This window comes from Monodelphis domestica, chromosome 1 (genome assembly GCF_027887165.1).
Source record: "Monodelphis domestica isolate mMonDom1 chromosome 1, mMonDom1.pri, whole genome shotgun sequence".
In the NCBI taxonomy this organism is placed as follows: domain Eukaryota; kingdom Metazoa; phylum Chordata; class Mammalia; order Didelphimorphia; family Didelphidae; genus Monodelphis; species Monodelphis domestica.
Window position 1 is genome coordinate 321,838,449 of NC_077227.1, and position 144,179 is coordinate 321,982,627.

At 38.1% G+C, this 144,179-nt stretch overlaps 1 protein-coding gene across 2 annotated transcripts; it reads right to left on the reverse strand.

Annotated features, from left to right (window-relative positions):
* Positions 1-9,381: 9,381 nt before the first annotated feature.
* Positions 9,382-107,424, reverse strand: DYNC1H1 (dynein cytoplasmic 1 heavy chain 1). Of its 2 annotated transcripts, none has more exons than XM_056811256.1 (78): positions 106,922-107,424; positions 98,640-98,727; positions 91,864-92,037; positions 91,441-91,696; positions 89,252-89,438; positions 88,392-88,663; positions 88,071-88,298; positions 84,968-86,044; positions 83,888-84,067; positions 82,485-82,634; positions 81,381-81,527; positions 80,109-80,249; positions 77,317-77,493; positions 76,857-76,967; positions 76,656-76,775; positions 75,939-76,178; positions 72,012-72,167; positions 71,811-71,924; positions 71,220-71,330; positions 70,922-71,131; positions 70,296-70,442; positions 67,790-67,956; positions 67,503-67,676; positions 63,312-63,477; positions 63,040-63,228; positions 62,741-62,941; positions 60,966-61,248; positions 60,559-60,659; positions 59,740-59,899; positions 58,543-58,786; positions 58,195-58,378; positions 56,004-56,216; positions 55,308-55,546; positions 54,863-55,019; positions 53,419-53,646; positions 52,751-52,981; positions 52,481-52,621; positions 51,779-52,012; positions 51,467-51,673; positions 50,142-50,263; positions 49,474-49,639; positions 48,962-49,125; positions 46,586-46,715; positions 45,180-45,313; positions 44,792-44,906; positions 44,505-44,666; positions 44,213-44,427; positions 43,898-44,102; positions 42,374-42,547; positions 42,130-42,249; positions 41,884-42,004; positions 39,751-39,946; positions 38,953-39,070; positions 38,621-38,836; positions 38,083-38,295; positions 37,816-37,943; positions 35,775-35,928; positions 35,101-35,247; positions 34,854-35,004; positions 32,704-32,957; positions 30,299-30,433; positions 30,073-30,167; positions 29,359-29,533; positions 29,079-29,154; positions 25,997-26,157; positions 24,644-24,755; positions 24,491-24,551; positions 24,275-24,398; positions 24,033-24,146; positions 20,656-20,826; positions 19,865-20,082; positions 19,561-19,664; positions 14,738-14,949; positions 13,778-13,931; positions 11,070-11,212; positions 10,556-10,724; positions 10,244-10,371; positions 9,382-9,746 (listed from the first exon to the last, which is right to left on the reverse strand). In XM_056811256.1, the coding sequence occupies exons 1-78, from the start codon at positions 107,175-107,177 to the stop codon at positions 9,618-9,620; spliced, it is 13,947 nt and encodes a 4,648-aa protein (XP_056667234.1). In that variant the 5' UTR covers positions 107,178-107,424; the 3' UTR covers positions 9,382-9,617. The 2 variants fall into 2 exon arrangements, with proteins under 2 accessions (XP_056667234.1, XP_056667235.1); XM_056811257.1 differs by lacking the exon at positions 39,751-39,946 and adding an exon at positions 39,216-39,411 and having other exon boundaries at positions 106,922-107,419.
* Between the last annotated feature and the right edge of the window lie 36,755 nt (positions 107,425-144,179).

Here is a 144,179-nt window from a genome sequence, read left to right on the forward strand (position 1 = left end):
TTATAAATGTTGGAAATTTCACCATTGGGAAATTTCATACTTGAAAAATTTCCTATTGAGAGTCGGAACTCTATTGGAATGTGAACCCCATTGGCATGGGAGGTTCCTCCTCCTCCCTTCTTAAGATTACTTTAGGACAGAAACCTTTTGCTGAACAATGGAAAGGGCTTTGACCTATGCTTAAGCATAGAACAGGAATTTCTTTGAGTCATGATTGATTTTAGAATTGATACAATGGAGATACTTGGAATGACAGAACCAGGTCTTGGAAATTGCAATCTCCACCCTACTCAGTCCTAACAGGATTTAGGAAGGGCTGCAGCATAGATCAAAATTTAATTATTCCAATCTCTACCCTACTCAGGGTAACAGGATTTAGGAAGGGCTGTAGCAAAAGATCAAGATTTAATTATTTGAGAATATGGCCTTCAACAGACATGTGCAAAGCTACAGACCTCTGGGCGGTCCTGGGTTAAGCTAGAGCCACCATTGGCACAGGGAGACACGGACAGTGATTGGTAGATGTGAGAACTGAGGGGAGGGAACTTGGATGGTTTCCTTAAAGAGAGAGGGGTCTGAGGACTGAGGTGGTTGGTTGGAGAGTTTTGGCTCTGAGTGGTTGGAGAGGTGCTCTGAGAAGCTTGCTCTGAAGGAAGCTGGAGGTGGAGGCCCCTGAGACTGTTTCTCCATTTTGGTCACGTGAGTAATAGGGACTGATCTCCTTTCTTTGCCCCAGCTATCTAAGGGCTTGGGCCTTTTGGCCCAGCCTAAACAGAGGGGGTATTTAAGCCCTATTCCCTTCTCTCCCCTTTCTCTCTCCCTCTCTCTCTCTATCTCTAATTCCTTTCTTCCTCCTGTTTGTAATTAAACTCTATAAAAGGTTGACGGCTGACTTGAGTTTTCATTTAGGAATTACATAGCTGAATTCCTTGGCGACCTTAAATTAATATATATCAGTCTTTTAAAGTGATTTCCTTGTCACATCACTTTGAGAATGGCTTTTATTTTTATAAATTTGGCTGTTTCCTATTTAAGAAATAAGACTTTCATCAGAGAAAATAGCTATTAAAATTTCCCCCATCTTCTTGCTTTCTTCTAATTCTAGCTTCATTGGCTTTATTTGTGTAAAACTTTTAAATTTCATGCAATCAGGAGTAGTCATTTTGTCTCCCATGAAATTCTCTATCTCTTGTGTGAACTCTTCCTTTATCCATAGATCTGACAGATAATTTTTCCCATGTTTCCCTAAATTTAATATAATTAAAATTATTCATTCTATATCTTGTAATGTTCTCTATCTCGTTTGGTCATACATTCTTCTCTTCTCCACAGATCTGGCAGGTAAACTACTCTATGTTCCCATAATTTACTTTTATCACTCTTTATGATTAAATCATATGCCCATTTTGATTTTATCGAGTGTGAGAAATTGATTTAAATTTAATCTAAAGTGTTTTCCAGTTTTCCCAGCAGTTTTTGTTAAATAGTGAGTTCTTATCCCAAAAGTTGGTATCTTTGGGTTATAGAACACTAAATTGCTGAGGTCACCCCAAGTCTATTTCACTGATCCTCCCTCCTGTCTCTTAACCAGTACCATATGTTTTTTTTTTTTAAACCCTTACCTTCCGTCTTGGAGCCAATAATGTATTGGCTCCAAGGCAGAAGAGTGGTAAGGGCTAGGCAATGGGGGTCAAGTGACTTGCCCAGGGTCACACAGCTGGGCAGTGTCTTAGGTCAGATTTGAACCTAGGACCTCCTGTCTATAGGGCTAGCTCTCAATCCACTGAGCTACCCAGCTGTCCCTACCATATGGTTTTGATGACCAATGCTATAGTATAGTTTGAGATTTGGTACTGCAAGGCCTCCTTCCTTCTGTTAAATTTAAAATTATATCTCTAATAATAAAAATATTATATTTTATGAGATTTATTAAGGATTATTAGAAATCAAGGAAAAGAGAAAATACAAACTAAGAAAACCATGTGCCCATGGCTGATTAGCCAATTTAGAAATCCCTGCGCTTAGCTTACTTACTACATCTTTTCAAAAAGCAGGAAGGAAGAGGGAGAAGTAGGCTTTACTGCCAGTTAAATACTAATTGTGATCTTGCCCAGGTGGAGACTCAGGTGAGATTATAGGGAATTCTGGGAAATATCAAGGACTTCTGGGGATTGAAGTCTAGGGTTCAAAAATATCCATTTTTACATTCCCCCCAAAAGCCGAGGAAGACTAGTCTCTCTGATGGGTCTTATAAACATACCAGCCAGGAAATTACAATAATTTGAGGATAAGAGGAAAAGAGAACAAAACCAATAATTGCTAGGTGCATTGACAAAAAGCCAGTGGGGGGGGGCAGTCCCCTTTGGCATAAGAGTGTACATATAAAACAAATGCATTCAAACCCCACACAGTTCAAATCACCACATCCCAAAGTTCACCCTGGATCTTCTAGTGCAGTTTGTGGTCTGTGGAGGCATCTTCATGGTGTCTTCTCCAGACAGTTGCAGTTTCTGGATTCGGAGAGGTAGCATGTTTCTTAACCTAAAATTACCCTCAAAAGGAATTTAAACTTTGCAATTTAAAATAATAATATTTATACATTCCCCCCCTGAAGAGGGTGATTGAAAAAACACAGGGATCATTTAGGGATGCATGGCTGAGTTATGAGGTATATGAATCAATTGGCAAGAGAAATAAAAAATATTAAAAAAAATCCAAATAAAAAAAGATAATTTCTGGATGAAATATAGACTATCAAAGTCTTATGTGTAAAAATTCTAAGTAAAGGAAAAATAAATCTATAATAGGTCCTTGAATCAGGGCCCAATTAAAATGATATAAGCATTTATGCATTTACCCACTCAGTAGCCAGGACTACAGAAAGTTGCCACACTATGAAAGACAGAAAAGGGACTAGATTAAGGAACCAGGTAGGAGCCAAATTTGAGATACTTGTCTGTAAGTATTTTCACAAAGAGTGTGGATACAAGGAAGGCCTATGTCTTAACATATTTCAAGTGTCACAACCTCGAGTCTCACACTAAGTTCAAGTCCTCTTTGTCTTGGCTCAAAATTTTCATCAACCCCATTGAAATTGATTGGTCTCTTTGACCTTGTGCTTGATTGGCACTATGAAGTTAAGTCTGTGCTCCTTTTTTGTATTCTCTTGTCCTGGAATTAGACAGAATCATTAACCAAAGTTCCATAAATTTTCTTTTTAAACAATTAATGGCATCATTTTTATAGTCTCAAGCTTTTGGAGCATGCATTGACATTATAGCAAATATATTTTAAACTTACATTACTGCTAAAGAAAATCTTAATACTGGTGACATGTGCTTCAAATATAAAAAGGAGAGAAAAAATAAAAACTGAAATAGTTTATTGCACATGCAAGCAAAAACAATAATAAAAGTTTTAAAATTCAAATATATAGCTTATAATCATTGACATGATGTGTCAGCTAAGGAAATATAGAAATACAAAGGTTTCTCACCAAAAATGAGATCCATTTCCTCTTCATATCTGGCCATGACCCACTGTGAGTGCAAGCAAATGAATTTCACAAAGTAACAGTTTTTTTAAAACATAAAGAACAGTAGCATAGCATGTAATGCATCTTCAAAAGGTATCAATATCCCCAAAATTCACAATAGCCCAATTAATTACAATAGCAAACAAACCCACTATCGTATTTCACATAAGTTGCTGTATGGCATTTTTAAAAGCCTATGAACTGATGGATATTTGTCACAGTTTTTACAGATGTAGCAAATCTTTCAACCTTGGCAAAATACATTTTTAAACAAAGTAAAACTTATTTGGGTCTAGGTCATCATCAAGAAATCTAGAGATCATTCTGATGGAAGTAAAGTGAGCTGAAGAGTTATAAATGAGAGATTATCCTCTTTTGGGAGTCATCCAAGGGGTACCATGCCCTGGGATTAACTTCCCTGCTCCTTTGGTATGAGTCTGTGATATCCCATCCATTCACATTTTTATAAATGTGGGAGGTGGGGATTAAAATTGTATTTCACTTCAGCTACTAAAATGGACCTTACCTCCTGTTAGAGGCAGGCAAAATGATCAGAGTTGTTGAAAAAAAATCTAAAAATCATCTAAAAACCCCTTAAAATCAATTTGAGATATTTAGCTTATTAAATTTTTCAAAGGTTGTTATACAATTGTAACCAGTTTTTTAAGGAAGTCCATTCATCCTCTATGTGACAATTTACAAAGTCAATATAGAAAAGGCTGTTTTTATATATGGGCTTATTCAGTAATATTTGTTCAGTATAGTTATAGGGGGAAAGCAATAGAATATAACAGTAGTTAAAACCCAGTAAATTAAAATGATTCAGTGTAACAAAATAGCATTGAATACATTAATATATGAACTTAAAACCAACAAAATTAAATCTCAAACAAAACAATCAGGAAAATGCAATAAAATACAGATTTTTACAAACATTGGAGTCCAAAAAGCCTTAAAAAATATATCCTCCAGTCTCTTTAAAGTTCATTTTTTTCTTTTATCTATTTAGATGCTTTTGTCAGTACTGTAAAAGAAAGTACTGTGGGATCTCTCATAGCAGAGAACATGTGTTTTTGGAAACTCAAACTGGGCAGGCCTAAATGGTAAAGAGTTGCAGGGAGATGACTTTCTCTCCGGAATCTCAGGTGAGATATATAAATGTATCAGTGCACTCAAAAAATATCCTTTGAAATAGGAAATGCACTTTCCTTCTCCTCATCCTCCCACCCCCTGTGGTCCCCTGCCACGTGGAGGCTAATTGTAGCCTAAGGGAAGAACACCCCAGTTTTTACCAGTTGGTTTGTGATTTCTGAAGACACAGGAGCAGCTACCAGCAACCTAGGTCCTGGGGCTGGCCTGGGGAAATCTGGGTAGGAGGCTAGAGATCAGCTGGGGCTGGGACCAGGAGAGTGATCTGGGTCAAGCAGGTCTGGAGCGGATGATTGCGGGCAGGAGCGAATGGCTGGAGTGCAGAAACAGGCAGCAGGAGTGAGCTGAATCAAGAAGCTTTGCGAGGGTAGGCAAAAAGCCTTGGCCAGAGAAACGTGGCTTAAAAAAAATTATCTAGGCTATCTTTTAAAAAAATGGAGTTCTCTCGTCCCTTTTTGGTTGCCAACTGTTAAATTTAAAATTATATCTCTAATAATAAAAATATTATATTTTATGAGGTTTATTAAGGATTATTAGAAATCAGGGAATAAAGAAAATATAAAATAAGAAAACCAGGTGCCCATGGCTGAGTAGTCAATTTAGAAATCCCCACGCTTAGCTTACTACATCTTTTCAAAAAGCAGGAAGGAAGAGGGAGAAGTAGGCTTTACTGCCAGTTAAATACTAATTGTGATCTTGCCCAGGTAGAGACTCGGGTGATATTATAGGGAATTCTGGGAAATATCAAGGACTTCTGGGGATTGAAGTCTAGGGTTCAAAATCTCCATTTTTAAACTTCACATTTTTTTTTCCATTGGTTGCCTTGATATTCTTGACCTTTTGTTTATAGTTTTTTAAATGGAATTTCTCTGTTTTCCTGATATGTTTTGCTGATAATATATAAAATGCTGATTTTTTTGTGGATTTATATCCTGCAACTTTCTTCCATTAATTGCTTTTTCAGTTGATCCTCTAGGGTTCTCTAAGTATGCCATCATATCATCTAGAAAACATGATAGTTGTTTCCTCATTGCTTGTGCTTATTCCTTTAATTTTTTTTCCGTGTCATCACTATAGTATTTCTAGTACAATCCTGAATAATAATGGTGATATTGGACATCCTTTCTTCACCTTTGATATAATCAGATACATACTACTTATCATTTAAAGAAAAATATCATTTATTCTTATACTTTCTGATTTTTTTTAAACCATTACCTTTTACCTTAGAATCAATACTATGTATTGATTCCAAGGCAAAAGAATGGTAAGGGCTAGGCAATGGGGGTTAAATGACTTGCTTAGGGTCACACAACTAGGAAGTGACTGAGGCTGGATTTGAACCCAGGCCCTCCAGTCCTGGCTCTCAATCCACTGAGCTACTCAGCTGCCCCCTTTCTGGTGTTTTTAACAGAAGATGATAAATTTTGTCAAAAGTGTTATCTGCATCTAATGATGTAATAGCAAAATTTCTGTTTTCAAATGGCCAATTACACCTGTAGTTTTCCTAATACTGAACCAGTCCTGAATTCTTGGTATGGTGTATAATCTTTGTGATATAGTGTTGCAATTTCTTTGCTGGTATTTTATTTTAAATTATTTCATTACATTTATTAAAATTTTTGCATCAAAATTTATTAGCAAAATCGGCCTTCTTTTTCTGTTTTTATTCTCCTGTTTCAGGTATCAGAATCTTTTGTGTCAGAGAATTACCTATTTTTAAAAAGTTTATATAGTATTAGAATAGCTATATCTATATTTACCTTCTTTTCTTTCTCCTCTGCCTTCTGCCCAATTGAGAGAAAAACAAAACTCTTGTTAAAAACATGTCAAGCAAAACAAATGTCCACATCAGCCATATTTAAAAAAAAAAAAGGTTCCTTTTGTATTGAGTTTATCTCGCTTTCAGGAGGTGTTTTTCAGCATGTTTCATCTGTCCTCTAGAATGTTGGTTTGTTGGTCATTACACTGATCAGAATTACCAAGTTTTTTAGTTATTTGACTTTATACTATTGCCTTTGAACACATTTTCCTCTTGGTTTTGCTATCTTCATTCTGAATCAGTTTATAAAAGTCCTTCTGGGTTTTTCTGAATTCATTCCCTTCATCATTTCTCATAGTACAATACTATTCCATCACATTTTAACACCATAATTTAGTCAGTCTCCAGTTGGTGGATATCCACTCAGTTTTCAAATTTTTGCCACCACAAAAAGAGGTATATATAGTTTTGGGGGTGGGTGGGTTTGTCCATACTTAAGAGGTCTGCTTAGGATTAATTCTTTCCTTGATCTACTCTTTTTCCGAGTTCTGCTTCTTGTCTTTCCTTCTTACTCCCCTGTTAAGTGAAATGTGTACTATTTCTTTTTTTTTTTCCAGATCAGGTAAAGTGAGGTTCAAATGTTAGCCACCCCTCGACCCCTTCCTCCGTTTGTGTAGACTTCTACTTGCATACCCTAATTATTCCCTAGTTTTCCCTTTTCTTTCCCTCTCCACCCAAAGTATTTTTTCTTCCTTTACCATTCTTTTTATTTATTTGTAAGATTCTTCTCTTCTCTCTGAGAATAAATACTGTGTTTTGGTTCTAAGGCAGGAGATTGGTAAGATTTGGCAATAGGGGCTAAGTGACTTGCCCAGGGTCACACAAGTAGAAAGTGTCCGAGGTCATATTTGAACCCAGGGCCTCCCCTCTATAGGTCTGGCTCAATCCACTAAGTCACCTAGTTGCCCCCCTTTCCATTCTTTAAAAAATTTTAAGATATGACAGAATCCCTCCTCTTATGTAGCTGGAGAGTTTGGCAAAAACAAATTCTGTATTGTATTGGCTACATCCAAAAGAGATGAGAGGTGATGAGCAATCCTCATTGCTTTGGACTCCTGTTTTAGCATTTTGTTGATCACAGTTCTGAAGTCTTTCAAAGTTGTTTCCCTTTATAATGCTATCATTGTATGTACAGTTCTGTTCTCAAAACTTTCCTCTGCACCAGTTCACAAAGGTCTTCCCTGTTTCCTCTGAAACTGACCATTTCATCCTTTTCCACTGCATCCAGAGGCCACAGTTTGCATAGGCATTCCCCAAAAGGGCATCCTCTTATCTTCCAGTTTTTGATTTCCACAAAAAAAGGAGCTATACATATTTTTGCACACAGAGAGCCTTTTCTTCTTTGATTCCCTTGGGATATGAGCCCAATTTCTATATAGTTAGGTCAGAGGATAAGTAATTAAGTTTATGGGCATAGTTCCACATTGCTGGTTCCTTTAACTCTTAAAAGAGATGGTTATAGGGCAGCTAGCTGGCTCAGTGGTTTGAGAGGTAGGCCTGGAGTCAGGAGGTCCTGGGTTCAAATTTTACCTCAGATACTTCCTAACTCTGTGACCCTGGGCAATTCCTTTAACCCCATTACTTAGCCCTTACTGCTCTTCTGCCTTGGAACTGAAACTTGGGATGGATTCTGAGCCAGAAAGTAAGGGCTTAAAAAAAGGAAATGACTATAATATGGTCTCCATGGGAAAAAATCATTGAGTTATTATACTGTTATTCAGGACACATGGCTTAATGAAGAAAAAAGATTCACATGTAGTTTGCATGAGTTGCTGGCCTTTCCCAAACAGTAGTTCATTTTTATAATTTTCCTTTATTTAAATATTTTTATTATGAACTTAATAATTTCAACACAATTAAACATTTCCATATAGATAAAAAATGAGTTGTATATGAATCACTAGCTTTGCCCATTAATAATTCCATGAACTATCCACCTGGGCCCAGGGAGCCTCACATCCCTGCTGTTAGATATGCCCCTCACGATCTATCCTTCCTTGTTAGCTGGCTTTCCTAAGTAAGTCAGGAAACATGGCATTCTCCTAGCCTCATCTCCCTCAGTCAGTTACTGCACTCAAATTTCCCCAAGTGCAGGCCTGGGGAAGCCCAAGAAACGGCACTTTGCTCTCTATCAATTAACTCTCTCAAGAGCCCCTGAAATGTGGGGAGCATCTTTTAACAGTCACCAATGAGGTTTTTCATATGCAAAACGGGAAAGCTGGGAAGTCCTCTTTGAAGCTGCCATCCTATCACACTGAATCTGGTCAATCTTGCATCATCGTCCTCCAAAATATTTTTCCAAATGAGTTTATATTCAAAGTCATTTTGTGGGCTGCCATTTCTACTTAGTAAGAAGATGAAGTGTTTGCTTGTAGGGATAGTTTCTAGGTTTTTGGCCAGTCGATGTGATTTGAGTTCCTCCTATGAATTCTTCACCACATTCTTTGCATCGGTATAAGGGCATTTCAAGAACTGCAGCTTTAGGATTTTTCAAAGCCTTTTTTAAAAAGAGCTCTGAGCACTGTAATAATCGATTGGACTAGAGATTATTTAATCTTGCCTCCTTACAGTACAGATGACAGTAGCAGGATCTGAGCCCAGTGCCCCCGATTTCTTTCCCAGCATGAGATGCAGGGGTACCTTCCAGCTCCAGTGCACACATAAGGCCACGAAATACCTCATTTCTTACAAGCTTAACTAGCTATATTAAAAAGTGAGATGGTCCCAATTCCACAAGGCAGAATGAAGGTGACTCTGAACCCAAGTTGAAAAGAATCTGACTGTTCCTTCTGCCCACAACTTATAGCATTTTCACCTGCTCCAAGCAGTGCTAAAGCGAACAAAGTGATAGCAAGGAAGAGGCCTGACTCACAGGTCATGCTTAAAAACCTTTATTTCATAATATGGGAACTGCAACACCAAAGCACTGCCTTCTTTTACTTATTCTCAATCATTTCTTTGCCTCAAACACACTCCGCTTCCAATCACCCATTTGTCCACTTGCCCAAATCCCTTCTCGTACAATCCATAACCCTCTGAACACAATCTAAGCATGAAAAAGACATTTTACGTGCCAATCGTGACACGAGTGAGTGAGAGACCAGTGGCAGGTTACTCTGTACACAGGACGGCCACGCCACGCTCGTAGAAGCTCCGAGGATCTTCTTTTGTAGCAATTTCAAAGTCCACAGTAAAGATGAGATCAGCCCGCGTGAAGTTCAGATAGACGGGTAAGGTGACCTGCCGAAGAGAGAGCAAACTCACCAAAAAGAGCTCGGTGCTCAAGTTCAGGACAAAAGGCAAACGTGAAACTACTCTGGTAGTAAAGGCTTTTTCAACAATCCCTCATCAAGGAGCAGGTGAATTGTGAGATGAAAGCCAGCAAATGATGATCAGAAGCCCAGAAACACTCACTGCTCCAATTGTTCTCCCAAGTCCAGGGGCTACTGCATGCCCACTGTTTGTGCAATCTTTTCCCTCCTAAAGCACCGCTCTCTGCCCCAGGGCCCGGGCACATCTCCTGCACTTTCCACCCAAAGGTAACTACGTGGATGTAGGGAGGGGCCCATGGGGAAGGAAGGCCTACGGGAAGAGCCACGTGTCTATAGAGCACAGGGCTGTGAATCTCGGGGAAAAACACCTGCAAACTAAAGGAAGAAGCACAAGCACCAATCACGGAGATGACAAAAGCCTGGGTAGCGCCGCCTACCCCAAACCCCAGGCTGAGGGTAACTCACCACATTTGCTTTTTTCTCTGCATTTGTTTGCTTGACCCAACGAAGTTGAGTTATAGGCAGTATAGTTGAAATTGCATTGGAGAGAGACAACTTATTGTTATGGCACGTGGCTCCCTGAAGCTTCAAACCTACAAGAAGCACATTAAACAAATTAAAAAAAAAAAGCAAATAGAGACTGTGATAGTTAAAATCTAGCCTCTCCAGAGCCTTTCACAGACTGTTTAACACAAAAGGGAAAAATTGCCTAGAAACAGATGATCAAGTCCATTTGCTTTTAGCAAAGAATAGAGGCTTTCCTTCAGCCCAGCTCACCTGTGACTCCAAAACTGCAGGCATCCAGAACAGCATTCTGGGCAGTTGTGACATTGACTTCGAGGCAAAGCTCCTCAAGGGACCAGCTATTTGCTTGGGCCACATATTGTCTGGTGGCCGTAATATAAGCCTCGGGAACAAACAGGCCACCCAGGCACACGTGGATATTCTGTCCCCAAAAGAAAAAGTAGCTTTTAGGTCATGGCTATGATAATGGGAATCTCTCCACTCTCAAACCAAAGGTTTCTATATCATAAATGCTGAGGTGACAGAATTTCTGCAGCATGTTTTAAGTTTGCCTTGCAATTAAAAAAAATAAAACCAGCCTCCTGATCCTAAGAGATAGCATTGAATGTCCATTTGAGTCTTGGCTAATTCCAAATGATGCACTACCCACCTGCCAAGTCGGGCCCCTCTCCCCCATAACACATACACCTTTGGCCCAGAGGAGCTACTGACAACTCCTGGATTTCAAATGGAAACTGTTCTAATTTCAGTCAGATGTAGGGAGTACCTTCAGTTCTTTTGCCCCACCAGAAGCAGCTGCCAGAGAAATATTCTGGAGCTGTTTAATCCGTTCACTGAAATCAGACACCCACTGAATCACTGTCATACCAGCAGGTACAGTGTAATGGGACCAGCTCCGAGGCAAGATACCTGCAAAAGCAAAAATCAGAGATATTGTGTAAAAATCTTTCCCTCCTGCTTTGGTAGGTTCTATTCTAACTACTGTGAGTTATAAAAATCAGTAAAGTTACGACACCACGATTCTTTAAAAATAATTTGAACTGGCTAACAGATTTATCCAGAAGCACCTGACTGATGGACAACTGGACTCAAAGTATGTTCAATTCTGGGAACCAAATCTAGTGTTTCAGGACACATTTTAAAACAGCAAGCAGAGACAAATAAATGTTAATTATTTAAATGTAATGATTTAATTATCTTGTATTATACTCCTCTTTAATGAATACTGTTCCCAAAGCAACTGAAGTTCCACACTGGCATACTCCAAAAAGAAGAGAGGATCAATTGAGATGTTTAAAAAATGATCATCATTAATATTTTCCTCTTATCTTTCTCTTCCTGCCCCCACTCAAAAACCCAAGTGGCCAAAAAACAATCCAACCTTTTTACATTCTCTCTCTCTCACTCACTCACACGTCACTGGCCCCCCCAGACTTGTGCTACCTGACACAAGAGTCACCTCCAGCTACATGGTGACTTTGGTGGAGACACACAGATAAATAGGACATGATGAGAAATCTAGCCTTAGGTCACATTTCCTCTGAAATGAACAGGAATTTTCCTTGAGTTCTTGGCCTACAAAGGCACTGTCAGAACCTATGATCTTTAGTGGGGTTAACTAAAAAAGAAACAACCACCTTGCAGAGGGCTAGGCAGAGAGCAGAGCTGAAAAGGAACCTTTTAATCCTGGATAGCAGGAAGGGGAGCAGATGGACTAATGAGCTTTAGGGCTACAGAAAGAAATAAGGTCATGAAGGTGTCAGTGCAGAATACAGAAATCTTCTATGCATTTATTTACACTGGTGGAAAACCAGACAATAAATATCCCCCCCGCCTTGGAACCCGTTTCAGATCAGGGAGCTACTTCTAACATCTCGGGGCCACAGAGGCCTCTGGTGCGTCCACATGAGCCTCAGCCTAAGAACGCCCTCAATGACATCACAAATAAGTGTTCGTTTAGTCCCGTCTTATGAAGAAACAGCTGTGCTCCGTTTTTGGATGGCTCTCATCGATATCTACGTTTTCCTTTCATGAAGTGTAGCCTGTATTTGTGTAGAATTTACATGAGTCCAAATGAAACGTCACTCTTCCTAGTGTTCTAGGCTGCTGACATCTTTTCGGACCCTGACTGTCATCCAACGTATTCACCGTCCCTCTCAGTTTTGTATTCTCTGCAGCTCTGACAATGCCTTCACAGGGGCTTTAAGGACATGCTGAACAGCATGGGATTTAGGTCAAATCTCTGTGGCTGTCCACAAAAGGTCCCCCTCTCCCCCCCAAGCTGCCACTGCTGCTCCCTTGATCATCTAACTCTTTCTGCTCGGTCATCCACTAGTTCAAATCCACTTAGTTGTGCCATCAACCAGCCCCCATCTGTCCCTCTCAGTGACCACCACAACACAAGAGACTGCTAAGCATCTGGCTGGCCCGAGCGCAGGAGGCCCTCTGCAGAGCCCCAGCACTGGCTCCCACGATATAAGCCACAGAGCAGCTAGATGTGGTTTTGGTTAGGAAACTTAATTGTTAACTTGTTAAGCTTTACCAGAGTCAAAATAGGACTCAGAATCCTTTATTAGACTTGCCTTGGAATGGCAGTGCAGGGCAAGGAGCCATGCAGGTGTCATGGGCATCAAGGAACCTTTTCTGATTCTCCTAGTTGGGAGGACTCTCTTCCTCTGCAATTATCTTATATTTCTATTTCTCCATTACTGTTGTAGCCATCAAAAGACTTGACTGGAAAGTCTGTTCTTGCTTCTTCTTTGTATTATCAGAGTCTAGATCAGCACTTTGCATGTAGTAATAGTAGCTAACATTATTCAGAGCTTTGAAAGTTTTTTACAAAGTGCTTTATTTATCTCATTTAATCTTCACAACAACTCCGTTATTGCTATTATTATCATCCCTATCTTACAGAATAATAAATCGAGGCTTAGAGAAGCTAAATGACTCCCCCAGCGTCACAAAGCCAGTAAGCATCTAAGGTAGGATATGAACTCCAGTCTTTCTAATTCTAAGTCCAGTGCCACCTTGCTGCTTCATAGAAGGTATTTAAGAATATAAATTGGCCAAAATCTTTAACGGGCAGCTTTCATAACAGAAGGGTAGGTTTTCTGTCACCATGAGCAATGAATTGTTATTAAAGACAAAAAGTGGAGACTCCCCTGGACAGCTTATCTAGCCCCAGGTAAGGAAGACACTCTCTTCCGGTGGGAGTGGGTGGTTTGCACCACAAAGGACTGATGATCTCACAGTGCAAATGTGCTATTTAAAGATGAAGCTTACTTCAAAACATGTGATAGCAGCAAGGCTCCTGGACCATGGCTTTTCCTTAATTTATTCCTAGAGCACTTAGTAATAGCCTCAAGGGCAGTCATGCACTCATCCCACATTACTCTGACTGTAACCTTCCCAATTTCATGACAGACCTCCCAGCAAATGAGATACCAATATAACAAGGAACAAAAACCAAAATACCTTTCACCAGCTCGTTTATAAGTGTGCGCAGATAGTTGGTTTGCTTCTTTTTGCCTTCACACACCTGAACCACATCAGCGAGATCCTGGCGGACATCCTGGAGTAATTTGGCCCCCATTTTCACTTCTCTCTCAAAGAATCTGAACAGAGGGTCCTATATTTACAGAGAAACTAAGGATGAATTGAAGGGGAAAAAGCAGCTGTCTTCCCTTCCAAAACCCAAGCAAGGTCGGCACTCAGAGCTCTACAAGATTACATGGCCTTCTGGAATTACTTGCGATTTACCTTGCATATACTCTACATTTATTTCTATGTTTGCATGCCATTTCTTTGGGAGCAGGGATGGTTTTTGTTTTTTTCTCTTGTGCTCTCAGTGCCCCCTGTGATTCCTGCCACATGATCAGTATGTAATATGCACTGATTATTGAAGAAGCATAATTGAGGGACTGCAAGGTCACTATTCTTCTAGTTGCATGACCCTGGTCAAATCACTTAACCCCAAATGTCCAGCCTTTACCGTTCTCTTCTGTCTTGGAACCAATATTTAGGATAAATTTTGAGATAGAATGATAAGAGTTAAAAAAAAAAAGTACTGAAGAGGAAGTTAGGTGGTTCAATGGATACAGACCCAGGCCCGGAGTCAAGAGGACCTGGGTTCAAATCTGGCCTCAGATACTTCCCAGTTATGTTACCCAGGGCAAGTCACTTAACCCCATTTGCCTAGCTCTTGCCCTTCTACCTTAGAGTCATTACTAGAACAAAAGTTAAGAGCTTATTTAAAAAAAAAAAGTAAAGGCTTTTTAAAAGAGTATAGAAATGTGCCACAAATGAGTCAAATCATCTGTTCTATGACTTGTTCTCACCCGTTTCTTCTAGGGCAGTGTCTTAGTTCTTACCTAGAAAAACTATTCTATAATTTCTGTTCTAAGACACTTAGAAAAAGAAATCAAAAGAACATGCCTTAATGTTTTCTACAGTTCGTTTCAGATGATTCAGAGTCAGTGGGATGAGATGCAGCCAGTTAGATGCAGTGGTATGCAGAGTTCTCATCCAAGCTGGACGGCCATCAGAAGTAGAATCTGTCCGAGTCTTCTTCTCTGTTTCTGCATAAGCCAGGTCATCTTCATCCTCCAGCATCTGCATCTTCAGCATTTTACTGATCATGTCAATACCTAAGTCAAACATACAAACACTTAGAGATAGCAAGGAGGTTGGGTAAAGAAAAAAAGGAGTGGGAAAAAAATAAACTGTCTAAAATAGGTTTACTTTTAAAAAAGAAATCTGAAGCTACATTAATTCTAAACTAAAATGGAATGGTTTTGGTAAGGAAGAGGGAAAGTCACTTTTATGTAATAAGAATGATTTTAATTTCTAGCTGATCTCATGCCAACATTATCATTTGAAAAGATGTAGGTATCACTAGCAAATAAATCAGTGGTAAGCGGTGTGGACCTCTTTGCCTTTACCACAATCAAAGTTACATATCTAGCTCTCTCTCATATTAGATCATAAGCTCCTTTAGTGCAAGGTCTGCTATCTTCCAGAGAACCTTTCAGATATGTCAAACATGATGACAAGGAACCACTTCTGGTGAGTCATATGGTTACAAATTATACTGTCATAGGAATCTCTAAAGAATGGCTAAGGAGCATAAAGTCAGAGACAAAAAACTGAAGAACTTTGGCATAGAACTGGCAATTCAGAAGAGGAGCAGATTTAGCAAGTCAAGAGATGATTAAAGAAGAATAAAAATCTCTATTTCTGGGCCATGAATTGAAACTAAAGGAAAGACAGACTCTTTAGCCAGGGTCCTAAAAATGGCTGGTAAGAATGTATTTGCTTTGGGTCCTATGAATCTTCTCAAAACTTAAAAACTTTTCTTAAGACTGAAAATGAAGGGGAAGGGAGATGCCTATATATCTTCACCTAGCTAGTACCACAGAAAGCAGCTACAATTTGAGAAGAATAATAGTAAAACCATCTAGAAATTCACAAGAAATAGAAATCTAGGGAAGAAGCCATGCAAAAATGAATAATATATAGTTAAACAAGAAAAAATGAAGTAGAAATTATAAAACAAAAAGGTAAATGTGATCCCATAAGGTACCACTGACATCTGATAGAACTTATGACAAGAATTCAAAGGAGAGTACAGGTAAAAAGGTATTGAATACTGATAACATTCTGGGAGGAAATATAGATATCGAGTATGGGAAGAATGTGTTGAGCATTTTGGGTAAAGATCTAGGAAATGCAACATACTACAGACCACAGAGACATACAGAAGAAATAAATATGTGGGAAACAGTTGACAAAACTGGCATAGAAGCATGAGAGCAGAGATGGGGATGATGGGGAACTTCAATTCTCTGACCATCTGCCAAATGCAGAGTTGATCATTTCATTCTTCAGAAAGTGAGGGGATCACAGGATCTGAGATTGAGATCTGGCAGGGACTTCAGGAGATCATCTCATGCAAATCTTTCATTTGACAGAACTTAAGTGACTGTCTAAAAGTCTCCTGGAGAGTCAGTGGCAGGGCTGGATTCAAAAACGAGTCTTCTGACTGTAAATACACCTCAGCCCTTTCTCTGGCCTGCTCTTCTGGACCCCAATCTCATCAGCAAGGGCAGGAAAGGTGGGAAGAAGTGAAAAATTTCATTTTGAAATATGAGATAAGGAAAGTAAGGGCATAATTTCTAGAGAGAAGTTTCATTTTGAGGAAAAAAAGAAGGGAAGAAAAGAAGGAAGAAAGAAAGGCCAGAGGAATGGGAAGGTTTCCATAATAAAATTTTTTAGTGATCAAGAGAAATTATTTTGGGGAGAGGGGAGGTATCTAAAGCAGGTGTGTCAAATACCCTGGCTGTTCCCCCCCCCCCCAGTAGAGCTATATTAAAATGTATTTGGGAAATATTTAAGAAAATAAAAATACAATAGAACATAAAATATGTGGCATTGGTTTAGTGGTCCCCAAGTTTGACAGCACTGACCTAAAGAGACCAAAGTAGATATATAAAAAATAAAGACCTGCTTAATAAAGAAAAAAGAAAGGGTAAGATGGAAATCAGGGCAAATAATGCAAGAGAACCACAAAAAGCAGTGCAGCCTGGTAACAATGCTGGGAGCACTTTAACTACCAATAAGCTAAAACTGACAAGGAAAATTAGGAAATCAAAAGGTGTTGCTTTTTAAAAAACTATGTTTAGGGGAGGAAAAAGGAGCAAAGAAGGGAAGGAACTTCTGCTTTGGTGATAAAAGATGATACAAAGAAGACTGAACCACTGAACTTTTTACTTTTGAGTTCAATGCTAAAAATAATCTGCAAATAATTTTCTTGCTTCCTTTCAAATTCAGTTGAAGGCTGCAGAGATTAGTGAAGTTGCACTCATTCTCCAAGAATATCATAAGTAAAGTTCCTCAAGGGCTGAGATTGTTCCTTTTTTGTCCTGGTGTCTGCAGGACCCAGCACATGGCAGGCACTTAAAAAATCCTTGCTGAACCGAAAAGGACAGAACAAAAATGGTTGACAGTCTAAATAAGTAGAGAGATATTAAGAGAGTCTTGAATCACCCCTGTTAGCACCAGGCCCATAGGAGCTCCACTGGCCAGGGTGGCTGCTTAGCTACCTCACATGGTCTTTGAAAGTCTATGGGGGATGGAGAAGGACAAATGTGGCCTTCTCTTGAAAAGGGGAACAGCATTCTGGAGAGTACAGTGGCCTGGTGAGTTTCACTTTGATTCCAGGCCAGATTCTAGAACACTGAAGCATGGATGGTTAGTGAGCTTGCAGAACAGGAAGTGCCAGTGCTGGGTTGGTTTCCTCAAGAACAGTTCATGCAGGCTGAGGAACGCTGTAGTTATTGAAAGTGAACTTGAAATTTATTAGCAAGTTATGTGAAAACTTCTCATATGTGGCTATATGGCAGTTCTGTGATATGGATTCAGAAAAAGAACAACAGTAGAACCAAAGAGCAGTAACAATAGTCACCTTGCTAAGAGATTTCATTGTAAAGTCTAATCAGTATAACAGCGTGACGACCACCCCTGAGAGATACTGAAAGTCAATGAAAAAGATTATCTGAGGGGCAGCAAGCAGCAGTGGATAGAGAGCTAGGCCTGAAGTCTGGAGGTCATTGGTTTAAATTTGACCTCTGACACTTCCTCAGACACTTTTGGGTCCCCAAACTGCGCCCCCCCTGAGGCCATTTATCTGACTTCTGGAAGGGACACCTCTTTCATTGGTGGTCAGTGAGAGGAGCATTGTATGTGGTTGCGCCGCAAAGTGCTGCATGGCTCATGTACAGTACTACTTCTGGTGATATAATCCTTTGCATGACGCCTTAGAACAAGGCGCAGCACAAAGGATTACGTGGCTGCACAATGGAAGACATCAGCATGGTGAGTGGAGATGAAGGGGAGGGAATTCCACACTGTGCATACTGCTGTCTGGTTAGAAATCAGCGAATTTAGGGTTAGGTTTTTATAGTCTGGCCCTCCAACTGTCTGAGGGACAGTGAACTGGCCTCCTGGCCTAGCCCTTGCTGCTCTTCTGTCTGGGAACTGATGCTTAGTATTGATTCTAAGACACAAGGATAAGGAAAAAAAGAAAAAGACTACCTGTGCCCATTAGGAAGTCTGATCTTATGCTAATTAACTTTCGCCTCTTTTCTAAAGAAAGTAATTTCTATAATACCTCACACTCTGAAACATCACTAGATTGCTTGATTTTTTCCTATTTCCTGAATAATTCCTTTAATCTTTATTCTCACAAATGGAACAGGGTGATGAAAAACACAAAACACAATCTATTCTAATGTAGAAATAGTAATGTTATACAATTTAGGCCTACTATCAGAGCTATTTCTGCTTTGATTAAACAGGTTTTGTTTATTCTAAAATTAAGTTTTCAATGTGAAAGTTTCTCTTTATCTAAATCATTTTAGACCAGCACATTGCAATATACAAAAAGCACTGGACTGGGAGTATGTTTATCCAGGTCCCAATTCCAGATTAGCTACTGATCTTGCAAATTAAAACCTCTGTGAGCTTTTTCTTCCTCTTTGGATAGGGCAGGTACATAAACCTACTCATGTGTACATAAAACACTTTCATGTCCACTAAATGCTATACAAATGGGACTCAGTGGTACAGCCAGTAGAATATCAGAGTTAAGAATCCCTAAGTTATCTCTTCTCTGCCATTTACTTTCTGTATGACCGTGGGAAAGTTTTAGGTCTCAGTTTCTCCATTAAAACATAGGATCTGGACTCATGATTTTGAAGATCCTTTTCAGCTTGAGAACATAAGCAAGGGAGTATTACCAACAACTTCAACTTAATTATCCAAATAAACCTGCAGTTATTAGTATAATGCAAAATTTTGTGATGATTTATTTCTAGAGCTTTCTTCTCCAGTTTATTTGTACTTTTCTTTTTTCTTTTTTTTTAATTTAAAAACTCTTACCTTTCACCTTAGAATCAATACTGAGTATTGGTTCCAAGGTAGAAGAGTGGTAAGAGCTAGGCAATGGGAGTTAAGTCACACAGTTAGGAACTGTATGAGATCCTATTTAAACCCAGAACCTCCCATCTCTAGACCTGACTCTCAATCCACTGAGTGCTCCGTTCAGTTTACTTTCTATCAGAGGTGCTTGTGAGCAAACTCAAAAGGCCACCAGAAATAAGAACAAAAGAAGCAACAAAAAGAAAAATCCTTAAATCAGGTTATTAGCCTAAGCAAAGGAACAAGCTTGAACTATTTGAAATACAGAAGCGACAAAGTACCCTGGGTGGTGAGGAGGACTTTCTCAGCGTTATTTGGTAACCCAAGCCATGAAGGTGTCTGGGTATCTGGAAGCAGTTCAACCCACTGTACGAATTCCTCTCGTCTGGAAAAAACAAAACAAAACAAAACAAAACACAAAGATCAAATTCAGAAGGGTCATCACAGTCTGAGTATGTGGTGCCTATAATATGCATGGCTAAAGGTCAAAGACAGATATAAGGTGGGGAAGGGGGGAAGCTACACAGTCTCAGAAAGTAAGCCTTCCTTGATACAAATTAGACTCAAATGAAAGCATTTAAATACCTGATACCATCTGGCATTTGGATGTCTTTATGCCCATCAACCTTGCTAGCCAGTTTAAATTCACTATCAAAGCTTTTAGTTGTAAATAGACGCTCCAGGAAAGTATTCAGTAAACGCTGGTCAAATTCATTATCAACACGACCTCCATAAATGGATTGGGCCATCAGTGTCTTCAGAGCTGACCATGGAATTTTATCAGGAGAAATATTCTGTCTGCCCTAGGGAGAGTGAAAGAGTTGTGTCACCAATTCAAGAACGAAGGATGGATGGGCAAAAGCTGGATTTCAATTCTTTTTAAAAAAATCTTTATTTTATTTTAAAAACAAATTTACCCATAAGTTTTCTGAAGTTATATGATTCATGTTGTCTCCCCCTCCCCTCCTTCCCTCCCTGCTCCTAGAGCTGACAAACAATTCAATCTAAGTTATATACATCTGTATTATCACACAAAGCATATTTCCATATTATTCATTTTTGTAAAAAAATAATCTTATAAAACCAAATTCCCAAATCATATACCCAAACAAGTGAAACATCTTAGTCCAACAGTTCTTTCTCTAGATGCAAAAAGCATTCTTTTTATAAGTCCCTCAGATTTGTCCTGGATCATTTTATTGCTGGATTTCAATTCTAAGGAACCTCAGAGAAGGATGTCTTTGCTGTGCTTTTATTACCACTAAATGGCAGCTCATTTCCAGCACAAATATGTGCCATTATCATCATAATTTCTTACTAATCTAAATGTTTCCTAGGGAAACAGAAGACTAAAAGGAAGCACTGAACCAACTTGCCTTTGCTGTATCATCAAGCCATGTATCCACTGTATCACAGGCAGAACGTAAATCAGATTCCCCAAATTCATACTTCTTTGACCATCCCAAGGGGGCATATCTCAAACGTTCTTGGATGACTGCATGGAACCAGGCCAGCAGGAAGTACAAGCGAGCACGCTCATTGGGAGACTAGAGAAGCCACCAAGAAGAGAAATATCATAAGGCCGCACCAATTTCTAAACAGCGCTTACAACTAAGTCAGAATCAGAGCAATAAATCTTACAATAACAAGCCATCCCACTCCCCTCCATTCCTTCAATCCTCCAAACAGATATTAAGTACCTGGCTTATGTATACAAAGACACAAATTTAAAAAAATGTTTACTAATGAACACTAATTTGCATAGAATTATTGAAGCCTAGTTAGGGGGGTCAGAAGTCATCTATTGTAGCAGTGTCAAAAACAAATTCCCTACAGGCTATATAGTGACTTGGAAAACCACAAACTGACACTTGTTTATGCTGTGTTTTAAAATTTTATTTTTGTTTATTTTGCTAGACATTTTCCCAATTTTAACTAGCTTAGATATCAAGTTTCACACCTCTGATCTATCGCAAACTCTGCCTAAAAGGATGAGTCTCCAATATTCCTAAATCAAATCATCCCAGCTTCTGGCCTGAACTCCCACGAGGAGCCCACTGTACCCTTACTGGGTAGCCCATTCCCTATTGGGGCAGCTTTCTTATATCAGACCTGAATATGCTTTCCTCTAAGTTCTACAAATCATCTCTTATTGTAACCCATCTTAAATCTAATCATTTCATCCTATGAAAATCCTTCAGATACTTGAAAAAAATGAATGTATTCTCTGAGTTTTTTCTCTTCTCTAGGCTAAACATTTCCAGTTCCTTTAACAAGTCCTCATAAAACAGCTTAGGCATCAGTAAATAGAATCTAGACTTGGAATCTGGGAAACATGGGTTCAAATATAGCTGTAGCCACTTAGCTGAGTGTCCCCCTTAGTCTGTCTCAGTTCTCTCATTTGTAAAATGGGGACAATAATACTTATCTCCCAGGGTTATTATAAAAATAAAATAATATTTCTAGAGTGCTATGCAAACTTTAAAGCACTTCATGAATGTCAGTATTATTGTTATTAGGCAATTTCAAGTCCTTTACCTTTAACTGTCATAATTCCCCTCCTTAAGGTCTCCTCAAATAATTTTACAATGTCCCTCCCTAAAATGTGGGGCCCAGAGGATACTAGGGAGAATACAGTGGAATTATTATTATTATTTTTAAACCTGTACCTTTTTGGAATCAATACTGTGTATTGATTCTAAGGCAGAAGAGTGGTAAGGGCTAGGCAATGGGGGTCAAGTGACTTGCCCAGGGTCACACAGCTGGGAAGTGTCTGAGGCCAGATTTGAACCTAGGACCTCTCATCTCTAAGCCTGGCTCTCAATCTACTGAGCTACCCAGCTGTCCCCTACAGCGGGATTATAATATCACCTCCCCCATTCAGGGCACTAGACTTCTAATCATTTTATCTGTGTGTGTGCGCGCCTGTGTATATGTATGGGCACACATGCATAGATACACACATCTCAAAAAATAGGAAAAGGTCCAATGACACAGTTAGGAACCTAGTTATTAATGAATAGAGAAGTATATAGAAGGTATAATGCTGTATATGAAGATACTGGAAAGGAAGATTTATGGACAGAGAATGAGCATCAGGACCAGGAGTACCTGAGTTAAAATTCTAAAATTAACCTGGGCAAATCAATCTTTCAGTGTACTAGGTTACTCTTTAAGACTATAAGCTCCAGAGAAAGAGTGTGTCTACATGCAGTAGTAGAGGATTTGCCTCATCTGAGAGATTCTTATTTCTAATGAAATCTCAGGTTTGGTTCCAATACCCACACTCCAACAGAATAACAATACTAATAAATTAACTAAGAAACTTATCACTGACACCAATATCTCCTTCCCTTTAAAGCTGTACTTAATAATCAGTTACTGATTTAACACAACTGGATTTTACCATTCGGGTTCCTCTTATCTACAAAAAGGGTGGAATGTTTAATAAGGTACCAATGGCCAAAACAAACATGGGCATTTATTTTTCTAGTAAGTATCTAGCTATCACTGTCCTATGGAATCCTTAGAAGGTACATATCCAGAGGAGGGTGATGCTGATGTGGCCAGCAACCTTTTGATGACCAGGGCTTGAAGAAGGCTCCCTCCCATTCAAGAATTCAGAAGTCATATATGCATGGCTAGTTTTGTGACAGAGATCCACTTCTGAGACATTGATTAAATGAGTAACACATGGCCATAAGGCTTCTCATATCTTTCCCAAGGATAGTATAGGCTTGTTCTGACCCTCTCCTCAGCTTTCAAATATTTCATCAATTATAAAATTAAAATTGAAGTGTCCATTCCTGATGGTGCTGTGGCTACTTCTGTAGACAGAGAAATAGGTAAAAGGAAGCTGTGGAAAGCAGGACTGACCACAGTGGATCTCATACCAGTGAGATTCTGGTTTTCTGTCAAAAAAGATCTCAGCCACATTCTCTGAACCTACTTCACTTTGTTATGTTGCTTGAAATTTTACCAATAAGAGATGATTGGAATTATATATAATTATAATTACATTAATGTGAATTAGGTAAATAAGATTACTTTATCCTAATTAGTGAAAAATCCATATCAAAATCTGATTGGAGGAGAGAGGATTCTGGACCACTAGATTTTAGCAGGTGGGTACCATGAAGTAAGAGATATGGGTGAATGTTTAAGAAATTTATCTGTTAACTAAGACTAGTGTTGTTTTATTCAAGAAAAGGGGCAAGATGGGGGCAGCTAGGAGGCTCAGTTGATAAGAATCAGGCCTAGAAATGGGAGATTCTGGGTACAAATCTGGCCTCAGACACTTTCTAGTTATGTGAATCTGTGCAAGTCACTTAACCCCAATTGTCTAGCCCTAACCACTCTTCTGTTTCAGAACTAATACTTAGTATTGATTCTAAGATGGAAGGTAAGGGAGAGGAAGAGTGAGGGAAAAAGAATGGGGGGGGGGGGAGAGAGAGAAACTCTTCTACCTCCTTTTATTGCCTTAATCCTCTCCTCCCAAGCCTGAGAAATAGGGCTGATACCATTAATTCTATAGTTTGGCTATGCCATGGTTCTAAAGTAGCACCTGTAACGAGGTGCTCATAGCACTCCTTCTATGGAGCATAAGTGACTTAAGAAATTACCTTTGGGTACCTGTGTTCCTAAGCTGGGATGGCTTGTGGTTTTAATTGCTGGTGGTGGGAGGGAGTCAGGTTATGCCAATCAACATTTGTCTTTGGAATCTGCCCAGAAATAGTAGTGTGGCTTTGTTTACCTTGCATATTCTTGACACAGGAATACTGCTGAAGGTCCTCAGCATGTTGGCTTTCACCCCTGGAGGAGGCTCAAATACAAATATGCGTCCTGCACGAAGCAAGTTCACTGGCACCTGAGGAAAAATGTAGCCCCTGAATCAACTATCCTGTTTCCTTGTGCACAACCAGCTGATGGCAGGGAAAGTACCAAAAATGCCTACCCAGGAAGCCCCACATGCCTAGCACCACAGAAGAACTGTACCTTAGGATTAATCTCCATTGTGAGGAAGAGTCGGAAGCAAGCATGGGGCTGCAGAGAATGAAGCTTCTTCTCCAGCTGCATCAGCCATCCTGGGGCCAGGTGCACATTTTTCAGCATCACCCACCTACAGGAAGCAAGCAGAGGCACTCCATCACATTTTACACGTGACCTGGAGCACTAAGGCTTTCAGTGGGTAAAAAACCAAACAGCACCTACCTGCCAGACTTTACAGCTGTGTTTATTGCCTTATCTGCTTGATTAAAGCCTTCAGCAGAACCTACAAAAGAAAAAAAACCAGAAGGTGGTATCTTCTTTTCAGTCCTGACTATGGCATGCTATGACTTCCTGATGAGAGCTGAGCATCCTTACCAATCGCAATGGAGGTAATCTGTGTGTTCTGCTCAGCTGCAAGGTCCTCCACATGCCCGCTGGCATCATAACCAGGCACAGAACACATCAGGACAGGAGTATTTGGCTTCACCTATAAGGAGAAACATATTCAATATAATAAAAATCTGGATAAAATCAGAAAATGCATCTATCTTTCTTTATATCCTTGAGTGTATGGGGATGGGAGAAGAAAAAGAATATTGTGGCCAAGAACAGACCACAATTCTTTCACAATGAGCCTCAGACAGGTTTCACAAGAGGCCTCTTGGATCACTTTAGCCACTAGACTAATTCAGAATACACTAGAGGTCAAATATCCGAAGCCAAAAAGAAGCCCCGAGTCAGTCAGAGTCAGAGGGGGAACTTCAGGAGGTCTCTTAGTCTAACCCAGAGGTATTCATTTCCCTCTGCTTACCACCTCCAGTGATAGGAAGAGCTCACCCTTTATCCCTAACACTGTTGGGAAGATGAAATTGTTACTGAAATATGCATCCTTGAAATATCCAACCAGTGGCCTCTGATCAAAGTTCTTTTACCATAACCTGTACTCTCTCCCACTCAAGTCTTCTCCAAATAGAACCTGAGCATCTTCACTTCCTTCAATGGATCTTTCTCATACAGGCTTAAGTTCCCTCACAATCCTGGTCACTTTACTACAGATGTACTCTAGACTTTTCATGTCTCTCATGTGCCCAGAATGAATAACAGGTAATAAAGGTAGGTGAAGGCAAAGTTCACAGGGATTATAACTCCTGTCATGCTATATGCCAATTCCAATGTATTTTGCTGGTTGCTTGTTGTTGCTGTTTGTTTGGACAGCTAGATAGCCCAGTGGATAGGGAATGGCTTGGAGATAGGGAGACCTGAGTTCAAATTTAGCCTCAGACATTTACTAGCTATGTGACCCTGGGTGATGCATCCCTTAACCTCATTAGCCTCAGTTTCTTCATCTGTAAAATGAGCTGAAGAAGGAAAGAGCAACCCATTCTAGCATTTTTTGTCAAGAAAACTCCAAATAAAGACAGCTAGGTGGCTCAGTGGATAGTGCCAGACCAGAAGATGGGAGGTCCTGGGTTCAAAGCTGACTTCAGAAATTTCTGAAGTGACCCTGGGCAAGTCACTTAATACCAACTGCCTAGCCCTTAAAACTCTTCTGCCTCAGAATGGTTACTTAGTATCACTTCTACGACAGAAGGTAAGTTTAAAGAAAAAAAGAAGAAAAGAAAATCCCAAATGGGGTCACAACAACTGCCTGAATTGGAACCAGGAGAAAGTGCTGCTTCCCAACGTTTTCCTCATTGCTTTGTAGTTTATAAACCCGGTTTGTATTACCTCAGTATCCACAATGTGTGTTAGATCTAGTGGTTGTTCCATGATGGACATGAAAGATTCCCCGAGATTTGTAGAAACAAACATATGAGCCATGGCTAGGAGACGGTCAGGGCGGAAAGCCTGGATCAGCAGCAGGCGATGAATGGCTTGACCAATGGGGGCTGAAATGAAGAAGGGTCATTATTCACATGCAAAAGCACCAATAAAACACCATTCATTCACTCTATTAGTATCTGCCTTCCTACAGGTTTCCCTTTATTTTTCACATCTGATGATAAAGCCTACTTGACTCAGAATAGAAGTTTGGACTGTCTTTCTTTCACTGTTGTTAAAATATCACCAAATCTAGGAAATGGAAGAGACCCAAGAGGTGATCTAGTCCAATCAGAACTTTATCAAGAATCCCAGCTGCAACATCCCACTGGGACTACTGGCAGACTTCCAGCATGAGAGAATCCACTAATTCCTGAGGCAGCCCATTGTCTTTCCTAAATCCACCCCTGCAACTTCCCATCCTGATCTTAACTTGTCACTCAGAACCAGGCCAATTCCTCTTCTCCGTAGTAAGCTTTCAAGGTCTTGAAGATGGCTCCCCCACATCAACACACATTCCTACTTCCCAGGGTGTTCTCTTCTCCAAGATATGCATGCTAAGTTTCTTCCACTGATCCTTATGGACACGATCTCCAGGCCCTTCGCCATTTGGGTTGCCCTCTTCTAGATTCTCTTTAGCATACTCATGTTCTTAAAATGTGATGCCCAGATTTTATAAAAAGAAGCCTTGGTCTATTTTGACTCAGGAGGAGTAAGGTGGTTCTCTCACCACACTCACTGAGGACATGGTTCCTCTCCTAGGTAAGCCTGAGGTTGTACTAGTGTTTCTGGGTATCATATTTCATAGCCGACTCAATGTTCCCTAATCTTTTTTGGACAAAACTATTGATGGAATCTCACTCTACTTTATCATTGCAAAGTTGATTTCTTGAATGCAAGTTTAAGACTTTACATTATATTTCATCTTTTTAAATTTGTCTCAGCATCAGTGGACTCTGTCTCTGGGTCAGCTCTCCCTCTCTAGTTGTGTGTCAGCTGTAATTCTGAAAAGTATGCCTTTGTCCAAGTCACTGGCCTGGTGTCATTTCCATTTTATATCAAGGGCGGATCTCAGGGGTATTGACTACATTTCCCTCCCAAATGATGTGAACCATTAACAACTACTCTGGGTACAGCCAGGCAATCTTTTTTGAATCCAGCTACAGTTAGGCCCAAAGATCTCCAATCTGCCTATTGGATTATCAGATAGTGGATAATTAGTTTAACTTTTATAACTAAATACCTATCTGGTGTAAAAAAAAAATAAATAAGCTAGTCTGGCTCAATTTATTCTTAATGAAGTCCTGCTGGCTTGGTGATTAGAACTTCTTGTTCTTGAAGTTCACACTAATTCTTCATTTAATATGGTCTACCATTTTTTACAATACAGTAAGAGAAATAAGTTCAACTTGAAAAAATACAGAAAATAATAAATGTTGAAGGGGCTAGGAGAAAATATGCATATTAATAGAGGGACTGTGAGTGGGTCCAGCTATTCTGAACAACAATTTGGAACTATAGCTCCAAAGTTACTAAACATTGATATGGGGATACTGTCACTAGGTCAATACCCCAAAGAGATTAAAGAAAGAAGAAAAGGACCCAGATGTATATAAATATTTATAACTATTCTTTTTGTGGCAGCAAAAACTGAAAACATAGGGAGTGCCTGTCAAATGGAAAATGGCTAAATAAATGATGACATATAAATGCTATGAAATACTATTGTAAGAAATGATGATGGACATAGCTTAGAAAAAGTTGGAAAGGTTTATACAAACTGAGGCAGAGTTAAGCAAGCAGAAGCAGGAGAATAATTTTATATGACAATTAAATTGTAAAAACAAACAGTTTGAAAAATGTAAGCACTCTGATAAATACAATGATTAACCACTATTCCAGAAGATCCATGATGAAACATACTACCCATCTGACGGATGGACTCAAAGTGCAGTATAAGAAATATTTTTTGGATATGGCCAATGTGGGCAGTTTTCTTGACTTGATCTGTCCTTTCTTCTAAATTACTTTACATTGGCTAACTTGGTATTTATGACGTATACATATATACATATAGTATTTCCCCTCATCAGAATGTAAGTTCCTTGAAAGCAGAGATGGTTTCATTCTTTGAACTTATATATTTCAGTGTCTAGCACACAGAAGATGCTTAAAAATGCTTGGTGATTAAAATACAAGTATTAGAGAATTCTCTGTTGCACTCTAGCTAACAAGTTTTAGGACTTTCTATTGTTACTATCAGGTGAACAAAGAGCTGCCATCATTAGGAAACCAACTCAGTCAATGGTAGCTGTCAGTCCACCAGTTCTTTAGAGGACAAGGAGAAGCTTTCTCCTGAAACGGTCCAAGCCCCCTCCTTCTTCAAGAAGATTCTAATTTCTACTATCTCTAAGCATTGCTGGTCCTTTTCCCTCTCCTGTGTGTCATATAAAGTCAGGATTTCTCACTGCCTCCCTGAATCCTTTCTTAAACCCCAATTGTTTTCATAGTGAATCCTTCCTACTCTTCTTTTAAAGCATCTCCCCAACAACATCTGAAATCAGATGATGGTTATCTGGCCTTGACAAAAAAGAAACATCTCACACACTTTGAAGAGTTATGGAAAACTCCTTCCTGTTCTTTAAGTATACTGGAAATGAAATTCTGAGACCTTTGTCTTACTTGCTGGTAACTCTTGTGCTCAATCCCTGCTCCCTGAGAAAACTGCTATAGCAAAACTCATGGAGTTAGCAGTCTCTTTATCTTGATAGCACATTAACAGGGATAATTTGTTAAACTTTTAAAATTCCCATACCACTGATTATACACTAAAGAATTTGAGACCTGCTACTTATTTTTGCCTGGGAAACTTACATTATTTCTACTCAGTTAACTAAACTTGACTGAACAATCAAGACCGCTGTAGTATGGAAATTAATACTCAATGGGTTACGATTACAAAGGAAAAAAAGTCTGGTCCTAAACTCACTTGCAGGTTTTTCTTCACTCCAGAGGTATGGCACAGTCTGCTCTGGGGAGCTGCTGTCTAACCAAATGCAGAATTGCTGTAATGGAAACAGTTAACATATTACCATTATTTAAAAAAAAAAGGCTCATTAAAAAGTAATAATCTATTTTGAGGCTCACATATTGAAAATCAGAGTCAAGATTTCACAAGTGCAATTTATGCTATTTTATAAGAATAATTCCTTATGATCAATTTTCTAGGACAAGGCTAGCCTTCATAATAACTTAATTAAAGCACTTACCTCATCAGCTTGAACTTTTGAAACTAGGTCTTTAAATGCAGGAAGGCAACTCAATCTCATCATTGCTTCTGTTTGTTCTACAGTCAGTCCATTAATTTTGGGAAGAACACCAGAGCTAAGTACGATTTCTTTCCCTCTTAAGAAGTGCTGGAATTCAGCATCATAGGTAGGCTCCCTGTACATGAAACATCTCTTTAACTTAGGTTTCTTATTTTCCTATTCACTATCATTAAAAGTAATAATATCTGGAGGCAGCTAGGTGGCTCAGTGGATTGAGGACACTGAGTTCAAATCTGGCCTCAGATACGTCCTACCTGTGTGACCCTGGGCAAGTCACTTAACCCCCATTACCTTGCTCTTCTGTCTTAGAACCAATACACAGATTAATTCCAAGTCAGAAGGTAAGGGTTTAAAAAAAAATGGGGGGAAAAAGCAATAGGATCAATTTAACACTTGGTCATAGAATAAAAATTACAGTAAAAATTCAACAAATTAACATAGGAAAATACAAGTTTATATCTCTTGTTCCAACTTCTATAATTATTAGTAAAACATCATTTCATAATTAGTCTTATGCCCAAAGGCCTTGAGCTTTCAGCCAGATTTTCTACTTAGTACCAAGTATAAGAGTTACATAGATAGTAAGCATTCAGTAAGTACTTGTTAACTGAATGAAAAATGATGAACTTGAATAAGGAAAAGGAGCAAACTTACCCAATAGTGCCCTTCAGTTTAATTCTTGCCAAAAGCATTGCAAAGGTGATATGATCTTGATGTAACATGCCTCTGGCCACTCTGTTAAAAGCCACCTGTTGACAAAAGTGACAAATGCTTATGTTCTCAGAGACAAATCATTAAACAAGTTGTTTCTATTGGAGGAAGCAAATTTTACAAGAAATTATAAATATTAGGCATGAAAAATAGGGAATTTGTCTTCTACCTGGAAGAGATCCTTGGTAATGATGGAGAGCCGCTGGGTGTGATCAGTAATGCCCTTTAAGTTTGGGTTCTCATATAATACATTGTGATAAATATCCAAGAAAAACTGAAGGGAATATTGATATAAGAAGTGTATCTGAAAAGAAATAATTTAGCCAAAATTAGACCATCCAAATCTACATACAAAAGTAAAATAAGTAACTAGAAAGTTTTTCTTAAAATCCATCTATAATTGAGATATAATTTTTCTCTCCATTTTCCAAATAGTAAGAACCTAGCAGAAACAAAAAATGATTGAATTCTATTCAATCAATCCATGAAGATCATAACTCTGGAGTCTTACAACTGGACCATTAGCTATAGGTCTCAGAAATTATACCACATACCATAATAAGCCCCAAAATGGATAGACAATAAATATTTAAAGCCAAAACAATTTCTAAAAACTAGAAGACAACCAAATCAAGTACTTTTTATAGACATAGCTAAGGGGAGTGTTTGTAAACAAGGGATAGAGGTGATCTTCAAAATACTAAATCATTTTTATTATATAAAAATGGAAAAGCCTTTATATGTGCAAAATCAACAACTAGGATAAGAAGGGAAGCTTATCAATGGGGGGAAATTGCATCACATATCTCTTTTAAGGTTCTGATATTCAATATATAATCAATATATTGATATTCAATATATAATATAATCGCACCAAATCACTAAAATAATAACAGAAATAGAGGCCAATCAGGTGGCTCAGTGAATTGAGAGCAAGGCCTAGAAAAGGGAAGTCTTGGGTAAGTTACTTAATCTCCATTTCCTAGCCCTTTTTGCTTTTACATGCAATACATAGTATTGATTCTAAGATGGAAGGTAAAGGATTATAAACAACAACAACAACAACAATAACAACAAAACAACTCCAAAGTCTCACTTCACACCTAATAAACTGGTAAAAATGAAACAGTCAAGCCATTTTTCATGAGATGTGGAAAAATAAGCAATCGGTCTAACTATTCTGGAAAACATTTTGGAGTTATGCTAATAAAGTGAATAAAATGTTCATACTCTTGGAGCAATCAATAAACATTTATCAAGCTCCTACTATGTGTCAGGCACTGCAACACTGGCAATATAAAAAGAGGCAAACGACAGTCCCCTCCCCTCAAGGAACTTACAATCTAATAAGGGAGCCAATGCATAAACAAAGAGGAATAATGCAAACTATATACAGGAAAAATGGGAAATTACTTAAAGAGGAAAAGCACTGAAATCAGAAGGATTAGGGAAAGCTTCCTATAGGCGGCAGGATTTTAGTCAGGACTTAAAGGAAGTGAGGAAGGCCAGTAGTTGGAGTGAAAAGAGCTTTCCAGGCATGGGGGACAGTCAGGGAAAATGCCTAGAGATAGAGCGTCTTGTTTGGAGAGCAGCCAGGGGGGCACTATCACTGGATCAAAATATCACCACTAGGTATTAACCCTGAGGCCCAAGAGGTTATGAGATTTATCCAAGACAACACAGATAGTAAATTTAGTAAATTCTTTTGACCTAACCTAATATTAACTCTTCAAGAGGGATTGGGGAACCATAAATCCTAATATTAGGCTAAGTTAATGTTTACTCTATTCATATACCCTTTAAACACATTCTCTCCCCTCCTTAAGACTTTCTAGACTGAAAAATACTATTTTTTACTATTTCTTCCTGAATTCTATAAAAGTAGGTTAATTTTATTTTAAATTCTCTATCTGATGATGCTTTTGGGAACTAATATGAACTATAAGTCTAATGAATATTATCTTTAAATCTCTTCTATCCTCAAAAAATCTTCCATATATACCCTTTCATCTCCTTAGGCTATTTTCCTTTATTATGCTTGTATTTCTCAGTCAAATTTCTGGGGGAAAAAAATCTCTGCTTTTTTACTTTCTACATCCTCTCCTCTCACACACTCATGTGACTTCTGATCCCATCACTCTAGTAAAACGACTCTCTCCCTTCTTCTAAGCTTCCTTATTTCTGTGAAAAGAATCACGATTCTACCATTCTCCAAGGTTAAAAAAATCGGCATCACATATCCACCACACCTCACTCTCCCTCACTCCACATTGACAAACCTATACATATTTGTACAAGTCCCCAAAGTCTCCCTAAGAGTGGGGCTTGTTTCTTTTCTCTTTGTATCTCCAGCTCTAGGGACAGTGCTTGGCACACAGGAGTTTAAAAATGCTTATTGATTATTTATGTGCCAAGACACATAAAGGTAAACAATATTGCCAATCAAACCAAACTTAGAAAAGCAACAAACTTCAAGAATTGAGATCCACAATGATGCCCTAAATTACATAAATTCTGCAAAGGTTAAAAAGCCAATTTTTTAAGACCAAGTGAAGGGTCTCAGTATTTTTTTACCTGTTTCAATGACTCCATAGTAAAGTAAATACTACTACAGGCAGTAGAAAGTGGTAGATATTGCTGGGAAACAGTTTCCACTTCTTGCATAACTATGTCAGTTTCTTCTACTTTTCGAGTGACCTCTGCTGCTTCCTTCTTCAGATTCTCCAAGGTAGTAATGATGGTATCATCATCTAAAATACGTCCCTTAACCTCATTAAGAGCTTGTAGCAGAGACTTTTCTAACTGACGTAGACGCAACTGGAATTCACCTTTAAAAAAACAAGCAAACAACTTTAGGCTGTGGTAGTGGAATTTATTCACCAAACATTTACCTACTCTATGTACAAGAACATCAAGAAAGCTTCATGGAAATGATAGTTAAAGAAAACCAAGTTCAAGAATTTATACTCTGATAGTCAAAGAGTCAATGAAGGACTTGATTTGGTTTGGTTTGCTCTTTAAACAGAAGATTAAACACAGCCAGAGACTTGGACAGAGAAGAGAGAGAAGCTAAACGGCTCTATGGATAGAGAGCCAGGCCTGGAGATGGGAGGTCTGACCTCAGACACTACCTAGCTGTTTGACCCTGGACACATCACTTAATCCCAATTTCCTAAGCCTTACCACTCTTCTGCCTTAGATTCAATAGTTGGTATCCATTATAAGACAGAAGGGCTTAAAAAAAAAAAAGATCAGAGAAGAAGTTAGTTGGTGATAAGAAAATTATAATAATAGTTTAAATAAGAAAAGATGAAGACTTGAATTAGGGTGACATAGCAGGAGAACAGAAGGGACAAATGTGGCAAGATCATGGAGGTAGAATTAACAGAATTTGGCAAATGATTGGTTATAAGGAGTGAGAAGAATCAAAGATGACTGATGTTACAAAAGTGTTTCCACTGACAGAAATACAGCTGTCAGGAAAAGGGATGTTTTTTCAGTTCTAGCCATGAAGAAGTTTGAGGGATCAAATTGTAATATATTTTCTGTATAGAACATTAGGATATCCTACTGGTCCAGAATGGCAGGGATAGAGGGAAGTCTAAAGGATTAACAAACAAACTGGAGAAGCATGCACAGAAGAGTAATGAGAGAACCCAAGTGGAGTGGAAGGCTTAGATGATCTGAAATAATACAGGACAAAGGGAAAAGTAAAGACAATATGGGCAATCATCAGCTCAGTAGACAGAGCAAGGGAAAGGTCAAAGGGAACACCTAGGCACTAGCAAAAGAGCAACATTCAGCACAATTTCTAGTACTAAATACAATGGATAGCTCCTACTGCTAAAAGGAAAGCAATCTTACGTGCCTTATTTGCATTCATTCATCAGTGCACAATGGCAACATGGTAAAGGAGGTTGTAACTAATTAAAAGACAAAGTTTTCTTGGGGTCTACTCTCTCTCTGAGGGAAGCAACAAACAAGGATGAACCGAAGCAGCCAATAATAATACATTGCATGTTATGGAAAATTCTTACATAAGATCTAAGTTCTGCTTAGAAGGCATTAATGTCACCATTGGCCAAAACAGAAAGCAAATATCCCTTAGGTCTAGGATTATGATCTTCATTGAAAGGCCAGGTAGCTAATGATCTAGAGGCTGCCATGTGTGTCTCCATGGCTATATTTAACTGCGAGTTCTTAGAAGATGACTACTAATATCCAGGTTATAGTCATTATGAGATTCGAACTCTGCCAAGGGGAAAGGCATATGGAGGAATGACATATCCTGGCACCCCCTCCTTGATCTTAAAGAATATGACATCCACCATTTCTTTTGTCAAAATTAAAATCTCCTAGAAACGTAACAAAATCTGGAATGCTGGATTTCCTCAACCTTCTGTTGTGGTTATTCAGACAGGTCAGTAGTTTCTGACTCTTCAAGACTCTGTTTGGGGTTTTCTTGGCAAAGACAATAGAATTTCCTTCTCTAGATCATTTTAAAGATGAGGAAAAAGTGTTAAGTGATTTGCCCAGGGTCACACAGCTAGTATGTGAAGCCAGATTTGAACTCAAGAAGATGAATCTTCCTGATCCCAGGTCCAGAGGTCTATCTACTCTGTCACCTAGATAGCCCCATCTCAGTCTTCTAATCTTCACCAAACAAATTTCTATAAAATTTTCTCAGACTTCATTATAGCATACTGTTATATTTAGGAACATACCTTGAAGTTTAAGGAGATCAGAACGTTTTTCATCCACATCAGGTCTCTCTGCCTTAAGAACCTCATTAAGACATTGGCTTTGTAAACTGCTGCGGGTTACTGTGAAGTTCACAAATGTCACACGAGAACAGAGATCTGGTGGGAATTCAACCTATCAAAAGAGATAACAGAATACTTTCTGCCTTGTATTCACTGACAATACCCTAAAACTTGATACATTTTACATATGGTTTGTCTCTTTCCTTACAGTGGGGTCTCTGGTAGACAGGAAGATGACAAATGATGGAGACAAGTCTATATCCTGATCGCCAAGGGTAATCAGTACTCTTCCACCTGTTCTTCGGACTTCACGATTTAGCACTGGATTCAAAACTGGGTCATAGCTCTCCACATCCTAAATATGAACATAAGTTTAAAATGCAGAATCACTCATCTCCCACAATTAGCATCAACTAAATAGTGACTTTAATGTATAAATGGACATTCTTAATAATCAACATAAACATGTGCAAACAGCAATAAAGAGTTTTCCAGGTAGGTTTCAAATTGGGTTTTCCCAATGAATCTATAATGAAGGTTTTCTTTAACTCTTTCATATAAAGATACAAATTCTAGATACTATCTCCTCTATTTTACTATTAAATAAAGATTCAAGGCTCTCAAATGATCAGAATGTCTTCATTCTTATATAGTTTTCTTTTGTACTAGATCATCATATCTAAATACCAAATACAGGTCTAACACAGGGGTTCTTAACAGAAATACAAAGTTTGATAATGGCATTTCAAAGAACTGTCTTCTTTTGTAATCAGTTATTTTATTTTAAGCTTTTAAAAACCTTATTCTGAGGAGTCCATACAAAAACCCTAACTTTAACACACTTGGGAGAAGAAGTAAGTTTTGTGGAATTTAAATACATACCTGGACAAGAAGGGGGTTACCGAATCTTAGGGCACTTTCTAAATTTTTTCTGAAGGCATCATCTAAAAAGCTTGTTCGAGTAATTTTCCGATCTTTATATTCATTCATAATGAATTCTGTGGCTTGTCCAGAAGGATCAATGATCAATGGATATCTATAGAGAATCACATGATGAAGTATCAGGTTAACAAAAACAGACTGACTCCAAACAGGAAAACCAAGAATGTGGTAAATAATTATGAAAATTTGCACAGATTGATGCTAAGTTTTTGTGGAACTGTGTGAACATCTGTATTATCACCATTTAGACAAAAGAAAAAAGTACTTCACAACAATATAGTCTTACAGTTTTCGTTACAAACAATGCCCCCAGGTTTGCAAAAACCAAGTACTCAAATACTAGAAGTAATGATTAAGTACTAAAACAGATTTCTCAACTTATCAATCAGGAATTTTCTCCAATGGTGCAGACTATGACCCATTCATGCCTGCCCAAGAAACTCACTTAAGTGTGTTCAACACCTTCCTCTCTCCCAACATGCCGCAGCAGCTGAGGAATCTGATAGATAGTCCATCTGTTTTCTGCCTCTCCTCATGTTTATTATCAGACTCTAGTGAGCAGAACTGTTGACATTTTCCAAGGAATCAGGAATGATCTTGATATATGAATGGGAGTGACTTTGTTATAAAAGACCTCATAAGGTAGCACACTTTGTTCTGTCTACCAAATGATGTTTTAATTGCCCATTTTGATGGTTTCTTTTGGTTCTTATCCTTCTTAACCTCTCTGAAGCATTTAACACCATTGACCACTGTCAATTCTTGGACATTCTCTCCTCACTAGTTGACACATTTATTTCTCCCAGTTTTCCTGCTTCTCTGAAGGTTCCATATCACACTCTATAACAGTAGGTATACCAAAAGGCTCTGTTCTGTCTGGGATCTCTCATCCATTGCCATGAAGTTAGTCGTCACCATTGATTTTTATAAATTTCCACCTGCATGTCCTAGAGATACCTCCAACTCAACCTACACAAAGCAAAACTCATTATTCTCCCTCCACTCCACCCCACCCCCTCCTTACAGACTTTACTGTTTCAGTTAAAGGCACCACCACTTCTCACTTTTCCATTCTCTCAGATTTATATCCCCCCTTACTGCACATAATCTAATCAGTAGCCAAATCTTACTGTTTCTACTTCCACAATACTTTGTGTGTTCATCTCCATCTCTGCTCACATGGATAGCACTTAAGATTACTGCCACTTAATAGGTTTCCCTATCCCAAGTCTTTCCCCTTTCCAATCCATCCCATAGTTTTGCCATTAAATGTAGATGTCATTCCTTTACTGAATAAACTCCAACTGTTTCAAGAGTCAAACAAACTCTTCAGTTTGACTTTTAACATCCTTTACACCTTGTCTCAGTCTCCCTTTCCAGCTTCATTACACATCACCCCCTTCCCATTGTCTATGGACAAACTGACACAATTACTTGTACTTGATCATCTCTTTGTTTATTTACCTTTGCAGTGGTCATCCTTCTACCCTACCTCCCACGACCATTGGACATGTCTGCAATGCATGAGATCCCATCCTTACCTCTGCCTTTTAGAGTCCCTCACTTCCTTCAAGCACTACATTCAACAGGAAACCACTCCTGATCTCTTCTGCTGCTTGTGCTTCTACTTTTACATATTTTACCTTATATTTAATTACATTGTTTATTTTGTAATTCTCCTGCAAATACCACTATAAAAAAGACTTAAACACAAATTATACTTCAGTATCTAATCACCTTCATTGCTGCAGTTAAATTTCATTTTCTTTCATCCTTATTTCACTGAAAAACCACTGGCACTGGTTGTTTCACTTTTCCCTCCAGGTGAAGCAATTCCAGTTCCCCATACATCCCCAATGCTTATTCAGAGAAGAGGGGAGTTTTAAAGTCCAACAGTGAGATTAAAAATGACCAAAATAAAAACACCTCAGTTGTCTTTAGAAGGAATTAGGTTTGAGTTGCATTATACTTGTAAACATACCTATTAAACCGTTTAAGCATGATTGCATTTTCAGTGCACAAATCATCTGCAGGTAATGAACTTGCTTGCCAGCGAAGCCTCTCATCAGCATTTGAAAGATACTCTGTCCTTGCAATGTCTGTACGGAACTGAAATATTAATAGTCTTTATTATTTTTCTTTCACCAAAAACTCCCCTTTTCACACAAAACTCTACAGTTATCTCCGCAAAAGCTGGCCAAATTTGGGCATGTTTAACATTACAATGTAAACCTTGGTGGATTTTTACCTGGATGTTTGCTTGTTGTAAATGATGGGACCAAGTAGTAAATAAGTTTTGCCGCATCTGCTGGTCAAAATAGCCAGCGTAAGCAATGAAGGCAGCTGACAACAGACAGTCTCCTGCAATGGTTGACATTTGGTTTTTGAAGGTTTCACTTGTTTTCTCCCAGCGTTCACGCTCAGCAGACAAACTCTTGAGAAGAGCAGTACTTCGATTTACCTGAAGTTAAAGGATACAACTGAATTAAAACTACACACAGCATTTACTTTGGGGCTGTTTAACTAAGAACAGTTAGAAAACACTCCCACTGTCTAATATTTCAACTCTCACAAAACACTAATGAAGGCATTTAGAAAATCCTGTTGCAAAAGATCCTGCACCATGCAGTCTTAAACTAGTTTGAAGCAGAAATATCAGGGGAGGTTGTCCCATCTGCCAAGACTTACACATTTAATCTCAAATACCATCTTCTGTATGCCTATAAATCTAGAGTTTTGGAAAATGGAACAAGAACCAACTTTAGGGCTAGCAGGTAAGATCTTACTTTTGCTTCCACAGCAGCAAGGTCTGCTTTAATTGCTTGGGCCTCAGAGATCAGCACAGCATATTCCTCCTTGTACCGAGCAATGCTAGCTTCCAGGTCCCGGATCATCTGTTCCACCTCATTAGCTTTCTGCTGGTTGTCTTTGGCGTCATCTTCTAATTTCTGTAACTCATTCCGCAAGGGCTCTACTCGCTTTAGCATGTCTGCATAGTTAAGCTGTCAGATTTTATAAAAGTTAATTAATATTTATAGACAGCTTAGCCAATCTCCCAGTCACTAAATTTCACAAGTAAACTCTTCCACATCTGATTATCCCACACGGCACTAATTACCTGTGCAATTGCCCATTTAACCATGGGGCCACAAGCCAAGGATGCTCTGTTTACAATTTCATAGTTGTAACTTGGATTTGACATGTAATTCTTCTTCATCTTTTCCCTTATGGCATCACTGCAAAAGAATTATGTTCCTTAGTATAAATATAAGGGAAGAGTAAGTCAGCACCTCTATGGGATGTAACTTCTAGTTCAAAGTGTCTACAGTGTTTCTATATGTTGCCCCAAATGACCACTAAAGACAAAACTAAAACCAATACCTTAGTTCTTCAATATTAAAGTTGACAATGCTGCTGATGAAATTATCTCTGAGAATAACTGGTCTGATCTTTTTCCAATCATTAGTTTCCTCACCCAACAGAAGACAGATTGACTCTAAAGCCAGTTTTACTGCAGCAGGAGGGTTGGCCATTGCTCTTACTTCAACAAGATGCTGCTTCCTTATAGAGCTCACAGCTATTTGTGGGGGATGAAAATAGCATTCAGCATGCAGGAGGTTATGGAATTATAACACTACTGCTGGGAATGTCCGAAAGAAATTTTAGTTCTTCACTTACAAAAAATTTGCCTACAAAGACGTCTGTGCAATAAAACATGGTGTCTTTTAGGGAATGACACACCAAAGAGTATATAAATTGAGTGACTATTTATAGTTAATTAGGATGCCAGCTAAATTTATAAAATTCCACTGTCAAATTTAAATTCCTCCTCCCAGACAAACACGACCATCTTCAAATATGTTGTGAACAATTTCTTTCAATTCCCAGCAATAGCATTGTACGTTCATTTAATCACCTGATCTCCTCAGCAGAAAAGTTTACAATAGTTGGTATGAAGTTTTCCCTCATAATGATGGAACGTATCTGTTTCCAGTCAGTGGTGCTCTCACCCAACAGCAGACAGATGGACTCTAGGGCCAGCTTCACCGCTGCAGGGGGATTTGCCATAGAGCGGACCTCTACCAGGTGTTGCTTCTTTATTGATTTTACAGCTAAAAGACAGCAGTCAAACCAGTTGGAGCAGAAGGAGTAGAGAAAGTATCGATTGGGGAGAGGGGGAGAGGAAGATCAAGCACAAACTGGAATAATAATCATAACTGAAGCTTTGAGCCACCAATAAAAATTCATGCAATGGCTAAGCAGATCTGCTAGACTAATATAAGATTTGGCAAATATCCAAGGGTAAAAAAACTTCTGATTTCCATCACCAGAAATGTAACTTTATCAGACAAAATGGCAACTAACTAGATTCAGTTAATATATGAAGCAAAGTACTTCTGCAAAACATACTATAGTAGACTTACATACCAAATAGGCAGAACAGAAGCTATTTATCATTCACAATGGCAATCTTAATGTTATCTTAGAAGACTAATAACATAGTAAAACTCTTATTCACATAAGGAAGCCATTCACCATATCGACATATCTCTATGTTTTATTTTGTACTTTTCAGCCCAGTTTTCCCATTCTTTTTTAGTAACTGATTCCTTGAAAATCAATAATGAAGAGTTTTACTATGTTAGATACCACCACCATGGAATAAAAAAATTACTTTTTGCAGATGCTATTTACTTGTTCATTCTTACAAAAGTTTCCATAAAAATAAGAAATTAGAGAACTTTGAAAAGTGAAAGCTTTACGATATCTGAAGGAAAAATGCAAACCAGAAAAAAGAGCCCAAAACAACTTAGAAACATCCAAGTGTACATGCATAAGGATAGAATTTAAAAATGCTTAACACTGGCCAAATAACTGTATAACCTCCCATCTCCAAATTCCATTAATAGTTGTATTAAGAATAGAATTATATCTCATTTTGAATAAAATTAGCAACAAAAATTTAAATAAGTTTATCTTATTTCCAAAGATTGAGAAGCTATTGCCTCCAAAGAATTAATAAAGAAGTTTAATATAACATAATTTTTTTTTACCCACACCTTCTGTCTTAGAATGGATACTAAATACAGATTCCAAGGCAGAAGAGCAGTAAGGGTTAGGCAATTGGAGTTAAGTGATTTACCCAGGGTCACATAGCTAGGAAGTGTCCGAGGCCAGATTTGAACACAGGTCCTCTCTATTCCAGGCCTGTTGTTCTATCCATTATGCTACCTGGTTGCCACTAAGGCATGTTTTAAATGAAAGGCATAAGAACCCAAATCTTTTAAAGAACGAGAAAAATATAAAAGAAGGGAACATGTAGGAAAAAAAAACCAAGAATGAAAATGAATTATAAAGGAGTCATAATATTTCACAGATGGAAAGAGGAATTTTGGCAGTTAGGGAGGAGAAGAAAAATGAGAAGAAATGACTGCTGTCTCTTCTTAAAATACTGGCTTAGAGCCAGAATGTTTTAGCGATGGCTTATGAAGTGGCATTGTATATTTTACTACAACTTGTTAACATGGGGATGCCATGCAAATCGATTACCCAGTCAGCTAAAACAAACAAACACCAAACCCCTACATTAAAAAGGAAACTGAAGTATATTTAAGAATGTTTTTTAATGTCAATTTCAGTCCCAGAAGAGACAGATTTTGAATTCAACTTCTTCAACCTTTCTGGGCCTCAGTTCCTCACCCATGAGTTTCAGTGACTCCCCCAGACCTCGCTTCCATCCCCTCCATTGACTTAGGGTGGGGCCAAGAGTAGAGTCCCAGCCTTCCCACAGCACTGTTTATCCTCTACTCTTTTCCCTAACATCCCAATTGTTTTTTCCTTATGAAATTAGCTAAGCTATGTGTGTATGGGCTACACTCCCTGCGAGGTATTTATTTTTAAACATTTACCCATTTTGGCTATTAGAAAGGCCCAGGGAGAAATCTCCCTTAGCAGTATGTCTGACCCTGCTGGGCATTAAAGCCAAGCTGATGCGTTTAACTTGAAGGCTCTTTTCCTAGTAATTCAACCCCTTTGTTTACTCACGTACCATTCTGGGCTTCAATGACAGCAGGCTCAACTTTATCTAGATCTTCCTTAACACTCATCTGCTTGTCAGCAATAACTTCCTGCTGCTTGTGCAGCTGTTCCTGAATTTCTTGGCTCATCACCTACAAAGAAACAGTGGTTGGTTGGGGAGTCACATGCTGGCTCCTACTTAATTTTTCAGCAGTTTTGGGAGAAAGAACCAAAAATGAGCCTCCTAATATCTAAGGAGAGGGAACAACATAGCAACCTTTTTCTTTTCTGCCTCTTGTTGATCTTTAACCATCTTCTTCAGCTTGTCATTAGCAGCAGCATTCTTTACTTCCAGCTCCTGGCTTTTTATTCTCAAGTCCCTCCGTAGCTCCTCCACCTGTAATCACATTGTAGAGGTGTGTCATAAGGTACTGGCCACTTCCACCTCTCTGCTCCACTCTTTCCCCCCTCCCTTCTTACCCCTCTTTCACTTCTAATGAAAATCTTTTTTAAAAAAATACCTGGTCAACTGTTTCTTTGATTTTCCTAAGGCCAACATTCAAATGCATTTGCTGTTCTTCCAGTTCACTGCGCTTTTCATTGAATAGATTAGCATAATGGTTGATAAAGTCTAAATAATGACGAGGTGTGATCGCCATAGTTCTGCCTCCTCGCTTGGCTAAACGTGCATTAGCCTTTAAAATGAAAGATATAAAAAGGTATAAAGAGGACACCTGGTGAGTAGAGTCAAGTTCCCAAGTTCCGTAAGTAAACTACTGACTAGGTTAAGAAGATTTTTGTTCAAAAGTATGCAGGGTGCCACATGGCTAAAAATGGAAGTGAGGACAGGAAACAGACTTTGAGAATGAAAGACTGGTCACGGTGCAGGATTCTCTTACATAGCTGCCTGAAGCAAAGAAGGCATTATCGGGGGAGAGGGCACACACTTAAGAAAATAGTTGAGAACTCCATGTCTCAGAAAGGAAATTCATTTACTGGCTTTAATGGAGAATAGATGGATTTGATGCCATTTCTCAAAAAAGCTTCCAGTGAGGAAGAAATCTGCTGCTTTTTTAGTGCACTCATGCAAAAAAAATTTTAATTTAAAATATGTCATGACCTTCCACATATATTGTTTCCTATTGGCATGTGAGGTCCTTGACTGAGAACAAGGACTATCTCACTTTCCTATTTGGATCACCCTCACTTAGCACAGGGCTTTGTATCGAATAAGCACTTAATAACTTGCTTACTCATTAAATCAAACTCTATCCTATGATTAAACTGATTTTATCAGTCAGAAATCTCTAATCATGAATAACTGTTAAATACTTTTTTTAAGAGTCCTGATTAAAAGAATGATTTAAATAAGGAGTTCATGTTTTTTGAATATGCTTTCTATATTTTTTAATATTCAAATTCCAAATGTATTAAGTCTTTTGCTTTCAAAAAGAATTAAGATAATTTTTAAAATGAGATAGTAAAAGTCTAACTTTTCAAGCTAATTACACAGCTGGGAACATTTGTAAATATTTAATAAAGACCATAAACCATAACTTTTTTACAAGACTTTTACCTGTGATGAAAAGGAGTAGGTTGGTTGGAAAGGAGATAATATGACAGTTCAAATTCTACATACCATAGTCAATATGCCCCAACTTATCCAACAGCAAGGAATGAAGCAACTCCATGCTTTAATAAAATTAAATGGCATTTCCACCTTAATTCTCTAATATTCTATATAGTCAAACATTGTGACTGCAATTTCCTGAAATTAAAACATTGCTTTTTTACTACTAAAAACATTTTGTTGATAATTTTTGTTATATAGGAATATAAAACATTTTTAAAAGGATAATCATTTTCATTTGGTACACCTTGGTAAAAATAAGCTTCATGCTAAAGATTTCCTAGGATTGTAGCAGTCCAGGTACATACAAATCAGGATATATTTTTGCATGGTGGTTTCAGAGAAAAAAAAATTACTTTTATATAAGTAGGTTAAATTTTTTTGTTTTGCAAACTGGTCTAATGATAGAATCTACCTGATGAAGAGTCTGATGAACAAACACACAACTATTCACGATGGCTTCCCGGTGGGATGGTGGCTGTGGTAACTTATCATAAACGACTGGCATATAATCTGGTACAATGTAATTTGGCTTCTCAAGGTCCATTTTACTAGTGAATTCTTTGCCGACTTGATACAGGGCTTCGGTGGACCAATCACCAAACCAGTTCAGCACACACCTGAGAAAGACAGAGGCTTATATATATCCAGACAACATCATTTCCCCTTTAGTAAATAAGGAACCCAAGGCTCAGGGTACGAAACAGAGAGTGACAGTGCATCAGGTTACCTATTGAAAAGGGCAGGTGAAGTAGCTGCTCTGTCCTTCAGTCCCTCAGAAGAAGGATTCATGGTAAACACAACATGGAGGTTGCGAATAACTTGGCTAGTGAACCATTTATACAATTCTTCATGTGAATCCAGCATTAAACCTTCTTTCTGTGCACCCTCTTTACACTGAGTCATAAGGGTAGCATACTCATCTCCTTCAAAGAGACCAGGAACCTAAAGAAACAAAAAAATCACATTTTAAAAAACTTGGTAATTTACAGAGTGGTCAATTCAATATGTTATTCACTTACCTCTCCATTAGCAAGGAGGGTGTTCATTCGCTCTAGGAACCCAGAATCAAGTACATTTGATTCATCCATAATGAAGGCTATCTTCTCGTTTTTACAGCCAGAACGTCTCAGCACAGTCCTGAGATCTTCATCAAAATCTTCACCTGTATACTTTCTATGGACCTATAAAGTAAGTTCACATTCGATATATTTTTTTTTTTTAGTGGAGTGCTGTATGTTTGTGAATGAAATAAAATTAAATATGCACAGGCTTTTTGTGGTGTAAAGGAACACCAGGTTCTATCTACCTTAATTTGATAGACACTTAAACCATTCATCCAGGCAACAAATCTGGAAAGAGTTGTCTTTCCTGCTCCACTAACTCCAATAAGCAGCAAATGGCCTTGAGGTTGACGGAAGATTCTGAAAAATATTAAAAAATAAGATGACCCAATGCAATGTTCATAAGATTCCCAAGTTGCTTTGAAAATTAATAAATAAGATGCTGAGATCTGGCAGCATTATGGAAGATAAAGACTTAACTCTTGCATGTTTTAGGATTTATATTCAAAATCTGTTTCTTCTATGTTGACTTAAATAGACTTGCAAACTAGCAAAAAGGGTTTGCTTTGTTTTGACTTTTTAAGTAAATTACAACATCTATTCTCATAGCAAAAATGATAGCATGAAACTCACCGGTCAATCCTGAGGACATGATCTAAAACTTCATTAAACAGCACAAGTGGCACATCAAGTTCTTCTTCATAGAACACTTTCAACCTAGCTTTGACATAATCTCTCAACTCTTCTTGATCCACTGGGATGTAATCCTATAGAGACAACAACAAATCTTGTAAATATATATATATATATATATATATATATATATATGCATGCATATACATAGCATGTAATGCTATATTTAACTCAAGGAGAATCTTATCAAGGAGAGTGGTCAGCCAAAATTTCAGAAGCAGAACTTAACTGAGATTGAAGGAATTAAATATTTAAATTTTAAGGGTTCCATAAACACCAAAAGTTAGAGAAGATAGGGGGCAGCTGGGTAGCTCGGTGGATTGAGAGCTAGGCCTAGAGACGGGAGGTCCTAGGTTCAAATCTGGCCTCAGACACTTCCCAGTTGTGTGACCCTGGGCGAGTCACTTGACCCCCATTGCCTAGCCCTTACCACTCTTCTGCCTTGGAGCCAATACACAGTATTGACTCCAAGACGGAAGGTAAGGGTTTAAAAAAAAAAAGTAGATAAAGATAAACACATGTAGGGTCAGGTAACTTTCCATCCATAAAAACTTTAAAATATTTTAAAATAACTATGATTACTAAAAAAGCATTATTTTATAATATATGGTCTATTTCATAAACTAAAATGAGATATTTGTAAAAGCATCTTTTAAACTGTTAACATGATACACAAATGTAAGATATACACATCTCATTATTAAAATAAGCAATGGAAAGATGAAGACCAATGTGATTTAGGGAAGTCCTACAAATTTAGATTACAACCTTATCCCAAGTATACTAAACTAACAAAATTCAGGCTATTCCATAGTTGTGCACAAATGTAGGTAGGATGTACCCATAATATGCAAAGCACTGATTATAAGCCATAGGAGTGGCTTTACAGAACATGGGGGTGGGGGGAAGGTACTGCCCATATTTTCCATAAGAACAAAAACACTGTTATGTGATTCTGGAAGTAATGTTAGCAATTCTTAACACTACAGAAAAGTGAAGCATTACTTTAGTATTCTTTTTCTATGTTTGGCTCCTTTGTTATTAGAGAGGCCATCAGATAAGTGAGAAAAAAAAAAGAACCACTTCTATCCCATTCCAATAACAGGATTAGGCATCTCCTCCGTGCAAGGTATAGTGGCTACAAAAAAAAAAAACACAAAACCTAAACAGTCTCTGCCCTTTAAGAAGCTAGCTTTCTACTATTACAACTTCTTGTTCTCAGGCTGAGATTACATAACTACAAATACCTACCGAAAAATTAGCGTCATTACTTTGTAAAATTTAGAGGTCACAAAAGGACAACAGAAAAGGTATATTAGTAATGAAGCTATTTAGGTTCAGGTTACCTTTGACAGCCAGTTGCTATATAAGATAGGCCTGCTCATGGCTTTTTCTTTGTCTATATTAGGGAAGTGCTTTAGAGCTACCATATCAATATTCTCATCAGTCCAACGTCTTTCCTCATCTTCCACAAGTCTGTTTTTAAGGAAAAAAGAGTAAACAGTAAGCTATAAATTAAAGGGTCTAGATACAAATATTGTTGCTATATATAGTGGTTTTTTTTAAAAAAACTTTTACCTTCTTAATATCAATTCTAAGACAGAATAGTGCTAAGGGCTAGGCAATCCAAGTTAAGTAACTTGCACAGTCACATAGCTAGCAAGTATCTGAATCCAAATTTTTGAACCTGGGCCCTTCCAACTCCAGGCCCAATGCTCTATCCCTTGTGCTGTTTAGCTGCCCAAGCAGTATTTATAAGCTGCTAAGTTTTGGAGGGACTGTGGGAAAACAGGCCCAATGATCCACTGTTGACAGAACTGTGACTTGGTCCAGTCATTCTGGGAAACAGTTACTAAAGTGTGTGTCTTTGAATCATCAGTACCACTACTAAGCCATTATATGTAAAAGACCAAGGAGAGATAAACAAAAAGTATTTATAGCAGTCCTTTTTGTGAACTAAAAAATTGGAGCCTAAAAGTGTGTTAAATTAAATAATTTGGAGCCTTAAGGACTCTAAGAATCAACATGATTCCAGAAATATGAAAATATTGAATATTATTGGTCATCTTTTAAAAAGAAAAGAAGTAAACTAAATAATGCAAAAATAAGTTACATTTTAAACACAATCAATATGCTACTTTATCATGAGTTTTATTATTTTTTCCCCATAGAAGTGGAAGAAGGATGGTGAGGTAGGGAGAAAAAGATCTGGACTTTTAGTAGACTGAAAGTTTAGTACCAGCCAACATGATATAGCCACCAAAAATCCATTAATGGGATTTTGGGATACATTAAAAGAGGCACAGCTTCAAAGAAGCGTTAGTCTCATGACACTACCTCCTGTTCTGGAGTTTTGTATTCGGTTCTACACCACAGTTTAGGAAAAACTAGAGAAGTCCAGAAGGGCAAATGGGATGGTTATAGGTCTTGAGTCCACGCCATATGACAACTGAAGGAACTGGATATTTTTTGACTGGAGAAGAGAAGTTCAGGAGTAACATAATTGTCTGCAAGTATTTAAAGGGTTGTCAATATGGAAGAGATTAAATTTGTTTTGTTTGATTGTAGAGGGCCAAAGTATAAGCATAGAGTGCAAGTTGCATAGATGCAAATTTAGATTTAATGCCAGAAAAAGTTCTCTAATAATCAGAGCTACGCTACCCAAAAGGGAAATGTGAAGCTATGAGAAGGAAGAGGTTCCAGTCAAAGGCTGTCTAAACTTGTCACTGGTGCATAGTAGTGGGGTTTCTTTTTTAGTGTGTAGGTTGGACTAAAAGGTTACTGAAGTTCCTTCAACTTTGATATTCTGGATAGTAAATGAGAGCAGATAATAATGGTTACACAAAGCTAGAAGGGACAGCAAACACAATGAAGGATGGGATCAATCTACAAGCATCCATTAAATAGTAATAATTCTTCTGTGGTAACAAGCCTTGCCACAAGTTGCTAGGCTGGTCCTTCAGACAACAGATAATTCAAAATAGTTCTTTTCTGAAGTCTTTCTTACCAGGTTGGCAGAGCCTATTGGTTAGGCTTCCACAATGAAGGATAACCACCCTGTAGAGGCTTTTACACTTCTGTATTATTTTGTACCATCTGCTTGTTTCACATCACCACTAGACTGTAAGGTCCATGAGAGTAGACAACTGGTCTTACATAAATATCTCTCCAAGCATCTGGCAACCTGCCACTGAGGAACTGAACTGAACTGAACCCAAGGCTATCCCTGACTTCTAATAGGTCAGATGGGATGGTAATTGAGTGCCAGGCACTGTGCTAAGCACTGTGACGAAAGAATGCCAAGATATCTCATAGGAGGAAAAGTCTCCTTTTTTACAATTCACTACAAGCTCCTTCTCTTCTGGGTCTAGGAAAGGGTAGAAAGCTACTTAGGCTTAAAGAATCTGAGTTAGGGGCAGCCTCAGTGGGTAGAGATGGGACATCCTGAGGATCCTGAGTTCAAATCTGGCCTCAGACACTCCCTTGCTATGTAACCCTGGGCAAGTCACTTAATCCCCAACTGCCTAGCCCTTATTTACTCTTCTGCCTTAGAACTCATACTTGTATAGATTATAAGACAAGAGGTAATTAAATTGAAAAGAGAAGAGAGTAGAAGAGAAGTAAAGAGAACTGAAATTATCAATGTTAAAAACATATAGCTTGTTCTTTCAGAGGACACAAATTCCAAAAATTTACATTTTCAAACACTTCATTTTCCTTACCTGTCTTGGAAGAGACGGAGAGCTTCATGTGCCCAAATTCGAATAAGTCCTTCTACAGGTAAAGTTTCTAAAGGTCTTAAGGCTTCAAAGATACCCCTTACCCATCGGGTCATTTCACGGGGTGAATAGATATAATGAGGTTGTGTGTCCTGAGTGAATCTTTCCTGAAAAGTTACAAAATTTTAAAAAGTTATGTAAGAATATTTTAGTACAAGCTAACAAGGGTAGAGAACATAAGCTCCTTGAACATTATTTATCCAGTATTCCCAGCATCTAGTGCAGTGTGCTTTGGATGTTGGAAATACTTAACAAACATTTGTTGAATGAAATTTAAAAACAAGTCACATAGAAGTAATAGGCAATTATTTTATGCAAATGTATATGTCAAGGTAAGCGGATTTCAGAAAAAACATCTCCTAGTTTAACAAAAGCCCTGAATAGAAAGATGACTTTTTAAAAAATCCCTTCAATTATTAGAGAAAAACTCAATGACAGATTTCCATGAAAAGTACCTGAGACATGGTATAAAACTCCACCATTGCGGCTGTTAGAGGTTCTGCATATGTTCGAAGAGATGGAATGAGTCTTAGCATTGCACGGTTGAACGTGCCATAAATCTGAGTAAGTGATGCAGGTCCTGGATAATCCACATACACTACAGGTACATGGCGCAAAAACCTGGGGAAAGCATTTAAAAACCAAGTTTTCCATTCAGTCAGATCCAACAAGCATTTGCTATCACCTTTCCCATTTTAGTTCAAATCATTGTTGCTTAATCTTTACTTGATAGCTTCATTACTAAACCTGGGGAGGAAGTGACTAAAGGTGCAAAACAACAACAACAACAAAATATTCCTGACCGCTACATTTCAAATTCCATGAAATTGTTGGTTTGGCTCTTTAAGTACTCAAAGGGCAAAATCAAATTATTAAATCAATACAGACTTCTTTGGAATATATGGTGTGTTAACTAAGGCCCCGAAAAGAGGAATCGCATATCTAAAGTCATGTGGCAGAGCTAGACTAAGAAGTGTGATCTCCTAACTGAAGTGTGGGTGACCATCTCTTCTTACATTTATGCTACCCTCCTTTTGCTCTTAAATTTGTATTTTATTTGTGTAAATCAAGTTACAAGTAATGTTGGATTAAGCTAGACTTATAAAAAGTGCAAAGCTCTTACCTGTGTGAGAGAGGCTTTCTTCCAGGATCTGTAGGAGGATTACAAGCTCCAACAAACTGAATTCTCTCCAGTTTCACCCATGTTTGATCAGATGTTCGGTAAAATCCTCCATGTTCTACCATCTGAAGGACAGAAATGGGAATATGAAAGAAACGATTACAATCATAGAATCTAACTATTGGAAAGACTTACAATTAGAGAATAGCAGAGAAATACTCCTATGAGACAAAAATAATTGTTTTTCCCCATTTTCCCCCTAACAGAGAATGGGGGAAAATGAAGAATGATGGGAGATCCAATTCACATCTGAAAAGAAAACTCTCGCCAACATGCCAAAACAGGTTGTCCAGATTCTTCTTAAATAACACCAATGAAGTAATAATCATTACCTCCCAAATGGTAGCTCATTCTACTTTGGGAAAGCTCTAATTTTAAAGATATTTTCCCTTATAGTAAGCCAAAATCTGCCTGTTCACTACTTCAATATATTGCTCCTCTGGTAACAAAGAACAATCTAATACCTTCTTTTACATGTGAACTATGATAATCTCCATAAGCCTTCTCTTCCCCAGGGTTAAATACTCCCAAGTCCTTCAACAATGTTCATCTAACATTATTTCAAAGGCCTTTACACCATTTTGGTTGCCTTATTTTAAACACATTTCAGGCTATGTCTTTCCTAAACTATGGTTCCCAAAAGGTGAACTCCAGGTCTGGCCTGGAAAAAGCAAAATATAGGGAAATTATTACCACCCTCTTTCTGGATACCATGTTTCCCCCTAATGCAATAGAGGACACCATCAGTGCTTCTCTCCCCCCCCCCCCCCCCCCCACTGCATCACTGATGACTCATAGTGTGGTTCAATAAAATCCCTAAATCTTTTTTACAAAACTGTTATCTATCCCAACTTAAATCCATGAAGTAAATTTTCTCAAGCAATATAACTTTAGATTCATCCTTATTAAATTTCATTTCATTTGGTCCAACATGCTAAACTGTCATAAACTTTTTCAATCTGGACTCATTTATCCAAAATGGGTTAGTCATTCCTGTAAGCTTCAAGTCATCTGCAAATCTGAGAAGAGCTTCAGCTGCATTTCATCTAAACTTTTGACAGAAATATCTAAGGACAAAACCATAGGACACTCTGCTACAGACTGCTTTCCAAGGTGACCTTAATCTATGACTATTCTTTGTATCCATCATTAAACTAGTACTTAGAAACCTAATCAAGCCTATATCTCTTGTTCACAAGAATAACATGAGAAACTTTGTTAAAGGTGACAGACACAACTAATTTATTGTTATTTTAAAGCATACAAACCTGTCTGATAAAAGATATAACCCTCTGTGTTCCATATTTATCCATATCTGGCAAGTTGATTTCATCACAAAACAAAACCAACCACTTTCCAAGCTGAACTGGGGCCAATACCACTCCATTTGGTGTACGCCTGTACTCACAGTAGTGATCAAAGGTTTTTAGAAGGAGCTCTGGTGTAGTAGCACTTGAGAAGTTAAGCCCAACAACCTGGGAAATGTAAAACAAAATGTGGTTGGGGGAGAAAATGTTTTAATGCAAGTACAGGATTTTAGTCTTATGACATCTCAGTTGGCATGCTGCTCTTTATTTTACCTCCATATCGGGCAAAGCCCTGAGAGCGCTAAAGAGAGTCATAGTCTTTCCAGAACCTGGTGGCCCACACAGGACCAAAGGCTTATGTTCTGCTAGCCAGGTATACAAGAGTGCTTCATGACGAACTGTGTCCAAGGTTGGTACAACAACATCAGGAGCAGCAACCTTGTGTGTCTCTACTTCAATCTGAGGAACCTTGGACTGCCATGGTGCCCATTCACCAGTAATAGAAACCTATAAAACAAAAAAATACTAGGTTAGAAGGGTTCCTTGAACCATACAGCTTTTTAAATATCACATACACTGGCTTTCAGCAAGAAAGATGACATCTAGAACCAGAAAGGACATTGAAGATAATGAAATACAACCCCCTAGTTTACAGATAAGAAAATTAAGGGAAGAGACCTCCTTAAGGATACACGGCTAATAAGTGGCAAGGTTAACACTTGAGCCCAATTCCTCTAACTCTTGAACTTTCTACTGTATCATGCTGAGGCTGTTGCTTCACTCTAAGAGTAACTTACATTTCTTGCAATCCCTCAACATCAACAAAAGAAAACCAAAGTTCTCACAATTCTTTACCAAGTTTAAAATCACTGCAAGTATGTTTTGGGATGAATCAAACAAATCAGCCAACAAACACTGAACAGAAAAATGTATTTTGAAACAAATTTGAAAAATCAGAACCTATAAGGCACTTACTTCATAATCAATTATAGGTATATTAGGTGCATTGGGCAATGGCACAGTAGTAATTCTCCTGATATATTCACCCAACTCAGCTCTCATTTTTAGACGACTATCTCCAGACAAAGACCATAAGATGGCATAAACCAAGTATCGCTGTTGGAAGAGGAATTAGAATTTAATTTTCTACAAATAATAAAGTAAAATACAAAGCCACCCAGTCGAATAATTATCTTAAAACAACAGACTGGCTTCCAAATTTGGGGGTTACTGTGATTCAATTACCTGAATGTAGCGTTCTAATTGATCTATCTGCATGGGAAAATCAGGATGGTTTGCATTGTACTGGGCAACATTTCGGCAGGCCTGATGCAACATGGAGAAAAGGGAACCAAGACATCGTAATCGAGTAAGGTCCATAATGTGTTCTAATTTGAAAGCATGCTCAAGTGCCTTAGTGACCAGTCCATTAGATGTGAAGTATGGCTGCATGATTGTTGCTGCATCTCTCTGGATCTATAAAGTAAGTAACAAATTAATGGTTATTATTAATAGCAAAAATTTTTTATCCCCAACCACAAGAAGAATGGATCTCATAGCCACAATAAAAAAATCTGGTCTAAAAATGTTTACCTATTTAACACCCGAGTTCTCAGCCACCTCCACCCTCTAAAATAGGGGGTCTTTATCTGAGGTCCATGACTGTGTTTTTTAATAAATGTATTTCAATATAATTGGTTTTTCTTGTAATCTTATATGTTTTGTATATTAAAAAACATAATTCTGAGAGGTCCATAGGCTTCACCAAACTGCAAAAAGGGAACCATGACTCAAAAAGGTCAAGAACCTTTGTCTTAGAAGCAGTTCTTCAAACTCTAGGAATATTCTTAAAAGCCTGTTGTTAAATTTGTAAAACATCTGCTATAGTTAGTGTGAGATGCTCAAAATCCTACCTGCAACATTGGTGAAGCAGCTTCTTCCCCTTCATCCTCTTTCCCCTTCCGTCTACGTTGGGCTTCATCTTCCCCTTCATCCAATGGGATGCTTCGCAGTCTGGCCAGAAAGTTATTGAATATCATGTCAGTACTCAAAACATCTTCACTAAACCAGACCATTCCACATCTTGATACAGTGGCCAGCGTTGCATATTTCAAATCTTGTACTTCAAACATAATTCGAACCTAGAAAGGATGAAAGCAGTGAATTTGATGCTATGTAGTTTAAAATTTTCATCTTTTTATATACAGAAAAAATTTTAAAGTCATAGAACCAAAGGGCTCAAAAGACAAGCTAGTTTCCATAATCAGAAAATCTACCTACATTTCTTTCCTAGAAGATGGAAAGGGAATTATTTGTATAAATGCAAACTGGAGGCGGGAAGGTTTTAATGTTCATATCATTAATCAAGATAACTTTTAAAAACTCATAAAACTGCCTTTGTTCTAAGGTAGAAGTGCAGTAAGGGTTAGGCAATTGAGGTTAAGCAACATGCCTAGGGACATACAACTAGGAAGTGCTTGAGGACAGATTTGAGCTCAGGACCTCCCATCTCTGGGCTCTGGCTCTTTATCAACTGAGCCACCTAGCTGCCCCAAGAGAATTCTTGATAGATGGCCTCTGCATAAGGAATAAGTGCTGCTGGAACCTGTGATTTCACTAGCACAGGGTGTTCCTGGGTGAAGAAAATACCTCACCCAATGCAGGGCAAGACCTCCTTGTGAAATAGAGAGGTGACTGACAAAAGAATAAATGACCTGGCTCAAGTCATACAGTCAGTTATGTGTCAGAGGCAGGATTTTGAATCCAGGTCTTTCCAGCTTCAAGGCGAGCTTTCTATCCACTATGCCAAACTGCCTTTCATGATAGAACATGGTCACAGAATCATTACCACAGAATCTAGGTAACTAGGTCAAGATAAAAGCACAGAACTTGGATAACTGATAGTATGATTAACAAATGGTAAAGAGGAAAAGGCCATATTGTTTCTTAGACTGAATCTGTAGTTCAGTTTTTAGAGTTTCAAAATTTAGTCCTGCATATCTAAGATTTATACAGCATTCCTCCTACCTTTTAGCATTTCCTAGATGTGCCCAACTACCAGTTCATTATTTTTATAGGCCTATGAAAAAAGTATTTTTCTAACTGGGCTATTACTAAAAAGCAGGATGCTAATGAATTTTCAGTTATGTTTTATTACTTCTGTCTCCTCAAACTGGCATTCACTACCTAAAGAAAGAAATAATTTAGCAACCAAGAATTGTGAGACCTTCTTAAATAAAGTGGCTACTGAAACAAACATTTTACCTTTATAACTAATTTTTTGACAACATCAGACTTCTAGCTAGACATTAAAAGGAGAACATTTAACAATAAAAATGTAAAGGGAGCACAATTTACATTGGGTGGAAGACTGAGACGCTCTCCATTTGGCAAAGTCAGTAGTTTGTTGTCATCTAGGACAGAATTTAAGTTCTCAACCCACTCAGGATCAACATCTCCATCAAAGATGATCCACTGGCGTTTCTGCAATTCACCTCTCACATTATCGATGATTCTGAATTTAAAAAAAATTTAAGTAACAAGCTGAATAAAATATACTTGTCAGAAGGATTTTTTCTACTTTCTCTGAGGAAAAAACCTGAGACTTACTCCTGTTGATGACATTTAATCATAAGTTAGTTAACTTTTCTGAGCCTGCTTCGAGGATATTCTTCTGCCTATCCAAGAAGGGTTGTTATATGAACTAGGAGCATTTGCTGCTGCTGTTACCACTTCTATTATATTTTAGTGCAAGAAACAGGATCAAATTACTCAATGGGAACAGCTTGAAACCGTAACTTACTTTCTCAGAACATGTGTAAACAACCCATCTGTCCATTCTCGAGTATTTGGGTCCAAGGTACCATAAAGATGATCCTTGCTGATTGCTTTAGGATCAATGATGTGTGCTACTCCTTCCACACCTTCTAATCTTTCCAGAGCTTTGAGGAGAACTCTCCAAGCCATACTCTTTCCACTTCCTGAAGGTCCCACCATCATTAAACCATGATTTATTTGTGTAATCTGATAGAGCTGAAGAACCTACAAAACAAAAACATATGCTTTATCATTTTGTATATTGAAAACAAATCTATCTGGGATTCAGCCCTTTTATATGGCCATTGTCTGCTAAGAATTTGGCCCAGTGAACTTATAAATACTTTTATAGAAATATATTCAAGATCATGTTTAATATGATATATGGATGACTGTTCCATACAAATAAAAGGAAATCAGGAATGTTTATAGCACAATACTGTTCTTATAACCAGAGGACAACAATTAATCTTTCCCACAAAATATCATATGTGCCAGCATCCAAGGCAGAACATGAACTAGATGAACCACCAAATTAACTAGGGATAGCATTTTCACACATTTATGTGATGATAATGCAAGCAGTTGAGTTTTTCTCTATGCCAAAATTGTCCAGCATAGGATGAAGAGAGACAGAGAGTATGTGTGTGTTCACACTGTATAAATATAACTTTTGAGATACCTTTTCAACCCACATTCCACCAACTTCTTCTCCATCACCATATGTCAGATACATTTCCTGACAAACTTTCTTGAGCTCTTCTCGTAGTGCTGTCATCTCACCACGATGATACTGAACCCCAGGAAATACATCAGAGAGAAGACTGAAGAGCAGAGGAATATCTTCTGCTACAAGTTTTGGTACCATTGTTTCACAGACACTCTGAATTAGAATCTAAGTAAAAATAACAGATTATAGGTTTTAGAGAAGTGAAAAAAAATTAATCCTCTTCTATCATAACCCTCTATATTTACCAGTTCAAAATTTAAATTGCCTTGAATTCCACAGTCTCTCTAGTTTGGCTGGTTTAAGAGTTAGGTGAAGACAATTAGTTAAATTTCATCAATTCAACTTAACTTATCAATTACCTATGACAGGCAATATAAATATATGCCTTAGAGCATTTGTCAGGGAAACAAAAAATAATGCCTGCCCTAAATAAAGTCAAGTTAGCAGGGGAATCTAGACACGTATATAATAATAAAAGTAAGTATTAAGTACAGTAAGGCATAAAGTAAGAGTAGCTAAAGAATTCAGGTGAGAGAATATAAGAGCAGGAGACTAGTGATATTAAAGATAGAAGGCTTTCATCTTACGGCTTTCACCAAAAGTATCAGCACCATTCCCACCATCCTTGAAAAAAAGTCAGTGAAAACTAAAGGAGTGCATATGCCATGGTTAAGGAATAGTAAACAAATAAAGCCAGATATAACATTTATTTCTGGTCTAAGGAGTTTGTACTTTATTCAGCAGGCACTGGGGAGTCACTAAAGCTAGACTGGAGGTTTTTTAAACTGAGTAGAGGATTGGAACTGTGCTTTATAAAAAGTAATCTTTTGTAAATGTTGAAGAGAGAACTGAAAGGGAAAAGAGACTGGAGGCAGGGAAACCTACATATAAATCTCTTAAAATAATACAGACAATAAAAGGAAAATGTGGGCCATTCACATTCAGTCAATTCAATAAATAAAGCTTAAATTGGAGGTTGTACATCAAGGCTCGATGAAAAGAGCTAGACTTTAATCTGTGGTTAGAAACAGAAGAGCAACTCTGGATTAGGATGAGGGTAAATGCTATTTATATGGACCCCAGGCTAGTTTGAAAATAAAGGTGAGTTGTATAAGAGAAAGCTGGGACTCCTGAGCTAGGATCAAAATCACTGAGGGTGTTGAATGCCAGGTAAAAGAGACTGGACTTTAACCTTCAGATAATAAGGAACCACTTCTGGTTTTTTAGTAGTATGAGGACAATCAAAGCTATAACTAGGGAAAAGTAACTTGGAAAAAAACAGGGAAAGAGACAAGCAGGAACAACAGACAAGAAACTACTACAAGGGTACAAGCAAGATATAATGAGATAAATTAAAATAAGGACAATATTGGAACCTGACAGGGTAGTTCTGAGGATTAAATGAGACTACAAAGTGCCTTGCAAACCTTAAAGTGTTATATAAGCATCAGTTGTTATTATTACTATTATGATGATGAGGGCCTGAACAAGGGTGGTAATATTAAGAATGGAGAAAAGATGGACCGATGGGACATAGCTAATGGCAATACTGATTAGAAGTGACAAAGGAGGGGGCAGCTAGGTGGATAAGTGGATTGAAAACCAGGCACAGAGGTGGGTCCTGGGTTCAAATCCTGCCTCGGATACTTCCTACCTGTGTAACCTTGGGTAAGTCACTTAACTCCTATTGCTTAGCCCTTACCACCCTTTTGCCTTGAAACCAATATACAGTACTGATTTAAGACAGAAAGTATGGGTTAAAAAAAAGTGATGAAGGAAAGAATCCAACATAACTGAGTTTTTAACTTGACAGTGATGGCAAAGATGATGGTGTCATTAACAGAAAGAGTGGGGTCATAATGAATAGTTTTTCAGTTTAGTAGAGAAAACAAAAGAATTCCATTTTGGAGGTGTTGGAGCTACAGACATCCAGACAGAAGTGTAGAACAGGCTATTTGAGAGGAGTATAGAGTTTAATAAGGAAAGCTGAGGCTAGAGAAAAATACTTGAAGAGTGTGAAATTATGAAAAGAAACAAAAAGATAAAAGGCTGAGATAACAACTCTGAGCACACACCATATAAGTCAAGACAAATTCTTAAATTATATTAAGTCAGTATCCAAATAGGAGTTATATAAACAAACCTCTTGCTCTGGTAGATTTTCAGCAATTTCCCCTTCATCAACTACTTCACCACGTTCTTCCTTTTCCCTTTTTATCTTCTGAATTCTCTCTCTCTTCACATTTCCTGCACTTACCAACACACTCTTCAAAGCTCGAAGACCAAAATCATAATGACTTTGAGAAGAGAGCTGTTCATCACATAGTCTAAAAAATGGAAAGAAAAAAAAATTCTCTTTAACTAAATAGACTATTTTAAGCACTGAGTTAAAAACACATGCCAGACATGATTACAAATAAAAATGTTTAAGTTGAATATGTTTTAAAAAACTTTTTAATAATAAATTTGATTGTGAATAACTGTTACTCACTTAAAAAATGGCACAATCTTGTTGGCAAGTACTTCAGCAGTTCGAAAGCCCTGAGAATACAACATGACCTGGGCAATCAATTGGCGATCTGGCTTTGTCATTGCTAAGCTTCGGAATAACTTCTTCAAATTGTCTGGGAGGTTTGATCTGCCTGCATAGCCAGGATTCATGGTGATGAAGATAGCCATATCAGGGCTCACTTTGACTTGTTTGTTCAACAATTCACAAGTAATAGGTGCAGAAGCTAAAATGTAACATAGAAAAAGGACTTTTCTTCAGTTTTTTCTTAAATGCAAAGTATGAAATCCATGAGGAAAAGTTAAATTTCAAACAGAAGGAATGAGATAATTCTAATGGTATCCCTTCTTTTCCCATAACCTTCAGTTTCTCCCTATCTACTGGTTCATTCTCTCCTGCTTACAAACATACACAAGTCTTCCTTATCTTCAAGAAAAAGAAAATAAAAACCTTTTCTCAACCTTACTATTCTTTCAAATGATCATCTCCTCTTGCATTCCATTCACAACCCAACTCCTAAAAAAAACTGTCTACTTCTCATCTCCTTGCGATCTCAATTCTGACTTCATCCTTCAACTGAAAGTGATCTCTCCAAAGTTGATTTCGTAACTGCCAAATTCCATGGCCCTTCCTTCCCTTCCTCTAATTTTACTTAACACATTCTTATGAATTTCTCAGTATACTGCATATGTAATACAGAGTTGATGTGTTGACTCATTTTGCTAAACATTTTTCCTCTTTCAATCTTTGCTATTAGAAGAGATGGCTCACTGTGTAGGGGAATGAAGGAAGGAGAGATTAAAAAGTGGAGGTGATGTAAAAACAAAATATATCATTTTTGAAAGATTAAAAAACAGAAAAGATGGGTTTGACTTTCACACAAACACACAGAGAGTGGTTAAGAGCCAAAAAACAGATATACAAGAACCCAGAATGCAAGATCAAGGGCCCTTTACTGTTAGGAGGCATATTCTTACTCTCCTCAACAGAGCCTGACTGCATCACTGAGCTATAAATGATCTTCACACTGATGGTCAAAAACAATTGCTGAAAGGTTAAATTATTACAAAAAACCTTTCCCTGTATGTAGACATGTATATGTATATAAACATATAAGTATTTATTTTATATTTACATTACTTAAGGGAAGAAGGAATTTGACTAATAACAAGGTCTTACTCTTATCATAGTTTGGATTAGAATGTTCTCGCAGGGCCTCCTGAATGCACTGAACCTGCTGGGACACAGCAGAGAGCATCCGCTCCTCTAGTCTGTTGAACTCATCAAAGCAGCCCCAAGCACCAACTTGGCAAAGTCCCACAAAGATTCGCCCCATTGCCTAAAAATGGAAAGAATCACTGGATTAGCAAAACTGATTGGTTTTTAGATGTACATATTCCTGGATTCTCCCCCCTTTCCCAGAATCCACTACTACCTAATAAAATTCAACCCAATGCTATGCAAACATTTCTTCACTTAACATTGAAAATGTCTTCTAAAACTGCATAAATTAAAAAAAAAAGGTTTATTCTAAATCCTTGATATGCTTAAAGCTATAGCTGATTATTAGCCTTTCTTAAATGGGAATCAATGGAATTCCTGAGCTCTATGATTATCCAGTACCCAAAGTATTTATTTAGCACCTGCTCTGGGCAAAGCCCTGGGTGCTAAGGATATAAGACAAAAGGAGTCACCCTGACTAACTTCAAGGTGTTTCTAGAGTTATGTTGGCAAAGCAGCAATGGGGCATTTCTTAAGATGAAAGGAGCCCGTGCTAGGAAAATCTCAGAGCCAACACCAAGTAGGCATGTCACTTTCATCAAACTGTCCATAATTTCTAAAATTATGCCTAATGACTCAAAGTGCAACATGCAGCAGGCACATCCTGAGTTCATCACAAAATCAGGTCTTAGCATATTCTGCTAGCATGAACTCTACCAACTGATACTCTATAGACATCTAATTGTAGTTATATCAGATAACAAAAATCTCTTTTACCTGGAAATCAAATGTTTCATCACAGTTAAAAACAAGAACAAAGCGCCCGAGCTGATGTCCAAGAGCTTTGACAGATTCTGTTTTACCAGTGCCAGCAGGACCTAAGATTTGAAGAGAGGCGTGGTTAGGGCTTCAATACAGACTACTACTGTGGTACCTTCACTGGCTTTCATGAAATGCTGAAATACTTTTGCCCAAGAGAATGATGCTGCATGTGGACTCCAGGAGACTGGAGCATGAGTGTCAGCTTCAATAGCTGGGTGGCTGTAGGCAAGTCACTTCCCTGTTTTCTTATCTGAAAACTGTGGGTAGCAGAAGTCTATATGAAAAGTGCTTTGTGACCTTTGAAATGCTACATAAGGGCGAATTCCTGATTAGAATAATGATACACGTTTGTAATAACTCACCAAATGGAGATCCTCCAAGTCTTGCCTCTAAGGCTTGTGTCATTGTCAAATAGCAGCGGTCTGTAAGTGGAGTTTGTACCAATTTATCTTGAACACCAAGATACTCGAAGCCATAGTTAAACTTGGCATTAGCCATTTGAATGGACAGCTGTTGCAACACATCGGTTTGCTTAGGATCAAAGTAGAATCTCATCTGACTAAGCCATTCAAAAGATTTAGAGTTGTCAATCTTGCTTTTCAGTAGAGACCTTGTAACATCTCTCTGGTGAACTAACTCTGTAATCTAAAGATAGAGAGTAGAGTAAGAAAACAATTTGTCAAAGACTAGAGCAATGCAAGGTGTTCTTTATATTTTTGGGGGGGCTGTTAAGATCTAAATTTAACTACTATTTCAAAGGCTTTTGTAAACTATTTCAATATGCACTGTTGTATATTACTAAATTTTTATAACAGGTAGGTGGTACTAGACTTGTAGTTAGGAAGACTTAAATTCAAATCTGAATTCACATTTAATTAGCTATGTGACCCTGGGCAAGTCACTTTATCTCTATTTACCTCAATTTCTTCATCTGTAAAATGATGATAATATTAACAGTACCTATTTCCAGGGTTCTTGTGAAGATAAAATAAAAATATTTGTAAAGCATTTTGCAAATCTTTTTTTTTTAAACGTACCTTCTGTCTTAGAATCAATACTGTGTATTGGTGTTCCAAGGCAGAAGAGTGGTAAAGGCTAGGCAATGGGGGTTAAGTGACTTGCCCAAGGTCACATAGCTAGGAAGTATCTGAGGCCAGATTTGAACCCAGGACCTCCCATCTCTAGGGCTGGCTCTCAACCCCCTGAACCACTCAGCTTCCCCCCAACATTTTTTAAAGCTTGAAGTGCTATATAATGATAGCTATTATTATCATTATTTTTAAGAATTTTCTATTAGATATGCAAAATAGTCATCCTCTATTAAGAGGGCTACATCTTACAATTTAACTTTTAGTTCTGGTAAATATGCTATAAGTCCATCCTCTATCTGAGACAGGCAAGTGAGTGTCTAAGCATACACACTCTTTTGCTTCTTCTGCTAAAGAAACCTTTCCCTACAATTTCTCAGACTCAAAACACCATTGTAATCACTTTCTTGGGAGGATCACATTAAGAGTAGCCAAAGGGCAGCTAGGAAGTTCAGTGAATAGAAAGCCAGGCATAGAGACAAGAGGTCCTGAGTTCAGACCTGGTTTCAGACACTTCCTAGTTATGTGGCTCTGGGCAAGTCATTTGACCCTGATTACCTCACCTTTACCACTCTTCTGCCTAGGAACTAATACCTAATATTAATTCTAAGACAGAAAGCTTAAAAAAAAATGAGTAGCTAAAAAATCCTTCATTCATTAAACATTCATTAAAATTCTAAGAACTTAGTGACTCGGTATATAAGACACTTAACCATAATAAAAATGGAAAAATGAGTAGATTGACTTGCTAAGGAAAAGTGCTATGTGAGGTCTACAGGAGAGTTACCAATAACCAGGATAATTAGACAAGGCTTGATAGAGGAGATGATATTTAAGCTGACCTTACAAGATCTACAGGGCACTTCCCAGGATTCACATACGCCTCCAACAGAGAATCCCTCACCTAGCCCAGCCTTCAGTTTTTACTATACATGGCCTATAAGCTTTCCTTCTATAGGACCCACTAACATTTATTACAAGCACTTTACAGGTTTGGTTTCTTTATAATCAGGACTTCAAATGTATAGCCTATCATGTCAAACACTCACCAAATGCTCCAATTTCCTTCTTCGTAATGGGGGTTGTTCCATCAACACTGAGTCTGCCAGAACATTCAATGTGACCTCAACATTGGTCAGCACAGACTGCAGAGGAGACACTGAATCGCCACCCCCACCACCAATGGTGGTCAGCGCAGATTCTACATTTTCAGACCAAGCTATCTGGGCTGACAAAACGACAAGCTGGGCCTGAAAAACAATTGATTGTAGAGGGTAAGTTTTCAAAACCAGTAAATAAAGCTCTCCTTAGATATAACATATTTTAACATATTTGTAATTCAAGTTACCTGGTATTTGTCAATCCAAGTAATATAGGTATTAGGATCAATTGAAGTTGCCTTGCCAAAGATTTCTACTTCTGTAACAGACTCAGCAAGAAGTTTAGCTAGGGTGACTCTCATTTCTTTTTCCACCAGGGTGAGCCATTCATTTATTTTAGGATGTTCTGTGATTGACACAGGAGTTTTAAACATGACCTGAAATAATAAAATTTAAGAACTGAGACTCAGTGAAATTTGAAATGTTATTTCCCATCCCACAAAACTCAACTTCTAGATACCTCTTCTCCTTCACGTGATGAAATTCCCAAGACAATAGAGTTATCCTCATTTAAAATGATGCTGGAAACTCCAGCAAACATTTTTTTGAAGTGTTTCTGCAATTTGGCCACATTCTTGCTATTTCCAATTATCTCAAGCAAATCTTCATCACCAACAAAGTAGAATCTAGTAAAGACAAAGTACTTATTGTAAGCTACTGAAGTGTAAATACACAGAGACTCAATTTATGGCATATTATCCCGAAAGATTAATCCATAAGTACTGAATCTCAATCCAGAAACAAGATATAGCCCAGGCTAAATTTCTTTAGATTGCTGTCAAGTTTTCTGAAATTAAGCAGTGTAATCTCTCTCCTTCTCTCCCATTTTTATTATAAGAGACAACATTGAGAAATAAAAGGTGATCTAAAAACAAAATTTTAAATAAGTAAAAATGGAGTGATTGACTAATTCTATTCCTGACATTAAGAGTAATAAATATATACATATGGAAGTGTTCCTTGAGTAAGAGGAATTTAGATTTCAGAATGTCAGGTCATCCATTTAACTTCAAGAACTCTTTTAGATATCACAAGAGAGAAGCCTAGGCTGCCTGGAGTTGGGATGGGTACCAAGTGGGGAGGATTATTGAGCACACTGAGTGCTAAGACTATAAGGCTACTCAGCACAGATTATCCTTCTCAAGAAAAGACAGAACTACTTTGGTAGGAACTAAAGAGCCCTGAAGCTAGAAAGGTGGGCCTCTCCTCTGTCCACCTCATTCCTATTCCCCCACCCCACCAGCACTTTCCCCTTTACTTATTTTTAAAATCAGGAAAATTAAACAATGATTAAACTTTTAAAATGAGCTTTAAAAGATAACGTTATCTCTAAGTTGCTGTGTAGCTTTTTACTTAGGGTCTCCCGTTGGCTGTATTTTTCCATGGACCGAGGGTCCCATTGAAATAAGTAAGCCCACAATAACAGAATTCTGGTCAGAAGCAGTCACTGTATCAGTTGCTGTAGCTTAACTGCTTTTTTGTTTCTTTGCTACAAGGAAGGGTTCAATTCTAGGAATGGGTGGGGGGAGGGAAGGGGAAAGAATATGTACATATATATCTAGGAATGACAGTTATAAAGACAGAAGAGATTAATAAGACAATTTAAAAATTAAACTAAGTAAGTTTCTACCCTGGGAACACACCAACTGACTCTCAAAGCAGAAAGGGGTTTCTAGAGATTGTCTGGTCCAGCTTGCTCTCCCCTTCCTCCCCCTTCCCCCACCGACCATCTTGCCTCAGGCAGGTAAGTGACTAAACTATGCAGGGAGATATAGTATGAGCTTCTTTTTTAAGTATCTTCAGAGAGACTGAGATATATTTAAAGTCTATCTTGCCACACTACCATAGCAATATGATATTAATCTTCAACAGAATGCTGATATTAACACAAAGAAAAATGTTCTTTCTGTTCAACCTTTCCTATTTTTAAGATAGATATCTTCTTGGCTGGTCTTTTGCAGCCATTAAAATTAAAAATGCAAACCTAATTTCTTAATTTTAATTGAAGTTAAAATATTTTCCCACACCAGAAAATTCATTAATGCTATTCAATTATTGCTAATACATAAAAAGAAAAAAGAAATGTATAATTGCTACTCATGATATCAAAGCCATCTAATGTTTCTTTTACTTTATCAAGGCTAATAAGCTAGGCATAAAATAAAAAGCTATCTCATTCATTATCCAATGCCTATACTGCACACATTGAGTTCCTTTGTTGGCGGGATCTCTGCTCTCTGCTCTTAGGGTAGTCCCTGACTTGAACAAAACAAAACTTTGTTAAAGATTTTTTTTGAAGTTTTATCCTGAAATGGGCATAAAATCAGAGGAAAACTAATCCCTTGGGGATTCACTTCCTCAGGATCAAATTGGTCTGAGCCCAGTCTTTTGTGAGTAGGTAGCCTGGTTCAGGGGTGATATCTTGGTGATTTATTCAGAATATCAGGAGTTGGTTTACAACAGAACCCAAATGCTAAATTCCTACTCAGGAATCCTAATATTTTTGAGGCTCATCTCAGTTTGTGGGATTTTCTTTTTTAAGAGGGGAGGGGGTTGCCTACTTTCTCTTAGCTTGGGGTAAAACTAGATCTCCATATAGTTGTTTCTATTTGTTGCAAGGATCCAATGAAGAAATTTATGGGTTGCTTTCTATCTTGTAAGGACCCAGTAGAGAAATTTTCTTCCAAGACAGTTCTCACTTGACAATAACTTCTTCTTTTTTTAAACCCTTATCTTCTGACTTAAGAATCAATACTGTGTATTGGTTCCAAGGCAGAAAAGTGGTAAGGGCTAGGCAATGGGAGTTAAGTGACTAGCCCAGGGTCACACAGCTGGGAAGTGTCGGAGTCCACATTGGAACCCAGGACCTCCCATCTCTAGGCCTGGCTCTTAATCCACTGAGCCATATGTCAGATGGAGCCCATGCCCCAAATTGGAAGAGCCTTGAAAGACTTGAAAGCATATCTGGCCCAGACCTCTAAAGGGAAAGATTTTATTTTTCCCTTTGCCTTCTATTTTTTGGCATTGTTAGATGTCTGTTATATTTTAAATTTTGTTCTCTCCTATTCTGGGAGGGGTTAGAATAGGCCTTATAGGCACAAGGAAAGTGGTAACCTATGAGAACATTGTAAAATATCTGTTGAATGTATTTGGAGGTGAATGTTATCTCTAGGCCCACCAATATACCATCACGAGACTCAATTTGGGGAGAGTCTAAGGACTGTTTTGCATAGTCTTCACTGGGATGCTGTACAATTAAGTACATGGCACTAAGGAGTCTAATAAAAAATATGGCATTTGGTCCTTGCTGAGAGTCTTTAGTGCAAGGCAATCAAGAGAATAATGCTTCAGCCTTCCAAGAACCATCAAGAATAAGTGATACATACCAACGTGCCAGAAAGCACCGTAGTTTGATTTTCTGAGACAACAAATATTTAATTGGGAAAAACGTAAGACTAGAGACGATCAGAGCACCTGTTCAACTGGTTCCCAGTCAAAGTGATAAAAAGCAAAGCAACCTGATAAGAAGGTGTGGGCCTTTGTTGGAAAAGGATATCTCCCATGGAACTGGCTGTATTCTCTGACTCCTTGAAGAAAAGACTTTAGCCTGAGGTTGAAGGCTACCTCTTATTGGAGGAATTAGCTTCCTCAAGACCTAGAAGAATAAGCTGTAGCCCACCCCATCTTTTTGTATTTATTAATTAATACAACTTGAATTCAGATGCATAGTATATAGAGAGCTGGCCTCAGAGCCAGAGAGACTTGGGTTCAAGTTATCTTCTTATCTAAGTGATATAGGTCAATAGAGTGAAACTCAAATTGAAATAAACTCCTACTAGCTGCACACCAACAATGTTCTATTGTATTTTCATTTTTTAAACATTTCTTATTCACATTTTAATCTGGTTCTGGCTTTTGCTAATGGCAAGTTTGACACCTTTGCTCTACACAACTAAGACCATGAGTTACAGACTGCATTAGTAGAGTTTCCTGTACAAAAAACCTCTGAGTCTCCTCCCTCCCAAAGGGGGAGACTATCCTAACTCAGACACTGGAAGTATTAATCCCATTTTATAAATGGAAAAACAGGCTCAGAAATTTAAATGATGTGAGTATGGTCAAAGCAGAGCCAAAAGGTCAGTATTGAGCCCAGGTTTCCTGACACTGCATTTCACTGGACTGTTTCCATGATATTCTATTAAACTAGCTGCCCAAGAGTTTAACGAAGGGGGAAGCTGGGTAGCTAAGTGGATTGAGAGCCAGGCCTAGAGATGGGAGGTCCTAGGTTTAAATCTGGCTGACACTTCCTAAGCTGTGTGACCTTGGGCAAGTCACTTAACCCCCATTGCCTAGCCCTTCCCACTCTTCTGCCTTGGAACCAATTCTAAGACAGAAGGTAAGGGTTTAAAAAATTTTTTTCTAATAAAATTTTTAAAAAAGGTTAATGAAGTTGAGAGGAAAATCTGGAGTTATTAGTTATTATTTTGCAACTGGGAATTATCAGCAGATTTAGCTGCACTTAATTAGCAGATTAAATAGAACAAATAAATGGTACAGAAAATGGTAAACAAACTCAACAGATGACTATCAATAGAAGACAATACATAGCTGAAATTAAACTATATTTCAAAACTTGTCAAAAATGAAATACCTTGGGAAGGATGATCGCTCTCTTTCCAGGTATTCTCCTAATGCTTTTTGGATCTTTCCAAGCAAGTCTGCCAGCCTCTCCAAAGACCTCTGCACACCCTGGATATTCAGAACATCCATAACAAGGGGGGATTTTGATACCTTTTTCATTAGTGCCAAAAACTCTGTACTGATGCTAAAAATGGAATGAAAATATGAATTAGGTTTTTAATTTTAAAAGTTTAAAGTGTAGTCAAGAATAACTATTTCTTTTGACTCTCATTGGAGATTAATGATTTCAAAACCTACCTTTGGAATCTTTGGGTTTCCACTGGCAAAAGGTGCTTTATATCAGCACTGCCTGTAAAGATGCCTTCAAGGTAGACCCACCGTCTCTGAACATCAATCCACACATCAAAGAGAGCCATAATCCGATTGAGTTTGTCTTCCCAGCTCAAAGCATCCTCTTCAAAAACCTGGTTGTAAAAATGTAGCAGGAATTAATTGCTAACCTTTAGAATTTCATCTATATTCACATCTAACAGCCTCTCTAATAGTTACATGGTAACTTAGAACTCATTTTAAAGTGTTAAAAGACCTGAGTTCGAAGATGGCGGCTTAGAAGCAGCAATAGTTCAGATCTCTGAAAACCCTTCCTTACCAATCACAAACTGAATGCTCCTAGGGGACTGAAAATCAAACCTAACAACAAGACAGAGCCAAGGAACCCTCCTGCTAGACTAATTTCAAAAGGTATGCCCCCCCTAAAAGCCAGAATCCAAGAACTCTCAGGTTTAAGTGGAAGGCAGAAGGAAGGTCCCAGGACCCCTCCCCCCCACCTAGAGTGCTAAGCCTCCAGCGGCAGCAGGAACATCTGGGCAGGCAAAGGTGCTGGTCTGGAGGGTGTACCTTGGGGGCAGAGCTGTGCCAGACTCAGAGCGTTGAACACAGGCAGCAGGGAAGGAGCTGGAGAGGGAGCAAAGAGCTGGCAGCCTGGTCAGAAGAGTTGAGACCCTCCATATTGCTCCAGCCTTCCAGGAGGTTTAGGCCTCAGAGCACATCCAGCCCAATCCAGCTGAACTTAATCCCATCAAAAGTCTTCAGAACTCAGGGAAGCCCAAATTCCAACACCCCTCACTCACTGACTGCTGGACTTTAATCCAATCAAAAGCCTCCAGAGGACAGGGAAGCTCAAACTCCAACACTCCTCCCCAGACTGCACTGAGAGATCTGACAAAGCTCCAAGAGGGGAGACTAACAGAAAGCCCCAAAACCAAAAAAATGAGAGGAGCAAGAGCACAGACAAATACAGGGAGCAAAGAAGGGGTAAATATGAGCAAACAACAGAAAAAGAAGAAATTACAATCGACAGCTTCTGAACGGGCAACAAACCAAAAACAAACATTACACAGGAGGAGGCAAGCAATAAAACAGAAATCCCAGCAAATTTGATACAGGCTTTGGAAGAACTCAAAATGCAATTCAAAACACAATTAAGAGAGGCTGAAGACAATTGGGAAAAGAATTTAAAAACTAAGATAAGTCATCTGGAAATAGAAAATAGTGTCTTAAAAGCCAAAATCAATCAGATTGAAAATGAGGCACAGGAGATGAAAGATGAAGCAAAGGAGATGAGAGATGAGGTAAAGAGAATGAAAGAAGACCTCCAAAAAAAATCAGTCCAGAAGGAGGATGACCAAAAAGCCAGGGATGAAATCCAGTCTTTAAGAACCAGAATACAACAACTAGAATTAAGGGACCTCACAAGGCAACAGGACACTATAAAACAAAACCAAAAGAATGAAAAAATTGAGGAAAATATATGAAGCATCTCATTCACAAAACAGAAGATTTTGAAAATTGTTCGAGGAGAGACAATTCAAATGGAAAAAAAAATAAAATGTTAAAAGGTACACTCATTCATTACTCTAGATTTGAATTTAATAATTTTTTTTCATAAGAATATAACTTTAATTCCTATTTTGTTTTGCTTAGGCTTTGCAAAAAAAAAGTTACAGTTCAAACTTTCATTTGGATCCTTGTAACAAATGTGTAAAAACATATTTTACAAAAAGGAAAATATGACACAAAAATAAGTACACTGAAGCAATTTCAGTCTTCTTACTATAGCACATCACTTCTATTTTTCTTAGTTGAATGTCATTGTCAGAAGCAAATTTCTCTCTTTTCAGTATTGCCTTTTTAGTGTCATCTCTCAGAGACCTGGAGGTCAAAGACCACTGAGTAAATTCAGGTATAGATAAGCCCTCAGAGAAAGGAAGGTAAAGAACCAAGGAACCAAAGAGACAGGAAGCTGTCCCCTGGGTGGACCAAGCAAATATAGAAATTATGGTTGGTTCCTTAGATGTGATGTGTGAGAGTGTGTGGAGAAAAGAGCTTATAAGTGAAGACCAGAAGGTCTTTAGGGCCTGGCATCCTCGTGGAGAAGTGAGGGGACCATTGTTCAGCTAGAGGTCCATAAATGGCAACCAGAGATTAGAAAGCTAAGTATCTTTTTACCTCTACCTATCTCTCTCTTCTACTACTTCTACTTCTACTTCTACTTCTACTTCTACTACTAGTTCTACTACTACTTCTACTACTACTACTACTACTACTACTACTACTACTTTGAGTTAATAAAGTTATTAAGCTACTACCAGCCTCATAATTTTAGTTATTACAACATGAAAAAGTTGTGTTTGCACATCCCCAAGAACATATGCCACATTGGGCTGACATACATAATGAAATTCCTTTTTAATAAATGCAAAGAATAGTGAAATTATATAATTTAGACACAATTATAAGATACCTTATAATATGGAGATAATTTCATGGCAGAGACACTGTTGATGTGTTCTTTGACTTTATTGAAGAGGTCATCCCAACCACGAATCAGGCGACACTTATTCTGATAGTTAACCAAATCTAATTCATAGGTATTCCATACTTCTCTAATCTAAATTTAGGGAAGAAAGGTTTGTCAGTATTTGAACATTCAGTATCCTGGGTACTAAGAGTTATGAAGACTAAACAAAATATAATTGTTTGATGTCATCTGTTAGAAACTATTGAAATCACGTTATTTTTCACAGGATGTATTTATTGAGTATTAAATATTTTCTAGCTCTGCTTATAATTCACCATCACTCAATTGCCAGAAGCATAATGTGATATTTGATAGTGTTTTGTGTCTTACAAAACATTGTATATAATTACCTCATTTAATTCTAGCAGCTTTGTAAGACAGTTAGTGCAAATGTTCCCCTATATCACAGATGAGGAAATGGGTTCAGAGAGATTGCAATTTGCCTATGGTTACATATCCCCACCAGATAGGAGGCCAAATTTCAAATCCAGGACTTCTGGCTCCAAGTCTTTATCATGACACCATCTTATCATTAGAAAGAACAGAAGCCCTCAAGTTTTAATATTTACCTGTTTCAAAAATTCTTCCAAAGCCATTTCCCCTTGTGCTACAAGTAGTACATCTTTGACAACTGCTTCATTTTTCTGCAGGTCAACATCCCAGATCTGGCCAAGGGTTAGCTCAGAAACAACCCAATTAACATGAAGTCTCTTCATCAATTGCTTCCAATGGCGATCTTTAAGTGCCTCAGATTTCAGTTCAATCACCAACATGTTTATCTACGGTGACAATAAAGCACATTGACCAATGAACAACATGTTTCTAACACAATTTACCATTAAGTGAGAAAATTATGGAGTCACTTACTTTCATGTAGCCCTTCAGGAGCCTTTGAACAAATTCATAAGAGGCATACTGCCGTAAACGGGCAGGGAAGTTTTTCAGCTGGTTCAAGAGAACATCTAAATTTTGCCGAAGCTGATAGAAAAAAAAGGCAAGTTGCTATTTAGTTGGCTAACCAATAGCCTCCTTTATGTAGTTTGTGGTGACGTGATTTTCTCTAGAATTTTTACAGTTATTACTGAATTCTAAGTTTTCAATGAGATATAACAGGCATCTAAATGGCCAAACCTGATCTAAAGAATATAAATTCCATTCTCTTAACATTCAGTATCATTCTTTGCAAAGTCCTTAGAGCAGTGGTTCTCAACCTTTCTAATGTCGTGACCCCGAAATACAGTTCCTCATGTTGCGATGACCCCAAACCAAAAAATTATTTTGGTGGCTACTTCAAAACTGTAATTTTGCTACAGTTATGATTCGGAATGTAAATACCTGATATGCATTATGTATTCTCATTGCTACAAATTGAGAAGTTGAGAACCGCTGCCTTAGATGGTCTAAGGCTGAATTAGCTGTACCCAACTACCCAGAAATACACAGTTAAAGGCAACATACCTTTCGAGGTTGTACTGAAACCCATGGTTGCTCCTTCATTTGATCAATTTGCTCCCAGATTTTAGAAAGTTCAGACCAAACTCCTTTGAGATCTTGTAACTCTTCCAAAGCTACCTATTAAGAATGAAGCAATTCCATTTAAAGGACAGAAAATAAAAATCTCTCCATGATGTATGCTGATAAATCATACACAGTTTCTACCTGTACACGTTCCTCACTGCCACTGAGAAGGCCTGTATCTGTGAGCTCCAGAGCTTCTTTGGCCTTTGCACATTTCTCACGATCATCCTTCAGCCTTCCAAACTTTCCTTCGTAGATAGTAAGCGTCTGAAGAGCCTCCTCTGGACGAAGGTTGCCCTAAAATAGAGACCACGCCAAAGGGAAAATAAGTGAATGGTTGAGGCTCAGGGTAGAAAAAGTGAAAATTCATTACTTAGAGGTCTGAGCAGCTGCAAACACAACCAATCATTTGAGAATGTACTCCTACAGGGGAGAAAGAGTCCAGACAGACTTCAATTGACTTAAACCAAATAGTTATTTGTTAATGCCAACTTGTATAAGACAGAAAATGTATATAAAACACAATACCTGATGTTATGAAGCATATCATTTAAGGAAGAGGTATATAAAATACATACAATTAATAAGAATCACAACTGGGTTCAACAAAGTATTATGTGAAGTCCAGGGGATGTGGAGGGAAAAAAAATCAGGGACGTTTCCCTGGAGTGGGTAACATTTAAACTGGCCTTCTTTTGAAGCAGGAAAAGAGTTTAATAAGTAAAGGCACAGAATCAATAAAGAGTTGGGAGTTTTCTTCCCTCCTTCTTAGACCTCATTACTACCATGATTCTGAAGTCTGAAATTCCCTTCTCTGATCATAAACTCCTGTTTTCTCTCTGGCACTCTTCAGAAAATACTGTCCTGTTAACACTCTCCCTCTACCCCTTCTTCTCCTAGTTCATCATTCCTCTTCTTGCCTGGCACTTTCTTATTACTACACCCTTTATTTTTTTTATTATATATATATATATATAAAATAAAAATTATTTTTATATTATTATCAAATTTAACAAAGAACTACTTTTACTTTTAAATCCCTTTCCTCCCTTTCCTCCTGTCCCATTAAAGCCCTGCCAATCCTCTTCAACTCCCAGTCATCTGTCTTCCATACCTGAAGGCAGTGGTGAAGGAAGCAGTAACAAAACCATAGTGATTGGTTCTGAGACCTAATCTCAACTCAACTCTCAGTGCTGCAGCACAACTCATTTATTCTTCTCTAATTGATCATCAGACTACTTGTAGAAAAAATTCTCATTTTTCCTCACACCCCTAACATGCCTCCCAACCTCCCTCCTGGGATCATCAAAGTCATCTCTCTTGGTATTTTTGATCTCTATAACTGCTTGTCTGAAAACCTTTCTACTACATCATTATCTCTTTGCCCTAGGTTCACAGGATACAATGCCTTCTCTTTTTGCCAAAGCTAAACCTTTCCCTTGTACCCTTGATCACAGACCTTCTTTCACTTTTCCTGAAACCTGCCCCATCCAGCATTCCCTCTCTTCTTCCTTAATGGCTCTTTCTCCATTGTCCACCACCACTCTTGTCTAACTTAGTCCTCCTTTTCCCTTAAAAAAAAACAAAACCCATTCATTTGACACCCTGTTATCATACTATTAGTCTATTCCTGTTCTCCCTACTACTGCTCAGCATTAAGAACAGCCTGCCGTGACTGCCTCAACTCTCTGTTCCCTCTCAAGCCTGGCTTCTAGGTCCCACCACTCTACCAAAACTCTTCTCAAAGGTTACTAAGAATCTTTTACTTTCCTTTAACTCAACACCATTGACCTTCTCCTGGATATTCTTGTAACCCTCTTGCATTCATGTCCCAGTGTCAGCTGCCCAGATTTGTCATTTCTACCTCTACCACAGCTCCTGCATCTCTTTTATTGTCTCCCTCTAATTGCAAAACCATCATTCCAAGAACAGATCCTCTTTACCTCTCACTTGGACAAGAGTGATTGTTTACTATTATAGTAATAATTTCTCATAGTAAACACCAAATAAACATTTTTCCTTTCATTTTCATTCATTCATTGATCATAATTGGTCTCTATTCTTCAAATCCCTCTCCAATTCATTCTCCATTCCTATCAACATGATTTTCCTAAAATCCAGGTCCAACTGTGTCACCTCCCTATTCAAACTCTATTATAAAGCTCCCCATTACCTCTAGGGTCAAATACAAACTCCAGTTTGGCATGCAGAGCCCTTTAGAACTTGGCACTGGCCCACCTTCTTTACCTTATTACATATATCACTTCCTGTCGTGTACCCTCTGGTCTAGGCAAATCAGCCTCTTCACCCTCATTGTTCCACCTCCCAGCTCAAAACACCTCTGCATGGACTGTGCTTTCCTCTTCCTCCCATAGCATATCCTCTCTTCAACAAGAGTTATGAGGATGTTGAATTAATAATAAATCTTTAATATCAAACCTCTTAAAATCTTTTCCTTTAAAGCTCATCTCAAGTGTTATCTCTCCTGATGAGGTTTTCCTGACCCCCTGAATGACAGTGCATTCTATGTACCCCCCAACCTTGTATTTACTTTGCACATATTTACAGATTATATATATATATCTCATCTCTCCCTGTAGACCTTGAAGGTAAGGACTGTTTCATTTTGGTCCCTTGTCTATTTTCCTAATTACTTAATAGATGTTTGCTGACTCATTGCCAGTAGAAGAGGATCTAGTATAGTGCATTGCAAATAATAGGTACTTAATAAATATAGGTTGACTAAACTAAAATGTTGGTTCTTGAACTATTTGAACTGTAATGACTAAAAAACTACCAAGTAAAGCCCTACTGCTAGAGCTATCAAAAGTGAAGTTTGGGGGGCATCTAAGTGGATAGAGAATCAGGCCTGGAGGCAAGAGGTCCTGGATTCAAATATAGTCTCACTTTATAGTTGTGTGATCCTGGACAAGTCAATCCAACTGCCTAAGTCCTTCTTGCTCTTCTGCCCTGGAACCAATATATAGTATTGATTCTAAGAAGGTACGGGTTTAAAAAAATGTCTCTAAGTGAAGTTTGAATTTATCAATTTATGGTTCCTTTCAAACTTAATGCGCTATGAAAGTGCTAACATTTTTCTAAGCTTTAATGAAAGATAACTCACTTTCCACATTCCTCTTAACCTAACATGTGTCCCCTGGAAACTGGGGTCAGAGAATCAAAGTAATTTTAAAAGGTACTAAAATAATAAAAAAAAAGAGCAATAGCTAGAGAAAATACCACTCATAAAAACATTCTGGCTCTCCCTCCTTTGCTGCCACAACAGAGCCTGATAATACTGTGTTAGGGTGCACATTGGTGATACTACAAAGGAAAACCTCTCGTTCCTAAATAAGCAGGGTCAGATTAAAGCTTATGATCTCTTATTTAGAACTTTTCTCAATCAGGCTCGCACTTTTTATCTGAGGTAAAGGGTACACTCCAGGAATAGATTTTCAAATTCTCTAATGGGGCTAACCCAGACAGCTTGTCACTCTTCTTCCCTAGGTTTTTCTTAGGGGTAAAATTAGATTCAGTACTCAAAGCAGCTTCCTGATATTGAAGCTTTACACAAATTGTAATATGGAATTTTATCCCAGGCCTATCAGAAATTTAGAAAACATCTGAATTACCAATTTCAGTGGGTTTAACTTTAAAAAACAGAAGTTAAAATGCCAAACCTTTTTCTGTTCTAGTAGCCTAGTGGTTAACTTAAAGTAACAAGGGCTAAGAGGAAGAAAAAGTGACAGCATGTGGATTAGACATATGCAGAGGTATGCCAACAATATAAAGATGATTAATAATAATGGAGGGAAGATATCTTTGACAACTGAAAGGCACTGAGAGAGGAGCACAGTCTTTTGGGATCATGGAAATTGGAAAAGGAAAGAATGTATGCTTTACCAAATGTAAAGTCATAATTCTGGGGAAATTTGGTATTTTAGGTAGTGCTATGTCCTATAAACCTCCCCCATAGTTGCTAGCTAGAGTTAAGTGGGTCAATAAAATATTTTGATAAATAGGGTGTCTGCTACACATAAGCAACACACACACACACGTAAAACTCACAGTAACAGGTTTTGTTTTCTCCCAATCTGTCAATAAATCTGTTGTTCGGCTCTCTACTGTCCTGTCCTCCTGGACAATCTTCATCTGGAGATTTGCCACTTGTTGTTGAATAGCAGAGTCTTTGCGTCGCATGATATCATTGAATGCTCCCCATTCTCCTTCAATGTTATCAATGTAGAGCCAAGATGGAGGAAATTGGAACCTCTGCTTTTCAAGCAAGCGCTGACCATTACGATAAAGCTTTGAAGAAACAGAAACCATAATGAAAATGACTTCTTGCAACATAGATCTAAAACACAATAGAGGCTTATAACACATTCGAATGCACAGCTGAAACCAAGATAAAGCCTATATTAACTCTACCTCCTAGGAGCTGACATTCTAAAATTAAGGAGACAAAGTCCAAATTCCCACAGTTCATCCAATCACTATTATTGGCTCCATCTGAATGGTCACAGACTTCCACAGCCATGACTGTGTCAGAGGGTATTTGAAAATTGGATCTTGGCCTCTCCTTTGTTTTAAGTCTTAAGGATTTGATTAGGTTAATGTCAACAACCAGAGTAAAAATGGTCAATTCTAAGAAAAGGCATAAACAGAACTCAAATCCTCCAAGCATAGTTGAGATAAATTACAGAAATTCCAATAAGCATAGATGCTGCTGATCTGCCCCACAAAAATTGTAAACTCTTCCCATACAACTATGAACCACCTTACCTCAACTTGTTTCTCAAACTGCTTGATCTTCCGTTTTAAAGACTGTACATATGTTATAAATGTCACAGCATCAGATGTGCTAGCTGTATCAACGGAATGCTGTTCTAATTCTTGTCGAGACTGTTAAAAAGAATACAGTATTTTAATATGAAACAAGTTTTATTTGTAGACTAGTCTAATACTATAAAAATTATACCTTACCTTTGAGATCTGTGAATGGAATTCTGACATGTTTGTCCCCAGCATTTGTCCAAATTTACTGAGGACCTCTTTATGCCAAGAATCGTACTTCAAATTCACCTTAGATTGTACCTATAAGAGAAAAAAGTCACAACAATCAGCTATATGTTAGAAGTTTACACTTCGATTATATTTTATCCAAAAATAAATTTGATTTTCTGTGGACTGATCTCTGCATTAAAAAAACAAAAACAAACAAAAAAACCCTTACCTTCCATCTTGGAATCAATACTGGGTATTGGTTCCAAGGCAAAAGAGCAGTAAGGGCTAGGCAATGGGGGTTAAGTGACTTGCCCAGGGTCACACAGCTAGGAAGTATCTGAAATCATATTTGAACCTAGGATCTCCTGTCTCTAGGTCTGGCTCTCAATTCACTCAGCTACCCAGCTGCTGTCCCCTGCTTTTCAATAATACAACTTACCTTGCCATAGTCTATAACTACTGGTCCAAATTCTTTTTTAGTTTCTGCATTGTCAAAAGTTCCTCTGGCTTTCCTTATCTGAACCAAAAGAGCTTGCCATTTATTTAGATCTTCTCCAAGTCTATTGTAGATGTTTTCAGCCTGCATGTCCCATAAACACTGATACTGAAGCCAAACCTGGAAATACAGAAAATCACTAAGTAATATATTTTTTTTAAATGTTCAGTATGTAGAAACAGTATAGCATAGAGGTCCAAAGGCTGCCTTTAGAAATATCTGAGTTCAAGTTCTACCACTGAAACTGGCCCTGGTCACTTAATCTTGTTTTTCAAGCAAGTGCTGGCCATTATGGTAAAGTTAAAAAATAAAAATCACCATGAAAAAGATATTCTTGCAATATAGATGATTTCTAGAACACAATACTCTTTTTAAAAAATCCTTACCTTACGTCTTGGAATCAATACTTTGTATTGGTTCCAAGGCAGAAGAGTGGTGAGGGCTAGGCAATGGGGGTTTGCCTAGGGTCACACAGCTGGGAAGTGTCTGAAGCCAGATTTGAACCTAGGACCTCCCATCTTCCTAAGCCTGGCTCTCAATCCACTGAGACCCCTAGCTGCTCCCAATGCAATCAACTGTACAGCTTAAACCAAGATAAAGTCTGTATCTATTGATCTTTAACAAAACATGGAACTTTCCACACAATTAAAACTAGATCTAAATAACTGGAAAAACATTCATTGCTCATGGGTAGGACAAGCTAACATGAAAAATGGCAATCCTACCCAAATTAGTTTACTTATACAGTTCTATACCTATCAAACTACCAAGAAACTTTTTTTTACTGAATTAGAACAAATTGTAACGAAGTTCATTTGGAAGAACAAAAGATCAAGAGAAATAATGGAAAAAAAATGTGAAGCATGGGGATGTAGCAGTACCAGATCTTAAACTGTACAATAAAGCAGTGGTTATCAAAACAATATGGTACTGGTTAAAAGACAGAAGTGAGGATCAATGGAATAGACTTGAGGTAAATGTCCTCAGCAAGATAGTATATAATAAACCCACAAAGAACTGAGCTTTTGAGACACAGAGCCCACTGTTTGATAAAAACCGCTGAGAAAACTGGAAAATAGTATGTGAGAGATTAGGTCTAGATCAAAATCTCCCACCCCACACCAAGATAAATTCAAAAATTTAAATATAAAAAAGGCTATAAGTAAATTAGGTGAACACAGAATAGTACACCTGTCAGATCTGTGGGAAAGAAAAGAATTTAAAACCAAGCTAGAAATAGAGAATATCACAAAATGTAAAATGAATGATTTGGATTACATTAAATTAAAAAGGTTTTGTTCAAACAAAACCAATGCATCCAAAATTAGAAGGGAAGCAACAAATTGGGAAAAAATCTTTATAACAAAAACCTTTGATAAAGGTCTAATTTCTCAAATATATAAAGAACTAAATCAATTGTACAAAAAAATCAAGCCATTCTCCAATTGATAAATGGGCAAGGGACATGAATAGGCTGTTTTCAGATAAAGAAATCAAAACTATCAATAAGCATATGAAAAAGTGTTCTAAATCTCTTATAATCAGAGAAATGCAAATCAAAAAAACTCTGAAGTACCACCTCACACCTATTAGACTGGCTAACATGACAGTAAAGGAAAGTAATAAATGTTGACGAGAATGTGGCAAAATTGGGACACTAACACACTGCTGGTGGAGTTGTAAATTGGTCTAACCATTCTGAAAAGCAATTTGGAATTTTGCCCACAGGGCTTTAATCCCTTGATCCAGCCATACCACTGCTGGGTTTGTACCCCAAAAAGATAATAAGAAAAAAGACTTGTATAAAAATATTTATAGCCATGCTCTCTGTGGTGGCAAACAATTGGAAAATGAGAGGATACCCTTCAATTGGGGAATGGCTGAACAAATTGTGGCATCTGCTGGTGATGGAATGCTATTGTACTAAAAGGAATAAAGAACTGGAGGAATTCCATATGAACTGGAACAACCTCCAGGAATTGATACAGAGAGAAAGGAGCAGAACCAAGAGAACCTTACACACAGAGACTGATACAATGTGGTACAATAGAATGTAAGGGACTTCTCTATTAGCAGCAATGCTAACCCAGGACAATCTGGAGGAACTTATAAGAAAGAATGCTATCCACATCCAGAGAAAGAACTGTGGGAGTAGAAACACAAGAAGAAAAACATTTTCTTGATCACATGGTTTGATGGTGATATTGTTGGGGATGTAGACTCTATATGATCACTCTAGTGCAAATATTGATAATATGGAAATAGGTCTTGATCAATGACACATGTAAAACCCAGTGAAATTGATCATTGGCTACAAGAGGGGGGATGGAAGAGGGAAGGTAAAGAATATGAATCATGTAACCATGGAAAAATATTTGAAATTAAATAAACAAACAAACATGGAGACCTTACTCTTCAGAGTTTCAGAATGTTCAGATTTGGGGGAACAAAATTTAAGTTGTTTATAGCTAACCTAAGAAAATGGTCCCATTATTAAGACTTTGAATTCCAATACAAACATCTCTAAATAAATCATATATTATTATATGTGGTAAAAATGTTCATCTTCATATTTATAAACCATTATATTAAAAAATCTAAAGTAGGTAGGAAGAGTATGTTTTAAAAAATGAAAATACTTTTGAATCAATTCCCATTATGTACCTATACATTTTTAGGATATAATATAAAAGTTCCATGAAACCAAACCTAGAGTTTTAAATAAAGGATATTACCTTGACATACTGCTCAACTTCAGTTACAATGCCCACGACCGCAGAATAAGCCTCTTCAAGTGCAACAGGGCCATCAGGCATCCGTGTTAAAGCATTTCTATAGAACTTTTCTTCTTCAGATAGTTCATAATGCACACCCACCTAATAAAAAAGGAGCCCATAAATAAATAAACCAACTATATAATACTATGTTAATCTCCTCAAAGTCACATAGCAGCTAAGTCACACTAATTGGGAAAATGATTATTAGAAGGTCAAACTTAAGTACTACAAAAATCACTATACAGTACTACTTCACTCTTGTTAATAAAAACATTAATGCCAAACCAGGAAGATGTTTTATGGTCCATTGCACATCAAAAGTTTGTTAGAGGCATGCTCAAAGTTTGATTCAAAACAAATTATTTCATATCTATCTAGGAATGCAGAGAGTTGAAACAAGTTAAATGTTACTAATACTTCAGTAAATGGAGGCAATTCAAAGTGATTGATAAATTAAGGGAATGCTTATTTAGGTAGTACTACCAGATTATTTTTTACTAACTGGAATGTAAATTCCATGAGTTTAAAGACTATGTCTGAATCCTCAATACCTACCATAGTGCTTTGGCACCCAGCAATAGTGCAATAAATAATTAGTTGAAAAAATGCCAAGTTTAAAGGCATATAGTTATTACAAGGTCAATAACCAGATACCTTTTAAACTCTCTACTATGTAGTAAGCTGATAAAGAGTATGATTAAAGAAAATGTAGATCTTAAAAAAAGAGATCCTAAATTTAGGTTGGTTTATTTTTTAAAGAGATTGGTCTAGTCTTTCTGAAAAACAACACAGAACTGTCTCAAAAATCTCTAACCTGTACATACTCTGAAATAGTGATACAACTCTTGAGCATGTGGTCCAGAGAGATCAAATAAAAAAGGACCTATACACACAGGAAATATTCTTAACATTCCTTTAGCAAGGAACTGGAAACCAAGAATGGCTTGTCCATCAATTAAGAAATGGCTAGACAAATTTTAATATAAGAACAAATGGTACATTATGCTGTAAGACATAACAAAAGGGAAGGTTTCAAAAGAAACCTGGAAAACATAAAAATGGATGCAACATGAAGTGATTTGGGCAGTTCTGCAGGATGAATTGATTAGTAGGGCCTTGGGAGGGTGGAAGGGGGAATGGACATCACAGGAATCTTTGAACAGTGGCTGATTCATATAAGGTCAGTTAGAAGATGAAATATTTAGGAACCACTGGTACTTTAATGCTTACCTGATACCTCTGACTCTGAATTCTGGGAAGTGAAAGTATTATTGTCTTCCAGGAAAACATTTCTTGATAGAGCTTGTATCTGCATTCTTCAATTGGTGGATTCAAATAAATCACCTGATTGGTTATTCTTAATTCATGAACAACATTCTGAAGAAAAAATAGGTTGCCAATAAAATAACCTGAATAAGTTTACACACACACACACACACACTCTCTCTCTCTCTCTCTCTCTCTCTCTCTCTCTCTCTCTCTCTCTCTCTCTCTCTCTCCTTTTCTGAAATTTTATAACACTAAATCAGAACAACTTTTAATAAATATTGACAGATATAAAGAGTTCAGAATCATAGGACTTCACTGAACTAATTAAATTAGGTTGGATATGCTTTATAATGCAGGCCAGCACTAAATATGCAACATCAAAAGCCTTGGTGAAAGTAATGAATCAACTTTCAAATTGGTGATTTTGCAACTGGCTGAAAACTTTCAACAACTTAGATTTAATTTCAATTCAGTCTCTAACTATATATGGCTAAATATGACCTCCAACTTTATTTATGATCTCTAAATGTATGATTCTCTACAGGTTTAAATCAGTCTAATAAGGATAAAACTGAACCATGCCCATGTTGTTCAAAAAAAGGATATTTAAGGTATTATGAACTAACTACTATTCGTGTCAGTACTTTCTTCACAACAACTTCACATGGATTGTACAAGTTATTGTTCCCAACATAAAAAGAGAATTAAATGTATTTTTCTAAATAAAGTCTTATATTAAGTTAAGGTTTACAATGTACTTAGCAGTGGTTCCATTAATTATTCATATTCACCAAGAAGCAGAAGTTGCCTAGAATAAGAAGGGACAAAATAGTACTATGGCATATCTCTACTACTTTATCCTTAATTTGTCATTTTAGTTTAAAAAATTCAAAACTAGTGACAAAATTTCTGTGAAAAATGTGAGGCAAGTCATTTACTTGGAAGCCTTTATATTCATTTCTTAAAGACTATTTTCTAAGTCAACAGTCATGCATGAAAAAGAGATGTTGAATGAGATTTTTCAGTGAGGGGATCGGAAGGCATCTCTGACCCCAAGATACTTACTTTAATCTTTGGCTCACCGCCTGGTTTGTGACTGACTTGAGGAGCATCTGTATCCATGTCAACTTCAGCTTTATCATCTGCCTGTCCAAGGAGAACTTGAGTCCAAGCCCTCAGGCCAGCTTGTAAACGAACACCTAATATTCTTTCAATCTAAAGAGAAGGAAATGCTATTAATCAAGAACAAATTTTTATTCCACCTCCACCTTTACACCCTTTTTCTCCTTCTAAAAAAAAAAATCTATAGACATTTTAGCTGTGAAAGAGTAGGAAGAGGATGCCTATACTGCTTTTCCTGGCTGCCTCTACTTCCTGACTTTTCAACCTCTTATCTGAATTCTGATCTCATCATTTAATTGAAATGGTTCTATAATAAAAGTATCTTAAGATCTCTTAATTTTTACATCTAATGGCTTTTTTCAATCTTCACCCTTTAAAAAAAAATCCTTACCTTAGACCTTAGTTTTAGAATCATTACCAGGTATTGTACATTGCACAAAGGTGCCAAATAAATCTTTGTTGAATGAAGTTGTCAGCCTTGCCCATTAGGCCCTACCAACTAAGTTATATGGATATACCCATACCCACAGACAATACATGAGATTTTGAAAGAAACTGTGGAATCAAAAACTGAAAGGAAGAAGTAAGCTAGCTGTGAACAATAAAATTAAGTTAAGCTCTCAGGAAGGAATGAGTAGGGAGATGCTCTTCCTTCCCCTCAGGGCCCCCCAATTTTTTTGCTTTACTTTGTTATCCTATTTGAAATCCTATCAAATAAATAGCTAAATTAATTTTAAAAAATCCTCTTCTGAACAATGTGTACTTCTGGAAGCAGTCAGTCATATTTATTTGCTTTAATTAGTTTCATCAGATAGTTTCCTTCCTAATACCCAAAACGTTGGTGATAATGAGGATATTCATGGCTTTGATTTGGGGATACCAGGGGAAAAAAAAAACCCAAACCCACTTAATCCTATAAGGAGTAGTGCCAAGTCTATAGTGCAGAAAGAACAAGAGCAGTAAGAGAAATAATGGGTATTGAAACAGAAGTAGAAGGATACTCTAAATAAAATTCCTTAATTTTGACATTTTGCCCCATTCCCAAGAAAGGTGAAAAGCTTTTCCCACCCAAAACCAATATTAGTACTAATTAATTACATTATAAGTTAAATTAGACTTCTAAGGCTAACCTGGGAATTTACCACTTCCTTTATAAGATTCTAATGGAAAAGATGGCCTACATTCAGTTTCAACCAATGCTCCAAATTTCCAATTTATAAATAATAATTTAGAATATAATCCAATACTAAGCTGGGTACTGCTTGTATTAGCTTTGAAAAAGGAAATTATTACTACCTTTCTCAGGGGAAAAGATCAGTTTTCAAGGATCCCCAACCATTCCTTACCTCCATATCAAGTTTATTGACCCAAATGGGTAAATTGGAATAAGAATGAAGATTCAAATCATCCACAGCTTTCTGGACTCTATTCAATATCTCAGAGAAAGTCTTGTGATCATACATACAAGTTTCTAAGGAACGAACTTCAAGGTCTATTTTTTCCTCAATAATAAGTAGATCATCCACCTGTAGAGCAATAGATATAATATTTAAGTCATCATTCTAGTTTGTTACAACAATCTCAACTTATTTGCTTTTCCCTTGGTTACTTGAACAATTTTACTAGTGAGTGTATAGTAGGAGTAGAAAAGAATCAAATATTCAAAGGAGGTTAATCTTAATTTCTGATGATCCACATTCAATTTCAATACTAGATATAAGTAAAGGCACATTTTCTTTCCAATTCTTGAGACACTTATCCCTAAAGAATCAGTCAAGAACATTTTTCTTCCACTACTCAAGTTTCAGCATTATATATTAGCTAAAACCAGTCTAAAAACACTATGAACTTGTTTATTTTCAGTAGAAATTAAGTATCAAAGCTACAAAATATTTTAAGTTTTTGGTCTATTAAAATATTTAGTACATCCCTAGAATACCTAACAAAGGTACAAGAAGGGGGATGCACTGTGGGTTCATAGTACTGGATTCACTGATAAGGATGCTTCCTTTCCATTCATGATCCATAGATCAGCATGTTCTCTGCACCATATAGTCTTTTTTTTTAAACCCTTACCTTCTGTCTTGGAACCAATACTGTGTATTGGTTCCAAGACAAAAGAGTAAGGGCTAGGCAATATGGGGGGAAGAGGGGGTGGACCCTGGTTTTCTATCCCCTGAGTTGCCTCCTGCAACATATAGTCTTAAGAGAGTTGCCTAGGGCATGGAAAAGTGAATTGTCTAGGGTCACACAATTAGAATATGTCAAAGGTTGGACCTGAACTCAGCTTTTCCTGGTTCTGAGGCTGGCTGTATATCCAATGCCACACTGTCTGCCTTTGCCCTTGACAAACAAGGATTTCATAGGACAGTAATTACTGCTGATTTTTAAAACATTGGTCAAATCATTTTTAATGTAAAACACACCTTTTCTTGAAAGTTGAACACGGTCTCTGCCAGCCGCTGAACATAAGGGTCAAGCTTGTAGGATTCCCACACCAAGGCAATGCCTTCTCCAATCAGTGCTTGCACTTCTTTCTTCAGGCCGGCCACCAAAAGTGAGATGGTATTGCGCTCTTCCACTTTCTCACAAGTGCGCTCATAGGTACGGACACTTTCAATCAGAGAGATAGCAAATGGATAAAGCTGGTTTGCCTGATGGGCCTTGTTCACAATTGCCAATGGCACTCGGAATCCAAGCCACTTGAGATTCCGAACTTCTTTTGAAAGTGTAATGATCTCGGGAAGGAAGTTAACTTTTAGTTTAAGAACATTTCCACTTCGGCCTCTAACTCGAGTGCTTTCAATGGTGAAAATACGACCAGAGACACCAAGGTTACGCTGTTGCACCTTCCTTGCCCAATCATCAAATATTTCTTGGGTGTTAAGCTTCATGCGGAAACTGTCTCCATCCTGCTTGAGCTTCTGGCCTTCAACATGGTTCTCCCAACCTTTGCCCAGGACATCTTCAACTCGTTTCATGTAGGCGGTAAGTTGTCTATCGATCTGTTTAGCCCAGATAATGGACCCAGATACTGGCGGCAAATCACGAACATGACTCATTTTACAGGCTTGACTTTGAGGGTATTGAACCTTGAATTTGTCGTGAAGTGACTCAATGTCATCTTTAACACGCTGGATTAGCTGCGTTTGATATTCACGAATTGCTCCACGAATGTGAGGCCTGACAAACAGGGCATTGAACCTGGAGAAGATCCTGAACATTTCATTTGCATTCTTTGCTGTGCCAAGTTGATCCCTAAGGCGAGCAGTGATTCGGGTTTCTACTCTGTCAATTCTCTCATCATATCTCTTCATTGCAGCCTCCCAGGCTTCTGTACCTTCTTTAGAAACATCTAACCCATCAACTTCCTTGACATTCTCATAAGCAAGATTTACTTCTTCAATAGCATTAGCATCAGCAGCATCAAAAAGAACTTCAGCTACTTTTATATCAGGGGGCTCGGGTACATCTCCTTGACTCTGTTGGGCAACAGCAGTGACCTGAAGAGGAAAGTGTGAAGGAAAAGCCATCCCAAGAGTTTGAATTTCAATGGGCATCAGTACAATTTTACATATTGCATACAATATACTACCCAAGTTCACGAAGTATTTCTCTTAATTCAAGCATTGTATCACCACATCACAACAAAGTAAAACCCCAAAGTATAACTATGAGTATGAAATTTTTCTGCTTGTGAAGATTGGATTTGGCTCTCCCCTGATTGTAACTAAGTAGCTCTTCCTTGATTGTGAAGATTAAATTGTAATTCCCTTTCTATTTTTAGATTTTAATCCCCAAAGTGTAAACACAGTACTTAAAGTTGAGTATGGAGATCTACCCATTTTGGATTTTAATCACAAAAAGATGTGAACACCCATTTCATACACTAAGTGTGAAGTCTGTGACCCATGTGTGAAAAAGTGGGCAGTCCTAGAGTGGAGCATCAGCTGTGATTGGTAGACGTAAAATTTAGGGTAGATAACATAAGAGAAAAAGGCCTTTAAAAGTGGAAACAGAGACACACAGAGGACAGACACTCGGACATGGAGTGAAGGGACACTTGGAGTTTTGAAAGAGACACACTTGGAGTGGAGTGGAGACTGACTTCCTTCCTTGCCCTTTCTGGAGATGAGAGGCTCCAGGAAAGGTCTCTGTCTCTGTCTCTCTCTCCCTTAATATCTTCCCTCTATTGTAAAAATAAACTACCATAAACTCCATTTTACTTTAGTAAGACATTTTTGGGATTTAGGAATTAAATATCCGGTGATCAATTAAATATTCAGTCTCAACCCTAAATTTACCCCTTACATGCTAATAATTAAGCTAACTGCACAAACCTATGTTTTCAGTATTTAGCTTTTCATCATCCTGTAGGTTAAGTCTGAATTTTAAAATTCGACCATGAGGTAGACACTGAAGATATGTCTCATGATCAGTAGGTAATTTCAAATGTTTCTAGTCACTTTGCAGAAAAGTGTCTCAGCATTTACAATATTTTTAATGCTGGAATTCTATAGTAAATTCTTACCCTAATAATTTATCAGTACACAAGCAAAATCTTACCAAAACTAGCCCTCTTGTCATAGTTTAAGGGTTAAACTAATCATAAAACACAAGATTGAATATAATCAAATTTTTGCATAATCTTAATTGGTGAAAATTAATAAAATTTAGTAAAAAAAATTAGATTTCAACAAGTCAAGAAAAAACTTGGGACTGCTTTTCTTAAATGTCAATCAATAATTTCTTGTTGACCTATTATATGCTAATCTCTATAATAAATACTATAAGAACATAGTAGTCTTTGCTGAATAGAATTCAGGATAGCTAAGCACTTGAAAAATGTGAACCACTATTTAGCATCATGAAGCAATTCTTAAAAGGCTCACTAAGTATAACTGCAAGCAACTGGTCCAATAGAACATTAATTAGTTAAGTATAATCAGCAAATGTTTCCAAAGGGGAGTTTTAAGCTTAATTTTAGGTTGTTAGAAAAGGGTCAGGAATTTTAAGAAAGAATAATTTTTGCAAAAGGTAAGGATGTATAGGTGATAGGCGAGCAGATCTATTTAGACAATCTACAATGAGGTTAGTTTGAGTAGAAGAAATAAGACTTAGTGGAGAGAGGGAAAAGAGAAGGGAGAAAGGGAGAAAGCAAGAAAGAAGACACCTTGCAGAAAAGAGGAGAAAATAAACCTTCCCCTTTTCAGAAGGGGAAGACAAAGAATATGGAACAATGCTTATGCTTTCAGACTTGATGGATATGTTGGAGGGTTTAGTTGAACTGCCTTTTCTTCTCTTTTTTTAAAATCTTTGCTACAAGGGAGTGTTCTCTGGGGAGAAAGGGAGAGGAGGAATGTATTTGGAGCTAAGGTTATTCTAAAAAAGAAACTATCAATAAAAGAAACCTTGACAGTATTTTAGTGTGTTCTAGCAACTCCACTTAACACATGCAAGTCACAAGTATGAAAGGCAGAAAAAGCACAAAGCAAATGCTTCCAATGGCTTCTAGGATTAGATCCTTACCTGTGGCCTCAGCACTCGGACAATGACAGCTCTGAGCTGCTCGTGCTGGCGCCTGAACTTCCTCATTTGGTCAAGGCGGGCCTGAAGTTTTCTGTGCGCAGGGTTAATCCTCCAGACCATCTTCAGGTTTTCTTCTCTCTTTCTCTTGACAATATCTCTCAGTAGCACCTGCAATTTCTCATACTCATCGTCCCATGTCTGGAAAACTTCGAAACATGCAACCATGACCTAGCAAGGCATAAACAAGGGTGGAAATATTTTCTAAACAATCTTTTCTTCTGTCATCTGAAAGTACTGTTTTACTATTGCATTCAAATGTACCTTTTCAAATTCTTCATAAGCCACATGCATCAGTTTTCTTGTCCCCAACACTTTGAGTAGCTGAGAACTCAGGTCTCTTGAAATGGCTTCCACCAGGCGCAGAGCCCTCTGAATGGGATATTTTGTATTTCTGATTTTTCTCAAGTGGGTAAAAATCGCAACAAGGGCCTGCCTTATTTTGTCAAGTTCAGTAGCAGATAGCAAATCATTCAGAGGGAAATCTTTCATCAGAGGGTTATAGTCATTTACAGTTTCCAAAGCCTGTTTCAGACCTAGAGTATAATAGAAAAGTAATCATTGTCTTTTTTAGAGATAACTGTTGTATACCACTATATCAGAAGTCAGAAGATTGGGATTCTAGTCCTGATTCTAAATTTACTAATTCAATGATCCTAGGCCAAGTCTTTTACATGGCCTCTCGGTCAGCCTTTTCTCACATGGCATCTGTCATAGAATTTCAGGAGCCCAGTTGCCACAGTTTATGATCAAGTCAAACCTATCTTAACAGTTCTGTAGACAAGGAAAACTAGGGGTAGGGGAGGGGTAGAAGAAGGAAAGAAGAAGAAGGAAAAATGGAAGTAGCGAGGAGAAAAAATTGGGAGTAGGTCACAGGAAAACTATTTTTCCTCTTGAGTTTTCTAAATGGATATTAAACCTTATCATTTTCTTTTACAATAGGCTGAAAAATGTTTGGCTGGTAGTAAGGGTAAGAGCAGACTATATGGCCAAAGAGAAACATAAAGAAGGTAAAGTGTGCGAGAAAGCCCAACATGTTATTAGTTCTGCCAAAAATCATTTGTATGAAACATTTTAAAAAATAGGTCAATCATCTTAGACTAGATTCTGGCATATTTTTTTACCTGTATCTGTGTCAAAGCTGACTGTTGCATGAAAACGTTTGCCATGTTTCAAGATATCCAGAGTTAGAAGAACCTCTGGGCTTTCTCGCTTTTCCTGAATACGGTACAAAGCACGTTCCAAGTTTAGCCAAAAACTTATTTCCTGTAAGGCAGTTCCTGATGCTGGATCTCGGTCTAGTTTGGTCACCTTTAAAGATAAATAATATATTATTAACTAAAAAGAAATCAAACAAACAAGAAAGGATTTAGCAAGTACCTGGTATGTATCAGGACTAGTTGGTAGGGATACAAAGCCAAAAGTCAAATAGTTCTTGCCCTCTTAGAGGTAACATTCTATGAAGGAAGACAATATATACAAAGAAGCATAATAATGAAAATTAACAGCGAAGGTTGTTTTTTAAATACAGTTGCAACTGAAATGGATTAATTAAAAATTCAATCTTATAACTCAAGTTGGTTTTCTTTACTAGGAGCAAAAGCTGTTTTACTTGGGAAATAAAAAATTAGGATAACCAAAATGAAAGGTTATCTGTGGCTTGGCCCTGTGTAGTTTAATATTTTTATTAATTACTTGGTTAAAGACATGGATGGACAATATTCCAATTTCCAAAGAGCACAAAGCTAGGAGGGATAGCTAATAAAGTGGATGATAAAGTCAAGATCCAAAAAAGGAACTGACAAGTTTGAATAGTGGATGACTAATAAGGAGAAATTTAATTGGGTTAAAAGTGAAGTCGTACAACCAGGTTTTTAAAAATCAACATTATAATAAAAGAGTCTTTTTTAAACTGGTTTGTCTTTTTAAAAAACTGAGGATTTTAGTGGATTTTAAGTGCAATCTAAGTAATAGTATGATATAGCAGCCAAAAAACTGAACTGTGCTCAGTTCTGGGTGTCAGTTTAAAAAGGACACATATGCTGTAAAGTGCCCGGAAGACAACCAATAGGTAGTACAATGGATAAACCGCCAGGTGTGGAGTCAGGAAGCCTGTAGTTCAAATTCAGCCTCAGTCCTTACTAGCTCTGTGACCTGGACAAGACACTCACTGAATAGTAAAGGAAAGCTTAAGGAGGAAAATTTAGGTTTGATAGAAAGGAACAACATTTTTGATTCATTGGATTACAGCTGGGTAGTTCACAGACTTATCTTAGTTTTCTCATCTGCAAAATAGGAATAATAGTAGCACCAATTCCTAGAATTGTGTGATAATAATTGTAAAAAAACAGTACAATGTCTGGCATATTTTAGGCTATATATATATACATATATATATATATATATATGTTAGCTATTCTTCTTCTTCTTATTATTATTATGAGTCTTGCCATGGTTGAAAGAACCATCCATACCATGGTTGAAGGAATTAGGGGTGTCAATCCTAGAAGATGAGAAGCCTCAAAGGAGGCTATTATTAAGTATTTAAAGGGTCATCAAGAAAAAAAAAAAAGATTAGATTTATTTACTAGTTCCAAAGGGAAAAACCAGGAGCAAAGGGCAAAAGTGGCAAAGTGACAAAAATAGATTTGATGTTCAGGAAAAGCTTCTTAACTACAAGTAAAGCTCTCCAAAAGTGGAATGGCTGCCTCAGGAGGCAGCAGGCTCCTCTTCATTGGAAGCCTTCAAATGGTCAATGAAAGGCGAGAATGGATCATTTGACTGATTTGCAGTAAGGATTTTTTTTGCATATATGTTCAACTAGATGGCTACTGAGGTTCGCTCCAACTCTTAAAATTCCAAGGAACCCTAGAAGTTATCACTTTTTAAACATTTTCCAAACATCCTAAAGAAATCGTCGTTGGGGTACGTAGGTGGCTCAGAGGTTAAAGGAGCACCAGGCCTGGAGATAGAAGGTCTGAGGTTCAAATCTGGCTTCACATACTTCCTGGCTATGTGACCCTGGGCAAGTCACTCAACCCCAATTATCTAGTTCTTACAGCTCTTCTGCCTTGGAACTAATACTTAATTTATCAATTCTAAGAAGAAAGAAAAGATTTTTTAAAAACATATTGTTTAAGCTTAATATTTCCAATATCAAATTCATACACGTTCTAAAGTAATCTTTAATAACAGCATTAATATTTTCTTTTTGAAAAAGGGTAAAAGAAAAATTTGGGTTTGTTTTTCAATGAAGATCTCAAACTAAATTGTGTAGAGTAAACATTTTTGGCATGTATTCCTGCTTTCTTACTTTCTGAATTTCTCGTATCCAACGGTTGACTCCAGACTGCAGTTGATTCAGAAAAGTTGGATCTTCAACCTTATCCCCAAAATCTGTAACCTTTGGTTTTTCTCCACGTTCATAACATTGTTTTGCGACATTTGTAATGATTGGATGAATTGGTAAGCTAATTTCTGGAATTTCAATATTCTGCTGCAAATGAAGAAGCCCCATCTCAAGTTCTGCGATCTTTTTCTCAACTGAAGGAGCCATTTTATCACCATCCCTAAAAAAAAGATACAAAACATCTCAAAATCAAAAAATGCTTAAAGTCTACCAATAGATTATAAAAGTTTCTGCTTCTTTCTAACAGGTAGTACTACTTCACATGTAACCAACCATCTTAGTAATGAATTTCATATTTCAAACGCAAATCAAAGGAAAGATTATTACCTATCTGCTTTGCCAGACTCTCTGATGTAGGACTTAAAAAATGGAGCTACTGCATTGCTAATGAAAGAATGTAATGTCTCATATGGAGAATCTTCACTCAGTGTCAGAACACGAAGCTGGGAAGATACTGGTTTATCAGCATCAATTACTGGTGTACGTTTAATGAATGCAAGACTGAAAAGCAAAAGAGAAGAAAAATATTTTAACATATTTCACTTAAATATAGCAACCATTTCCTAATAAATACATGGTCAAAGCAAATGAACATGTAGTTCTCAAAATAATAAATACAAGTTTCTAACAACCATATGAACAAATGCTCTAACTCATTAGTTATAAAAAAGGAATTACAAATTGAATTCTTAGGTTCTCCTCTCACCCATCAGATTAGCAAACAGAAAAGAAAACTGACAGCTGGAGGGGATATAGGAGAACAAGACACAGCAATGTACCAAAGGGGGTAAGGGAATTATAAGGTCAAAGGACAATACGTGGCTGATGCCAAGTAATTTTTTTAAATAAACAAAGAAAAAGACACTAATGAAATACTTAAAAAATACATAGATGAGAGATGTTCAGAAAAGGAACCAGAAGGGCAATTTGGAACTATGCCCAAAGGGCGATAAAAGACTGTCGGCACTTTGATCCAGCCATAGCACTGCTGGGTTTGTATCCCAAAGAGATAATAAGGAAAAAGAATTGTACAAAAATATTCATAGCTGCACTCTTTGTGGTGGCCAAAAATTGGAAAATGAGGGGATGCCCTTCAATTGGGGAATGGCTGAACAAATTGTGGTATATGTTGGTGATGGAATACTATTGTGCAAAAAGGAATAATAAAGTGGAGGAATTCCATGCCAACTGGAACAACCTCCAGGAATTGATGCAGAGTGAGAGGAGCAGAACCAGGAGAACATTGTACACAGAGACTGATACACTGTGGTACAATCGAATATAATGGACATCTCCACTAGTGGCAATGCAGTGATCCTGAACAACCCGGAGGGATTTACGAGAAAGGACACTATCCCCATTCAGAGGAAAAACTGTGGGAGTAAAAACACAAAAGAAAAACAACTGCTTGATTACATGGGATACGATTGGGGGATATAGACTGTAAATGATCAAACATCATTTGTGCAAACATCAACAACATGGAAATAGGTTCTGATCAAGGACACATGTAATACCTAGTGGAATTGCGTGTCAGCTTTGGGAAGGGTGGGTGGAAGGGAGGGAGGGAAAGAATATGATTCTTGTAACCAAGGAATAATATTCTAAATTGAAGAAATAAAATTAAAAAATTTTAAAAGAAAGAAAAGGTACCAGAAAAACTGTTGATACAACTGTTAAATTTAATATATTCTTAAAAAAAAACTATAGATAACAGATCCAGTTTCATATATAATCTTTTTTCCAATTCTTCAAGTATGAAAATGTCATGCTTTTTTACATTTTATTAGTTCATAACTTAAAAGGAACATAATTTTTTTTTACTATATCACTCAGCTAAAAGGCCAGAACTGAGCTACATATATCATCAGAAGCTTATATACTTAAGAGATTTTTCTACTAAGAGGTAATGGATTTCTGTAAATAAACTCTTTTCCACATACCCTTGCTGACTAAAAGCAAGCATTTTTGTGCACTCTCTCGTTAGGATTACAGATATGTGGCCATGAAAAAAATAATGTTAACTATCTCATATATGGAGAGAACTCATGCTACTACCATCTGGATCTTAAATTGTTACTGTTGTGATTTTTGAGAGGCAGCTAGGTAACTCAGTAAATAAAGAGTGCTAGGTCTAAAATCAGGAAGTCCTGAGTTTCAAATCCTGCCTCAGACACATACTGTGTATCCTTGGCAAGTCACTTAACCTGTTTGCCTCAGGTTATATATAAATGGAGATAATGATAGCACATATCCGTCAGGCTTGTTGTGAGGATAAAATGAGATAATACTTGTAAAGACCTTAGTATAGTGCCTGGCACAGAGCAGTGTATTTTCATAAAATCCAAGATTTAAATTTTGTTAGAGATAGATCTTCAGAGAAGAAGCTTGCTAACTAACTGAATCCAGAGAATGAACTGTTTGCAGAACCAATCTAAACCCTTACACTACAGGAAGATCCAGTATGAACCTTGGGGTGCAGTTGATTGAACTGAAAGTTGATTGAACATTTATTTTGAATATACACTCTTATGCCAAAGGGAACTGTCCCCTAACTGGCTTTTTGTCAATGTGTCTAGCAATTATTGGTTTTGTTCTTTTTTCCTCTTATCCTCAAATTATTGTAATCTTTAAGTTGATTATGTTTTCATGATCCTTTTGGGGAAAATCTTTCCCAACAAGGATCAAACGGAGAAATGTAAAAATGGAGATTTGAACCCCAGACTTCAATCCCCAGAAGTCTTTGCTAGCTCCCAGAATTCTCTCTAATTTCCCTGAGTGCGAGATCACAAATTATTATTTAAAAGGGCTCTCCGCCTACTTGAGCTGTCTCTCAGCTTCCACTTCTAGGGACAGGCGGCTCTCTACCTAGCTGGCAAAATGTAGGTTGCACGTGCTTTCTTATTTTATATTTTCTTTATTTCTTAATCTTTAATAAACCTCTAAAAATATAATACTTTTAGCAGAGAAACTAAATTTTAATTATAACAGCAGATGCTTAATAAAGGCTATTATTATTATATTTACTAGCTTTTAAAGCTCTTTACTTTATAGCAGAAAGAATAAAAACTCATCCTTGTTAAGCATACAGGTTTCAAAGATGCACTGAAGGTCACTAACCAGGTCAGCATTTGTATGTACCACCCAGCATTTTATTCTAGTGATCAATGCTATTGTATGTACATGCATAGGACTGCCTTTAGAAAAGGACCTATATAATGAAACTTAAACAGTTTTGCAACAAAAAGTCGAAATACTTTATTGTGCCATCTCAATTAGGGAGCAAATGTGATTACCAATAACTACTTTCTTTCCCCTGATTGAAATGAACCTTTTAGTATTAAAATGAAGAACAGAAATATCCCATCTACAATCAACCAGCAGACAGATAAGCCAGTCAAGCCAGAGAAAACAAGGTACCCCAAGGAGAGAAAGGAGGTAGTGAGTGAGGTAGACCAACATCACCAATACCCGAGACCCTTGCCCAAGACCCCATATCCAAGAACTCCATAAATAAACTGCACTTTCTTGTGGTCACTGGTCATACCTTCAAGCCCAACCCCACCCACTATTATCCAGGAGGACAATTCAGTGAAGATACAACCCTAATAAATGCTTCTGCCAACACAGCTGCTTCCATCCTCTCAGCAGCCACAGCTACAAAAGAACTGGAAAGAAATGATTTATCCCAAGGTCTTTGCTACTACTAAGTTATTCAACATTAGAAATGGATACAGGGGGCAGCTGGGTGGCTCAGTGGATTGAAAGGCAGACCTAGAGATGGGAGGTCCTGGGTTCAAATATGACCTCAGATACTTCCTAGCTGTGTGACCCTGGACAAGTAACTTAATCCCCATTGCCTAGCCCTTACCGCTCTTCTGCCTTGGAACCAATACACAGTATTGATTCTAAGATGGAAGGTAAGGATTAAAAAAAAATTGGATATAATTTCATCAGTTGAAATGACATCAGACATGCCTCTCCTCTAAAACACTCTAGCCAAACTATTATTTATCATCCAGCCCACCAAGCCATACCATGCTCTTGGCCACAATAGCCTCCAAATTGCCAGGCTTTTCCATCCTATATGTATTATTTCCCCCATTAGAACATGCTTACTGGATCTGCTACAAATTTATGTCACATAATTTCATGGGCTTTCATTGTGACAAGGCAATTCTTTTACACCTCCCAATAATCAATTTACTATCTCACTCACCACAATGGCTCTTCTAAATTTTTTCAACCCTTGTCAAACTCCTATGGCTCCCTTACCCTCCACTCTCTCAGCTGAGATCCCCCCCATCACAAAGCTCCCTATTCTAATGCAGAAACAGGTATCAAGTGATAACAGTTGTACAACCCAGTGGAATTGTTTGTTGGCTCTGGGAGGGGGCAGGCAAGAAGAGAGGGAAAGAAAATGAATCATCTAAGTATGGAAAAATATTTTTTTTAAAATAGAAATTTTAAATTAAAAAAAAAAAAAGCTTCCTGTTCTCCCTTCCTCTTCACTTGACATCACTAAGATACTCTCTACCACTATCTCCTCCTTCACCTGTCTCACATAATGAGATGGCCCTTCTTGACAAGGAAAACTTCTCTGCCTACATAAGCAATGCCATTTCATCTTCCCCAGCACCCTGAGATTACCCCTTCAAAGATCCCCATTCACTTATCTCTCCCTCAACTGGTTGTTTACAAATATACTCATATCCCCATATCTTCAAAAAACCCTTATTAGAGCCCTCCATCTCAAAGGTTATCCTCCCATATTTCTCCTTCCTTCTGAAGCATAAACTCCTTGAGGAAGCCATGTACAGTCAATGCCTCCATTTCCATTTTATTCACTCTCTTCTTAACTCTACAGTGACTTCTTATCTCATAATTCTCCTGAAACTACTCTTTCCAAAGTTTCCAGTGATCTCTTAATTATCAAATCTCATGGCCTTTTCTCAATCCTTATTCTTCTTGACCTCGCTGCAGCCTTTGAGATTGTCAAGTATCTTCTCCTTGATACATTTCTCTCTAGGTTTCTACATTATTGTTAGTTTTCATCCTATCTGCCTGACTGTCCCTTCTCAATATCCTTTACTGGATCTTTCATCCAGATTACATCTGCTAATGGTACATATCCTCCTAGGGCTCTGTACTTGCCCCTCTTCTCTCTACATACACTTGGCAATCTCATCACCTCCCACAAATCCAACTATTATCTCTACACAGATGATCTGGAGATCCATTTGTCTAGTCCTCATCAGTTTCCTGACCTTCAGTCTCACCTTTCAACTGCCTTTTAGACATCATGAACTGAATGTCCAGTCTAAAAATCGATCTCCATCTAACACTCAACTTGTCCAAAATAGGACTCATTACTTTTCAAAAAAAAAAAAAAACCCACGGGGGCAGCTGGGTGGCTCAGTGGATTGAGAGCTAGGCCTAGAGATGGGAGGTCCCAGGTTCAAATCTGGCCTCAGACACTTCCCAGCTGTGTGACCCTGGGCAAGTCACTTGACCCCCATTGCCTAGCCCTTACCACTCTTCAATACACAGTATTGACTCCAAGACAGAAGGTAAGGGTTTAAAAAAAAAAAACCCACTCCACTCTTTGTCACTTCCCTGATGCTATTGAAGAACTCACCATCCTTCCAGTCATTTAGGCTTACTACTCAAACATCATCCTCAACTCCTCACTTTCAACAGCAAATTGCCCCCTCCCTACACCATCTAATTTGTTGCCAAGTTCTGTCTATTTTATCTTTGCTATATCTCTTGGATATACCCTCCTCCCCTGACACTGCCACCTCCCTAGAGCAGGGACTCATCATCTCACATCTGAACTTTTGCAGTAAGTACGGCAGACCCACTGTGGATGGTTGGAACTGCAGATACAAGTGAACACCTGCCAATCCCATATATGACATGATTTTTTTCTTGTACATGCATACTATAATAAAGTTTAATTGATAAATTAAACACACAGTAAGACATTGCCAACATTAAATACGGTAATAATAAAGTACATTGGGCATTATTATACATTATTGTACAGTAGTCCCTTCTTATCCATGGAGGACACATTCCAAGATCCCTAATGGATGACTGAAACTATGAACAACTCTCACTTTAACTTTTAACAACTACATTAATTTTACTGTATAGTACTATGCTTTCTCTCCTCACTCCCACCCCTTGACACAGCATTCCACAGCTTCCCCAACCAACACAGACACCTTAAAAAACACTCTCCAAATGAAAACAGAAGAACTGACATGTAGAGACCACATCTGGGCAGATGTGGGACAGAATCCTATATAAAGAGATCTTTGACCTACTGCACAGACCAGGACCAAAAGGGTAAGCTACTTGGTGGGTCTCCTTGCTTCAAATATCTTACCACTCTAGTTACTTAATTTTTCCCAAAGCCCAGCTCTTGATTATGTTATTCCCCTATTCAATAAGTTCCAGCAGCTTCTCCTCACCTCCAAAATCAAATTTAAAAAATCCTCTTTTTGGCATTCCCTAGGACCTTCATGATCTCTGCATTTTCAAGCTTTTTACATCTTATTCTCCCCCACTGATTATCCCATCCCACACACACACTTTTGAAATCCATTAACATTGGTTTCTTTGCTGCTGATTGAACAAGACACATCTCCATTCTCTAAGGATTTTCACTGCCAATCCCCCATTCATGGAACGCTCTCCCTCATCATCTCCATTCCTTCAAGTTCCAGCTAAAATCCCACCTTCTTTGAGTCCCCTAAATGCTAGTAACCTCTCTGGGATTATTTCCAATTTATCCTTTGCACATGATTGTTTCCATGTTGTCTTTCCATTATTGTTATATCCTTGAGAACAAGGACTATCTCTTACCTTTCTTTGTACCTGAGCAATAATCATAGTACCTGGTAGCCAGTGGTTGTTTAATAAATGTTTACTGATTAAATGACTTAAAAACAGACTATCTTGGGTCTCTATTTATATCCCCAGAACTTAGTACCATACTTTAAAGATAGTAAAGGCTTAATAAATGTCCTTTACTCACTTATTCATTCTCCTGGTTCTGTAATTGGTCAAATTCCATTTTAACATTTACTACTCACCTATTGGACTTAAGTCCATAATGAATGTCAATGTTGATATTATAGGAAATAAATTCTTTTTCCTCTTCACCTTCATCACCAACATCCTCTACAAAATAAAAAATAGGGTGCGTTTTTTTATTTGTTTTTGTTAAAAAGTGATCAATCACACAAAGTAGCAAATGATTTTTGTGAACTTAATCAAAGGCAGAGGTCAGAACTGCAGGCTGGCATAGTGCCCCTGGGATCAAAGGTTCCCTTGCTGTATTGGGAGATGGGCCAATCCCTTCTAGATAATTTTGTAATACTGAAATGCTTTTATTATTCTGACTGTAGATGGAAGCATATTTTTTTCAGGTTTCTAGTTTTTTATGTTTTAATTTTTTTGCAACATGTCTAATAAGGAAATCATGTCATGCATGTTTCACATGTATTACTGATATTATATTGCTTGCCTTCTCAGAGGGAAAAGGGATGAGTAGGAGGGAAAGATCTGAAACTCGATTTAAAAAAAAAAGTCCTAAATAAACCAAGAGGGAAATGCTTTCATGGACCCCCCACCCCCATCACTCATTCCACAGTACAGCATGAGAAATGCTGATGCAAAGAAATAGTTGATGCAAACACTAAGATAATTCATAATGTAGAAGCAGTGTGTTCTAATGGAAGGAAAACAGGCTTTGGAGTCAGTAAGAACTGACACAAGATGACTTCCAAAGCCAGTATAAACCACTCACTTAATCTCATTGTTCTAGTCAACTCTAATTTGTAGCTACGTGTGGTCTTGCTTTGAATTCAAGACATACCTACCAAGGAGTTCTCTACCTGATGAAATCAGAGACCCAATACAAAATATAGATAGATAGATAGATGAGAAGGGGGAGGAACCCCATAGTCTTGGAAATAAATGTCAAATATTTTTCATCTCAAAACAAATGACCTAGGAAAAGGATGTTGCGGCATGGCTGTCAATCAATGAAACACATGTCCTCAAAAATGCAAAAATGAAAGGAATTTCTTTCAGTTTCTATGGCTACTCCTACTGCATAACATGCAAAAAAAAAATAGCTTTCATGGCATAAAAGAACTGAATATATATCACTTTTTTTCAGCATCAAAAGCACCTTTCTCAAAAATAAATGCAATATTTTTTTTCCTAAATGTCATTAGATGTTTATTCGACAGAACATGGAGACTCTTTTTTTTTAAATCTTATGGTACTGTTAAAAAAATTATTGAATAAATGTATAGCATAAAACAAATATTTTCCCAGAATTGAGAGCAAAGCCCATGAATGTGTATCTAAGTGCAATATGCTTTTGAATATATTGAAAACTTCAATTAGAAAACTGTCATTTCTATTTTAAATAGAATAGTATTCTGTTACTATGTTAAAAGATCCACTAAACATGATAACCAAAATCTCCATAATTCTGTTACATTTTTTATTTAGCTACAAAAGGAAATTTTGTTTGGCATTATTCAAACACTATTATCTTCTTGTCCCTACTCTCAAAAAACCCCAACTGTTTGCTAACCATATAAATAAAAACTTTGAGAAAACATGCAACCCATCCTAGCATCTAACTAAGGCTTTCTATTTCTGATTCCTAATTTTTGGCTACATTGTATTTAAAGAAGAAAAGGAATCCGGGGCTCACTGAAGTGGTGAGTCACAGGAGTGTCAATACTTACACTTCTGCATTAAGAACACTGCAATGCAGCATAAAAATACGCCCAATGACATAATCTCCAAAGACAGACAACACATACTGATTTCCTTACTGAATTAAATTATAACATTTCTTAAACCTATTCATTTCTGAAAGTCTTTACTGGCTTAACATTAGAAATAACAAATCATCATATGGATATAGGATAGATGTGATTTTTTAACATTGAATTGGTTGGGGATTTTAAGCATTTCACTTAAAATTGTCTCAAACTATGAGCCCTAATTGGGCTTTTCTCACATTTTAAAGATGAACATATTTACAAATTAAACAACACAGAACGAAAATTAGGAAAGACAGATATACTTCAACAGAAAGTGTTTATTGGGAGGGTTAGACGATTTGGTTTGGGTCCACTTATCCCAGCATGATCCCAGCAAAATCTCTTGACCCTTCAAAATTTCAGTTCCCTCACATGATGGTATATAAACTTACATTTTTTACTTCATGAGGCAGTTGTGAGAATCAAATAACATAATGAATGTAAAGCACTTTATAACACTAACATTAATGTGACCAATTGTTATCACTTTCCCAGAAATCAGTTTGAAGGGGCAAGGGACATTGTCTCAAGAACAGTAGGGCTATTAACAACAATATTAGCACATTCCTAAAGTATTATATCAGTAGATCTCCTAAGTAACCAGTTTTCTCTCTATACACATAAATACAATATATGAATTTTAATCAAAATCATTAAACACTCAGATGCGATGCTTTAAATAGCTGACTATAAATTAGAAGATCCCAATAACGCTTGGACTAATGATACATTTAGAAACCACTTGATACTCAAGTAGTAACAACTATTTTTTCAAGTACTGGCAAGCCAGACATGAGATGACAGAATGATTTGGATACTAGTGTTCTGGACTTGGAAACGGAGAGACCTGAGTTCAAAATCTGCTTTAAATACTTACTGGCTGTGTGACCTTGAGAAAGTTATTTAGATTTTTCTCAGCCTCCATTTTCTCATCTGTAACAATAGCATCTGCCCCACAGATTTGTTGAGAAAAATCAAATAATAGAGGGTGTCCCAAAAGTCTAAATGCAGTTTTAAGCTACTTTTAGGACTCTCTGTATGTGTAGAGCACTTTGTAAACCTTTAAAGAACACTATATAGTGGCTATTATTAAATCTAACTCCCTAATTTTACAGAAGGAAACCAAGGCCCAAAGAGGTTAAGTGACTCGTCCAAGGTCACCCTGCTTCTAAGTATGAAGTGGATTTAGACCTGAAGTTGAGTCCAAGACACTGTTACAGACCTGCTCAAAAGGCAGTAAAGTCAAGCTGAAATCATATATGACTCAGGATGTAAGTTTCCAGGGAATGTACAAATTGTCAGTTATAACTAAGGCTATATACTATATTAAAGTATTCTAACTGTTTTATGATTTCTAACATTATTTTGTGAAAAGGGTAAATTCCTGCCTCTAGTACATTATGTAGTAATTAAACAAAAAAGAAGATGAGTAACCTAAAGGATTACTTCTTAAACAGGACAAGTATTAAAAGAGATTAAATAACCTATGGGTATATTAAAAATTGCAACTATTTACCTAATTTTCATATATTTACCTTAGATACCATCTACTATGTTACTATTGTAACACTGGAAGGGATTTTAGGTTGTCTAATTCAATCTCTTCATTTTGCAAATGGGGAAACTGAGGTCTGGGAAGATTTACTAAAGGTACACTGGTAAATAAGCATCAGAGACAGCACTTTGTTCTCTCACACTGGCCCAGCAAAATGAAATATCTTGCCCAAGATCTCAAAGATTAAAGCCTTAAAGTAGCAGAGGTGGAATCTGAACTCAAGTCTTCCAACCTCTAATTCAGTGCTATTTCCACTATACCAGGGAACTTCCCTACTTCCTTATGCATCCAATTTCCCACTCATTTCTTATTTTCTCCCACATCACAACCACCTATACTCAAAGCTCTACTAATTCAACTCATTCTTCTTCCTCTATCCTAGAATGTCTTCGATTGATTTGAGATCTTTCAAATTCAAATCTGAGTCTCCAATAATGATGGGCCGCAGTCAACAAAAGATATGATATCCTAGACACACAGATAGCAAATAAAAAGTTGGTGGAAATGTTCAGACCAAGCCCAACTTCCTAAGCTTTCAGCCTATACCCTTCAACATGCTAGAGTTCTAAAATTGAGGCAGTCATAAAATATATGACATGTTGCTGTCATGAAACTTTCAAGGTGAAGTCTTCAGTGCCAATAACTTCAAAGTAATGAGGAAACCGAGGCTCAGAGAAAGTACAATGTAAGGTGGGATTCAGATATGCCTGACTCTTGCTCTAACCTCCATGTAGGTCAGAATGACAATTTCCTAAGGTCAGATATTTAACTAATGGTAAATGCAAGACTAAGAATCCTTATTATCTAATGAGACTCCTGTTCACTGGGACACAATATTGATGTTGGAGTCACTGACTCTACTCGGGGGAAATAGCTCTTTTGAAAACAAATCTGCCTCTAGATTCTCTTGTTTACTCAACCCTTCTTGGTTCTCTCCTGCTTTCATGCTTGTTCTGCCCTGCCATCAATAATACTCTCAGGTTTTGGACCTCTTTCTGCCAAACCTGCTATATTCAAAGAACCTTATAAATAAGAAAAAACAATTTTTTAAAATTAAAGAGCAGATTAACCTTTTCTTTTTCAATAGTATAACTAGACAGGTGGGGCGGGCAAAGAGATGCTACAAATCTAGTATACTTAAGATATTAGCAAAGCAGTTAATAAAGCTTCTCATGCTATCTTCAGGAACAAAACAATGACATATGTTAGGGAGATTTAGAATTTATTAAATGACTAGAACCAAAAAACAGTCATCAATGGGTCAATGCTAGCTTAGACAGAGGTCTCTAGTGGAGTGCAGCAGGGAATTATCCTTGGCAATGTGCTATTCAAAATTATTATTATTTGAATGAAGTTATAAAAGGTATATTTCTTACTTGTGCAAATGGTACAAAGACAGGAAAAGACAACAGTTTAGTTGTTAAGTTTGTTGACAGGTTTCAAGAAGATTTCAATGCACTAGAATGACTGAACTAAATTGGACAAAATTTTTAAAAGATAAACATAAAATTTTTATTTGGGTATAAAAAAAATCACCTCCACAACTATATGATAGAGGATTCATAGCTAGACAACTTCTATGAAAATTATTTTTGTATTTTAGTAGACTACAAACTAAGCTAATTATGTAACATGGCAGGCAACAAAATTTTATCTTGAGTTATATTAAAATAAGTATAGGATTCACCAATGAAGCCGTCCACCCACTTCACAAAAGTTCCTAGGGGGTCCTGGATTCCTACAACCAAAAGCTAAGTAATAGTTCCACTATACTCTGCTATAGTCAAACTATATGTTGTCTTGAATTTAGGAAATATGGACAAACTAGAATTCATTCAGAAGTGAGCAGTCAGGACCAAGAAAGGATTATAAACAATACCATACAAAGACTGGTTGAAAAAGCAGAGACATTATTACACTTGGAGAAGTCTAGGGACACGACTGCAGTTTTCAAAGTTTTTCCATGTGGAAGAAGGATTTGATTTATTCTGTTTGGTCTTGGTGGCTTGAACAAAATACAATGGAAGGAAAAGATGATTCAGTCTTTTTTTTTTTAAACTGATTTAGTCTTGATGAAAGAAAAAACTTCTTAATCTCTGGAGCAGGTTCCAAAAGGAGAACTAGTCATCTCAGGAAGTAATGGGTCCCACTCATTGAGGGTTCCCAAGCAAAAGCTAGAGGACTATTTGGTCAGCCAACTGGAGATTCTGCTCAGATATAGCTTGCACTAGATAGCCTCAAGAGCTCTTAAGTCTGTGGAATCTCAGATTCAAAGTATTGAAACAGTGTTTCATCAAGAAAAACAAAATCTTTTTATATCTAAAGATAGAAAAATTAAATTTTATTGATCTTTTGTCACCTACTAATGACACATTTCACCAAGTAAAGGCAATTTTAAACATTTATGAATGTATCAATGTTGGCAGGCTTTAGTTGGTTTAAACAAATAGGATTTGTTTCCATACTAACTAAAGCCTAGATTTTCATTGCAATGAGCTTGGTCATCATAACTGTGAAAACGCGAAACCTAATTTTAAAACAAATTGTTAAAGAAGAAACATAATAAAATCCTTAGGTAATACTGAAATAACACACTGTCACACACTCAACTTTAACTTTACTTCAGTACTTTAAGAGATTTATGATTTTATTCCTATAAGTAGGCACTCCCTCTACAACCCCTACATACTTGAGAGGGCCTATTTAAGCATTGCTATAGTCGCCCTTAAGCTTCCCCCTCAAAAATAATTAAATAAATGATTGAATCACCTAATGGTCTACCATCTGATAAGCCTTTCCCAATTTACTTAGATTAGTCCTTGAACAACCATTGCCAACCTGTAGGATCTGTGATTTCATCTTTGTAGCAAACTCCCAGTGAGGAAATTCCCTCTAACACTGAGAATCAGCAATTATCCTGCAATGTAGTCATAAAAGTAAAATGCTTTACATATATGACAGGATCTCATTTAAGCCTCAGATCTCTATGAAGTAAGCATAAATACTAACAGTACTATTATCCTCCTTTAATAGGGAAGGAAACTGAGACCCATGTTAAAAAAATTGTCCTGGGTTACATAGCTATTACATAGTCAGAGATCAGATTTGAAGAGAAACTTCAGCTAATAAGATGAATGGGTTTTTGTTTCTCAGTGTCAACTTAAATTCAATCTTTGTTTAAATCTCAATAAGTGAAAAAACAAATTGATGCCTACAGAAGTTAATAATTAACAAAGCGTTAGCCATTTTTAAAGATTTTTTTAAATTTTGTGATATTTCATTTTCAAATGTCTAAGGCACTTAACTAAGTTTTCAAAATTGCAATGTCATTATGGGGTTGATACAAAAGTTGGGATGCTCATTTTTCCTAAAAGAGGGGAAAAAAATGAAGTGAACAGAGACCACTAAAAATCTGCACCAGAAGCAATATGCAGAAATTTTGAGGGAAATGCTTTCTGATCAGAAATTCTATACTAAAAAAAAAAAAAAAGGATACAATTTAAATAAAGAGGAGCTGTAATTGTGATGTTTCAGCAATTAGAATTTAAAGATGAATGCCTGTAAACTTGGCTGATCAAGAACAATATCAACAAATCACAAGGTAAAATCCTTTCTATATAAAGGCTAGGATAGAGGTAGATAGAATAATTTCTTTGGGTCTGCACCCATGATTTCAAAATAATAATAATCATTGTTATCACACATAATTTTCATTATGCATAAGAAATGGAATGTAACAAACCAGACAAAAACTACATTTATTGGTTTAGGGAAGGAAATACTTCTTTATCAACAATATCCAATCTGTTCTGTTTTGATGACAAAGAAGAAGCATAGAATAACTTGCAACCTGGGTTCTGTATTAACGATAACAATTAGGAATAGGAACTGAACAAAGAGAAATTCTTGAAATCACACAAGTTTTAGCCTGAGAAGGTGGAGATGATGCCAGCTGGTTTAGTCAAAATAATAAGTGCAGTTTGCATCCATGTCAAGGTTTGTCAAGTACTTTACAAATATCTCATTTAATCCTAACAACTCTGTACAATAAATGATTCATATTTTTCAGATTCAGAAACTGAGGGTCAAAGATTTGTGATCTGGGAAAGTCTCATAACTATTAAGCCAGAGATGTTCTGTATGAATGCAGCTGTCTACTGAATCCAATCTCTTTCAGCTAACCATGCTGCTAGAGAGCATGGGTTGATTCTAATCCTTTCTGGATCATTAAGTAAGCCTCAGTATACCCATCTGTAAAATAAAGGGGTTGAACTGAAGTATCTCTAGAATCCTTTACATTCTAGGATCTGATATCCTAAACTGTAAAGGATTCTTCTGCTTAAGGCTTTTTGTTGAGTGTAGTTCCTCCTTAGTCCTTGGATTCCTTCCAAATGCTACTCCTTCTGGAAAAGGGAAACTAAAACTGGCAGAGACCCAAACTCCAACCTAACAAGAAGAGGCTCCACCCAACACGGCCATTTTGAGATCCTAGAGGAAAGACAATGACCCTAGTCTCCTCCCTCTATCAAATGACTGGCTTTGGTCTAGATGGCCTCTTAGGTCCCCCAGTCAACCCGGATCCCACAGTTTAGGGATTAGAATTCTAGACCCGCGGAAAGTCTAGTCTGGAAAGGAGCTGAGCGACCGCCCCTTCCAGGCCCTCACTGACAGATGGGACAACCCGGGATGCATAAATTGAGGAATACTTTCCTCCCTTTCCCGCCAGCCTCCCCGGGGATGGGCATGAGGATGGCATGCCCAGGCTTGGGTGTCCCCACCCGGGATGAGGGCCCCGCCCTCCCCCTGGGTGTTACCCCCTGCGCCCCGCCTTCCCCAGGTGGGTGGGGTCTGTGGGTTGGGGGCTTTTTTGGAGGGAAGAGTTGTCTCGTCCTTCCTTTCCCTTCACCCCTGCGGCGCCGACGGGGTGGGGCTGGGGATCGAGAAGCCCCACGAGGCGGGGTGAGGAACGCACCTTTGAGCGTGGACCTCTCCACCAGGACAGTGTGGACCTGCGGGTCCGAGAGGAACTTTCGCATCTGCTCGAGGGCGCTCTTCTCCTCCAGGGCCGCCTCCAACGAGGCCGGGGCCTCGCCGCCATCTTCCAGCAGCAGCGGCACCAGTTTGCGCAGGTGTTTCTGCAACACGGCCACGTCCGCTACATTCTGCACCGCCGACACCTCCAGGCCGGCCGAGCCGTCCTCGCCGCCACCACCCCCGGGCTCCGACATGGGGCCGCTGCTACTGCTGCCGCAGAGGGAAGAGAAGGGTGTGGGCTAGGGAGGGTGCGCCTCTGGCCGAGAAAGAAGGATGAGCGTCGGGGTATCGGTGCCAGGGAGACTGGTCAGAGTCGGGAAGGAGGGACGGGTCTGGCCGAGCGACTCAGACCCACTGAGCGACCCCACCGGCCGACTGCGAAACAGACAGATTGGGGGGCGGAGGCAAGGCTCCGCCCTAAGTAGCGCCCATCACGAGACCGGCGTGCTGGCGGACCCGCCGCACTGACCCCTGGGACTTGTAGTACAGCGGTCGCTAGGACTGTAGAGAGGCAGAGGCCGGAATAGGAGGTGACAGTGTGATGAATGAGGATGACAGTAGTACTTTAAAGTTTACAAACAGATTTACATCTGTTTAGTGCCTTGAACACAAGCTTAATAAATGCTTTTTTAACGACTGGTATTATTTGATCCCTGGGGGTCATGAACCTCTTTTTACTGGTGAGGACTGAGCCCAAAGAGGTTAAGTGCCTTATGGGCAGGCAATCAGGTGGTAAAAGATATAGCCAGAATTTGCACCCCATCCTCTGACCATCCCAAAGGGACTTAATAGTTTCCTTTTAGATACGTTGAGATTGTGCTCTGTAGAGAGTTGGTGGCAGAATCTAGGGCAGGATTAGAGGACAGTAGCTTTTCTTTCTATATCCCTAAAACTGTAAAATAGAGATTTGAACCCTAGATTTCAATCCCCATAAGTCCTTGGTATTTCCCAGAATTCCCTATAATCTCACCTGACTTTCCACCTGGGCGAGATCACAATTAGTATTTAAACTGGCAGTAGCGCCTATCTCTCACTCTTCTATGCTCTGCTCTCCCATTGTAATGATGTAGTAAGTAAGCTAAGTATTCTGAATTGGCTAATCAGCCATGGGCATGTGGTTTTCTTATTTTTGTATTTTCTTTATTCCTTGAATTCTAATAATCCTTAATAAACCTCATAAAAATATAATATTTTTATTACTAGAGACTAATTTAATTTTTACAAAACCTAAGTGTTTTGCACATAGCAAGTCTTCAATAAATACTTCCCAAATTAATTTGAATTGATATTTCAATTTGGTGTTCATCTGCATAGACTTAGAAAATGAAACTTGGGGAAGAGATGAAATTATCCACCTACCAAGGCAGTATATATACTGTGAGACCAGGAGTTAGGGAAACCTATGGTTCCAAAACTACCTTAGACACTTACTATGATCCCATGGAGACATTTTTTAAACTTCTTTTTCTTTTTTTTTTTAAACTCTTACCTTCCATCTTGGAATCAATACTGTGTATTGGCTCCAAGGCAGAAGAGGGGTAAGGGCTAGGCAATGGGGGTCAAGTGACTTGCCCAGGGTCACACAGCTAGGAAGTGTCTGAGGCCTAAACTTCTTTTTCAACAAAACCTGCTATACCAACGCTCAGGCTTGAAACCCCAGCTGCCATGCTAGATTGCTTACTCTCCCCTCATCCTCTTATCCCAAAGTGTATCAATTTCATCTTCTCAACATCTCATCTACATCTTCTGTCCTCTGACACTGCCACCACTCTGAGGGAAGCCCTCATCACCTTGTGCCTGGATTGTGAAATAGCCTGCCTCAAGCCTCTCCCTACTCCAATCTAATCTCCATTCAGGCACTAACATGATTTTACTAAAACACAAGTCCAACCTATTGCCTCAAAATGGATTGGGTTTTTTCTCCATTACTACACTTACAACATGTACTCTTCGATCCAAGGACACTGCCTCCTTACTATTTCACAAACAAGACCCTACATCTCTTGGTTCAGGGCATTTTCCCTGGCTCTCCCCTAAGCCTAGAAAGCTCTCCCTTCTCCGCTCAGACTTCTGATCTCTCTGGCTTCCTTTAAGTCTTCGCCTTCTATAGGATGCCTTCTCCAAACCCTCTCCATTCCAGTGCCTTCTGGAATTATGTTAATTGTTTCCCATTTATCCTGGGTATAACTTGCTTTGCAAATATTTGTTTGCATGTTGTCTCCCTCATCAGACTGTGAGCTCCTTGAGGGCAGGAACTGTCTTTTGATTCTTTTTTTTATCCCCAGTGCTTAGTGTAGTTCGGCACATAATAGATGCTTAATAAATATTGATTGATTACTATCGGTGATCTGGGATTTTGGAAAAATCTTTGGGCCTCAATTTCCTCATCTTTCAAAGGAGGGGATTGGATTAAATGACATCCCTTAGGATCCTTACAGCTCTAAAATGTCCTGTCATGCTATTCTATAACTTCTAAGACCTTTGGTTTTTGTTTTGTTTTGGTTTTTTTGGCCTGGAAGTTTTTAGTTTTATGAAATGGAAAAATAGATCCTGCCTCCTGAAAGTTTGCAAAGTATAGAGGAAACTTTGGTAATTCATTCAAATCTCCAGTCAGGTCATACTCCAGTAAAAATATATAAGGTCCCCGAGTAGATTAAAAGAATAATAGTTCTTTCTCTTCTTACTAAAGTATCTATTATATACCAGGCCCTGGGCTACATGCATGAAAAACAAGACTGAAGTAGATAATTCAAGTATTTTGCAGAATCAAGAAAGTATAGAATGTTAAGAGAAAGAGGGCCCAACCATACCTGGACATTTGAACACCCCCAAAACATGGTCAAGAATCATACACACTAGTGCAGGAGTTCAGGTGGTGAAGAGAAGGGGATGGGCAGGAGCAAATGATAGGCTTTCATGGAAAATGGATGCCACTTTCAGCAAAATTCCAGCAGGTCTCCTAAGAAGTGTCTGAGCCTGGTTGAAAGTTCATTGTCTGCCTGCTTGCTCAACTCTTTGTCTCTCTGTAACTATTTGTTCCCCTGCTTTTTCTGAACCTGAGTCTTCCCCATCATTTAAGTAATCCCTCTTTTCCTAACTAGTCACTAGTAGGCCTCCCTTCTCGTCTACTTCCCAATGTTGCTGCCTCTTCTTTGCCCCATGGCACCCCTGCCTCCCAAGGCTCTTTTGATGACTCTTGTTCAAGTTGCTGCTGTGAACAAGTGAAAACTAACCCTAGTCTCTACTCAGTCCTTTCACCGAAGTTCTGTCAGCCCTTCATTTCTTCTGATCCAAGCAGGCAGCCAAGTCTTTCTTTGTCTCCCTGACTCTACCTCCTCTTCTTTGTGTGTGTCGAATGTGGGAAAACTTGGAGCCAGAGTGAGACAGACACTACATGAAGTTATACAATAAGATAACTCATGGGAATGGGTGAAATGTCCATACACACACACACATATATATATATATTTATGTGTATATTAAATCATAATATAGGTAAATATGTTAAATTATATATAAAAACTACATAATTTAAACTATATTAAATAAATAAATATATACATACATTTAACAATTCCATGTAATAGCACCTTTCTCTATAAGTTTTCTGAAGTTATATGATCCAAAGGAAAAGATTGCTCAGGCAAATGCCCAGAGGAGACCGCTATTAGAGAGAGTTTAACTTTGGCAAGGGCCCTTTCATCCTCTGAAGCAGGAACAAAGGACAGCATAGGCAGCGATACCCAGAAGTTTTTAGGTGTGTTGTAGGGAGATGCAGGAACATTATGATGGAGATCCTCAATTTCCTCAGCAAAGGGGGAGTAAGAGTAGGGAATATAAGGAGGTGAGGGGCTTGAGGAGAGAGGTTTGGACCAGTCATCGCAGAGGTGAAGGAAAGGACTGCAATGGAGCCCTGAGGGCCTGGTGGAGTGAGTGGGGAAGAGAGGAATCTGTAATATCAGGCTCTGTGAAGTGTCGCATTGCTGCTGCCTCTGCAGGTGACTAAGCATTTTCAGGACCAAAGCCCAGGAAAGGAATATCCCATCCCGACACAAAGAAGTCTGCAGGCTCTTCATGAGTCAGCAAGAGCCATTTTAACGGGCAGGCTCGCAAATGTCTGAGGAAAAGCTTCAGCCCTGCAGTCTGGCAGGGATTCATTCCGCATGGGGAAAAACAAGCCCAGCCCAGCTCCCATCAAACGGCTTTTGCAGAGATTCTGTACGCTGACCTCTACGAATCAGCGACAAGGAGAAATGCTTTCCTAGCTTCAAAATGCTTTATTGAAAAAACATTGCTGGGTTTTTATGGTAGAACCTATAGTAAGGTGGAAAGATTTCTGGAATTAGGAGTCAGGAAAGAGGCAGTGAGGTGGCAGTGGGAAGAGTGCCAAGCCTGGAGTCTAGAGGACCTGGATTCAAATTTAGCCTTAAATACTTCTAGCTGTGTGACCCTGGGCAAGTTACTTAACCCGGTTTGCCTAGTCTTTGCCATTTTGTCTTACAGTTGTTACTAAGACAGAATGTAAGAGAGTAAACAAAAAGTCAGGAATGATTTGGGTTTGAACTTCATGTGTATTACCTACTAGATATTTGAACCTTAGATCACTCTTATTTTCCTGAGCCTCAGTTGCCTTACTTGTAAAATGGAAATAATAAAACCTATATTATATATAATTTTTTATTTTAATAGTTTTATTAAATTTATTGAATTTTATTAAATTCATTAAATTAAATTAAATTTATTAAAATTAAAATATTTTAATATACTTATATAATTATATATATCAATTAACCTCACAGGCTTATCTCAAGAATCAAATAAAGCAATTTCAAAAATGCCGTACAAATCTAAGAGGAGTATGGAAATATCAGCAACTATTTCATGGCCAAAGGCTCCCCCCTACACACACACACCCCTCTGGATCCACAGACACTCAAGGTCAATTCAGGAATGATCCTGCTCCCAAAGGGGGCTGAGGGGGCGGGGGGTGTCAGGCTTTCTTCCTCACTCTCTGGCTCTCCATTACCACAACTCTGTCTTTAAGATAAAACTTAGGTATGGCCAATCAATGGACAAGCATCTATTAAACATCTACTAAGTGCCAGGCTCTCCTAGGCACTAGAGATAATGAAACATTCCCAGCTCACTAATGGAGTAGTATTCTGAGCTGTGTCCTAGGAAAAAATCCATCCTCATTCAAGTGCATGGAGTTCTCAAGCTGGTTCTAAACAAAAAACATCCAAACCTTATCTTGTGCCTTAGAATCAATTCTGGGTATTGTTTCCAAGGCAGATGAGAGGTAAAGTCTAGGCCATTTGTTGATCTCTAATATGTTGCTACCTTAATATACTTATAATAAACTCCTTTAATTTCTCTTTGTCCTGAGTTTTGCCTCACTTATCAGTGTGAAAGCTGGAACAAAGAATTTTCTTTTCAACATTTTCTGTGGGTTGGCTGAAATGAAGACCATGAAGAGTATAATTTCCAAGGAAGTTACAAAGATAGGTCGGGGCCAGCTTGTGAAGGGCTTCAGTAGCTAAGTAAAAGAGTTTACATTTTATCCTGGATGCAAATGGGGAGCCACTGGGGTTTATCAAGCAGAGGGCTAACATGGTCTACACCATAAGAAATGTGACCTTGTGTGCAGAGTGACTTGGAGTGATGAGAGACTTGGGGCAAGGAGATCAATTAGAAGGCCAATTCAGTAATCTAGGTGAGTGGTGATAAAGGATGGAACTAAGGTGACGGATGTGTTATTAGAGAGAAAGAGATGGATGTGGGAGATGTAGGTTCTTGTCTCAGGTCTTTCCAAAGAGATTTTCCATGGACAAGGTCCATGTCTGTTCTGGTCCCATGGCCTTTCAGATCCTAGAAAAGTTATTCAGTGTAAATATTAGTTTTGTATTGGAAGAGGACTAAAAAGACCTCACTGGTGATATCTTTTGACTCAAGCATAAACTGATTTTAAGGGAGGCAGAGTTGCACGAAGTCATCAACTTCATTTTCTCTTCTAGAGCATCAAAGTCCAATGGCAAGACGAAAGTCAAGATGACTAGCGATGGCTTAGGTTGTGATTTTATTTTATTTTGTTGTTGTTAGCAGTATCTATTACTTATGCCTGCAAAAGGCATGGTCACAGTACACCTCTCAGGAGTGGAGTTCCTCCATTTGTCCAAGGGACCCTATTTAAGGATTTCTTAATTCTACAGTCATCAAGCATGAGCCACTTCTCAGAGGTCATATCCTCAAACTGGTCAGTTCTGAACTTGGTGAAACCCCATTTTTTGGAGATATGGATCTTCTGGCAGCCAGCAAACTTGAATTTGGCCCTCTACCATGATGGCTAGGGCTCTAAGAACTCTACAGAGCCTGTTTCTGCTGCCTTCACAACCTTTAGAACAAATCATTCTCATCTGCCCCCTTCTCCAGAGAAAGTCTTCACATGCTTGGGATAGATACCCCCCTAATTGTCATTTACTCACAATCTAGTTTAGTCAGTCTGCCAAGAGGGCCTACTGAATATGGCAGCTTTGTCTGCTACCGTTTCTTGGAGCCACAAGTGAGAACTGGGTGGCAGATGAACGCCAAAGGAAGAAAATTGCCTTCAAAAGGGCTTGGCAAGCCTTAACAACAGAAGTCCTAGTATGTGGATGTTTGGGCTATTCAGTGTAAATATAGGTATTATGTATGTATGTGTGTGGGTGTAAATATAGATAACGTAGATAGGGAATCTATTTTTCTTCCATCCCTGAAAATGCCCAAAGCCTCAATGATTCAAAGGAATCCATGAACAAATATAGAAAAACAAAACAAAAGCCCATTATGCTCATTAGTCTCCTAAAAAGGTGAAGGCATCCTTGTGGGGCTGTTGAACAGATATTTCACATTTACCTCGAACATTGATCAGTCTGTCAATAAACATTTATTAAGTACTTACTATGTGCCAGGAACTGTAACAAATGCTGGAGATATTAAAAGAGCCTTGAGGAGCTTATAATCTAATGAGAGAGGCAACAAGAAAACAAATATGTACAAACAGGCTAAAGAAGAAATAAATTGATAGAAGGAAGGCACCGGAATTAAGAGAGAATGGGAAGGCTTCTTATGGAAGATGGGATTTTTAACTGAGATTTAAAGGAAGGTAAGAGAACCAGGAGAGCAGAGATGAGGAGGGAGAACATTCAAGGGATGAGGGAATGTCAAAGAAAATGCTCTGAGCCAAGAATAAAGGGGCTTGCTCATGGAATGGCAAGAAGGCCAGTGTATGGAAGAGTCTGTGCTGGAGACTAAAGCGGGTTTAAGGAGACTAGAAAGATGGGGGAAGTGGGAGAATATGAAAGACTTTAAATGCCAAACAGAGGAGTTTGTTCTTAATCCTGGTGATAACAGAGAAACACTGGAGTGGGTCAAATAGGAAGGATGACATGATCAGATTTGCTCTTTAGACTAATCACTTTGGTAGATGAATGGAGGATGGATTGCAGTGAGAAATTAAGAGTGAGGCAAACCTACCAGCTGGCTATTACAAGAATCCAAGCACGAACTGATGAGGGACCACATCAGCATAGTGGCAGCATCAAGGGAGAGAAGGGGGGCATATTCAAGAGATTTTGCAGAAGTGAAAGAAATGTCAGACCTGTCCAAAAATGTGACATAAAAGGGGTGAGACATAGTAAGAAGAGTCCAGGATGACTCCTACATTGTGGGCCTGAGGGCCCCGAGGTATTTCCTGCAATAATAATGGGGAAGATAGGAGAAAGGATAATGGATTCATTTTTGGACATGTTGATTTTAAGGAGGGGGCAGCTGGGTGGCTCAGTAGAATGAGAGCCAGTCCTATAGATAGGAGATAGGAGATCCTGGATTCAAATTTGACCTCAGATATTTCTTAGTTGTGTGATCTTTACTATTCTTCTACCTTGGAACCAATACATAGTATTGATTTTAAGAGGGAAGATAAGGATTTTAAAAAACGTCGACTGGATATCTAGTGTGAGATGTCTGAAAGGCAACTAGAGATATGAGATTGGAGATCAGAAGACAGGTAGATCAGAAGACAAAATGGGTAGATTTGAGAATCATTAGCTTAGAGATCATAATTAAATTCATGGGAGCTAATCATCAAGATTACCAAGTGATCAGCAAGTATAGAGGGAAAAGAGAAGAAAAGAGGACTCATGACAAAAGCCTGAGATACATCAGTGGTTAGAGGGCATGATCTGGAGGAGGATATAGCAAAGGAGACTGAGAAGGAGTAGTCTGATAGGTAGGAGGAAAACTAGATGAGAGCAGTGTCCTGAAAACCAAGATAGAAGAAAATGTTAAGGAGGAGAGGACTATAGAGAGACTGAGGAGAATTAGGACTGAGAAAAGGCAATTAGATTTGTCAGCTAAGAGAGAACAGTTTTTGTGAATAAGTTCAGAAGATGGATTATAAGGGATGAAGAAGAGAGAAGAGAAAGTGAAAAGCACTTATCATTGATGGCTTTTTCTGAAGTATTTAGCTACAAAGGGCAAAAGAGAGGATGATTGGCAGGAATGGAAAGAACAAATGAGAATTTTTTTTGAGGATGGGAGAGATATGGGCATGTTTGTAGGCAGAAGGGAATGAGACAAAAGACTAGGAGAAAAATAAATGAAAGGGTAGAGATTACAGAGGGAATAATCTGTTGGGAGAGATGGAATGCAATGGGAACATTTGAACAGGAGAGGGGTTAGTCTTGGTAAGGAATAAGGACACTTCATTAAGTAAGACAGGTGTGAAGATTGTGGCAGAAGGCACACAGGACATCAGGAAGAGGGAAGAAAAGGGAACTCATGATAGGCTCCATTTTTTTTCAGCTAAATATGAAGCAAGTATCTCAGCTCAAGAGAATAAGGGAGGAGGAACCGTGAGAGGTTTGAGAAGGGAAGAAAATGTTTGGAAGAACCACTGTGGAGAGTAGGGTTGATAAGGGAGTTATGGCAAGATTGCCTATCAGTGGTGAGATCCCAGTTGAATCTGTGTAACATAAATTTGTAGTGGTGGCCTCAGTGAGAACAGTTGTGTGATTTTTCTCTATCTTCATTCAGCAGCAAATGTGTAGGCACAAAGATGGTGAATGGTGGGAGTGGTCAATAGCTGAGGCTTGACAGGGTATATAATCACTGATATGATTAAGCTACCAGGGATTCAAGAGAGGAGTACAATATAAAGTTGAATTGATTTAACAGAGGTTAAGATATGGGAAAATAGGAGAGAGTGGCTAACTTAGGGGAGATTGAATGGTCAAAGGATTTGAGGACATGATACAGATGAAAGGTAGGGTTTTTAAGGGAAGATAGATGAAGAAGTGAAAACTTAATAGATGGTGATCTGATAAGGGGGTCTCATCTTGTACATGGAGGTCCTATATTTGTAGTTGATGGCAAGATTAAGGGTATGACTATCTTTTATGTGGCTAGGGTGAGATAGATAAATAGTTTATGGGAAGTGACTATTGGAGGACCTAAGTAGCTAGGATGTTTGACGTAAGAGTATGTTGAACTCTCCCTATACGAGGACAGGAGTTCAGGAAGTTGCATTATATACTGAACTCATTGAGGAAGGAAGGAAGAATGGGGGTCTTTAGACAATAGCTACCAGGATTTTGATTAGAAAATAGATATGAATAGTATGAACCTCAAAGGAAGAGAAGTTTCTGAGTGATGAAGATGAGGGAAGAACCTAAAAGTGGTCACAGGAAGTAAGGAGTATTCCAACTCTCCTTCCCTGACCACTGAGCCAAAGAAGATTGAATAAAGATGAAACCAGTACTGAAAAGAGTGATCAGGGAGGCTGTGTCATCTTTGGGAAGCCAGGTTTCAGTAATAGCCAGTAGATGAAAGGAGTGGGAAAGGAAAAGATTTAGAATGAAAGGAAGTTTGTTACCTATAGAACAAGCATTTCATAGGGCAGGACTGGGTGGTATTTGGTTGAAACTTTGGTGGGAAGGTTGAAAGGAATTGGGCAGTAAGGAGTGGGAAATGGATAACCATCCAAGTCTTATTTCTATTCCCATTGCTGGCAATAAGAGGTAGAAGATGCCCTGTTTTGGTTTTAGATAGAAATCATTACTTTGGGGCAACGTCTTTTGGGGCCAAAGAAAGATACCCACACAAGTCCTTTGCTGCCTTTCCAAAAGGGATACACTAAAAACTTGATTTCCTCTACATTTATTATTTCCCCTTCTCTTTTGTAATTTGGTAGATTTTCCTACTTTCTTCCTTAAAAAACAAACATCTAAATTAGGTAATGATTTATCAGTTTTAATTTTTTCAAGTCAAGCTTCTATTTAATAATAAATTATTCTTTTACTATTAATTGTTGATTTTGAATTTTCTTAATATTTCTTTATGGATTTTTAAACTACATGCTTGACTCATTAATTTTATCTTGGGTTAATATATAATCTTTGTGTATCAGAGGTTTTCTCTTGAAACAAAAGCCCAGTTATACTTTGGAAACCTTTACTTCCCCTTTCTAGATAATCTGGGAACTCTGAGTATCTTGTACTCTCCAAGAAAAGTCACCAGCTCCCCTTACAAACATGCAGGTTCACAAGGCTCAAAATATTAACAGTTTTGCTTAAATGTTAATAGAAACAGAATTCAAATCTAGGTCTATAGAAAGTAATGCTACTACCTTTAAGTAATTCTCCCCCAAATAACCCATAAAACCTCTGTAACTTATAGTCTTGCCTTGGATAGGATATTGATAAGGGATGCCTTCTAAGTTCTCTTCCATTTCTAGCAGATGGTGGTCCTCTTGCTTCTATCTGTTGATTGAATTTTCTTTTCCTTTGCTACTTTCTACAGTTTGGTTTTCCCCTAGGAGATAGATGATCATCATCCTTTATCTTTTCATATTAATTATATGATTTCCTTCTTGGTTGTACTCTCTATACTTTGACACTATCACTCAGCTATCTTTTCAACCTGGAACAGTGCTTGAGGTCTTCTCACTCTGAAACATCCCACTGCCCTGCTGACCTCCTTATTTCATTGGTGAATGCTTCCCAGTGTCTTCCATTTTGGTGAAAGGCCCAAGTCGAGTATTATTTCCCTCCTAGCTTTGCTTCTGACTCTCCACAATTTGCTACTATGCCCCTGTTCAGGTACCTTCTCTTTTCATTCCCATCCATTCACACCCTTACCTCTTTTTTTAAAAAACACTTACCATCCTTTTAGCATCAATACAGTGTATTGGTTCTAAGGCAGAAGAATGGTAAGGACTAGGAAACTAAGGTTAAGTGACTTATCCAGGGTCACACAGCTAGGAAGGGTCTGAACTCAAATTTGTACTTAGGACCTTCAATCTCTTTGTCTAGCTCTCTATTCACTGAACCACTGTGTAATTAATTTCTGTACCCTAGAATTCCAATTCCCAGCATTCTATGTTTCTTCTCATGTTACGTGCTGATGTAGGGAGGATATGAATTTGGTGTTGCCCTGCCTCTTGCTCTCTCTTTCTGTGATCAGGTTTGGTGGATAATTGTTTTTTTTTTATTCCTTTACTTCAAGTGATTATTAATAAACTTTGTAAAATTAATATTTGGAGTTTTGGACATTAATTTAAATCCTACACTACCCAGCTACCCCTTAACCCCTTACCTTTTCATCTCCCTTTTGTGATATTCTGCCATTACAATGGGTAATACAGGTTACTCTGACTCTTGTTGCCTGGAAAGTCATTTCACTAGGGTTCTCTAGTACCCATAAAGGGATTGAGAGGTGTCTAGGCCCTCTGCTAGTGGCTCCAACTCCCACCTAAGTTGCCCCTCAGTTGTAGGGGGTATTCCCTTTGTATCTCAGTTTCATTTTGCTATTAAAAAACTGATTAGCATTTTTTAAGCCCTTACTTTCCATCTTAGAATTAATACTATATATTTGTCCTAAGGTAAAAGAGGGGTAAGGGCTAGGCAATGGGGGTCACACAGGTAGGAAGTGTTTAAGGTCAGATTTAAACCTAAGATTTAAACCATTTCTGAGCCTGGCTCTCCATCTACTGAGCCACAGATCAGCTTTTTACAGAGAAATGTTTACTTTCAAAGATTTAGTCACAATTATACAGATTTACTCCCTTGATAAACATGAGGCATAATCCTCCTCCTCATCTACATCATCTCAGTTTCTTAGAAGGGGAAGAGAATTAGGTTTATAGCTTAGTTTGGTTCCTTTCAAGCATAGGCTTAATTCCAAGTCCCAAACTTTCCTGGGGCTTCAGTCCTAACATGCTGGCTTCTTAGGCTTCCATGCCAAGCTGACTGGTTCTGTTAATTCCATTCCCACTCCTGACTCCAAGATTGCCATGACTTCAACTCTCAGTCCCATGGGGATTGCCTCTGGCACCTGAAACTGAGGGATAACAACAAGAAGTCAGAATTTGAGCATCATCCCTACATCTTCTCTCTTCCTATAGGCAGCAGGCTCAGGCTTTTAAAATGATTCTGGGCTCCTTCTAGAAGGCAGTTGGAATATACCATCTTGTTTTGGGTACTTTTTACTCTTGTGATTAACTTTCACAAGCACTTTTTTTGTACTTGTCTTAACCTGTGCCTTCAGCAGGTTGTACTTTACCTCTCCATCACTGCATTTATGGCTTCCTTCACTGCATTTCAAACTCCCTATTGTTCTATGACTAAAGTAGTTTGGGAAATGTTACCCTTTCCTATTTCATGGTGGATTCAGCATAAGAAAACTTCAACCAAATCATATTGTTTGATAGTCTTAAAACTGAGCTAATGGTTTCCATTTTGAGAAAAACTCTCCATAGAGAATACAGCAAGTGTTTTTCACCCTCTAGTGGTAGAAAGGAATTTTTTTTTCTGCTATAGAACTTCTGTTATGTATTGTAGTCAACCATTAGCCTCTTACCTCCTCTCCCTGACTTCCATGTCTCCCTCTTCCAATGAGTTCTAAAACATTATTAGTTAATCTTCATAGATCACCATTTTGATCACATAGTAGACTATAAGTTCTTTATGGTAAGGAGCTATTTTGCTTTGCCTTTGTAGATCCAGTTCTTTGCACAGTACTTAAATAAATATAAAAACATATTCAACAAATATGAAAACTTGCATATAATATACACTTCACAAATGTTGAATTAAAAAATTACACCCATTCTGTGGTTTCAGGAAAAATTAGAAAGAATAAAATAAAATTAATATTGAAAAAAACTAGGAAGACTTATATGAACTGATACAAAATGAAGCGAGAGAACCAGAACACTATATAATAACATCAATATTGTTATAATGATCAATGGTGAAAGTCTTGACTACTCTGATTAACACAATTATCCATGACAATTTCTAAGGATTTATGATGAAAAAGACTATCCATCTGTAGAGAACTGATGGACTTTAAGGGCAGAGTCAAACATTTTTTCATTTAAAATTTTTTTCTTTTTTTTCTCAACATGGTTAATATAGAAACATATATATTTTCATGGCTTCATATGCATAATAGGTATCATATTCAATGGACATTGGAGACCTTGGAAGGAGGAAAGAATATTAAATTTTTTTCATTTAAAATTTTTATTTTTTTAAGAAATATTTTTCATTATTTACATGATTCATTTTCTTTTCTTCCCCTCTTTCTTCCCCCTTCCCAGAGCTGACTAGAAATTCCACTGGGTTGTACAAATGTTATCACTTTATACTGTAGCAAGGGAAGGTGCAAAATAGAGTGCACAGATTGATTGACAGCACTTAAATATGAAGCAAGTTGACAATCTCCTCCTGAGAGATGTATAGCCTGTCTTACAAGTCTTTGCATGTAATGGGGCATGTCCAAAGAGCATTTCATAAGATGATATATGTAAATATGCTCTTGGTCTTGTATGTAGGTAAAACAAAGCTACAGGAAGAATATCTGGCCAGTTTAGATGAGTTTTGGCACAGATTTTCCCCACCATAGTCTTGAGTACCCTATTAACACACTCCACTTGACTTGAACTTTGTGGGTGGTAAGAAACATGATATTTAGGTGTTATTCCTAGATTCTTAGAGACTTTTCAGGATATCTTGGGTGAAATGAGATCCTTTGTCAGAGTCTATGGTAAGTGGTACACCAAATCTAGGAATAATTTTCTTAATAAACACTTTTCACCACAAAGTTAGCTGTATTTGTATTTGATGGAAACACTTCAGGCCATTTTGTCAATATGTCCACAATTACCAGACAAAACTTGTATCTTCCAACTTTTGGCATGCTGATGTAATCAATTTGCAAACTCTCAAATGGACAATATGCTAAAGATCTACCATGTAAACCTTTCTGTCTGAATGCCCTTTGGTTGAATTTTTAGCAAACAGAACAATTTGTACAGATCTTATTTGCTACAGTACTTATTCCTGGTGCTACCCATTTCCTTTTTACAAAGTCTACTACAGCTTGAGAACCAAAATGACCTTTTGTGTGGATGGCTTGACACAAATAGGTATACAAATCTTTTGGTAACAGCAGTTTTCCAGTGTCTGCAACCCATATTCCAAGTTCTTTCCTTGCTCCAAATTTCTCCTTCCACTTCTGAATTTCAGAGTCTACATAAGTTTTTTTTTTCTAAATCATCAGATTCAATAGTTGACAAATTCATTACATACACTGGAACATTCCTGGCTGCAAATTTTGCAGTGATATCAGCTCTATGATTTCCTTTAGAGACTGAATCTCTGCCACTAGTATGACTTCTACAATGGATCACCACTAGCTATTTAGGTTTTTGGATAGCATCCAACAACTCAGTTATTATTTCTGCATGAGCAATTGGTTTTCCTGATGCAGAAATAAAGCCTCCCTGTTTCCAGATCTTTCCTGTAGCATGACATACAGAAAATGCATGAGAGTCTGTATAAATATTTGTACTTTTACCCTCAGCTAGAAGACATCCTTGCTTCAAAGTGGCCAATTTTGTCCCTTGAGAACTAAGGTTACTAGGTAATGAGCCATACTACAGTGTCTCAAATTCTGTGACAACTGCAGCACCTGTACATCTAATTCCATTACACAAATATGAAGATCCATCAGTGAATAACACCAGGTCTGGATTTTCAATAGGAATGTCTTTCAAATCCATCCTAGGCATCCTAGTTGATCTACTAGATCTACTACTTTTATACACTAACATAATGGTTCACTATTCTTTGGCAAATCAGGAAGAAGCACAGCTGGATTTAATACACCATACCTCTTCAACTGGGTGTTCTCACTACCTAGGAGAATAATTTCATACTTAGATATTATTTGACCCAAATAAGCTTGAGTATGAAATTTTCTCATTAGTGCTTCTATTTGATGTGAACAATCCTCAGTCAATGGACATCCCAAAACCAAATCTTCTGATTTCTCGACTAACATAGCTGTAGCTGCTACACCCCATAGACAAGGAACTGTACCAGCAGCTATTGGATCAAGCTGACAACTATAATATCCAATTAGATGATAACTTTGTCCTAAAGTCTGTGTCAGTACACCAGAAGCAATACCTTTAGTTTCCATTTATAAATAGTTGAAATGGTTTTGTATAGTCTGGGATTCCAAGAGCTGGTGCAGATAAAATAGCTTCCTTAAGCTTATTTAAGGCTTGCAGATGTTCAGGTTTGAGTTTCAGAGGTTCTGGTTCTGTATTCTGTTAGATCTGTTAAACATTTAGTAATTTCACTATACCCAGGTAGCCATTGTCTACAGAAACCAGTTGTTCCAATAACAGCTCTGAGTTGCTTTTTGGTCTTAGGAGCATTCAGTTTCTGGATATCTGCTATTCTTTTCTGTGTGATATTTCTGGAACCCTCTGATAATACAAATCCAAGATATTGCACTCAAGGTAAAACACACTGTAATTTTGCCTTGAAGATTTTATGCCCACGCTTACATAATTCTAACAAAAGAATCTTGCTATCTCTGAGACACACTTTAGCATTTGGGGATGAAAGGAGAATATCATCCACAAAATGCACCAATTTACTTTCTTTAAATGTCATAGTTTTTATATCTCAATTTAAAATTTGTGAAAATTGGCTTGGTGAGTTCATAAATCCTTGTGGAAGATGAATCCAGGCCACCTTATTTTTTCTCAGGTAAAAGCAAAGATCTTTTGAGAATCCTCATGAAATTTATATTGAGAAAAAAGCTGAGCATAAATCAACCACAGTGAAATATCTTGCCTGACTTGGAATGGAAGAAATTATAGCAGCTGGACTTTGGTACAATAGGATGTGTCTTTATCACATAATCATTTGCTGCTCTTAAATCCTGTATGAATCTATATACCACTTTGCCATTTTGATCTAACTTTGGTTTTTTGATTGGAAGACTAGGTGTATTATATTCTGAGAAGCAAGGTATTATGATTCCTTGTTGGATTAGGGATTCAATGATTGCTGCTCTTAAATCCTGTATGAATCTATATACCACTTTGCCATTTTGATCTAACTTTGGTTTTTTGATTGGAAGACTAGGTGTATTATATTCTGAGAAGCAAGGTATTATGATTCCTTGTTGGATTAGGGATTCAATGATTGGTCTTATACCTTCTATTGCTTCTTTAGTTAAGGGATATTGAAGTATACAAAGAACTGGTCCTTCCTTAGTCCTCACCCTTACAGGAGTAGCTGATTTCAATAGAGCTACATCTGTTGAAGACATTGACCATAGATCTTCAGGGATATCCTCAGTTATAGGATAGATTGAACCTAAGTCATCCTTTGTACTGACTGAATCTCAGAACAGCAATGGAAAATCTTTTGGAGATTCTTCTGATAGATGTAATGAGATATTACCATTATCAGTACATTGGATTGTTGCCCATAATTTACATAATAAATCCCTACCTAAAAGATTCATTGGACATTCTGGCATACAAAGAAAAGCATGCTCCACAGATAAAGGATCTAAAGTAATCATTTTTGGTTGTAATTTTGCTACTCTCTCTAGTTTACCAGTAGCTCCTATAACTTCCATTATATCAACAGCTCTACAATTCTTAGGAAGACTTTGCAAAACTGATTTACTGGCTTTAGTATCAACCAAAAGATCATAAATCTGGTTTCCTATAGTGACAGATACATATGGTTCTGTATTTTTTGGAGGTTGAAATGTTTCCAATACTGGTGCAAGCATAGTAACATCGGTACAAAGTTCAGTCATTTCCTGTCCATACCATTTTACATCTGCTTGAACTGCATGATATTCCCAGGATTTTACATCTTTGACACCATCATCATCTTTTATACTACTATCCTTGGTCCTTATACTCTCTACCTTGGTATCATTGTTCTCATTTATAATCACATTATCATTATCCAATTTACATTCTTCACTACTTACTATTATTACACAATCATTAGAATTTTCTACTAATTTAACATTACAATATTCTTTTTCCTTACAATTATTAACACTAATTACATTATCCTTTGATTCAATCACATCATCTATAACTTCATTAACCTTATTACCATTAAAATAACTTTCATTAATCTCAATTAATTATCCCTTGGTTAAAATACAGAAGAACTCTGAATAAACCTTCATAAGGAACAAGCCCCTTTGTTTTGATCACCCTTAACAACTTGACTGTTTTTGAGTCTGGCTCCAGATTTAACCCAGTCTGCATGGTATTTAGGTCTTGTACTTGAGTTCCCTGACAACAAGCATTCCAGCATGTGTTAATATTATTCCTCCTTTGGTAGTTATTCCAGTTATTGTTATTATTATAATTCCAATTATTGTTATAGTTATTTCATCTCTTGAACCCTCCATTTCTGTTCAATTGCCTTGAAAATTGACCTCTATATCTGCATTCCATGACAAAATTCCCAGTACAATTACCCAAGGAACACCGTTGGGGATCAGATCTTCTTATAGTGGTTATTAGTTTACATGGATCTTAGTGCTGCCAGTGCCTTAACTTCTTTAATTTTACTGATCTTAGCTTTGTTTTCTGCTTTCCTTAGTTTTCTTTTTAGATCTTCTATAAAACTATCCCTTTCCTAATATTTGTCCTCATTATCAGTACATAGGTATGTTGCCTTCCTTAGATCCTCTAATTCCATCTCCTCCCAATCTGGGTAACTATTCTTAAAAAATAATTCGATTTTAGGGATATTATCGCATTCCTTACAAAAAGTCTTTTTATATGTTTAGATATGTTTCAGCAGCTTCTGTAATGCGATCAAGGAAGGTAGTAGGTATTTCATTTTTTTTGTTTAATTCCCTCAAACTTAGACCATGCATTTGGCCTTTTTGTGTATTTTTTCATAACATCTATTATTGATTGTCTAGCTTTTTTCACTTATTCATATTGTGCTTTGTTGTTCATATCTGTGTCTTGATAATCTTCTGGCCATGGTGTTAGTAAGGGGTCACTCCTTGTCTCCTTTATAAACTTATTCCTCTCCCTCTTAGTTAAAAGTTCTTTCATTAATAAGAGAAATCATTATAGTCTGGATCAAAAATATCAATGGCTCTCTGTATTTCCCTAATTACATTGTTTGGTTCTTTCACAAAGGAAGGCGTTCTCCTTTTTATTGACTCTAAATTCTCTGGGGGTAAATCTCTTATGAGTTTTCACTTTATATATCTCATCCTGAGAAACCACTGGGAATTCTCTTAGAGGGAATAAGGTAACCCTGCCTCCAGCCTCTTCTTTTTGCAGCCTGTTTAAATTCTGAGCTGTATCATCTTTCTTCTTTAAATTAAAATCATAATCATTATTAATAAACCTTTCCCCCCTAATGCATGTTTCCATTTGATTGAGTTGTTGTTTCATTAGTACTATCATTTGTTTCAGTTCAGAGTCTTTAGTTTTCCATACTAATACAGTCTTACATCCATGTCCAATATTAAACATCACAACTCTACACTTATATACAATAAACAAACAGATACATAATAAGGGAACTAGGATAAAACAGATAAACACATCCATTGATAATCAAACAGCACATAACAATCTTTGGGAAATAAGGAAAAAACAATGTAAGGGATATGTACAACACAATCCCAAAATATATATAAGAAATCCTTTAACATGTCTGGGGACATGTTTACATTCAACATTAGAATGGTATTTACAACAGAATCAGTAGTGTTATACTCCACTGTGATCACTATTTATCTACACACAATTAAAGAACAAGAAAAATAATTTTAAAAATTCAACAAAAAGAAAATCCAAGATGGCCACCTAGTCCATGTGCCAGGGAGATTTAAAAGTTTACGTGTCTTTTAGAGTTCTGCTAGAGTCCCAGAATTCCATTGTCCCCACCTTTGGAGTACTGCTGAGAGTAAAATAGAACCTTCCCAGCCTCTAACTGCCTTTCCTTTTACTAAAGCCTATTTTTCTAAGTCCTAACCTATGTGGCTCTGCCAAAACTGTTATAGGGGAATTTAAGGAAGGGGGAAGGCTGTAGGAAAGGGAAACATACAATTATATAAATAAGTTTATTAATAAAGGAAATGATGGAGAAGGGAAAGGGTTAATGGACCATCTGACTATTAAAACCCCAGATAATTAACCCAATATAGTTTCTATACTAAGCTTAACCTCTCTAAACTAAACTAAACTGAAAGTTAACTAATAGATAAAATCTAAACAGGAAGCCCAGATTTTCACTCTCTCCAGAGTCCTTGGTGGATCAAGCTGCAGTTGTAGTTCCTTAGTTGTAAATTCCTTAGAAGATCCAGGAAAAGGAGAAATTCTCTTCCGAAATCACTCTGTCTACCAGAATGAATGGAGATTCCTCTCAATCTCTTCTTGATGATAATCTAAGGCAGGCAACTTGAAAGATGGGTTTTCCAGGGAGAGTCCCAGATTCATATCTTCAGTGTTGAAATCTAGCTTCAGACAGACAGTTGAAAGCTCTTCCTCCATCAGCTCAAAATCTTGACCCAGCTAGCTCACCTACAGAATCCAGGCTTGAGGGCTATCAATCAATCCTTGCACTCTACTTTGCACCTTCCCTAGCTGCAATAACTACTTCCATATGAAAGAATATGAAAATTAAAACTTAAAAATGAATGTTATAAATAAATTTTAAAAATCTAAAAACCGTACCTTCCTCCACTTGATGATTACAAAAAAGGTTCAAGAATGAGAAAAAGCCAAAATTTGTTGAAATCATGTGCAGATAGAGAAATTTGCCTCAACAAGAAGTAGAGCTACCTTTTTGGGTGAAAAAGGGGTGGAGAAGATAGTGGTGTTATCAGATGAGGAGGAGGGAGGGAGAGGGAGCTTTTGGTGAATGGCTTCAATTTTTTCAGTAAAATATGAGGTAAGGTTCTCATTTGAGAGGGTGGGAGGAGAGGGAACCATAGAAGATTTGAGAAAGATTAAAAGGTTTAAAAGAGTTTCTTTGGAGAATGGGATACTGAATAGATAAGGGAGGTACAGAAGAATTACCTAGCAGCAGGGAGAGCCCAGTTGAGATTGTACAACATTGTAATGGACCCAAATGATTTCAAGATTTCCTCCACTTTTGTTCATGCAGCAAGCATGTAGGAATGAATGTATTGGATGATGGGAATGATTTTGGCCAAGTGAAATTGGTCATATGATAAGGGAGTCAGAGACTCAGAAGAAAAGGGCAGTATAGATTTGAACTGGTTCACTAATGAGTCAAGATGGAGAAAAGAGAGGAGAGTGGCTAGTAGGGAAGGGAAAGAAAGAAAGAAAGAAAGAAAGAAAGAAAGAAAGAAAGAAAGAAAGAAAGAAAGAAAGAAAGAAAGAAAGAAAGAAAGAAAGAAAGAAAGAAAGAAAGAAAGAAAGAAAGAAAGAAAGAAAGAAAGAAAGAAGGAAGGAAGGAAGGAAGAAAGAAAGGAAGGAAGAAAGGAAGGAAGGAAGGAAGGAAGGAAGGAAGGAAGGAAGGAAGGAAGGAAGGAAGGAAGAGAGGAAGAGAGGAAGAGAGGAAGAGAGGGAGGGAGAAAGGAAGAGAGGGAGGGAGAAAGGAAGAGAGGGAGGGAGAAAGGAAGGAAGGAAGAAAAGAAAGAAAGGAAGGAAGAAAGGAAGAAAGAGAGGGAGGAGGGAGGAAGGAAGCTAGGAAGGAAGGAAGGAAAAGACAGAGGGAGGAAGGAAAAGAGGGAGGGAGTGAGGCAGAAAGAAAAGAAAATGTTTAAATACTCTGATCTTCTGAAGTTTACAAGGTTGGGGGTGAAGGAGTCCAGACTGAAGCCAAGTTACTTTCCTTTTCCTGCCAAATGATTCCTTTTCAGCACCTTTTTTTAGAGATTTCTTACTATTTCAAGGCACTCACTAAATCCCTCAATTCTGAGCTGGCTGATATATTCAGTCATATAACTAAATTTCTCCCCATCTCTAGGCTGGCTTCTCTTTCACTTAGTCACCAAGTTGATCCAGAATATAATCAACTTTCCTAAGTCATTCTGAACCACTTCCTGTGCCATGTCATTCCATTTCATGCAATGGATTTCACATAGATCTAAAGTAATCAAGGTTTTTTGTTTGTTTGTTTGTTTTGCAATTAGGCTAAAGCCTATGATTGATTGGTTGATTCATTGAAAGTGTCCAGGTCTTGTCCACATTGGTAGTGAACAACTGAGATGTGTTAAATGTATCTTGCCACTTTCTTTAAGTGGGGGCAGGGTAATTATCTAAGCTGACCCCCAATTTATGCTGTTTTCTCTGTTCTCTGTTCTTATCTTGATATCTTCAAGAATGGCCCTGCAGTCACTAAATTTGTCTTAAACCAAGATATATAAGCAATGCCATTTGTGTTGAGACATATCTGCCAGGGCTCCCCCTACCCCTATAACATGGATTAGGCTAGGGTTTCCTAAAATCCAGAAATTGATGGAGCTGAGGGTTAGGGCAGAAGCTTTCTAGTGGCTTCAGACTGTGTTGATTTTGCTTCTTGGTCATTTCGAGACATAAAAGAATCCACCTATATAAGAAGACAATAATGCTTTAGAAAAATATCCAGGTTTTCATTTAATTACTATTTCATAGATAATTAGAAAGATCACATGATTTTTTTTAACCTTTTATTTCTGTCTTAGAATGGATACTAAGTATTGGTTCTAAGGTAGAAGATTTGTAAGGGCTAGGCAATTGAAGTTAACTGAATTGCCCAGGGTCACATAGTTTGGAAGCGTCTGAGGGTAGATTTGAATTCAGGTTCTCTTGACTTCAGGCCTGAAATTCTATCCACTGAGCCAGGTAGCTGCCCCCATGAATGATCCATTACAATAGTTTTAATAAATATTTATATTGAATCAAATTTTGTTTAAAAAAAGTCCTTGAATGAAATAAAATTATGTGTCATTCTCAAGGTGAATATACATCTTTCACCCCCAATTAAGAATGGATCTTGTAAGCAAGTCTGTTTTAATTTCAAGACTTCTTGATTGTTTGCTTAGTAGATTTAGGAAGCAGGCTTGGTGAGTTGGGGAAATTGGAGGTCCCTTATGCTTTTTATCTAAGGACATTCTGACACAGCTTAAGAAACAAGGAAGGCAGTATATCACTTGTCATACCTTTAGAAGCTAAAGGAGTCACTCTGGAAGACATGACTATTTCCCTATAACCTTACCCCTCCCAAATAGGGTCCATGCTATGTATCTTGCCGTTTTCTGATTGGGGTAGACTTTGTGCCTAGATTGTAAGTCCTGACTCCTAGACAATAGGAGTCAGACAGAGGAGTTGGGGAAGAGTCTTACATCAGGAACCCATATACTGTTTGTATCTGTGCCCATGAATTGCATTCACCCATTAGGGCACTTGCCCTTTCTCATTGGCATGGGACCCAGGGTTTCCTCTGGATACCCCAAACTCCAGAAGTGTTCCAGGTCAAAAGGGATGCAGGAAATTCCTTTCCTTCCTTGTATTTTTGTAGTGTTGAGGAAAAGGTAACCCTGAGCATTAGAGACCCACGATAAGGAAAGAACCCTGAGAGAAACATTTTCCTTGGATTCTCCCCTAGATTTTGTGATGAACATAGATATACATCTCCCAGTTCTACTCTGATGAGCATCAAGCTACATCTTATCATCCCTTGAACTATTCTGGTCACCCTTTATGTCTTGAAGACACAAAACATCATTCCATCCTTGATCAGGTGGCAAACATCACCCCACTTCTGATTATGTAGTAACATCATCCCATCTCCTCATCTCTCTCTGTTCGAGTATCCCCTGTTGTCTAAATGGTATAAGAAGCCTAGAACCCATCTCCTCTGGGAGGCGGTGTTACACCTGTCTCCCAGACATTCAACTTGCATTCTACTGTAATAAATCTTTCTTTTATTTTTTAAACTAATTATTGGAGTCTGTCATTCCTGACATGGGTGCCTGTCTAGACCCAGGGTTTTACTTCCAAGCTCTCCCACATCATGAGGAAGAAGAAATAAACTTCTGTCCCTTCTACTCTCACTTTCTGACTGCAGGTTTGTAATTTGAGTGGGTGGTCTTTTTTTTTTTATCCCAAGGCATCTCAAAAAGCTTCTATATTCAAGGCTACAAGTCATACAATTTAGAAACCCATAATTTCCCTATGCACAGATTTTCCAGCCAGGACTGACTAGGCCTGATCTTGCTTGCTGAGCCATCCAGCAAATGGCAGAGTTTCTGTATGGTGTTCCTGAGATACTCTGGCTCTCCAGTGCTCTTCAGGAGGGAGGACAGTGGAGTGGTGGTGAAGGAGTGCCAGTCAGGCAATCTCAAACTCTCAGGGCTCTGGTCAGGGGTACTAAGAACTGTTTTGGGGGTCTGAACAAGTAGACACAGTATATGGGAGACAACTTCTGTGACCTGGGGCAAATAATTTAATTTCCCTGGGCTCATGCTCTTCATCTGTAAAATAAGGGAATGTGGACTATTTGATAGTTAAGGTCCCGTTCTTGTTCCTGGATTCTCTGGTCCTTTTGTGGGTCCTTTCAGGGTGGCCTCTCCTGTCTTAGAATCGATACTAAGTGTCAGTTCCAAGGCAGAATTCAGGTCAGGGTTAGGCGATTGGAGTTAAGTAATTTATTCATGGTCACACAGTTAGGAAGTGTCGGAAGCCAAATTCATTATTATTAACAGCAGCATCAATAACTCGCCGGACATTTATTAATCTAATGCATGGCATTAGTATGCAGGTGCTGTGCTAAATTTCTCCTTGCTTGTCCGTCATTCCTTGCCTGGAACAATCCGACTGGACGACCTGACAAATGCCCGAGATGCCCGGTGGAGTGTTTCTGCCCTCCCATCTCAAGCGAGAAGAAACGCTGCTCTGCGATATTTCTCCTCCTGCCTGAGAAATCTCAGGGTCACTTTCGCTTCCAGCCCCATTCCAATGCAGTGAGGATCAGCCAATCCCGTCATGCCAGCACTGAAGCCTTCCGCTTGTCTTCCAACTACAACTCCCGGCAGCCCCCATCAGGCTTCAGAGGACTCTGACTCTGCTGCCTAGCAACCATGCGTCGGCGTCACCTCCCTCCAACTCCTCCCCCAGACACCCAGTTGCTCGCTTCTCTAGGTTTTTCTTTCTGGGGACTCCGCCTAGCGGAGAGGCCTGACTACGTTGCTTCCCGTTTGGCCTGGGTCGGGCTTGCGGGGAAAGCGAAAACCCTTTGTAAGCTGCGGCGGGGTCCTCTTTGCTGCGCGGGCCCAGCATCGGTGAGGTCATCAGACTTTCTACCACTGGAAAAATATCTAGGTGCTTCGGATGCCCCCAGTCCTGGCACGATTGCCTTGGAGTGGTCCAAATAGGTAAAGGTCAAGTTTAAGGCAATCCCAGCCAGCCAGGGAATCGTGGACCTATTACACGTGCATTATTCAAAAAGAGAAATACACATGTAGGCACATACGCGTGCGCGGGCACGTACGTACGTAATAGGGTAAGGGCTATAGTTCCAAAATCTGCGGACGCCTGCTGAGCACAATTACTAATTAAATGCCCAGTTGATTGAATGATGGAAACAGGTCTGAGATCTAAGGAAATAGCTCATAAGGTCCAAGGTAATGTGAAGATGCAAATGAGATTTATCTTCTGTATATAATCCCTGCCCTCATGCTCCCACCTTCCCCCCAGCAACATCAGCTCTCAGAAAAGGATCTAAAATCTGACTCTTGGCAGAGAGGCGGCACTGAACTCGGTCTAGACCCAACCTTCGTTCATATCTGGACTCTGCCTCTTATTAGCTTTGTGACCTTGGACATCGCTCTAAACTACAGTTCCCTCGGAGATAAAATGGAAAAATAGAACTTTTCTGTTTACCTCTTGGGATTGTTGAGAAGGAAGTGCTTTGAAAACTTCCCTGTTACGTCCATTTGAGTAGGTACGGCACTTCCTCTACTGTCCCATATCTTAGCTCTTCCACACCAGTCTCCAAAATTCATCATCTGAGAACAGATGCAAATTATCAAGAGGCTTGGGCTCAAAGCCTTTAGTTTGGTAAAATGGTCACTAGGACCTAATTAAATTTGTATTTCACTAAATAAAGTATTCCAGACTCTAGACACAAGGATGAAAAATAATGGAATATAACTTTACAGAGAATAAGATCCCTTTTTTTTTTATTAGGAATTCTTGTTGAAGAAGCTCCCTTTGCTTTTTTCTACAAGTTTGTCTTAGAGAGTTGGTTGAGAGCTTCATTAGATAAAGCACCTAGCCCCAAATCACAAAACAGGAATTGAAATAGATCTTGAACTCTGGTCTTCCAGACCCTGAGGCACCTTTCTAAAGTAGCAAAACTTTTGTAATTTCAAATTAACTAATATTCAAGTTTATAGTTGTTGAGTCTGTCCCACTTTTTGTGATTCCATTTGGGGTTTTCTTGGCAAGGATTCTGAAGTGGTTTGCCATTTCCTTTTCCAGCTCATTTTACAAATAAGGAAACTAAGGCAAGCAGGATTAAGTGACTTGCCTAGGGTCACACAGCTAGTAAGTGTCTAGATGAGGTCAATTTTGAACTCTGGAAGATGTTTTCTTGACTCCACACCAGGTTCTTTATCCACTGCTCCAGTCCTCCGGTTAAGGTGAATATAAATCAGTGGATTATCTTTTTCTGATGAATATGATTTTCCCTCCTTCTGTAATGTTTTGTCCTGTTGTACTTATTTTTAATTAATGACTTTTGAGATTTAAAAAAATCACAATCATTTCCCTAATTAAAATGCCTGAAGGTATTTCCCAGAGTTTAGTCCAGGGCCTTCTTTTTTTCTCTGAGTTCAAGGCAACCTCATCAACTCCAGAGGGTTTAAGTATCAGCTTTATGCAGATGCTCACTGATCTATAAATCCAGTCCTTGCCTCTTCCCTGAACATTACTCCTCCATCACTAATTACCTACTGGACATTTCAAACTTGAGGTCCCAGAGATATAAATGTAACATGCCCTAAATTGAACTGATCTCTTATAAATCCTCTCTTCTTCCTCTTCCTCTTCTTCTATTTCTAGCAAACACATCTCCATCCTTTTAGTAAGTTTTGCAACCTCAGCAATATCCTTGACGGCTCATTCTCCCTCATTTTATATATATATATATATATATATATATATATATATATATATATATATATATATATATATATATATATATATATATATATATATATATATATATATCCAAGTCAGCTGCTAAATCTCACCATTTCTACTTTTCCATCATGCCTCTCTATTCACATAACCACTTCCTTAGTTTAGGTACTATCACCTCTCCCCTAAATGATTATTTCCCAATTGTTCTTCCTGCTTCAAAACCTATCTTCACTCTAATCCATATTACATACAAAAGCCATAGGGATTTTCCTTAAATCCAGACTGGAACATATTTCTCTTCTAGTCAATCATCCCCCTAAAACTCAAGAACTAGGAATCTGAGATACACCCCTGCTCCGGGACTTGCTCTCCAGAATAGCAGGCCTGACCAGGATTGCTATTTCATGAGGGGTCTTAGCCACGTTCCCTACTGCCCTACCTTCTCAGCAGCTTTGCCTCTCTTCCTCCCCTTCCCATCTCCCCTTTATGCTTTGTCTTCCTGTATTGGAATGGAAACTCCTTTCAAATAGAGACCATCCTGGTTTCTTATATCTGTATGCCCAGTGCTTAATCCAATGACTGACCCGTAGGTAAAGCTGAATAAATACTTTATATGTGTAAAGGGTCTTGTTCTCTTCATGACAGAAAACTTCTTCAGTATTATCAATACAACATTTGGAATCGAGGGGTTCCGTCTGGGTTTATAAGCAGGAAGTTACCCTGTTGCTCACTTTCCTGATGGGGATGGGGGATGCATTTTGCTTGCCATGTGCATTCAAAATGGCTAGAAGGTAGTTGGAGGTCAATGGGTAACTCACCCCAAGACAGGATGAGTGGGCAGATTTTGATGATGAGTATGGTACCAAACCCACATAGCTTTACCCAAAACACTACATAGCTTGCTTAATAGTGTTAATATGAAAAAGGTGAGCCACTCACAAGAAAGAGGAATCAGTCTGCATGCATTGTTTTGTACAGACTTCAAGGCTATCCTCTCCTCTTGCTATGTTGGTGATGGAATACTATTGGGCTCTAAGAAATGATAAGCAAGATGATTTCAGAAAAAAGCTGGAAAGATCTACAGGAACTGATGCAAAGTGAAATAAACAGAACTGGGAGAACATTACACGCAGCAATATTGTATGATGATCAACTCTGAAAACTTGTCTGCTCTCAGCAATTCAATGATCTTGGATAATCTTGCAAGATTTATAATGGGGAATGCTCTCCACCTCCAGAGAAAGAACTGTTGGAGTCTGATGGATGCAGATCAAAGCATAATATTGTAAATTCTAAAAATTAATATTCGATACCAAGTATTATATTTAATAATATTTATTAATATTTAACTTGAAGCAAAGGGAAAGTAAAAGGCTAGAGAAACCAAGAGAGCTCACCAGCATTCCATGTGGAAAAGAGAGGGAGGCGTTACCCACAGCTTAAAACCCATAATATAAAGGATACAGATAAACAAAAGGGATTGTGGGAAATGTAGTCCAAGGGTTCAAGATTCTAATTACTACAATATCTTTCATATCAGTGTATTTTTGGTTTTATTTTGGAGTTTGGTTATGTACAAATGTGCTCTTACAATGACCAATATGGAAGGGTTTGCATAATCAAAAAGAAAATAGCAGACTAGGGTTTCTTAGAGCAAGGGGTTGGCACTCCCTCTGCATATTCTTATTGGCTCTTCATAATTATTCAAAAATCATGCCCTTCCCCCCCAAAAGGAAAGTAAAATTTAAAGAGATTAATTGGCTCCCCAGATCACACAAAAAATGTCAAAATCAATATATAAACTCAAGTTTTCTGGTTCTCTTTACATTTTTCTTTCCATTATACTTTTGTGTTATGGGAGTGAAGGTTAGATAGATATACTAGGCAATTAGTGTAAGATGAAGGAGAATGGAAGGAACATTCAGGGGAGAAAATAAACTAATAGGACTTTTAAGGTCTCTTTGATTTTTAATATTTCTTTTCTTTTGCTCTCCCTACCCTCCAACCCCACCGTATCCCCAAAATGTGATCATTCTGAAGGCATATATTGAATTATATCCTTCTGTTTAAAAACCTTCAGTAGATCCTTCCAGGCTATTAGTGGGTGGATGAAGATGCAGGAAAGGAGATGGAGAAGAAGCAGACAAGTAGGAGGAAAATCAGTAGAGATCAGTATCATGAGAACCTGGATAAAAGAAACCATCAAGAATAGGGTAATCAAAGGGGGCAGCTCAGTGGATTGAGAGCCAGGCCTAGAGATGGGAGGTCCTGGGTTCAAATATGGCCTTAGATATGTGACTCTGGGCAAGTCACTTGACCCCCAATGCCTAGCCCTTACCACTCTTCTGCCTTGGAACCAATACACAGTATTGATTCTAAGATAGAAGGTAAGAGTTTAAAAAAAAGAATAGGGTAATCAACAGTGACAAGGGCTGCATAGAGATCAAAGAGGATGAGGATTGGAAAAAGGCCACTAGATTTGGCATCAAACACCACTGGTAATCTTGGAGAGAATAGAGTTTGGTTGAATGATGAAAGTCAAGAAGCTAGACAGCAGAGTAAATAAGAGAATGAAAAGAAAGGACAAAAAGGCACCGATTACAGACGGGATGACCTCCTCAAGGAATTTAGCCATAATAGGGAGGAAAAAAAACCTCGTGGGGAATGAATGGATCAAGTGAGAGTTTCTCGAGGATGGAGAAGACAAGGGAGTATTGTAAGCAGCAGAGAAGCAGTCAATAGACAGAGAGACATAGTGAAAGAGTGGGGATGACGGAAAGAGGGCAATCTATTGGAGAAGATGGAATGGGTTCACTGTACAGGTAGAGAGGTAGGAGAGAGAAGTGTGAGGTGGAGGTGCCGAGGGCGTGCATTTTAGGAACAGTACAAAGGCAAGGAGATGAGAGAGACGAGTGGAATGTATGTAGAGATGTGTGAGGAACAGAGATCGTAGGGAGTGCAGGAAGGGGAGGCTGGAAAACTAGGGTGAGCCAAACATTGTAGCTTATTGTGTGGTGGAGTGATACGGTCTGATTTATGCTTGAGAAAAATCACTTTCCAAGGTGTGAGAATGGAGTGGAGTGGAGAAGACTTTGAGGCATGGAGACCAATCCTTCCTAACGACATTGCTGGGTAGAAATAATCCAGGTGAATACTGATGAGAGCCAGAACTTCAGTGTGTGAGTAGAGACAACAGGATGGATGAGAGTTTGAGGTAGGAGTGAAACAATCTGGCAACTGAGAGGAGTGAAGATAAAGGCAGGGAAAAGGCAGAAGGGGAGGTAGACATACAAGGCTAAGGTTTAGGAGGGAAGGATAATGTTGGGGTTCCAAAGCCATGTGGTGCCCTTGTAGAAAGCTTGGTAGAGAGGTGGGTTGGGGGGGGGAAAGACAGTAAATTTTGTGTTAGGCGTACTGAATTTGAGGGCACTCATTCTGAACCGTCTAATAGCAGTTCATAATGAATTAGAGCTCTGGAGACTGGCAGGATAGGTACAGCTATGAATTTTCTGCCTAGAGATGATAATGAAGCCTCCGGAGGTCCCTGAGACCAAACAGGGAGAGGAAGGGCTAGGGCAGAACCTTGGGGTATAAGCCACTTAGAGGGAATGCTTTGGATAAGCCAGCAAAGGATTCTAAGTCCAGGCAAGAGGAGAATAGGGAAGAGTAGTTTCATGTAAACCCAGATAGGCAAGTATGTAGAAGAAAAGGGAAGTTGAGTCAAATGCAAATAGATTGAAAAACATGAAGGACCAGAAAAGACCATCAGATTTGGCAGTGAATATTTCTGGTAACTCAGGGAACAGTTTCATTAAGAAAGTAATGAGGAGACAGTTGGGTGGTTCAGTGAATTGAGAGCCAGGCCTAGAGATGGGAGGTCCTAGGTTCAAATCTGAACTCAGACACTTCCCAGCTGTGTGACCCTGGGCAAGTCACTTGACCCCCATTGCCTAGCCCTTACTTTTCTGCCTTGGAACCAATACACAGTATTGACTCCAAGACAGAAGGGAAGGGTTAAAAAAAACGAAGAAATGATCAGGAAAATCGTTTAGACCTCTGAATTTGAAGGCAAAGTGGAAATAGAAAGAATCCACTAGTTATCTCCTGAAAGGAACCTCCAAATGAAAATTCCTATGAACACCATAGCCTAAATGCAGAGCTTCCAGGTAAAATAAAAAGTATTGTTAAGTATCAGAAAGAAAGAATTATTGTACCAAGGAGTCACAGTAAGAATTACATGTTCTAACAGCCATCACTATAATAGAGTAGAAAATATGGAACATGATATTCCAGAAAGCAAAGGATATATGCTCACAGCAAAGAATAATGTACTCATCAGCAAACCCGAGAATAATCCTGCAGGGCAAGAATGGGTTTTTAATGAAATAGCTTCCAAACATTCCTGATGGAAAAAACCCCAATGCAAAAATAGACACTTTAAGTGCAAACACAGGGGTCAAGAGAAGTATACAAAGGTAAACAAGAATAATCAGAAGGGACTAAACAATAGTAAACTGCTTAATTCTGATGTGGGGATATGAACACAGATATCATTGAGATTATTTGAATTTGATGATCTTAAGGGGAAAATGGAAAGGGAGAGGATGAGGACTATATCAGGAAGGGAAAGGAAGGTTAGGGAAAATTATCTCACATAATCAGGATGCACAAGACAAGGAGGAAGAAGTGGAGCGGCTGACACTTGAAACTCATTCTCATGGAGGGAAGAAAATACACATACACACAGAAAAACCTGTCATTCCACAAGAGGGAAGGAGGAAAAGGGCAGAAGGGAGAAGGGCCAATTAGAAGGAAGGTGGATTAAGTCCTAAACATAGCAAACTTTAAGGATGCACAAACATATTTATAGATCTTTGAGAGGCAGCAACGAATGGGAAACTGAGAGAGTACCCATCAATGCGGGGATGGCCGAACAATGGAGTACTTTTGTAGGATGAAGGGGATGGTTTCTGGTTAATCTGAGATTTGTAGGAACTGATTCAGATTGAAGAGAGAAATACCAGAACAATCATTAAAAACATTTTTTGATTTAATCTGCCAAAATCTGCCTTGCCACCTCCCACATCACCCTTATCCCCCAACCTCATTGAGAACACTAGAAAAATAAAACCCGTTACAAACTTGTGTAGGTATAGTCAATCCAAACCAATTCCCACATAGGCTATTCCCCCCCTCCCCATTTGTCTCATTCTGAGTCTTTTGCTTCTCTATCTTGGGGGGTGGAGTATGATTCATTATTAATCCTCTGGAACCATGGTTGGCCATTATGTATTCCATCCCATTTATATTATGCTAGAACTTGTTCATCTATTTCTCCAATTTATGGGCACCTCCTCGCTCTCATTTTCTGTCACCTCAAAGAGCTATACTTTAGTGCAACTTTTTTTTTTTTAATTTGGAAACTTTTATTTAATTAATTAATTTAGAATATTTTTCCATGGTGACATGATTCATATTCTTTCCTTCCCCTCCTCCCTCTGGCTCCCATAGCTTAGCAATTCCACTCCATTTTACGTGTCTTTGATCAACACCTATTTGCATATTATTGATATTTGTTTAGTGCAACTTAAAAAAAATTTTTTTTTTACCCTCACCTTCCATCTTGGAATCAGTACTGTGTATCGGTTCCAAGGCAGGAGAGTGGTACGGGCTAGGCAATGGGGGTCAAGTGACTTTCCAGGGTCAAACTCCAGACTTGAACCCAGGACCTCTAGGCCTGGCTCTCAATCCACTGAGCCACCCAGCTGCCCCCTAGTGCAACTTTTGAGTTTGTGTGTTTAGGACAAAGCCCTCTCTTAGTCTTTGAGACCCCATTTGGGGGTTTCTGGGCAAAGATTCAGGAATGGTTCGTCATTTTCTCCTCTAGCTCATTTTTACAGATAAGGAAACCAAGGCAAATGGGGCTAAGTGACTTGCCTGGGCTCCTACAGCAAGTATCTGAGGCTGGAGTTGGACTCTGACCGTTCTGACTCCAGGTCTGGTGCTCTATCCACCTCGATACCTCTCCCTTAATACTTAATATACCCTCCCTAAAGCTCTTCTTTTTGTTGAGCAAAGTCTATTCTAGTAGCCAACTGTGTGTGTCTTACTTTCTCTGGAACAGTTTCGCTAAAGAGTGCGGTTCAAGATTGAGTTCAGCCACACTTCCCCGACCACAGGTACAGCCTGATTATAAGGAATCTCCTTCCTTCCTTCCTTCCTTCCTTCCTTCCTTCCTTCCTTCCTTCCTTCCTTCCTTCCTTCCTTCCCTTTCCTTTCTTCTTTCCCCTGGGTGGAACTTTAACTTTCCCTTCTCCCTCAGGGCACTGCTTTTCCCCTCCTAGAACTCAACCCCTAGGAAAGACAGCTCTCTTTTAGGCACCTTAAATCTGAGACACCTACAGGATGGCCACTAGGGCGACACCCAACGCCAGCAGGGGAAGAGTAGAGCTGGATGCTGGAGAGGGACATTTGAACCCTAGGGCCCTGAGGGGAGCGAAGTGCTTTGCCTATGGTGTCTCTTAAGAGAATGTGGAGAGATCCTTTGCTTGTCTGGGATAGAGCCATTTAACCCCTGCCTCAGTTTCCTCAACTGGAAGATGGGAATAAGATTAACACCTACCTCACAGGGGTTTTGTGAGGATCAAATGAGAGATTGTATTTGTAAAGCTAGTTTCCTTCTCTTCTCTCACCCTCTCATTAACAAGGGATTTTTAGCCACCCAGGGGAAAAAAGTCAATGAAAGGAATGGGAACACTAGATAGGGGTAGACAAAAAAAAAGCTAAATTATATGTCCTATTTTTGTGTTCTCATTTAGGGGGAATGATTTCCAGACTGGGAACAATAGGAGAAAAATATCTATCAGGAAATGAAAACTCAAGATGGAGTGTGAGCCACTGAGTCTAAGACTTCTATTCTAGGACTCTGAAGCCCTGGGTGTGATTTCAAGAGGCTTTTATCGACCACTGAAAAGCCACGAAGAATGAGAGAGGTCTCGAAGGCCTGCAGAAAAACAATTGCCTCCGATTTTCCAAAAAGGGAAGACGAAGTCTCCGTCCATAAGGCGGAGAGCCCGACTTCTGTTCACGGCAGAATTGTAGACCACATTATGTTATAGTTTTTCAGTACTTGGAAGGGGAAATAGTGATAAGTGAAAGCCAAGATGACATCCAGAATGGACTACTATTCTTTGTAAACTTTTTTTTTTTTTAAACAGGGTAACTAGAATGGGAGAGCCTGTACACACTATATGTTTATACTCTGGTAAATCATTTGACAGTGATGCTAGCTGTGCAAACAGGACAGAAGGATATGGGTTAAGCTAGGTGCCATAATTGATTGAATGACTGGACATAACAAGCAGCCATAAGTTGACTTAATCTTTTAAAAAATTCTTGCCTGCCGTCTTTGTGTTGATTCTGATGCTGTCAGAAATTCTAGAGAGAAAATACTATCCATTTTCTAAGGAAGAAGAGCATAAGGGCTAGGCACTTGGGGTTAAGTGACTTACCCAGGGCCACACAGCTAGGACTGTTTGAGGCCAGACTCAATCTAAGTCCTCCTGATTCCAGGTCAGGCAGCTTAGCTACCCCAGCTCATATAAACTTGAGGGGAATGTGTTTGTTTCTCTAGAGGAGTAGCCTGAGGATCTGCCTTGGGGCACATGTTACTCAAAATGTTAACGAATATGAAACTACCTATCAGATTTGCAAATAACATTTGGGTGAGAAGGATCTGCCAAGATATTGGATGAACATTCGGATAAAACTAACAAGAAATTCAATGGGACGAATGCAAAGTTTTATACTTGAGTTTAAAAAAAATCTATTTCAGGGAGCATCTAGCTGGCTCAGTGGATAGAGATCCAGGACTTGAGGTCCTGGGTTCAAATCCCACCTCAAACTTCTAGCTGTGTGACTTTGGCAAGTGACTTAATCCCCAATGTCTAGTCCTTACCAGTCTTCTGCCTTGGAACCAAAACTTAGTACTGATTCTAAAACGGAAGCTAAGGGTTTGAAAAATAATAATTAATTCCTCAAATATCAGTTGGAAGAAATGTGGCTAAACAATAATTTTTGTGAAAGAGATCTGTGAGTTCTTAGTGGACTCAATAAGTTATTAGCAGAGTGACATGGCAACCAGAAAATTTAATACCATCCAAAACTGCATTGAGGAAGAAAATGAATAATTTCACTATTATGCTGTGATTTGGTCATGTGGAACACAGTATTCTGTTCCACACATTACATGTTAGGAAGATAAGGCGGAGTGCATGTAGAAGAGAGCAAACAAGTTGGTGATGGCCAGGACCACAACCATACTAGGTTCGGGTCTCTTTGCCTTGGAAAGGAGGTGGTGGCTTAGGAAGTGAAAGGATAGCAGTCTGCAAGCATGGGGGGGAGGAGGGGGGGAAGTATTAGATTTGTTTTCCTTGTCCCCAGAGGGTAGAGCTTGGGAAAACAGGTGAAGCTGCAGAAGTAGATTTAGGCTTGATTTAAGGAAAAATCGTTCTACCAAAAGGACTTTTCCAAAGCTGGATGGGCTACCTCCTGAGGCAGCAGGTCCCCTCTTGTTGGAGGTCTTCAAGCATCAACTAGATGATGACTTGTTAGGGATACCCTAGGCCTGTTATCAGGCTGGGTTTGTTGGACTCTATGCTCTTTGTGGTCCCTTCCAACTCTAAAGATTCGGTAACCAGGGAGCCCTTTGAGAAGCAACGTCTGGAGAACAATCTATCAGACCTTTCAGCTCCTTGACAGCAGGTCTCTGTAGTCTCTTGTCACCAGGGCCCAGCGCTTGATTTTGTGAATAAGTGCTTCGTAAATATTAGCTTAATTGGAGAATGCTTTCAATTATGTAGGTTCACATTTACCATTAAAATCAAGGCTAAGTATGTTCAAGGCCAATTATTTAAACATATTGTTTCCCTTTTCTGCTAGATTCTATTACTATGTCTCAAATTTCTTTGTCCTAAAACACATCTGCTCCTCCATTTGCTGAAAACAGATCCAAATGGAACTATCCCTTAATCCTAACTTGTGGAAGTTTGTGGGTGTTTAATGTTGCCGATATTGATTCATTACTCCAATTTCTGGAAAAATCTGAAAGTAGCAAAAAACCTCAACCTATGCATGACCATATAGTACGATACATTTCCTTGTGGCTCAGATTCAGAGGGTGATTCTGAAAAAGGAACTCTGGCAATGTTTTGAATAAAATTTTTGACTCTGGCAAAGAAATAGCCAATTCCTAACATATATACCTTATAAGATTCTATCAGTATATATATTTCAAACCCTTCCTTCCCTACTGTCTTAGAAGTGATACTAAGTATTGGTTCCAAAGTAGGAGACTGGTAAGGGATAAGTGACTTGCCCAGGATCACACAACTAGGATGGGTCTGAAGCCAAATTTGAACAGAGGACGTCTCAGGGTATGGTTCTCTATTCACTGAGTCATCTAGCTGCTCCATGGTTAGTATTTGACATCAAAGGTACTTATACCATGTGATATACAGACCTTTTGGTCTGAAGTCTTGTGATTTTAAGTTTCTAAAAGACTATCTTCTTTTTCTTGCCTCCAATAAATGTTTAATGTCCATTAAAATTTTTCTAACAAGGTCAGAGTGACTCCAGCTGTCAGTTTAGAGAAGAAAAGATTATTTTTTGCTTTTTTGATGCACTGGTACTAAGATCCCTTTTAGGAAAATCTGTTGGCAAGTTATCTTTCTGTACTCATTGCCTCCTCCTCAATAAGCAAGATATATACATCTCAGTTCCCTTGACAGTAAGATATTCTTTTTGGTGGTGGGAAGCATGTTAAGTGAAAAGCAGTGCCCGTTTAACAACTCCCTGGAATCTCAGAAAATGGTATCTAATTCACTTTAAGAGTACAAGTTGTTTGACCTTGAAGTTAATGAAAACAGGCTAGCTTCTTGAGGTGGTTTACTTATTTCTACTTCAAATGCAGTTTGAAACAAAATTTGGTTTCTTCGTTCCATTAGTAAGAATTGTCAACGTCTTTTACAAATTTACATTAGTTTTTAGTCCTTGTAAACTCTGCTTTATCTAAAAAGCTCTCTTCTCAGGCAGATATTTTGTTCTTATATCGTTTTTAAAAATTCACGTTATTTTGTTAATTGCATTGAAAGTGTTTTGTTTTCACTTGAATACTTTGGGAGGCCTCTCATTTTGTGTTTTTCAGATGACTCTGAGGAGGTAGGCAACTGATTTGCTTATGGAATTTTCTGACTGGAATTTAGCAATGGGCAAAGAAGGTTTTGTGAAACAGTTATCTAAAAGGCAGTGATTTTCCTTCTTCCCTTTTAGTTCCAGTTCAGACTGTGAAATAAAGACTACCAGTTAAGATTTGGTAAATCTGTTAGAATATAGGAAGATATTTCTCCCTCATTAGGGACCATTGGGGGAAAGACCTCATAAAAGAGGCCATTCTATTTTTACTAGACAGAAAAGCAAAAATCAAAGTTAGCAGGTAAAAGTGTTTCAGTGTCATTGTCTGAACCCACATGTAATTTTCCCAAGAGTTAAAAATTGTTTCCAGTGTGTGCAATGTAGTTAGTCCTTTAGTGAGAATTGTACAAGAAATAATTTTGATTGTTTATTGTTTATGCAATTAGAAAGAGGTGAATATGACAGCTAGTTTCTAATGCAGATGTCTTCATCTGAAACTGAA

Excerpts from the sequence above, each read along its gene's own strand:
- DYNC1H1 (XM_056811256.1), bottom strand. The coding sequence starts at position 107,177 with ATGTCGGAGCCCGGGGGTGGTGGCGGCGAGGACGGCTCGGCCGGCCTG. Across the intron at positions 55,020-55,307 it reads TTTACACATGTTCTGAGAAA|AATCATCGATAATGTGAGAG; the intron begins GTAAGTTACGGT and ends TTTTAAATTCAG. Across the intron at positions 38,296-38,620 it reads TTGCTGCTGTGGAAGCAAAA|GTAAATCGAAGTACTGCTCT; the intron begins GTAAGATCTTAC and ends CTTTAACTTCAG.